Source organism: Barbatula barbatula, assembly GCF_947034865.1.
Source record: "Barbatula barbatula genome assembly, chromosome: 16".
In the NCBI taxonomy this organism is placed as follows: domain Eukaryota; kingdom Metazoa; phylum Chordata; class Actinopteri; order Cypriniformes; family Nemacheilidae; genus Barbatula; species Barbatula barbatula.
In genome coordinates this window covers 18372734-18516912 of record NC_136779.1, presented here as the reverse complement: position 1 = coordinate 18516912, position 144179 = coordinate 18372734, and the positions used below count along the sequence as shown (strand labels likewise).

The following is a 144179-nucleotide window of genomic DNA, read 5'->3' as shown; positions in this document are numbered from 1 at the left end:
TGCGTGATACCTCATTGTTTATTGCTACATATTGAAAACGGTTGCATAAATACGATCTAAGCCATTTCAAAGCTATTTCCTTAATACCGATGGTTCCCTGATGGAGGGAATGAGACGTTGTGTCCATCGGCCACGAGCGCTGCATCAGCACGAACAAGAGTGCCTCTCAAGTTCCTCAGCCCAAAAAGGTGAATGAATGGGCACACCATCTTCCCTTTTATACCCGTATATTCGCCAAGTTCATTGGCCTTTTCAAAGAGTAGGAGATGACTGGTTCTCAAGTCAAACCCTATTCTGTCAGTCTCGACACAGCGCTGACCAGCAATAGGATGTGACGTCATTACAAATTTCAATACTGTGCTGTCTTCTACCAACTTTAAACATGATAAATATCAACCTTTTATTTTACACAGATGATATCAGAGGGGATGTTTTAGTGGATGTGGGATCTGGCCCCACTCTCTATCAGGTCATGAGTGGCTGTGAACGGTTTAATCGTGTGATTCTCTCTGACTTCCTGGAAGTCAATCGAAAAGAGCTGCAGAGCTGGCTACAGGAAGGCAAAAGCAGCCTGGACTGGACCACCTACTTCAAGTATGTGTGTGAACTGGAAGGACGAAGGTGAGATTGTTTTCTTAATATTTTGTTGAAAGAAATGCCTCTTGTAAGGCCTACAACCCAAAATATAGCGTGTTTAATATTTAACGATCTTAGACTGAACTGAACAGTTGTTTGTTGACATGGCATTGCCACTCTGGCAATACTTCAGCACGTTTGAAGTCATCATCTGATTGGTTGAAAATTCACAGGATTAACTGGGCACGTGCGTGTTGCGTTATTCAACGGTCCCACTGGAAACAACACAAAGCCATCTGATCTAAGCTGTCCTGTTTACAACGGTTGCAATAAGAATTCCTAACTATTGACTAAATGCTAAATTTAATGCGAAGACCACATCCTAATCTCATAAACATTGTTGTTGCTGTTAATTTTTGACATGTCTGTGAATCTGTCAAGACACAAAAGTATTGCAGAGATCAGACACATGACCCTTTGGTATGCTTATCTTCAAATGCGTTGACACGAAGAACCATTTCATCATTAAAAACCTTTTGATAACTTTGGGTGTCTCTAGATACTTTATTTTAGGAGTTATGTTTTTACGAGTTTGAAAAAGTGTGTTTTCTTTATAATTTAATAAGGCAGACAGGATGTATGGTGGAATGCCACAAATTTGGTGTCCAAATCTAGCGAAGTTCTTATGACATTCTGGTGATTTTTTTCATAGAGCTGCACGATTCATTGTTAAGAGATCACGATTCAAACACCCACATGATCTCATTCATGAAAATCAACAATTCTCCTGTGTCTATTACACCACCCGACTAAAATCAAATCACTCCAATCTGTGATTGTGCTGTCGCTGATGCAGAGAAAGTCATATAGGTATGAAACGGCATAACAAACAGTCTTTTCAAGCACACACTATCGTTATTTTTGTGTCAAATTATCAGAGAGTTGCCTGTCATGATCCGGGGGGAAACACAAGGACAGAGGGCCTAGACGCAGATAGAGGAGTAGGGGTTAACAAGACATTTAATAATAAAAAGACAAAACAAAACCCCACGACGGGGTAAAATAACAGAGGTATAAACATGACAGATAAACAGGAACATGGACTAACTAAACTAGTCAGGACTAAAGGTAACATTGACATAGGAAGCAACTAACTGGACTAAACTACACTGAACAGGAACTGACCACAATCTATCAAAATGAACCAGCACAGGACAACACCGGGACATTAAATAAGGGGACAAATCAAGAGGGACAGCTGAGGGGCATGAGGTTCGAGGAGACGAGAGGGCAGTAACGGAGACGAGACCGGAGAGAGTATATTGCAAGCCATAAGGGCCAAAAATGCCTCTCTCCACACAAAAGATGAGGTTCTGTCATGATCCTGCCACATGACATGATATGGCAGAATAATGACAGAAGCCCCTCCTTAAGGAGCGGTAACCTGACACTCCTCAAGGCAAAAACAAGACAAGACAGACTGTGACACTAACAAAAACAGGGTAACAAGATGAATACAAAACGAAGCACAAGAGTCCCGGGGGAAAGTCCAAACAAGGACACAGACCGGATTATCAGCAGACATGGACTGGATTGCCAGCAGACATGGACTGGATTGCCGGCAGACATGGACAATGAGACAGACTCTAAGTCTGCCCAAATGATATCACAAAAAAAAAGTAAACACAGCCTAGCCACAAAACTGCGCTTATGATTGTCTTTCAGGATTGTATTACATTGTTCTGATCTTAACTGGATAGGTTTAAAAGAAAACTCTAATGATTGCAGTTTGCGGCGCTGACAAATCTGAGTGTGCTCTTAAATCTGTCATTACGGTAAAAACACGTCATGAGCATGTGTGGCACTTATCACTGTATTTACACTAATATAGAAGCTACGCAATAAGAGCTTTTTCATCAAGCTGCTTAACATTTCATGTTTTCAGGTTATATTAATTTGTTTACAGGTGAGAATACTGTTTTGGTAGGCCTATGTTTATCAATTGTATCTTTCTTTGAAGACCACTTTAAATATATGTCCAATTTCTCTCTGTTGTTGATGTCCATCATGAATCACCAAAACAAAAACACCCCTAACCCCATACTTCGCTTTCGTTGATGCTCGGCTTGACTAATGTCCGTCCTGTGCACTGTGCACCTTACTGCTTGCAATGACTAGTCAGGGGCGTCCGCATCCATTTGCAATGTTTAATATAAATCGTGGAGTAATCAGGCAAGGGTCAATAAACAGCGACAAGAATGACACAGGCAGACAGAATCAAGGTCGTTTACCAAACTAAGATCAGGGCAGGCGGCAGGCAATAGACAGGTCACAAACAAAGCAGTAGGTCGGTAGGGCAGGCAGCAAGGTGTCAAAGGTACAGGAGTAGTTACAGGTAATACACAGGTAAACAGATCGATATAAACGCTCAGAAATGCAAGACGGGCTAAACAAGACTTCGCAAAGAATAAGAGTGCAAGCACAATATATATAATGGAGTCATAACGGGTGTAATAAAGTTCCATAGAAGGGAAGGAAGGAGGCGGGAACCAGCGAACATTTGAACAATAAAACTTTAATTAAATAAACACGGAAGTAACTCACGGTCGACGGCCGGCCATAAAACATACACACACTAAACATATGTCCGGGCCCGGTCCTCTCTCGTCAACAATCCTGCTGATCGTCCTTTTAGGCTCCCAATCTCCTCTGTGATAAGATGCGGGACCGGTGCGTGCACAGCTGCTTGCACTTATCACTCACGCCACCGGCCCTGCGTCACGGCTCTCGTCCCGCCTTCCTCACCACATACCCCCAGCACCCCTTACAGGCCGGGGGGCACCACCGAGACTGTACCTACTCCCCCCCCGGGGAGCCAGTCTCGGAGTCGGCGGCGCCTGGGGGTATGCACCGGCGAGACGAAAAAACGGAGACGGGAGCCCCCGGAGCGACAGGGTTGAGAGAGGGGAGTGAGGAAAATAAAAAAATTGTCCGGTTCCCTGACACGCTGTCGCTCGGTCCTCAACCCAGCCGAGAGGCTCTTCCTCGCGGTGCAATGCGGTAGTGCTGGACGTCGGGGGGGCGGCCCGATCCTCCTCTGCCTCCTGGCGGTTGGCGATGGCCCTCGGCGTAAGGGCAGCCAGCAGCGGGTCCCCCGTTTCCTGTTCCTCACCCTCATGGTTGTTGGACACAGGATTCCGGCCCACGGCCAACGGCGACGACCCCTCCGCTCCCTCCTTAAGGCCGCAATCCCACCTCGGCCCAGGAGCACGGCAGCAGGCTCTCCGTCCCAGCCGATTCTTCTTGCTCCACACCACCGCCTCGAGCAGCCACCGGCGGACGTCCCTTGTCCGCGCTGCCTGAACTCCTCCGCACCACGATGCCCCTCGGCAGCGAGGGCTCTTCGACAGCATGCCCCTCCTTCCTTCTGGGTTTTGGCACCAATGTAATAAAGTTCCATAGAAGGGAAGGAAGGAGGCGGGAACCGGCGACCATTTGAACAATAAAACTTTAATTAAATAAACAATATAAACACGGAAGTAACTGACCGGCAGCCACCTCACGGTCAACTGCCGGACATAAAACATACACACACTAAACATATGTCCGGGCCCGGTCCTCTCTCGTCAACAGTCCTGCCGAAGATCCTTTTAAGCTCCCAATCTCCTCCGTGATAAGATGCGGGACCGGTGCGCTCACAGCTGCTTGAACTTATCACTCACGCCACCGGCCCCGTGTCACGGCTCTCGTCCCGCCTTCCTCACCACAACAGGGAACACCGGGTGGTGATTATCCTGTGATACCGGACATCTGGGTAATGTAGTCCAGAAGAGAATCAGAACTGGGGAGAGGATGCCCTCTGGTGGTCGTTGGAGAGAGCCACAGAGGCCTGGGTCGTGACACTACTATTTGGCTTCAAGGTTGTTTTTGTACGTGGCGTAATTTGGAAATCGGATACCCCGCCTTCAAGCAATCTGTAGATGTCAGGCAAACTGATAAATCTTTCTAAAGAAAATACTAACCTCACTATTCTTAGCTTTGTATACTGTGCTAGGCTTGGACTAGTTTGATGCACTTATGTATGTTATGTTGTTATAATTGCTTCCAATGTTTCCTCATCTGTAAGTCGCTTTGGATAAAAGCATCTGCCAAATGTCACTATATGAATTTGTTTTACTGTCAAAATATTAAATATATATACAAGTTACTTCTATGCATTAATACTTTTAAGAAGAATTAACCACCATAGGTTATCTATGGTATTTGTTCTAAAGATTGTCTTACCAACCTGTAGATCAACCATGAAATATGTAAGTATTTTGAAGCAAAATCCTCCAAATATAACTTTACCTACATAAACCTCAAGTAAATTTTGTAATACTTTTAGTTGTCTTTGAGAATCGTAATACAATCGCAATCTCTATTTGAAACAAAAGAATCATTATGCTCAATTTATCCAGAATCGTGCAGCTCTATTTTTTCATAAAACCTTACAGGTCCTCTCAGAATATGGTCATAATTTACCATACCAAGTTTCATAGCAATACACCATTGCATTTGTGAAATACAGCATTTGCTGACAAAATATTAAATGAGTGGCACCATGTTTCTCGGGAAAACTTATCATTTTAAAACAAAGTTTTCAAAAGTTAAAGGCAAAAACTATTTTCCATATCTTTGGACCACTATGTGGCAGTGTGCTAAAACTGTGTATGTCACTTGTCTAGACCTGAAAGACATATACTAAGTTTCATATCAATACAGCATCAAATCAATTTTAATGCTATCAAATTCTGTAACGCCCTGTTCAAGAACTGTTTGGCCAATCAAAAATATTTGAACCCTTTCACACGTAAGTTTAAACATTTCAGAATGACCCCCCAGTGTGAGTTTTTCAAGGCAACAGTTAAAATATATCACTTTAATATTTCCATGGCGAAGCGGCACTGTTCATCATGTGACACACAGCAGAGCCACAGCAGCTGTATGACGGATGTGTGGCTTTCCAGCAATGTTTCTTTTTTATTCAAATTTTAAAAACTTGTTAACATAAAATATCTGAAATATGTGAATGTGTTTTGCTGTTTTACTTTTATAATGATCGCTAAATGGCTGTAATACACTACAAGACTTTGAAAATATGAACAGATTTTATTTAAACTAGACATCAAACACTTGTAGACTTTTTGAAAGTTTCAGTTAGAAACACACTGACTTAACAAATCTGTATACTGGCAGAGACTGAAAATCGGGGCAAAATCTGAGCAAGTCTTGCAGTGTATTTTAGCCTTTAGTTGAGCTATCTGTGGGATGGCTCCATGTTTGTTTGTGCCGTGGTTCAGAGAATACAATCTTGATAGATTTACAGCATGCAAATGCATCCACTTCCAAAATGTACAAAACATATGAGAGAAACGGACAGGTTGAGAAGAACAGGTTAGAACACAATGTAGACTTCACATAAAAGCGTAACACGCTTTGATAACACAGCCTCAAAGTCTCAAGGTAAGGGGTTAAGGAGGCACACAACTCAACTGCACATTCACATGTTAGCTCAGGTGATGACTTTGATTACATGGGGAAGATGCTAACATCATATAGATCAAATCGGCATGAGCCAATGATTCAGGGTTAAACATCATTTTGATTCTAGGATGTGCGGTTGAAATGTTATAATGTATGCAAAAATTAATGAGGGAGTTTGGACTGTTGTTACCACTATGGAGTTTGGGTTAGAGACTGCATATTTGCTATGGTAACAGTCTCGACTGTCCTTTATGTTTTTGCCAAATTGAACAACTTTCCCATGTACAGTTCTATGGGCTGTCATAGACTTCCTTGGCAGAAGATGAAGAAGAAGAAGAAGAAAACTAAAGGACACAGGGGTTGCAGGACCCCTCAAGAGCTTTGACACAATTCGAACACTATCTAAGCCACTTCATGCCCAGACCTGATGGTAGAGCGGAGAATGGGAAGCGGCGACCTGACATGAGCTGAGATGATAGAGCTGAATAAAGACGCAGCGGATTTCAGATGCTATTAGATTATTAATTATAATCTTCAATCTAAAACTTTTTTAAATTTTGCCTTGTTGTGCAAGCACTGTCGAGCTTGTGCAGATGCTGCAGCTTTTGCCAGAGGGAAACTTGAATTACCTGGTTAGGCCTGGTTTCACTCTTTTCTTTTTTTTTCTTCAATTGAGTTTTGGGTTCCTCGTCACCGTCTGCATACCTGGCCGGAGGGGCTGCTAGAATTAACACTGCATATAGGAATTTATAGTCTGTTTAATATTTGACCTGTGTTTCTCTCTCCTTATATTGGGTGTCTGGTACTTGGTGATGGCCGTGTGTGTGTGTACGTGCATGTCTGTGTTGGTGCGTTTTGTGTGTGTGGAGTGTTTTGTGTGTGGGTGTGTCTGAATCTGTGTGTGTGTCTTCTGTGTTTTCACCTATTTTTGTTTTTACTTGTATAACCTTATACGTTTTGCTTATAGTCAATATGTTTCTTGTACAGCTGCTTTGTAACAATGAAGACAACCTGAATTATTCATATATTGTCACAAAGTGAGTCTGATGATCCAAGTGCTAGTGTAATATACAAGTTTATTAAAGTGTCATTATTTTCCAGTTATCTCTTCTATTGTCAGAGGAAAACTCCAGTCCTCCAGTTTACGCGATCCAAAGAGTAATCCACTTATAGCGTGATAATCCAAGAAAGGTGCAGAGTATCCAAGAACTGACTGACGAGTATCTAGAACAGCCAGAAGCTGACAGAGAACAAGAATTAACGGCTTCATGACAAACAACATACACATCTACTAGGCAGTGCTAATGTGCTGCAGCTGTAACAGACTGATGCCTTGCCGGCTGGTTGTCAAGCAACGCACACGCATACACTAGACTGAGAAACAGAAATGAACACACAGACCCATGAACTGTGACAGTACCCCTACTCCTTGGAATGCCAACTGGCTTTAATTTGGATAAATGGAACACCGGATGAATTTGCCCTTATGCAGGAGGACGTTTGAGACGGAGTGCCACCCGACCGGATCTTGGTGACAGTAAATGGGCCAATAAATTTGGGAGCAAGCTTATTACTGACGGACCGCAGAGGAATATCATTGGAGGAAAACCACATTTTTTGACCAGTGACGTAACCAAGAGGCCTGAGCCTTGGTGCATGCCGCCACCTGGAGGGGAGGGTCTGTCTGGCCTTCCACCCGGTGCCCCGGCACCTCTGGACAAACATGTGCGCAGAGGACACCGCCACTTCGGATTCTGTATTGGGAAATACAGATGGTTGGTGATTGACAGTGTTGAACGCTGTAAATAAGTTTTTCAACACTTTTCAATAACTGCAATAATAATAACTTAATAATAAAAAAAATTCGCTCCATCAGATAACATGTCCAAAGACAACACAAAAACAGTGAAACAAACAAAACAGGTCATACATTCGGGGCTACAAACATGCTTTCCATTACTGTAGCTTTCTTCCATTGTTTTGGGAAAATTTTATTTTGCATGCCTGTGTTAAAGATATCACATAGCCCCGGTGTCAGCTCCTCATGAAAGGTCTTTAAAATCCAAGGAGGGATGCCGTCAGGACCAGCAGCCTTTGCTGCCTTCACTTTGCGGAGTCCAACCTTAACTTGTCCAATACTCAGAAGGGGTATACTACAGCTGGTTAACTTGCAGATAACCTCTTCCTCAGATAGTGAAATGTGATTCGTATGATCCCACACAGAAGCAAAGTGCTTAACCATGTTGCATAATCTTGTGATCCTGAGACACCACATCACTCTTATCTCCTTCCATCCCCATTAATGCCTTCACAGACTTAAACCATTGTTTAGGCTTGGTGCTTTGCAGTTCCTCAACCTCATGTTTATAATATTGTTTCTTTGCATTCTTAATTTGTTTGGCAATAACTGTTTTTAATTTACTGTAAGACGTTTTGTTACCTGAACAAAAAGCACGCTGTCTGTCTTTCAGATTCTTGATTTGTATAGTCATCCAGGGTGGATCATTATTTGTAATAGATTCTTTCTTACATGGAATTGTTTTATCCAGGATAGACCTGATTGTGGAATTGAAGGCACTAACCTTAGCCTCAGGTTCTGTAGCCTCATGATTGGCGAAAAATTTGTAATGTTCATGAGTAGGCCCTCAGGGGTACATTTTCTACAAAAAATGAGGTAGGCCACTTTCCAGCATTTAGCAGGATAGTCTCATGGTCAGAGGAGCCACACAAGGCAAATGCTCTTGTGACACATACATGGAGGAAATGTTAGTAAAGATTGAATCTAACTGATTGTTCTTTCTTGTTGCTCCAGCAGACCATGTCTGCTGCAGATGATTGCAGATTTATACTTATTTGTATCACCGAGTATGACAATTGCGGCCTGGTGGTAGTTGCATTCAATATTTCTGAGGCAACGATCCAGGTACTGGGTGATTAGTATATCAGGTTGGGCCGTTGTTGAAGAATGCAGGGGAAAATACAGCACAGCAGCAATAATACAACTTAACCCTTGAGGAAGACGACTGGGACCTAACCAGACCCACAGTGCTTCATGTTTGTCTTCTTCAAGATCAGTCAGTCGGATCTGAGTGATGTTTTCATCGACATACAAAGCAACTCCTCCTCCCCCACTGCCCTCCCGATCCCGCCGATGTGTTGTATATCCAGGTAGAGTTACAGATGAGTCTGGAATATCAGTATTTGGCCAGGTTTCTGATACTGCAATAACTGCTGATTTATTATTCACAGCTATACTGTACAGCTCGTCACACCTGTAACGTAAAGAGCGCACATTGGAGAGTAGAAAACCAGGCATGGTTGGCAATGATTTATGTTGGTTTGTCCTAATGTTAGGCTGGTAGCAAGAATCAGAGGTAAACAGACTTAACTCAGTTAGCTTACTCTTAACATCCACTTTAGTCCCATGGAGAGAAGGACGATTTCCAACAATTGTACATATCGAGCGAATGCAATTTTTCTCAGCTTTCTTACCCCTTGGGCGAGATCGAAGTTGTAAAATCCCAGTTTGATGCAGGATGATTTTAACTTCAGGAGCCAGAGGGCATGCATATCTTTTCAAACTAATCCGAGTTGTGCCATTATTGACATGAACAAAGACAGGACGTTACTTGAAAGGTTGCACTGGAACTCTTCATCCATCCAGCTGTAGACCAGTAGGTTCAATCCATCAAATAACTTCTGTGTGTAATTCCATCCATATGTCCTGATTCTCAATTTGGGAGTAAAATCACACCCTTAAGTGATCAGTTCGTGCATTTCCAGACGATATTAGGTTAAAATTGTTTAAAAAGCTAAAAAAAGGTAGCTGAAAATCCATGCGGCGCTGCCCTTAAAAGCGCCACGTAGTGTAATTCTAATTTGGGGAATGCACTGAGACTGCTCCATCTAACAGTTACAAATGATCTGCAAATATGGTCTCTTAAAAAAATATGCAAGTTAACAAAGTTAAAATAGGCTACTGAATTTAACTGACATAAATATTTACACAGTCCCAAACCTTTGGCACGGCCTGATCTTTTAACCAGATTTTAGGCAAAGCCAGTGTTGTATATTGACTTGTTTTTAACAGAGTCAAAGGTCAAATTTACTGATGCAAGTCATCATTGAAATGACTAGGAGATGTTGACATTTATAAATTTTTCTCTGCCATCTGAATCCTTAGATAGCCTATCCTAACACTTTCCTCACCAACCATGGGACTGTGCCATCAATGTTTTTCTGACATCAAAATTACATTGTACAATTTTAATGTGATTGTTAACAACTACTCCTTCAGAGTTACTCTCTCTTTGGTGACTGAGTGGGCAGGACTGAATTTGAATTGTTTTACATCAGAATTACATCAGAATCCCACTATTATCCTGACCAGTTATTTTGGGAGCATGATTACATAAAAAACTTTTCCTGTACATAAACTGGTAAACAGTTTGATAACAATGCAATTGTCATGGGTTCAATCCCACAAATGCATGAACATAAATGTGTTTGTTTATGAGATGGACCTCTCATATGTCAATAGTTAAAGGAAAATTTGCTTCCTTGTGTCTTTAGAGGTTATTATTGCATGTCTGATGTATCTTTTTATTCTCTCCAGTTCATCAGCTTGGACAAATAAAGCAGAACGTCTTCGTGCAGTTGTGTCTGATGTGCTGCCCATTGATGTACACCAGTCCTGCCCACTATCCAAAGGGATATTGCCTCCATCTGGAGCAGACTGCCTGGTGTCGTCATTCTGTCTGGAGAGCGTAAGCCCTGACTTGACATCCTTTAACATTGCCTTAAGCAACATTTCCAGCCTGCTTAGGAAAGGGGGTTATCTTCTGCTCATTGGTGCCCTGGGAGAAAGCTTCTATATGGGCGCACCAGGATTGTGCATCCCTGTGGTCCCACTGGATGAGGCTCAGGTCTGTGTCAGCCTAAGGGCCAGTGGATATGAGCTGCTGCAGCTTTCAATTTACCGTCTGCCAACAGATATGAAGGTGGGAGTGGATGATGTCACTGGTGTTTTCTTTGCAAAAGCTAAAAAATGTTAGCTTGTTCGGTTGAAATGCAGATTTTAAAGTACGATAAAGGCTTTTATATACTGTGCTATAGATATTTTCTATAACTAACTCACGGTGACATTATATTTTCTGTTTTAACTGTATTAGAAAACACTTTATGTTACGTATAAGTAAAAAGATATTATGAAATTTGCAATGTTATATTGTCACTTCCTGATGTAGTCATGTCCATGGTCTTTGTAGTCATGTCCATGGTCTTATAACTGTATCCAAGCTGTTTTCATTAAAATTCTGTGTATGCTGTTGGGGTGTGAATGTTTTTTTACCTAACTATTGCGATTCTCTAAAAATCACTAGTGTAATCCCAGAATTGATTTATATTCAATTATAACACAGGGCTATTGAAACCTTAAATCTGATTGTTGACAAATATTCTATGGGTATGCATTAACTTTCAGTAAATGCACACCTATGAAGGTGTTCCAGGTCTACAGTTCCATATCACTTTGGCAAGTCAAAACAACAGAAAGGTTATAGTGTAGCCTGAAGGCCATCACCACACAGCCCCATGCTCTTGTTCTATATATATGTGTGGTGTAGCATGGAGGCAATTAGCCTGGAGGCAATTAAGCTCAGGGATGGGTTTCTTGATAACATTGATTCTTAGCTTGATATGAAGCCTCTTACTACAGGAAGACCTTTTCTAGAAGTATTTCCCGGAAATATAGCTACAGCGCAAGTTCTGCCAGGAAGACTCAATCTCGCATCATCCACTACCAATCAACACCTAACCAATCACATCCCAACATGGAATATAAAAGATCACCACTTACCCCTTTCTACGTCCGCAGTCGAAGCAACATTGATTCAACCTTTTCACTACATTACGCATCTGTCGATAACGCTATTAGGCTAATAAAGCTAGCCGGACCAGGGGCTTCGCTAGCCAAAGCCGACATCAAAGACGCCTTTAAAATCATACCGCCACACCCCGCGGATCGCCACCTGTTCGGCGTAAAATGGCAGTCTAAATTTTATTTCGCCGCGAGACTCACATTCTGTTGCAGAAGCAGCCCCAAGATTTTTTATTGTCTCTCCGAAGCCCTGTGTTGGATCCTGCTGAACGTATATAAACTGCCCTTCGTCCTACACCTGCTCGACGATTTCCTACTTATTGATTTCCCCAATTCTCAAATGTCCACCCTTGACACACTCAGACAGACCTTCGACGACGTCGGCATCCCCCTGTCCACTGAGAAAACACAAAGACCATGCACGGCTTTAACATTTCTAGGCATTCATCTCGATTCTGTCAAAATGCAAGCTTCCCTTCCCCGTGATAAACTCATAAGAATCAGGTCGTTCACAGAAGAGTTCTCGTTATGCAGCGCAGCTTCCAAACTAGATATGCTTTCCCTCCTAGGCCACCTAAATTACAAGCATAATTCCCCAAGGCCGGTCATTCATATCACGCATGCTTACCCTGACTCATTCGGTGTCGGAACTAAGCGATACGATTTCAATAGACGAAGGAAGCCGTTCCGACCTCAGATTTTGGTCTTACTTACTAAATAATTGGAACGGACAAACTTTTTTTTATAACGACGCTTCAGAATCACTGCTCGACCCGAAATTGTTTACAGACGCCGCCCCCTCTATCGGCTTGGGGGGATTTTTTCAAGGACATTGGTTCACTGAGAAGTGGGCAGTGCGGAGTTCCTGCATAAGACCTGGGTCGGTCCTTCCCTCGTGCAACTCCTTCAATGCCTTGGCCTGGTGGACCTGCAGGATGGTCATAGCGTGAAGGGCCGAGGCAGCTTGACCCGCAGCGTTGTAAGCCTTCGACACCAGCGATGCCGAAAACTTACACGCCTTGGAAGGAAGCCTTGGTCGATCTCTCCAGGTGGCAGCTTTTTGCGACTGCACGTTCCACCTGGGGACTATCGTCATAGCCCTTAGCTGCCCCGTCATCAAGGGAGGTCAGGGCGACCGAGCTAGTCTGACGTGCACGCGCCGAGAAGGGGGCGTTCCAGGTCCGACTGAGCTCATCATGCACTTCCGGGAAAAATTGCACCGGGGCCGACCGCGGCATAGAGTCGCGACCGGCGGCGAGAAATCACGTATCCAGCCGCGAGCGCTGGGGAAGAGGCGGTGTGGTGCACTGCAGCCCAATACTCGCGGCGGCCCGGGAAAGCATGGTTGACATCTCGACGTCCACTTCCTCCTGAGCTCGATCCCCCGGAGGAGGGAACTCCAAGGAGTCGTCGGGGTCGGATGCCAAGAGGTCGCCCTCCGATGCTGCAAGCGACATCTCATTGTCGTCACGCCCCGTGTCCGAGTGCGTGACTGAGGAGCAAGGCGGCATACCGCCTTTTCCGGGACGGTCAGACGAGCGAGGCGGGGCGTGAACGGTCCGCGAGCCAGGGGCTGACGGATTGAAGCTCACGGTGATCCCCCTGTCACCCTCGTTGCTCGCCGAGGCGGACGGCAGGGCTGATGCCACTGCTGCCGCGGGACGGGAAGCATTTGAGGTGGTGGCTGATTCCCGAAAGAACACAGCCACCCGTGACCGCAACGTCTGTATCATCATCAAAGATAAACTTATTAAGACAAACCAAGTGGCCGTTGTCAGGACACCATTTCTCAACTGTCAAATACCGCTATGGGCGGGGCCATGCATGCTCGGACATCAGTTTCGTCATCGAGTAAACGTTTTAGGCCCACCCAGAAAATCCTGAACACAGAATTGGTAAAAACTGTTAAACGGTTTAACTCCACAATTCAGTTTTAAATAATTTTAGTCTTTGTAACGTGTTTCAGGAATATACACTCACCTAAAGGATTATTGGGAACACCATACTAATACTGTGTTTGACCCCCTTTCACCTTCAAAACTGTCTTAATTCTACGTGGCATTGATTCAACAAGGTACTGAAAGCATTCTTTAGAAATGTTGGCCCATATTGATTGGATAGCATCTTGCAGTTGATGGAGATTTGTGGGATGCACATCTAGGGCACTCAGCTCCCGTTCCACCACATCCCAAAAATGCTCTATTGGGTTGCGATATGGTGACTGTAGGGGCCATTTTAGTACAGTGAACTCATTGTCATGTTCAAGAAACCAATTTAAAATGATTCAAGCTTTGTGACATGGTGCATTATCCTGCTGGAAGTAGCCATCAGAGGATGGGTACATGGTGGTAATAAAGGGATGGACATGGTCAGAAACAATGCTCAACCCTAACCTAACCCTAACGTCTGAGGCTGTCAAGCTTAACTTGTACAGAACTGCCTCTGTATTCCAGATGCTTATATCACTTCAAACCATATTTAAAAAAAAATCTATAATGGCAAAGATTGTAAGAAATCTAGAATTGTTATAAACATACAGTAAGTTATCAAACCATTACAAATAACAAACATATGTCCTTGCCATGTTTACATTTCATCAGGCCCAGCTAAAACGTTCGCCTCATTCACCTGTAACAAAAACTAGAAAATTAAATACTTACCGCACAGATACAGAACAGAATAAAGTCAGATTATTATAAACATATGAGGTAGCTAGTAAATACAGCAGAGTTACCTTTTTTAACCATATAGGCATAGCTGCTTCACGTTCAGAGCACAGCATATGGGGGCATACACTCAGACATGTCTAATCTATTAGTACAAGCAAGAAAAACACAGATAATAAGAAGAGTGTAAAGTCACTTCAATACAAATCAACTGCATCTTGTCTGTATGTTTTCTTCATCTGAAATGAACATAAAACATGTACTTGATTAAAAATTCAACGGACTACAAAGAGATTAAGTGAAGTCAAATACATGGATATAATACATGGATTTAATTAGTTCTTAAGGAACCATCGTTTGAAAAGCATGTTTCAATACATGTTTGTCTTAGCTTCTGGCAAATTTTAACAAAACTATGCCAAAATGGTTTGTGAAATGCGATTGGGACACATGTCACACAATAGATGCATATTTGCCAATGAAACGATAGTGTTGCAAAGAAAACATTTACAGTTTTACTTTAATTAGCAGACGAGTTACATAAACACCTCTCATTGAAACTAATGGCCCATTTTAACGTGGGCGTGACTTATTCTGTCCGCCAGAAAAAAACATAATAAACTTTCTCTGAACTGCATACAATAAACAGAAATACGTATCAAGAAAACAGATCTTTGTAATATTGATAATAGCATTTAATAAATATCCTGATCAACGTGTTTAACCAGAATCTGCCGCAGTCCAACATCTGCTGGGAAATCGGGTAAAATCATCACCATGACACCCAGATAACACGATCCCTGGTTGATCAATAACACTAGATTCCTACAGTATATGCATCACATCTGACATCTTTCTAGCAGTGTTTTTCAAGCCCCCTCAGGTATTTTCATGACAATAAAGTATATTTATGATGATGATGTTTGTTGCTTTTGTAAAATGTTGTTATGATGTTTTATTAACAAAGTTCAGGAGGAGCACGTTCAGATAATTAACACGGCTGGCGTTCGATGAACAATCACCGCAATCATCCTTCAGCCTATATGTAGTCAAGCCACCTCAACTCCATTCTCTCCGACATTTCTCAACAGCGTTGCTCATAGACGCAAACACAGCAGCTTATTGCTTTACACGGTTGTTTTGCGTCTCAATAAACTATTTCTAAATGTGAACAAACTCTAAGAAGGTTTTCACTGGTACAGGGCGGACGTAAGGTATTCAAGGGTCCTTCAGAGTTTTAAAGCGCTGCAGCAGGCACGCAGGCCTGATCCGTACAAGGTACCTTCCCCGCATATTTGGGAAGTGAGTCCGTATACCCGCTTTTGTCAACCCGTATGTTTCCAGTTGCAATTGCTTCTGGCACAATAGTACGCTGCTAATGGCGGCTCGCTGTTAAAAGCTGGCTCGCTGCTAGCACTTGCTAGCTTGTGCCTTGCAGTCGTTCAAATCATCTCGAATTCCATGCCTCATTAGCGATACTCCACTATTTGTCATTTATAAACTGCATTTTACTTGCGTTTGAACCGCTGAACAAGCTGTTACGCAAGAAGCTGGGTGAGTACAATCTTTTTTTCGATGGTCACTCTCCTCGTCGCTCTGCTCATGCATACAGCTAGGCATCATGCACACGCTGCAAGGTATCACCTACAAAAGACTTCATCACGATCGGCATTATCTCGTAAAGGTCGTTTTAACATTTGAAACCTCAGATTTCCAGTATCAAATTCTGGCTACACAAGACTACATCCGATCACAAAACACGTCCAGATAAAACCCCTGCTCCCGCCGCCTTAGGTTAAGGGCAGCGGGTCCATTTACAGTGCCACGTTAAACAGTCTTGTGTGGACGCACATTCTTTTTCAGGCTTAAGTTTAGGATATTCTTATTTGTCGAAATTAAACGTTGATTAATATTGACCAAAGACAACACAGGTAGGCCAGCGGAGGAGGGCGGAGATACGCCGCAGTCAGAGAAGCCATCGTCCTCAGGTAGCCTACGAAAAGAGGCTCCAGGGCACCACACAGATTTTATTAAAGAATTTGGTGTGTTCTTATCAGAACTAGTACTGGCCGCAGAGTCCTTTTCGTTGGTGACTTTAACATCCATGTAGAGAACGATACAGATGCTTTAGGATGTTTGTCATATGCGAACTACATCATTGCCTATATGGTTCAAACTACATCATTTATCTCATCAGCGTAAAAGGAAGCCCATATAAATATAGACAAGCCCTTTTACCTTCATTCTCTCAACTGTTTCCAGCATCCCTCCTATACCCTGACTCCTCACTGTGTAATTTTCCTTTGCCTCTGCTAAATATAAAATGTCTCTCACAAATAAAGTACTTTTTGTTAATGATACGGTCACAGATCATAAAATAGATTTGCTCTGTCTGACAGAAACGTTGCTAAAACTGTCAGGAACAGAAGGAAGACCCAAAAGCAGATGTGATAGAGTAATTTATTAAACACAAAGAGTCAAAAGGGCAAACAGAGATATGCGGCAGTCTAGCCGGACTAGGGTGGGATCAGGCAGCAATCGCAGTCGGGCAGGCGTGGGTCGATCGAGGCGTAGACAGTGTCCATAGAGGGTGAGGTGTAGTCAAACAGGCGAGGTGCGAAGCACGGCAAACTCTTTGTGGGGCCAGCAGAAGAGGATCGAAGGCAATTGGAGAATCGAGAAGACAACGGCAACTTCTGCGAAGAAAAGCAACCCCCAGGACAAACTCGGGGAAAAAGATTAGCCACAAGACAAGGACCAACTGATATCTGTACAAGGAAATTAACACACTGGCAATGGAAAGGAAAATTGAAGGAGTATATAAACCGAAGGAAAGTAATGAGAAAAAACAGGTGCGAGAGGGCGAGAGAGCGTGAGTAGAAACAGCTGAGCGGAGAGCGTGAACTGAAGTGTGAGTGGAACGTCAAACCCGAGTCCTGACACAAACCAGATTACTATATTTGTTAAGGCACACACAGGAACCAGATGCACAGATAATTCAGTTTAATAAACACTCACCTGGAGAGAGAAATATCACAAGAGTTCAGGTAGGGAGCTGCTCGGTAAACCAGGCGCAGTGAAAGCAGGCTCGAGCACTCGGCCAAGAGGGGTGATGGCATAGACGGAGCCGGTGGGCACGGCGCCCAGGGAAGGGAAAGACAGAGAGAGTGTCTTCTGCTGCCCTCTGCGCGCAGAGTAGTCCACGTGGTCAAAACAACCTGTGTGCTCAACACAACACAAACACAGAACGAAACGAAATGGACAAAACAAGCAGGTGCTCAGATCGAGGAACTGAGAATATTACTTTAAATGAGTATTTTCCCCAAAAGTACTGTAATAAACATGAGAGGGTGGTGTTGCTGCATGTTATACTAATAATTTTAGCATTACTCAGAAGTACAATTATTTTGATGTGATGGTATTTTGTATACCACCAAATGTAAATGATAAATCACCTTTTAAATTTCTTCTTCTGTATATAGGCCACAGGGGCACCACACTGACTTTATTAAAGAATTTGGTGACTTTGGTGACGATTTCTTTGGTGAGAATTTGGCAGATAGAGAGAGCCCTTGTAGTTGGAGACCTTAACATCCGCGTAGATAACCATACAGATATTTTAGGACTTTTATGATATTTTCCTGCCTTCTGCCAACCACCGGGCGGGTGGCGAGACTGAGAAGGAAGAGGCAAAAGAGGAGGGCCCTGAAGCAAGCCCAGCCGCAGGTGTCCAGTCCCAGTCCTAGCCATCCGCAGGCGTCCAGTCCCAGTCCTGCCCAGCTGCAGGCGTCCAGTCCCAGTCCTGCACAGCCGCAGGCACCCAGTCCTGCACAGCCGGTAGCGCCTAGTCCTGCTCTGCCGGTACCCAGTACTGCCCAGCCTGCCTTCCAGCCGGTACCCAGTCCTGCCCAGCCGGCGTTCTAGCCGTTACCCAGTCCTGCTAAGCCGGCCTTCCAGCCGGTACCCAGTCCTGCCAAGGCGTTCCAGCCGGTGTCCAGTCCTGCCCAGGCGTCCAGTCCTATCCAACCAATGACTCAGCCGGCCTTCCAGTCAGCGTCTCAGCCGGGGACTCTACTGGCTGCTCAGCCGGGAACTCAGTCAGTCCCTTCTAGAGCCTCCGGGACTCCGTGCTCTCGAGCGCCTCCCCCCAGGGTACCCCTTCTAAGTCCCCCAGGACCCCTCGCTCTCGAGCGTCTCGAGGGACTAAGACTGCCCCACCTTGTCCCTACCCCTCTGGACTTCCCCCCATGGACTCTTGTGTTCTCCCATCCCCCCTCCCCTGTTTTTAATTTTTATTGTGTCACACCAACCCTCTGATTGTTCTTGCCTGTCTGCCCTTGTTATGGGTAGTCTCATGGGAGAGACTAGGGATGTAGTCTCTCTCCCAGTCGGTCTTGTAGCGTTAGTCGGCCCCTTGGTGAACCCGAGTTCGGTGCAACCATCAAGCTCGGAGCCCTCTTCCTGGGACAGCATGCCAAATACGCACAATACCCCCCCCCATCTGTAGTTAGTATATGTGAGAAGAACTCGTGAAAGGGCAAGTTGCGATTAAAAAGAAATCATTAGTAAACCAAATGTTATTGGTCTAGATTTGGACCGTATATCATACATCCGGTACCGTAGGACCACTGGGTAAGCGCTACTCCCTCAAGGGGGAGGTGCACTACGGAGACCAGTTCCCAGCCTTTAGGGGATAAACAGTGGAGGATCAACATGGTCTTACCGGCAGGGAAGAACTCATGGGAGGTATGTGCGGGATGCCGCAAGGTGGTTGTCCACCTGGGGGAGGTCAAGGGTTCCCGAAGGGGAACCAAGTCATGACGAAATCTCAGACGGATCCACCCTGCTGGGGGGTTACTACGTCTGGAGCACTGAGGTCGGTTAGAGCTACACGTGGCTAACTCAGCTTGGGCCCGCCAAAGGTGGCAGGCTACTCCGCCCGGCCCACTGCCTTGAGTGCTTAGTGATAGATTGAATGCCTATTCTTCGCCCGAGGGGAAAGAAGGGAGGCAGATGATCGCGCACTGACCCACGGGGGGATGGCGCTCTTTCACAGGCGTACGCCCTGCCGGCCGCCGGTCTCACCTGGTGTTACCCTGTAAGACTCGAGCTGACACCGGTTCCACGCGGAGGTTGTAGAACCTCGCGAAGGTGTTGGGCATAGCCCAACCCGCAGCTCTGCATATGTCTGCCAGAGAGGCGCCCTGAGCCAGTGCCCATGAGGAGGCAACACCCCTGGTGGAGTGTGCTCTCACTGCCAGCGGGCACGGGCAGTCCGGAGATAGGTACGCCGCCGTGACGGCGTCCACGATCCAGTGCGCCAGTCTCTGTTTGGAGACAGCTCTCCCCTTCTGCTGACCTCCAAAACAAACAAAGAGCTGCTCAGAGCCTCTGAAGCTCTGCGTGTGGTCCACGTAGAGGCGCAAGGCGCGTACTGGACACAACACGGATGGGGTTGGGTCTTCCTCCCCGGTGGGGAGCGCCTGCAAGGTCACCACCTGGTCCCGCACTGATGACCACGGGGTTAGGATACGACGGCAGAGAGGCGTAATGACGATCCGCCTCCTGCCTGTGTGCCACGCTCTCCAGGGAACTCGTCTCTGTAGCCAGTGCTGAAGCGGTCTCATGTGCATCAACCCGAGGGGAATTACCCCCGCCGAGGATGACATGTGGCCCAGGAGCCTCTGAAACAGTTTCAGGGGGAACGCTGGTTGCCGCCTGAAGAGGTTCAGGCAGTTCAGCACTGACTGTGCACGCTCTGAAGTGAGTCGCGCCGTCATGGAGACAGAGTCGAGTTCCATACCGAGAAAAAAAGGAGCTCTGCGCAGGGGAGAGCTGGCTCTTTTCTCGGTTGACCCGTAACCCCAAACGGTCTAGGTGCCGGAGCACCATATCCCTGTGTGTACACAACAGATCTCGCGAGTGTGCCAAGATAAGCCAGTCGTCGAGATAGTTGGGTACCCGCACACCTCTCTCCCTGAGGGGAGTGAGGGCGGCTTCCATGACTTTCGTAAAGGCCCGTGGGGACAGGGACAGACCGAATGGGAGGACCCTGTACTGATATGCCCGCCCCTCGAAAGCAAACTGTAGGTACGGCCGGTGACGAGGGAGAATCGAGAAATGAAAGTACGCGTCCTTCAGGTCGATAGCCACGAACCAATCCTGACGCCTGACTGACGTCAAGATGCGCCTCTGCGTGAGCAGCGGGGTCGCGGCGGGGCAGGATGTGCTTGATGGCCTCCGTCTGCTTCTGTACTGCCGAGAACTGCTGCGAGAAGTCCTCTACAGTGTCACCAAACAGCCCCCCTTGCGAGATGGGAGCATCGAGAAAGCGAACTGATGGACCTGCAGGATGGCCATGGCATGAAGGGCTGAGGCAGCCTGTCCAGCAGCGTTATAGGACTTCGACACCAGTGATGCCGAAACCCTACACGGCTTAGACGGGAGTCTAGGTCGAGACCTCCAGGTGGCCGCCGTCTACGGGCACAGGTGCACCGCGACTGCACGTTCAGCCTGGGGAACATCGACATAGCCCCTAGCTGCCCCACCATCAAGGGAAGAGATGGCGACAGAGTCAGCTTGACGGGAGCGAGCCGAAAAGGGGGCGCTCCAGGTCTTACTGATCTCCTCATGCACCTCGGGGGAAAAAGGTACAGGGGGCGTGCGCGGCTTGGAGCCATGCTCGGACCCGATGTACCAATTATCCAGCCGCGAGCGCTGGGGCATGTGCGGTGAAGTGCACTGCAGCCCGATGCTCGCCGCGAAACCGACATCTCGACGTCTGCTTTTTCCTGAACTATCTCCAGGAGGAGACGGCTCGAAGGAATCGTCAGGGTCGGATGCCAGAAGGTCGCCCTCCGATGCTGCGAGGGACATCTCACCGTCGTCACGCATCAAGCCCGATTGCGTGACGGAGGAGTAAGACGGTGTGGTACCGTCTCCTTGGGAACGGTCAGACGAGCGAGACGGGGCGTGAATGGTCCGCGAGCCATCGGCTGACGGATTTACGCTCACGGAAATCCCCATGCCACCCAAGCTGCTCGCCGCCGCTGACGGCGGGGCCGTGGCCACCGCGGTCGCAGAGCGGGAAGCAGACGAGGTGGTGGCCGGCTCTCGAGAGAGCGCAGCCACCCGTGACCGCAACGTCTGTATAGCCATCCACCCGCAGTGGGGGCAGGATGACTCCACGAAGGCTGCCTCAGCGTGTTGGACCCACAAACACCTGACGCAAGCATCGTGTCCATCCCCCTCCTCAATGAGGGAACCGCAACCACGAGAGCAGCGGGACATGCCACGCTGAGAAATTTGCTCTTTTAGGAAATTATCTCTTTCAGTAAACACCTCTGGAACTGCTGAAACGCCGGGGGGATGATCGCTTGGAAGGGACAATCCGCTGCACCACGTCAAGAATTCAGCTCTGTCAGTCATTCGAGCGAAGGCTCCGAAGAACAAAAGGTGAATGAATGAGCACGCCGGCTCCGATTTTATACCCGGATATCCGGGGGCGGAGCCCGGCATGCAAATTTCATTCGCCAATTTCATTGGCCTTTTCAAAACAGTCAGAGATGATTGGTTCTCAAGGGCGAACCCCATCTGTCGGCTTCGACACAACGTCGAGAGACCGACAGAAAGGGAACTATGCATATTCACAAAAACTGTGAATTTATTTAATGTATTTATTAGTGTGTTTGTTTCTCTTTTTTTCACTGATAATTAGAATTGTACTTTTTGTGATTTTTGATGTAGTCTCTTGGCAGTATATGTTTGTTCTTTGAGCAATAAAAAAAACGTTGCATAGCATTGAAGCTTCTTAAATACGTTGTGGAACACTTGATGTCATATTTTGGTAAGTATTATACTATTATCGTTTTTAATATGAAATATAATGAAAACGCTTTGTGTGTTACAGTTCAAAATGGGGAGTATGGAATAATCTGGCATGTGAGTGCGTGCAATAAGGGAGGAGAGAAGAGTAAGTGGGAGGTGCGGGTCGGACTCCAGCAGAAGGAACGTATCTGTTCCAAAACGAATTTCACCCGCAATCTCTGCACGACGAAAGACGAGGTTTCTAAAATCGTACCCATCAGTGTATTTTTACATCATACGGATGCCGATTACTCCAAATGTATCCACGTTAACGGCTTCCTTTTAGATAGCATCGTCGAGACAGGGCTGAAGCGGTAAATGTCGCGTTTTTTCGCTACGGTTAATTCAGCAGGAGTGTGTGATTATGTTGGCAACGCATGGTCTCATCCTGTGGGCTACAGTCACTGCGCGACTCGTCTTGACAGGTGAGGGACAGGTGTCGCGATTGATCCAGGTTCATGATAGTTATCATATGGATCCGTTTAATGTGTTTTGATAGGTACCATATGCGCCTACAGGTGCAAAGAATCGTAAGGATGGCCCCGTGTTCTGTTACTGCATGGCATTGCATTTCATTGTCGCATATCTCACGACATCAAGTTTTTCGAAAGGCAGTGCTCCAATCAGTAATTATACATACACACATCAATGTGTCATTTAATTTAGTTTGTATTCTAAGGCTTGGGCAACAGCATTAGCTGGAACCGATTAGATCAGAAGACGTGTGCGGAGGAGCGCACGCAGCCTCAGCGTCTGTTGCAGCGGACTGACGCGGATGTAGAGCTGCCACACCAGCACCTGCGTACACTTGCTAAAACCGATTCTGATGAAGCTCACGTGAGTTACTCTCTATTTCAATTTGAAATCAAAACGTTTACTTTATTACATTGTCCTGCTCTTTTTGTTCATGATTGTTAGTGCATATTATTCCTATAACATTGAACAAAAAATGTATAAAATCGGTTAGCTTTAAGGTCATATCTTTACTAGGGTATCCCTAAAAGTGGACAAAAGAATATTAGTAGATAAACACATTTGAAATGCTCTTTGGAACGAGAATGTCTCTATTTCTAATAACTTCTACAACCGACTAGCAATCACTGTATAAGAATGTGTCAATTACACAGTTCTTATTAGTTTAACACACAGCATTATGGATGTGACGTAGACATGCTCGTACCAACATACTGAACCATCAGTTTATATTTGACTAAACCCTTGTTGACATACTTTGTAGGATTTCTGTGAATTAAAATGCACAAACCAGAAACAATAATACCCAACAAATGGAGAAGGGATGGCTCAAATACATTTTCATGGAATATCTACAGTTATGGATTTGACAATCCTGAAAATGGCACTTACCCGACAATGGAAAATCATTCACAAAACATGGTTTAAAAACCTCACATGGTTATAATTGTTTCATGGTAAGGTTGACATTTTCATTGAGCTGGCCCATTTAGTTCATAGCAGAGTATGTATTTGCACGACTATCAATAGTGTCAGATGTCTCCCCACGGACCGTTGCCTGAAAATCTTATCACACTTAACTGGAAACACTTCAGCAGATTTAGAGTTGTGCTCGGATTGGTTGAATTCTATAGGATTTCCTGGGAGACGTGTGTCGTGTACTTTAACGGTCCATCTGGAAGCAATAGAAAAGCGGTCTGATAGAAGAAGCGAGCTGCCGTGTTTACAATGAGTTTTCATCACAATAAACGGAATGCTGGTTTCTTGAAAGTATGCAAGGATCACAGCATAATCTCATAAATGTTTTTGTAAACCCATTGCCCAAATAGTATGCATATTATCCATTTCAATTGATGATTGACTAATTATTGATTGTTTTTATAGATTGATAGTTAAATAATTTGGTTAAAACGTTGTAGTATATCATAAAACCTATTTTGGGGAGCAGTAGTAGCAGTTTACCGGTCCTTCTCTATGCTAAGTTGAATGATTTGATCCACCATATAAAAAATGTACTTATAGAATAGTTATTTCGACATTGGAATTCTGTGGACATATACCATGGAAACCTTATCCATAACAGACTATAGAGCAGAGAGAGATTTGGCACTAAAAGCTTTTAAGAGAGGCAAAGTGCCCATTACAGGTTATATTTGTAAGTGTATACTTTAATGCACCATCAGTTACTTGCAACAGAAAGTGAGAGATTGCTTTGGGAAAGAATGCCTTGTAATCAGTTGATCAGTGTTTCAGTTATAGATAATGTTTGTCTCTGTCTCATGCCATGTTTTTTTTAAACAATATATATAATAACATTAATAATTACAATACTATATAGAATGGTCATCTGTTCGGTTACTGCATGGCTTGGCATTTTATTGTCGTATCTGAAATATAAACATGTTGGAATTGCATATTTATAAAGTTCTTCATTTTAGAAGGCAGTGCTTAAACCAATAATTATGCATACAGTACACACATGAACCTGTCATAAAAATGTAGATTCTAAGGCCTGGGCCTAATAATAATGATGACAATAATAAATAAAAATGCTGTTTAATTGTAAACCATGTTACATTCTAGCAATGTAATTTATAGTTTTTATCTTCAGACTTTTTGTATTCTTTCTGATTCCTTCTGTTCATTTTTATGCAAAATCCTGTTGGATTACTAGTAGTCAAGTTGAATGATATATCTACAGTACAATATTGAGTCTATTTCCCCTAAGAGAGTGTTTTGTTTTTGTGCCTTTCCAAGTGTTGCAAACTGACCAGGGGCCTACAACAGTTACACTATAAAGTCACCTGTTTTTTAAAAAACTTTAATACATGAATTGTATACATGAGATTTTAATGAAATCCACAAAAGCAATTTGACAAAAAAACTTTTTCTAAATAATTGTGATTTCCCCTCCCCAAAAATGGTTAATGGGTTACTCTGCACGTCTGACACATAGCTGGTAAAAAAAGAGTTGAAGCAGCAGGCAGCTCAGCTGAAGTTAGGGGTGTTCGATTCCATTTTTTCCCCCACTGTTGGAGTCCTCCACATTTAACATAAGTCAAAACAGGAACACGAATATCAAATTACTGAATGCCCAGGTCGGGAACTTTGCTCGCAATAATCTCCAAAGGTGCTTGCAAACACACGTGCATGTGTGCAATGAACACCATCTGGCCCTCACTTGAACCAACGTCAAAAGTTGAGCGTGCAGCAAGATAATTGCCTAAACCCTAGAAACGTTTCCTTTATATGCTAAAGAAAACACATTTTCTTATATTTTATCAGTATTCATGGCATTTATATTGAATTTTAATATTGAATTAAACAGTTCATTTTTACTTTTTAGTAAGATCCTATTATTTTGTTATTGAGGCCCCGTAAATGAAGCATAAAACCCTTTTTATTAATTAATTTATTTTCGTTTGAGAATGTATATTCTTTCATTTATACCACTAACACTTTTTTAAACGATAATACCTATCGTGTGTTCTGACTCGTTGCCTTTCTTTCTGTGTATGGCATTTGACTTTAAAGAAATAAAATGTATTTCATCTTTGTCATTTGAAAACCAATAATAGTCTATGCTATTATAACAGAACAATAATTATTATATGGATTGTGGTTTACTGGCTTTTTTAAGTTTTTAAGCCGAATGAAACAATGGTGTGCTTCCACTAACACGATTTTGATATGTTTCAACAACAAGTCAAGTCAAGTCAAGTCAGCTTTATTAATATAGTGCTTTTTACAATTTTCATTGTTACAAAGCAGCTGTACAAGAAAACATTGACTATAAGTAAAACATAAAAGGTTATTGAAGTCAAAACACAGTTCAAATATCATACACACAATAAATTACTATATGCAGAGTTAATTAAATAAGACTATCAAATTCTAGCAGCCCCCCCGGCCAGGCAAACAGTGCAAAACAGTATGCAAACGGTGGCGAGGAACCCAAAACTCCATTGGAGGAGAAAAAAAACCTCAGAGGGAGACCAGGCCTAACCAGGGGATTCCAGTTCCCCTCTGGCAAAAACTGCTGCCTCTGCACAAGCTCGACAGTGCTTGCACAACAAGGCAAAATAAAAAACAAATTTAGATTTAAAATTATCATTAATAATCTAATAGCGACTGAAGTTTTGTAGAGTCGCCACGTCCTTCGTCCAGCATTTGTCAGGTCTGGGAATGGATTGCGCCCTGCCCGCTCCGGTAGCCTTGGACTGCGTCCTGCCCGCTCTGGTAACCTTGGAACAATGAGACAAGACTGGCTGAGAGTAGAGTACTGTTCTGCACTCTTTGATGCAACAAATGCATCAGTTGTTATTGGAAGTTTCCCTGGTTCCGGTTGATCTAACTAGTGCAGCCTAGATCTTTGAAATATATATTATGATAGTGTAGTGTATGCAAGATTAAAAAGATGCGTCTTTAGTCTAGATTTAAACTGACAGAGTGTGTCTGCCTCCCGGACAGTGCAGGGAAGACTGTTCCAAAGTTTAGGCGCTAGATAGGAAAAGGATCTGCCGCCTGCACTTGATTTTGAAATTCTAGGTATTACCAACTGACCTGACACCTGAGAGCGTAGAGAGCGTGTGATGGACAACTTTCAACAGTTGTTCAGAGAAACACATGTCAGAGAAGGGACAGGAGAAATAAAGAGAGTTTTTAATAAGGAGAACATGAGCATTTAATGTGATTGGAAGAAAAGGGAAAGAGCGTGTGCCCTTTGGTAAGAGTACCAAAAGGAGTCACTCATTCTCTTATTACCGTAGTGTTCTGGGTGGGATGGATGCAAACGTGCCCACTGCAGTCAGAGAGAGAGTAAGGATGTACAAAGTTGATCTAAAACTATTTGTTTTTAAACGGTATTTGCTATTTTGTCCTGTTATTTGTCGCCAATCACAACTACCATTAAACTGATTTGAGCCAATGACATAATTAAAAAATACAGAGTTGAATTGGAGTCGCAGGATTTGATTCCTGCCTTAAAGTCGAATCTGATTTTAGGGACATTAAGAGTTGAGGAGTCGATTATCATTGAGTCCACTCCCCATCACTAGCTGAACTATGCATTGGTGAAGTTATAGAGTAGGAGAACGAGTGACTGAAAATGTCGTGGCAAAAATCTGAAAAGTCATAAAAAGGAGAAAGGAACTCAGACAATTGCTGTATCCCAGGAAAAATCAAGACGTTCCTTAACAAGTAGTGCTCTATAATTCCTGCGATGTGGAACGGAGATGGATTCGCGTTATCCAGGGGTAAAACCACAATAACGCTGATGTGTAACTACCCACCAAAAAGAATTATGACCCACACAAAAAATACATTACTACACTTGTAGCATAATCTGTATTTGTAACTATTAGTATACTGTAGTCTATTATAGTTATGGTATATTTAAGTATATACAATAGTATTCTGACTAGTCTTCTAGAAGATATAAAATGGAAAAATCTGAATTTCAACAGGGCTCTACACAATTTGTATATAGGCTTTATGTAACTTTATATTATGTAGTACCATATTATTGCTATCAAACGTTAAGAGTGTATAGACATTTAAGTAGTCTTTTTATTTATTTACATGGTTACATTCTTTACAAATGTTTTATGTTAACTTCAGTTATTTGATAACAGACTGATTGAACTATATACAGCAGCGTTTCCCATACAATGCATTTACTTGGGCGGTACATACGTATTCACAGCCTTTGCCATTACACTCAAAATTGAGCTCAGGTGAATCCTGTTTCCACTGTTCTTCCTTGAGATGTTTCTTCAACTTGATTGGAGTCCACCTGTGATAAATTCAGTTGATTGGACATGATTTGGAAAGGCACACACCTGTCTATATAAGGTCCCCAAGTTAACAGGGCATTTCAGAGCGCAAACCAAGCCATGAAGTCCAAGGAAATGTATGTAGACCTCCGAGACAGGGTTGTATGTAGACCTCCGAGACAGGGTTGTATGTAGACCTCCGAGACAGGGTTGTATGTAGACCTCCGAGACAGGGTTGTATGTAGACCTCCGAGACAGGGTTGTATGTAGACCTCCGAGACAGGGTTGTATGTAGACCTCCGAGACAGGGTTGTATGTAGACCTCCGAGACAGGGTTGTATGTAGACCTCCGAGACAGGGTTGTATGTAGACCTCCGAGACAGGGTTGTATGTAGACCTCCGAGACAGGGTTGTATGTAGACCTCCGAGACAGGATTGTATTAGATCTCCGAGACAGGATTGTATTAGACCTCCGAGACAGGATTGTATTAGACCTCTGAGACAGGATTGTATTAGACCTTCGAGACAGGATTGTATGTAGATATCTGAGACAGGATTGTATGTAGACATCCGAGACAGGATTGTATCGAGGTACAGATCTGGGGAAGGGTACAGAAAAATTTCTGCAGCATTGAAGGTCCCAATGAGCACAGTGGCCTCCATCATCCATAAATGGAAGAAGTTGGGAACCATCAGGACTCTTCCTAAAGCTGACGGCCCGGCCAAACTAAGCGATCGGGGGAGAAGGGCCTTAGTCAGGGAGGTGACCAAGAACCCGATGGTCACTCTGACAGAGCTCCGGCATGTCTCTGTGGAGAGAGAATAACCTTTCAGAAGAACATCCATCTCTGCAACACTTCACCAATCAGGCCTGTATGGCAGAGTGGCCGGACGGAAGCCGCTCCTCAGTAAAAGGCACATGACAGCCTGCCTGGAGTTTGTCAAAAGGCACCTGAAGGACTCTCAGACCGTAAGAAACTAAATTCTCTGGTCTGATGAAACAAAGAATGAACTCTTTGGCCTGAATGGCAAGCGTCATGTCTGGAGGAAACCAGGCACTGCTCATCACCTGGCCACTACCATCCCTACATGGAAGCATGGTGGTGGCAGCATCATGCTGTGGGGATGTTTTTCAGCGACAGGAACTGGGAGACTATTCAGGACCGAGGGAAAGATGAATGCAGCAATGTACAGAAACATCCTCGATGAAAATCTGCTCCTGAGCGCTCTGGACCTCAGACTGGGGCGAAGGTTCATCTTCCAACAGGCCAATATAAAAAGGAGCGGATACAGAACTGTGAATGTCCTTGAGTGGCCCATCCAGAGCCCAGACTTGAAACTGATTGAACATCTCTGGAGAGATCTGAAAATGGCTGTGCACCGTCGCTCCCCATCCAACCTGATGGAGCTTGAGAGATCTTGCAAAGACGAATGGGAGAAACTGCCCAAAAATAGGTGTAGCAAGCTTGTAGCATCATACTCAAAAAGACTTCAGGCTGTAATTAGTGTCAAAGGTGCTTCAACAAAATATTGAACAAAGGCTGTAAATACTTCTGTACTTTTGTGCTTTTTTTTTGTTTTTAATAAATGTGCAAAGATTTCAAACAAACTTCTTTCACATAGTCATTATGGGGTAATGTTTGTAGAATTTTTAGGAAAATAATGAATTGAATCAATTTTGGAATAAGGCTGTAACATGACAAAACGTGAAGCGCTGTGAATACTCTCCGGATGCACTGTAATCGTACAGCTGTATCTGTCTTTTGTAAATGTGATCAAACTAAAGACTCTGCGGATATTTGAAGGGTGCGATACTATTCGGTAAGTACTTAAGATTGACATGAACTATACAGAAACTGTCTGATTTATGGCTGCTTTAATACTACAGACCCAAGAAAAATACAATTTATTTTACATTTTAGAAAATAAAGCAATGTTAGTTGCAGACAGGAACAGACAAGAACAAAGTTAAAGTACTATAGGCTTTTAATCTTAGACTTTTGTGAGATGAGTACAATAGAGAAAAGGATAAATTAAGTGACATTTGTTTAGTTATATTTATTATCTCTACTTCTTTTCAGTCACAGAGTGTCTCTAGCTCAAACCAATGATAGTGTTTTTAACATCCCGCACTCAGAGACTATTGGCTCATGTTTTAGTCAGTATTTCACCTCATGACAGCAATCGCAGATTTAGGTGCAGATTAAGAAGTACATTACGTGACGATTTTCTCATATTTAATAAAAGCAAAACATAAACAACAGCAGTATTAGCAACAACAACAAACTATTTGCATGGGTTAGCATGATTAAGTGTCATAAATGTGTCATAATCTTGAATTACTGTGAATATGGTTTATTAATACGTGCCTATAACAAACAGTGAACAACATTCATTAGGAAACTTTTTACTACAAACCACTGTTAAATCGTCATATTTGTAAAATGGTAATTTTACATTTTTAAATATTACCAAGTACCAAGTAGGTCCTTTCGAGATGACTGATCGTTCATGTCATTCACGAACGGGAAGCAGCAGGTCCTGAATTTACTTAAGAACCCCTTTTATCTGTGTAAAATAAAAAAAATTATAAAGCATGTAACCAACTTACCATGTGTCTGTTTATCTTTCTTTCTCTCAGCCCATTCATCTGGCTCAGGTCTCATTTCTGGTGAAGGCGTTTGGGAAGACTTTTGTTTTAGACCTTGAGCTCAATCAGTACGTCCAAAACCAAACATAGTTTTATGTGCTTCAAGAAAAATGTATATATAACAACATTCACTGTAAGCAACATATTAATCTATTTTGTGTGTGTGTGCGTGTGCAGTGATCTCTTGTCTTCTACTTATGTTGAGCGGCACTTTGATGAGGATGGACAACCCTTTCAGAGTATGGTAGGGAGAAATACAAGAGACTTACATGTTTTAGCATTATTTAACATGGTTCTATTATTGGGCATAATTTAATCTGAGTTACTGTCACAAGGCCTATTTATGTTTCCCCTGTATTGTGTGATCTTTTAGTTGATAGTTGTTATTCCTGTTTCCAGTTTCATTTTGTAGTTCTTGTAGTCTTTTTGTTCATTGGCCATTCGTGATTGGTTCCCCAGTTGTTTCTTGTCTTCTCGTTTATCTTTTGTGTATTTAAGCCCCAGTTTCCAGTGTTTCTTTGTTGGTCAAGCGCCCCCTCGAGGACCATATAGAGGATTTATTGGACATGTTACACCAACCTCCCAGATTTTTCACTCATAGATTTCTTTTTGTACGGCCACATCAACCTCTCAAAGAACACTTAATCAGTTTAGGTCCTCGGGGGTTGCTCAGATTTCTTGGACTTTTCTTCATTCCATTTCTTGGACTATGCCTTTTCTTTCGTGGGTTCTCCTTAACCAGGGGTGAGGTGGAGGCTCCCTCTAAACCTTTTTTGTGGGGGCATTAGGCCTGCCTGCTCCACGGGCCTAGCCCTACGTCTCTCTCCCTGTTCCGACTCCGCTCCACCTCCCTCCTGGACATTTGATTAGGAGCGTCTACAAGCCGCTCCTTAAGGGGGACTCTGTCACAAGCCCTGTTTCCCCTGTACTGTGTGGACTTTTAGTTGATAGTTATTTCCTGTTTTATTTTGTAGTTCGTTTAGTCTTTTTGTTAATTGGCCCTTATTGATTGTCTCCCCAGGTGTTTCTTGCTTTCTCGTTTATTCCATGTGTATTTAAGCCCCAGTGTTTCCAGTGTGCCTTTGGTAGTCATTGTTTTGTCAAGTTCTCTGTGTTTGTCTCGTTGTTTTATGGATTACCTGAGTTTTGTTCTTTTTTTTTTGTTTACTTCATTAAATTCATTGTGTGCATGTGGACCGCTCTCTGCCTAGTTTCTGCCTCATTACAGTTACCTTTTTCATGACAATGCTAAAATGTTTTGACATTTAGCATGACACTAGTTTGTTTTAGCAGAATGCTTTGTGCTAAAAACTTTGTGCTGTCATGTTTTAACATTGCTTAGAATGATGTTAGTGGTCATAGCCAGTGTTTGAAAATCAGTGAGATCTGGGGTGGGGTGCCAATAATTATACGAAATATTACTTATAAACGCTATAAATCATTTAACTCATATTATTCAATAAATATAATGAATAATAAATTAAAGAATTATAAACTTATACTTATAAACAGAGCTTGATACTGTGGCTAGTGGTTTTCCGAAATTACTAGCATTTTCACTGACAACCATTTTCAGAATCATAAGGACCTTTAATACCAAGTAGGTTTACACACACACACACACACACACACAAGGAATTTTACCTGGCGACAGGAGCTTCCAGTGCAGAAGAAAGTACACACATAGTGCAAACATACATGATAGTGCAGGCATACATAGAATTACACTCTAAAGATTAAATTTAACACTAAAATAAGAAGAACTGAAAATTCAATAAGAAAAACTGAAGATTCAATAATAATACTAATGGACTAAATACTTGAATAAAAATGTAGACTACAAAAATATTATGTTTAAATGAATGTCCAGATTGTGACAAAAAGCTTCATAGATGCTCATTTTACAGACACATAGACCAGGTGGGTGGTAGACTGAAGGCGGAACAGGGGTTGGGTGGAGAGTCAGGTCCATGCAGTACCAGAAGACCAGTAGGCTGAGGCATAGCCGGCAGGGTATAAAACCTCCACAACAGAGCAGACAGAGCTGAAGACTTACACTACGAAGCAGAAGACCACCAGAGTAGGACAGAAGACCACTACGATGTCAGAAGACTTCCATGGCGAAGCAGAAGACCACCAGAGAAGGACAGAAACCCCTGGTTGAGACTGGGGCCTATGGAAGAGTTAAACACACGAAACAGACAGAGCATTCATTGTCAAATTCAGTGACCGTAGCTGGACAGAGAGATAGTTTACAGAGGGATTCATTGACAGATGGTACAAGACATGTTAGAAAATACAGAACAGTTCACAATCAGATTCAGCAATTGAATTTAGACAGACAGACTTCATTGGCTTCATTGACTGGGCTTGACATAACAGGCAGATTGAACATGGATTCAACAACAGAATTTAGACATATCTTCCATCAATGGGCTCACTGACTGAAATTGACAGAGACAGATTGAAATTGTACTAAACAATAGAACTTTGACAAACAGACTTTTCATGAATGGGACCACTGACTAAAAGGACAGGGAGCACTGCAGACTGTGGGATCAGTTTAGAACGGGGGAACTGGTGAACACTGGTTTGGAAATACCCGAGCATGTGCGGATATGAGTTACGGATCTTGAGTGCTTGATGTCAGTCTCTGATATTTTGTGGCAAAGGGGGCTGTGACAGGCTGTGGTCTGATAACCGCGGTAGGCCATGGCTCAAAGGTGTCAGAAGAGACCTGACAACACAGTCACAGAAATTATGATTCTCTGGAAGATCAATGAAGACTGGGTGATGTTCTGGAGGAACAACAAAGACTGGGTGATGCTCTGGACGATCAACATAGACAGGTTATTGCTCTGGAAGATCAACAAAGACTTACAGATTCTCTCGCCAACCAGGTGAGACATGATGAGGGTCTAAAAGATCTGATGAGACTTGTGGATCAGAGGAGACTTTGCATGATTCTGATGAAACAAAGGAGAAATGGCATGGCTCTGAATCGGGCCGCGTTTCCCGAAACCTTCTTTTCGCTATGTAATTCTTCAATTATACCTTAAGCTGTACCATATCATTAATGTGTTTCCCGAAACGTTCTTAGTAGGGATGCACCGATACCATTATCAGTATCGGTCCCGATACCAAGCTCATGTACTCGTACTCGTACTCGTAAAAATTCCCCGATACCAAAGACCGATACCTCACGAGACGTAATTGACAGAGCGTTCCAGTGCACACAGAGACACCTGCCGTAGCAGACACAATGTCTTAGTGTTCACACCTAAATCGCGCTATTCGTGTGTAGTTGGACGCTTGAACATTTTTAGTTTACTCGCTTCATTCGCGATTGAAATTCGCGTCATGGGAGGGGCTTCTGGCAGGCGGCTCCAGTCTTGTTGCGAAATGGCGGACATGGATTTTGTTGAGAAGGGAGCTGCACATAATGTGCTATGGAAGGCTGAAGATAGACGTAGACTCGTTCGGCGCCGTGTCTGTGTCCATCAGATCCTTCAGAGGCACAGTCCTTCATTGTTGTTTCAGATTTCTGCCTCTGCTCGCTATGTCATAATCACGTCCCTACTAGAGCAAGCTCCTGATTGGTTAACGCGGCGAAAATTTCTACGGCGAACGAGTTCAGATATTTCAACTCGCTCAATTCGCGCAGCCTCATTCACGTGAATCGCACCGCAAGTAGGTCTACGCGTCTTTGCATTGACTTAACATGTAAATCACTCTCTTTTAACACTTCATTGGCACTTAGCAGTGTGGAAATATTTCAAAATCAATGATGACGACCCACGCATGGCAATCTGCATGCTTATGTCCTCGGTTTTGCCCTTTGGAGGTTATTGGACACACATTTTTGATAAGCACATAAGATTGATTTATTTTTTCTAGAGCTGCAACTAACGATTTTTTCTATAATCGATTAATCTGTCGATTATTTGTTCGATTAATCGATGTATCGGATAAAATATAAAAGCATTCATTTTCAACCCTTTATTGAAAAAAAGAATTGACAGTGCAAAAAATATTTCGAAAGCTTTATTATTACTTTTTATATTATTATTACAGCTTGCTGTGGTGTACATGATGCATTTCCCATCAAGAAGCCTCTCATGGTTTGCTGTTTTTTTCTGGAATCAAAAAGATAGTATTATTATGTGTAATAGCACAAACTATTTTAACTTTAATACATACTTGTTGTTTTAGCTAGTTGTGTAAAGGCAAGTAACACAAAGAGCAATTACAGACAAGACACACACACACACACACACATAAATGTGTATATATATATGTATATATGTATATATATATATATATATATATATATATATATATATATATATATATATATATGTATATATATATATATATATATATGTATATATGTATATATGTATATGTATATATGTATATATATATATATATATATATACATATACATATACACATACATACATACACACATACATACATACATACGAATGCATACATACATACATACATATATATATATATATATATATATATATATATATATATATATATATATATATATATATATATCATCATAATAATACATTTTTAAATATAAATTAAAAAAGTACAATTTAAAATATTACAAATTAAAATTAATCTATATCTCAGTATTGCTGTTTTTACTGTCATTTAGATCAAATAAATGTAGCCTTGCTGAGAATTTACACAGGACAACAGATAAATATTAATGGGCAAAAAGAGGCAAGGGAATAAAAACGTGTCTTTTGTCTTGCTAACTATATAACGTTACCATCCCTGCTTTAGCCTACTACTGTTATTAATGAGCTAACGCTAACATGTCATGCTTATTAAGCTGGATAAACACCAGCACCAGAAGAGCTACTCGAGGGACGTAACTTTCATTTGACTTAAAAACGGAACAAAAGTAGTAATTTGCAGTGACTTACCCTGCTGTTGAACTCAAGTGCCAGGGCATGTCGCTTTTGCATATCTTGCAATGAACACACTTTTTCGATTTATTTAGGATGAAATTTTCCCATACCTTGGATGATTTAGGTCGTATTGATTCATCCATGCTCAGCCATGTTTCAGAACAATGTTACGGGTCTCTCTGATGGTCTTTCCTCTACCTCCGCTCTGCTTTTTTTTATTTATTTCTCCTCCGCTCTGCTGCACGGCGCGATCAACTTTTTCTCATCCGCTGTGCTGCGCGATCAACTTTTTCTCCTCCGCTGTGCTGTGCGGCGCGAACAACTTTTTTTATACTCAAACGTGTGGCGTAATAGTCGCGCGACACAACGAATCGATAATGAAATTCGTTGCCAATTTATCGATTCGTTGTTGCAGCCCTAATTTTTTCATAATATGAGTTGAAGTTGTTAAAAATAAAGATGCTGATATGTTCATTAGTCTCATTGTGTTGTTCTTAGAAAATTGCCACAAACAAAAAACCTAGCATCGGTATCGGCGAGTACCAGGGAAAAAGTATCGGTATCGTACTCGATCCTTAAAAAGTGGTATCTGTGCATCCCTAGTTCTTAGTTAAGTATACCTTCTGTAAGTCATACTTTCGGAAGGTTTGTCTGGAGTGCCCTTAGCAATACCTATTCACTGTTAGAGTTCACCCCGTAAAGTTCTTTACATTGCATTCTATAGAAATAAAATTATACTGTTAAATACACCAGTATATTGACTCTCCAATTCCATCAGTCAGAGAAGCACTGCGGCAAGCCAAGGGGGAATCTGAATCATCGGTCCTGCTTCTGCTAGACTTTTCTGTAGCGTTCGACACTGTCAATCACCAGATAATACTAGCAATGCTGTCATCTCTAGGAATCTCAGGCACTCCTCACCGCTGCTTCAAATCCTACCTCTCCGGCAGATCCTTCAGGGTGTCATGGAGGGGCTCGCTGTCCACTATGCAACACAATCTCACCATCCAACTTGGCAATACCACAATCATGCCTTCCAAAACAGGCAGGAACCATGGAGTCATATTTGATGAACGGCTGTCCTTCAATGATCACATTGCAAAGACAACACTGTTATGCTTATTTAACATTAGAAAGGTTAGACCCTTTCTCACGGAGCATGCGGCACAACTCCTTGTCCAGGCCCTGTAATCTCAAGGTTGGAATGCTCTCCTTGCAGGTCTTCCTACAAAGGCTATCAAACCACTCCAGCTGGTTCAGAATGCAGCAGCAAACCTCGTCTTCCAACAGCCCAAAAGGGCTCATGTAACACCTATTTTCATCTCTCTCCACTGGCTACCAGTTGAATCAGATTCAAGTCACTAATGCTTGCCTACAGGACTATCACTGGATCTGCACCGGCATACTTTCAAACCCTCCTACACTCCTACACCCCATCAGGAATCCTGCATTCAGCATACAAACAGCTTTTTGTATTACCTTCTAAAGGGCAGTAAATTAAAAAAACTTACCCTCTCTCTTCCTGTCAAAAGGGATTGTTCTGGCATTTGTTTAAACTAGGTACTTGGTATATGCACCTACAGTATTGTATTATTGCCCCTGTATGACATATTGCTTTATTGCTCCCTGAACACCCTGTGAATCACTTCGGATGAAAGCGCCTGCTAAATGTAAATGTATTTAATCCTTGAAAGTCTGGATACAATTTATGCTTCAATTATAATTATAGAAAAGTTAACCTGCCATGGCAGCAAAATCAGCAGCTCGTTGGTCTAACTTTGTCATGACAAACTCAACGGAGTAGCCCCTAAATTCTGCTCTAGGTGTTTTCCCTGCTATAGCTGTTGATTATATTCCACATTCTGCGCTTTTATTAAGTAAATACAGACACTATAGCAACATATAATATGATAATATAAATTAGGGGTTCCCAAACACAGGTAATCTCATGACATAGAAAATAGGGAAAAACACACATTCACTCCCTTTACTTTGAATGAATAAGTTTAATTGTAATATCAAAATACCTTATTATAGCATACTTGTTTATAATATTCCCCTTGATACATGCAGTTAACTGTTACCTGCACGCGTTCATTAATAATAATATTGATATTATCACATTCGCCCTCACTTATTAATTAAAAGATAGTGCTTTTATCTATTATATTTTAAACACGAATAACTTTGATGTGTTGTTTCAATGTGTTGCCACCTGAATTCATCACATTCAGTATCAATTTCACTGTTTCACAGTACATGTGGTTAAATACTGGCAAAACATTTTTAAAAATGGCAACCTCTCTCTTTGAACCTCCTGGCAGAAATTTCAAAAACTTGTTTCACATGTACACAACACTATAGAAATAACACTAGTTAACAATTCCTGTGTTTACCTACATTCTCATAAAGCGATTATTAAATTAAATTGTTCATTATTAAGCCCTAAAGCCACATAGTCAACCTTGTCAACATTCTTAATTACAACAATTAACATTATGATGTTATCTCAGCCATACTTATCTCTAGAAAGTACTTTTACCTGTCCCACCTTCTGTGGAATAAAGTTAGACCAGTCTCACTTCTCCCGTTCATTGCAAAAACACTTGAAAGGGTTCTGTTTTCAACCAGCTGTCTACCTTCCTAATTCATCACAAACTACTGGATGCCATCTAGACAGGTATCAAAAGCAAGCTTTCCACCGAGACTGCAATGCCTCTGCACTTTATATTCGTTTGCCTGGCCGAGGGGGCTGCTAGAATTTTATAGTTTCATTTGATTAAAACTACATATAGGAATTTATAGTCTGTCTGATATTTGACCTGTGTTTTGACTTGCAAAAACGTATATGTTTTGCCTATAGTCAATGTGTAATAAAGTTCGTTAGAAGGGAAGGAAGGAGGCGGGAACCGGCGAAACATACGAACAATAAAACTTTAATTAAATAAACAATAAACACGGAAGTAACCGACCGGCAGCCACCTCACGGTCGATTGCCGGCCATAAAACATACACACACTAAACATATGTCCGGGCCCGGTCCTCTCTCGTCAACAGTCCTGCCGATCGTCCTTTTAAGCTCCCAATCTCCTCCGTGATAAGATGCGGGACCGGTGCGCGCACAGCTGCTTGCACTTATCACTCACGCCACCGGCCCTGCGTCACGGCTCTCGTCCCGCCTTCCTCACCACATACCCCCATCACCCCTTACAGGCCGGGGGGCACCACCGAGACTGTACCTACTCCCCCCCCCAGGGAGCCAGTCTCGGAGTCGACGGCGCCTGGGGGTATGCACCGGCGAGACGAAAGAACGGAGACGGGAGCCCCCGGAGCGACAGGGACGAGAGAGGGGAGAGAGGAAAAGAAAAAAAATGTGTCCGGTTCCCTGACACGCTGTCGCTCGGTCCTCAGCCCAGCCGAGACGCTCTTCCTCGCGGTGCAATGCAGTAGTGCTGGACGTCGGGGGGACGGCCCGATCCTCCTCCGCCTCCTGGCGGTTGGCGATGGCCCTCGGTGTGAGGGCAGCCAGCAGCGGGTCCCCCGTTTCCTGTTCCTCACCCTCATGGTTGTTGGACACAGGATTCCGGCCCACGGCCAACGGCGACGACCCCTCCGCTCCCTCCTTAAGGCCGCCATCCCACCTCGACCCAGGAGCACGGCAGCGGGCTCTCCGTCCCAGCCGATTCTTCTTGCTTCAGCACCACCGCCTCGGGCAGCCACGAACTCCTCCGCACCACGATGCCCCTCGGCAGCGAGGGCTCTTCGACAGCATGCCCCTCCTTCCTCCCGGGTTTCGGCACCAATGTAAAAAAGTTCGTTAGAAGGGAAGGAAGGAGGCGGGAACCGGCGAACATTTGAACAATAAAACTTTAATTAAATAAACAATAAACACGGAAGTAACCGACCGGCAGCCACCTCACGGTCAACTGCCGGCCATAAAACATACACACACTAAACATATGTCCGGGCCCGTTCCTCTCTCGTCAACAGTCCTGCCGATCGTTCTTTTAAGCTCCCAATCTCCTCTGTGATAAGATGCGGGACCGGTGCGCGCACAGCTGCTTGCACTTATCACTCACGCCACCGGCCGCGCGTCACGGCTCTCGTCCCGCCTTCCTCACCACATAATGTTTTCTTGTAGAGCTGCTTTGTAACAACGAAAATTGTAAAAAGTGCTATATAAATAAAGCTGACTTGACGCTGTGGCTGGCTGAGGGAGAATTAAAATCATCTGTCCTATTTCTGCTAGACGTATCTGCAGCATGCGATACTGTCAATCATCAGATCCTGCTAGTTACCCTATCATCGCTAGAGATCACTGGTAACCCTCTTCTCTGGTTTAAATGCTACCTCTCCAATAGATCTTTCAAGGTTTCATGGAGAGCCGCGTTGGCTACAGCTCACCGCATGGTCACGGGGTGCCTCAGGGATCAGTGCTTGGACCATTTATTTTCTCCATCTACACAACATCCTTATGACCTTTCATACAGACACACAGGTCTTCCTACTACTGCTATTCTGACGACACCCAGATCTACTTCTCTTTTCACAACAATCACCATCTCCTTCTGAACCTTGTCAAAACAGAGCTGCATGTATTCCCGACCTGCCCCACGGTACGACATGCTCTCACCATCCAACTGAGCAATTCAACCATCACTTTTTACAAAACAGCCAGGACCCTCAGAGTCATCTTCGATGACCAGCTTACATGCATTTGCATTGTACAACATCAGGAGATCACAAAGCATGCAGCGCAACTACTTGTCAAGACCCTTCTAATCCGTCTGCACTGTCATACTGTCACGCCCATTACATTTTAAGGTGTAAGTACTGAGAAACATGAATTAAAACGTACTTACTATAGGGTTAGATTTACAATTAGGGCTTGGTTAACAGTTAGTTGCATATAATTATGCATAATTATTTTATTACTTTAGTAAGTACATGTAACTTGTAGCAAGGGCACAGTAAAATAAAGTATTACAGAGGATTGTAAAAATATGCTATGTAGCTCATTGTTATATTAAATGTCAATTGCATAATTATTTTACTTTGTTGTGTATGATGTGTTTTTTAATACTAATAATGTTTTGTATTCAGGGAGGAGAGCACTGTTACTATCACGGCAATGTAAGAGGAATTCTGAGATCATGGGCAGCTCTTTCCACCTGCTATGGCCTAGAGTGAGCAATTACTTTTTATATTCATTAATAATGCAGTGCACTTCACTTACAACATACATTGCGAATGCTAAGGGTTCTGGGTTTGGGCTTGGCCTTTTTTTCATCTTATGTATAACAAATATAATTGGAGGCTAAAACATTGGTATTCATTCATTGGTAAATATTTGCTATCACCATATAGAATGTTTACAAATAAAATGTATAATTTACCCAGAAATAAAAATAAAACAATATAATATAACTGCACTGCAGATATTCACAACACTACAGTAATATGATCAGTATGTTACCACATAATACTGTTTGCTTGCCGGAGTAGATTGTATTTCTCTCCGCTCGTGGTGGTGTCCCTCCTCCCTAGGTGCAGCACTCTAATTTTACCAAACATCACCAAAGCATTGTTTCTATTAGAATATTACAGTAGGTATAGTTAAACAGAATGCCTATTAACACAGCATTGAGTACATGCAGAAATGCAAAGGCAGCAGGTAAAAACGTATACATGTGAAACTAGTCTTCAAAAAATACTGAAAGGTGGTGCAAAGGGACAGTTTGCACCATGAATATTTCACCACATGTACAGTGAAATAAATTCCTTATTATTATTATTATTATGTGGCAGGTTGGAATATTGCGGATAACCTGTGGTATTAATTGGTGGAGTGAGTTCAGTATTTCAGGTGCATGCTTCTGTTTTTAAGACAAAAATAATGTGGTTTCACTTTGCTGCTGCCACAATAAGCGAGTGGATATGCTGTGGATAATAATCAAAATATTAACCACTGTCTTTTCAGTCCTTACACACTCCAAATTGTTAAACTGCTTGATTTATTTCCAAAACAAATACAATTGTATACATTGGACTTTGGGTTCCTCGCCACAGGGCCTTGCTGGCTTGCTCACCGGGAGACTTCATTTATTAGATATAATTTGCTAGAATGATCCTGCATGTTCTATAAACACCCTGCACTGTGCTGTGTTTGACCTTTTCTGTGTTTTGCGGTTTTTCTTATTTTCTCCTGTAAAGCTGCTTTGGAACAATGCACATTGTGATATAAATCAATTGAATTGAGCAATTTTATAGGTTTTGTAGTTGAGGATAATTGTGGTCACATCGTGACATAGTCATGGATTAGATCAGTGCTTGAAGTGGGCCAGTACGCACCAGTATGGAGTACTGTTTTTTAACCTTTAGCGTACCTTCACTTTTCCTTGCTTACTGGCACTTCTCACACGTTGCTGGGTTTGTTTACCAGCAGACTTGTAAAACGATTAAACAGCATGTTGATGAACATTGTCTCAGAAAAAAAGCAAAAAGCTGATAAACGTTGTTCAAAATAACAGGAGGAAGACTTTACTAAAAGAGTGTGCTACGGAGGCCACATCCTACCACAAGCGGAGGTTACATGTGGAGACACCAACGTGGTCTCACCACTGGGGAGAACTACATGCGATATACTGCGCCAGCCCGAGTAGGGGGCACACAAAACGAGGGGGGTGACCCACCGTGGGGGAGGTCTCAGGTTTACCGACAGGGGAACCAAGAGTGAGGGAATCAACATACGGGACAACCCTGCAGGGGAGTAACTATGTATGGGGCAATAGTCCAAGATTTTCTATGGGGTTCAGGTCAGGCGAGTTTTCTGGCCAATCAAGCACAGTAAAACCATGGTCATTGAACCAGCTTTTGGTATCTTTGGCAGTGTGGGCAGGGGCCAAGTCCTGCTGGAAAATGAAATCAGCTTTTCCATAAAGCTTGTCAGCAGGAGGAAGTAAGAAGTGCTCTAAAATTTCCTGGTAGATGGCTGTGTTGACTGTGGACTTTTTTACACACTTTGGTCAACTGCGGTTGTTTTAAATGTGCTTTAGAAATATATTAAACTTGAAACGAAATGAATTCGTGTTTTGAACGACTCTGACGAGATTATGATTCAGTCAGTCATTCATCATGACACTTGCTTTGTTCTTGAATGAATCAGCTGTTTTAAACGAGTTGGTTGAATGATTCACTGAAACAAAAAAGATTGCCGTCACCTACTGCCGTCACATTTAAAGTAAGCCTAACCATATAAGCACTGCTATAAATGCAATTTGTAGCACATTGATTGAATTAGTTCCAATGGTAAAAAGATGTTCTTTAGTTGTTACTACAGTGAACGTTGCTCAATTTACTAGACACTATTGTTTTTAAATCTTACCACAGTAAACATTCAAGTGAACACCAGTATTTGCTAAAACTTATCCAATTACTACGGTTAGTACTAGAAATAGTGTAGTGTGCAGTATACTGTATTTCATCTTTGGCTACATTTTAATTAAAGTCTCTATTATTGTTCTTTCAAATTTGATAAAAAGTAATTAAAATATTTATATCAGAGTAAGGTGGTCAGATTTTTTCTGTCTAAAACAAGGGATGTGTTCAACATCATTCAGCGCTGCACAGACCCATTGGCGTATATTGAGGCACTGTGAGACCAGAGAGCTCTGTATGCTTTCTAATCACTCTCACCGTGCTGCAAGGTCTGCAAAGCACTTTGTGAAGTTGAACAGCTTAATGTTTTTCTGCTAGATGGCTGTGCTGATTGTCCAAAATATATCACGTGTCTGCCTCGCATGTTTCCATGTGTGACGCATTTGAAAACAAATCAGTAAGTTAGTGGCATGGGAGACTCTGGCACCAACTAATACTGAAGTTGTTTTCAGCAGGGCTGTGCGGTGCGCAGTGTTGGGCAAGATACTCTGGAAATTGTATTAAATTACTGATTACTCCTTTTTAAAGTAATCAAGTTACTGTTCTGATTACTTTATTTCAAAAGTAATTTTTTGCATTACTAGTTACATTACTACCCCATCCCTAAAAAACGAAATAACCACTTTAGCCTTCTCATGACTTAACATTATTGGGAAGTGCACACTCTATCTAGCAACAAACTAAATTAAGCTTGTATCTCTACTTATTCCACAGGATAGAATATGGCATAGAAAGGGCAGTGATGTCTGGTTTCTCTATGATAAACTTGGGGAAAATACAGTCAAGTGCAAAGCCAAGCTGCATACAAATCTACAAGTTTGATTCATTGTCATCTTTGATTAATTATCACTCCGTCTACACCGCATGTGAGTGATGCGATGCAACGCATTCTAGTTTTGTATTCATGTATTCAGTTGAGCTTGCGTGTAAATGTTGAGTGTGTCTCTGCATTGTTGTATTACATTTACGTTTATTCATTTGGCAGACGCTTTAATCCAAAGCCATTTACAAGTAGTTTATTTACAGTGTCACATTACTGCAGAGCAATCAAGGGTAAGGTGTCTTGCTCAAGGGAGATTAGAACCAGCAACCTTCTGATCACAAGCCCAACGCTCTAACCATTAGGCCACAGCTGACCCCATTGTTTACCCATGCGGCACAACTCCTAGCCCAGGCCTTTGTTATCTCAAGGACTACTGCAATGCTCTCCTTGCTGGTCTGCCTACAAAGGCTTTCAAACCACTCCAGCTGGTTCAGAATGCAGCAGCACGCCTCGTCTTCCAAGAGCCCAAAAGGGCTCCTGTGATACCCCTTGTCATATCTCTCCAATGGCTGCCGGTTGAAGCCTGTATCAGATTCAAGTTACTAATGCTTGCCTACAGGACTATCGCTGGATCTGCACCGGCATACTTACACACCTTCCTACACCCCATCAAGAACCCTGCGTTCAGCAAATGGCGTCTTGTATTGCCTTCTCAAAAGCGCAGTAAAGTGGTTTCCCACTCATTCTCCTTCACAACTCCTTCCTGCTGGAACATACTTCCTAACTCAGTCCGGTCAACCAAATCTCTCACTACATTAAAAAAACTACTCAAAACCCATTTCTGTGAATACTTGACAGATGAAAATGAAAAACAGATGAAAAAAAAAACTGATTAACCCTCTCTCTTTCTCCCAACAGGTATTGTTCTGTCTTTTGTTAACACACTATTTTCCCTTGTCTTGTGGACTTTTAGTTATTGTGAGTTCCTGTTTTCTGTCCTGTGTTGTAGTCCTTCGTAGTTTTTTGTTCATTGGCCCTTTGTTCATTATCTTGCCAGGTGTTTCTTGTTACTTCGTTTTTCCCAATGTATTTAAACCCCAGTGTTAACTTTGTAAAATGTGAGTCTTTGAATGTTTGGTCTTTTTTCCTTTAGTTCCTTGTAATCTTTTTTTACTTTTAACTTAGCTTTTGTTTAAGAAAATCCTTAGTGCACTTGGATCAGCTGCCTCGCATGCCTAATGTTACTGTACCTAGTACACAGTACACAGTACCTTGGGTTAAGACATATGTTAAGATCTAGAAGAGGGCTTTAAGAATGTCGGAAACAGTGGCATCTGTTGGTTGATAAAACATATAGCAGTCACTTCGGAAAGAAGCTCCATCGAAAGAAGCAATCATCAGATGATATTCAGATTAATTGTAATGTTATGTGCACAAATAAAGCTTCGAGTACCACATGGTTGTGAATGGTCAAAATAATACATTTACCCATTCAAGTGTGGCAAAACAATCCAGTACGAGTTCATAGTCATATGATTCGATACCGTAGGCTGTACAGATTGATGTTCACTAGCACATAATCACACACACACACACATAGGCTATAGGTACACTCAATAATATCTATATAGTATTATATTGGACTAAAATGTGAATAAAACTAAGGACTCATGAATAAAGACCTGGGGTTCAAATCGAAAAGATTGTGCAGGATATAATGCTTAATTTGTCATTGATCACGTGAATTCTACGTTAACAAGACAAGCTTCAAATCAAGGTTTTATCTGGCACACCTATTTTTTCTCGGCACAAGCATCTTAAACCTTGTTTAAAATGTCACATTATTACCTGAAACCAGCTCCTGGAACCATCGTCTTCTAGCCTCCGAGAGCCTGTGTGTATGCTCTCCCAGCTGGTAAAGAAAGAGGACATCATTTTAACAACCTGTAACCATTACTAAGGCTCTATGTTTGTTATACTCATCTGCCACTCTTAGTATCAAGCATCAGAATTAGTTCAGGCAGGCCTTGCAGTCAAGCTCGGATATCAACTTCAAACCCAGCCCATATCAGATGATCCAATAGGTTCTCTCAATTGATTGTCCTTTTTAAATATCGTTTCAGCCAAGCCTGCCTCACTGCTTCTACTGCATGCTGCTTTTCCAAGCAATTTTCGACTGCATGTCTCGTCACGAGATTACTCAGATATTTGACTTTACTCACCTGATTCATAATCATATTTTCTGCCACAATTGACGAAGATCAGTGGCAGATTGAATCCATCAAAGAATCCCATGTACCAAGCGGAGGAAGCCACCCAAGACGAGAGACGTCCGTCTGTCGGAGCTCTCGTTTAGCAAGTAAAACCTCCAGTTTTCCCTGCATTAGTGACGGGAGCCTCTAATGAGGATTTGTTTACTTTACTATGTGAGAACGTTGATGTATCTACGACAGAGTTACTCCCACCTTCTCCAGCAGGAAAATCACCCAAAAGAGAAAAACTTCGAAGCTGCTTCCACTGCAGCCGAGGTAACATCTAAACATGCAGCTGGTCCTATCGGTTCAGTCCGACAAGCCACGCTGCGGTCCAAAGCAACGACCTGGTGTTGTCAGCATTGTCCAGCATTCAGTTTTCGCTCTCCAACATGAATTCCAGAATTCAGGCTCTGGAATCAGGCTCTTATCCGGCAAATCCCCATTTCTATAATCCGTCTATATCGCACTCCACATCGGTGCGCAGCCCTGGTTTCCTGAGCAGGATGATGACCTCACACCAGCGGCCGTCCCGTGGCGGACAATGGGAAGTGCAGCTCCAATGTCAACCAGCTCTCCATTCTTTTCGCCGCCTGCTGTTATCTCTCATCAGTTGAGAATCCGACCTAACTCTGACATATGGTGGAACTCTCTTCTATGAGTATCATAAATCTTCCTCCGCTAAATCCGCCATGTACATTATGCTATTTAATCAAAGACTGGACTGGTCCGTTAATAATTTGACAATTATCAGCAAACAATTCACTGGTCACCAAGCTCTTTCCTGCTCGATATATGGTTTTCATTCTCACACTTCCAATCTGTGCCCAAAAACTGTGTTTCTCCAACCTAAGCCTGGCCCAAGTCTCCAGCCTGGTGATTCTAAGGTGATGCCATTCGCCACTCCATTATGTTATAATTTTAATGAAAATGTTTGCAAATTCTTTAGTTGTAATTCATGCTTGTAGTTACTGCGGGGATGGTCATCCAAAATCTGTTTTCCCAAGATGAACCCGCTTTCTGAGAAAGGAGAAAAATAAATAAAACTGTCAACATCCCCAAGATGGGAAGAGCATTGAGAAGTAATCCCAATCGCTGTTTTGTCAATTATTTTTTTCTCAACTGACGCCCTATTTAAATATCGTTTCAGCCAAGCTCGCCTTACTGCTTCCACTGCATGCTGCCTTTCAACCCACCACCTCCCCTCCTTTAACTGGTGTTTTAATAATAATAATAATAATACATTTATTTTATAAAGCGCCATTAAAAGTTTCTTTCTCAAAGTGCTGCACAAAAATCAAAACAATACATCACACATTAATGAAAGAAAAATCTAAGCAATACAGCACAATATAATACTGTATGAAACAAAACAAAATATCCAGTCAAGTAAAAGCAGTCCTGAAAGAGTCCCAGATATCTCAGACAGGGTTCGCTGAATACACCCATGAATTTTGCATAGAATGTATGTCCGTGAAGTTAGTGTCTGAGAGATCTTGGCACTCTGTTGTCATTGTTGCACGCTCTGTTTAAGGGGGGGTTGAGCTGCTCACCCATCTAAACCGGCAGATTCACCCCAGGTGCTGCCGCTGTCTCACTTTACATGGAGCTCATAAGAAGGACGGGGAATTTAGAACAGAGCCATACCACCAAAATGTCCATTTAACAAATCTGCCAATAAAAGATTACTTTCCTAAAAATTTTGACTTGGGTTTTTCTTTACTTGAAAGGTCTAATGTGATCTATTTCACAATAAATTTGCCTGTTTGGTTGAGCCGATTGCGTCTCTGAGTCTGGTATCCTGTAATCTAAATCAGCTCTGGCACATCTCACTGCTAATTTTCTTACATGTTGAAGATACTGCTATGGTGTGTAACAATTGCAGTTGTCTGACACAATCACACATAGGCCAAAAAACGGTAACCAGACATGATGTTATCATCTTGGCAGCACTAATACATAGACGCATGGAAGTTCCACTTTTTCAATATTCACCAGATATCTATTTTTTTATTGAAAGTTGGAAAGCTAAAATATAAAAAAAAACATAAATCTGTACCTTTGGGATATTTGTTTTAGTAGTATCTCATATGTATGAATGTCATTGTGTCTGCCTACAGAGGGATGTTCTTCGATGGAAACTTTTCATACATCATTGAACCCACACAGAAAAGCAGTAATCAGGTCAGTGCTTGTGAAAGTTATCATGCAGGTAAAATATTCATCCATTCACAAGAGCAGATTATCAAGTGTTGTTGAAATAAATTAAGCACATCCAAGTGACAAAAATATTGCAACATATTGATAACTTTGATCATTGGTTATTTACTCTACTTACTTAAAAAACGGGTGTGTTAAAAACAACACAATCTTTATTTTTCCTAAGTAGATACATCTATGTGATATTTCTGGGACAACACATAATCGTGTTAAATTGTGTAGTCTCTTGTCTCACAAACTGACACCATATGTAAAATGACACATAACGTGGTAAATAGCCTAATAGAAACAAAGTTTTTATATTTTTTTATAATATTTTCTGCAGTATTCTGTGTCTTGTGACGAAACAAGTTAGTCAAACAAATTAGTTATTAACATGTTGCCATATTTAAAAAAAGTAGGCCTATTCAGATTTGCTTTGCATTACTATTGACAGAAATGCAATATAATGTACATAACTATGTCTTCAGGTGTATAAAGACCTTATGAAGCATTTTGTTTCTCTAACCTTAGAATGATATATTTCTATCTACATATACCTTGCATGAAATTCACAATGTTGTTTCTACAGTGCCCCTAAATGGAGAAACTGCTTTACAGAGTGTGTTTCGTAAAAACGTCATCTTTTTGTGCAAAGAAGCAAAAGTACAACAATATAATAGTGCTTTGAAAGGGAGGGGTAGCCGTTAGTTGCAATTTTTCTCAACCTCATGGCTATGCCACTAAAATATCCACATTGCTCTTTTAATGTTGAATGTATATTCATTTTTAATCCCATATAAAATAAAATGACACAATTTTATTATAATGTACAATTGTATGTTGTTGAAGAAATAAATTAATATAGATTTGGGAAGGCATGAGTAAATCAAGTGAGGGAATTATGAGAGTTTAGATTTATAGATTTTTTCCACTGTTTGTAGAGGAGTTTCAATGTCACTCACTCACTCACTTACACACACACACATACACACACACACTCACTCACTCACACACTCACTCTTTGCTTGTCTTGCTTCTCTTAAATGGGTCATTTCATAAAGTATTTAAAGCTGGAAGTAAAGTCTCTCCCTGAGTAAATTTTGAAATAAATAATGAATGATTGTCTTATAATCTTACATGCGTTTTTAGATGTCTATATAGAACACCTGATTTAAAAAATCAGCTGGTTAGTGTGTTAATTAATTTAGAGGGGGTCTGGCGAGTTGAATCAGGTGTTCTATATAGGGAAACGTCTAAAACATTCTGGGAGGGGGCAGAGGACATTATACTGATTGAACCAGCAGGACGTACACCTGATTGTAAGACTGGTCTGGGTGTAAAATTTAAGTCCTGAGTAGAAGTTATACATATTGGACCAATGTAAAGTAGTGAGTGTACATCTTGTATAATAGTGTAAATGTGCAATTTTCGGCCCAATTAGCCATTTTCTCCCCCCGGTGTCATGTGATTCGTTAGTGTTACAATGTCGCAGGTGTGTTAAATTTGGTGTTATAGCTCTAAGGGCCCTATCGTACACCTGGCACAAATTGTTGAAGTTTTTTTGCTAGTTTCAGCCCGAAGCTGCTCTAATGTTCCCACCCTGCGCCGCTTTGTTTAAATAGCAAATGCATTTGCGCTTATTTGTGCTCATGAGCATGTTGGTCTAAAAAAGAGGTGTGCTTAAGCACATTGTTGGCACGTTGCTATTTTGAGGAACTGAAAATAGACTGTGCCATATACCAACTCAAACCAGGTCTAAAGTATTTTTTGTAATTTAAAGAGTGTGCTTTAAACCATGTGCTTAGATCATGGCAAAGGACTCTCTGAGGATCTGAAAAAATAATTGTTGCTCTACATAAAGATGACCTAGGCTATAAGAAGATTGCCAAGTCCATGAAACTGAGCTGTACGGTGGCCAAGACCAAACAGCGGTTTAACAGGACCGGTTCCACTCAGAACAGACCTCGCCATGGTCAACCAAAGAAGTTGAGTGGACGGGTTCAGCCTCATATACAGAGGTGGTCTTTGGGAAATAGACGTATGAGTCTGCAAACAGTTTGCTGAAGAAAAGCAGACTAAGGACATGGATTACTGGAACCATTCTCCTGTGTTTGTCTGATGAGACCAAGATAAACCTTTTTGGTTCAGATTGTGTCAAGCATGTGTGGTGGCAACCAGGTGAGGAGTACAAATACATGTGTGTCTCGCCTACAGTCAAGCATGGTGGTGGGGCTGCGTGTGTGCTTCCTGCACTGGGGAGCTAAAGTTCATTGAGGGAACCATGAGTGCCAACATATACTGTGACATACTGAAGCAGAGCATGATCCCCTCCCTTCGGCGAATGGGCCACAGGGCAGTATTCCAACATGATATTGATCCCAAACACAACTCCAAGACAACCACTGCCTTGCTAAAGAAGCTGATGGTAAAGGTGATCGACTGGTCAAGCATGTCTCTAGACCTAAACCCTATTGAGCATCTGTGGGGCATCCTCAAACGGAAGGTGGAGGAGCGCAAGGTCTTTAACATCCACCAGTGATGTCATCATGGAGGAGTGGAAGAGGACTCCAGTGGCAACCTGGGAAGCTCTGATCAACTTCATGCCCAAGAGGATAAGGCAGTGATGGAAAATAATGGTGGCTGCACAAAATATTCACACTTTAGGCCCAATTTGAACATTGACACACAGTGTATTCACTTTTGTTGCCAGCAATTTCGACATTGATGGCTGTGTGTTGAGTTATTTTGAAGGGACAGCAAATTTACACTGTTATACAAGCTGTATACTCACTTCTTTACATTGTAGCAAACTGTCATTTCTTCACTGTTGTCACATGAAAATATATAATATAATATTGACTCAAATGTGAGGGGTGTACTCACATCTGTGGGATACTGTATGTGCCAATAAACAAATGTGTTAAAAAAAGGGGGACACTGGGTTTATCTAAGAATGCCTGATCCCAATCAGGTTAGGTTCACAGAGTAATTTACTACGTTTTCTGACTGTGAGTGTAAGTTTCCTCTCTCTCAAATTTACTCTTGAGTTATTCTGCTTTCTCAACATACTCCCGAGTTTTCACTAAACTTTTTAACTTTCTGGAGCAGGCCCCTGGATAAGTACAGTAATGCTGTTAAAATTATGCCAGTACTTTATCAAAATTATTTGCCCTGATTAAATGTTAAAAGCAATTAGGTACTTGAAGCTAGTGCTATATTTTGTATGATACAGCACACCTTCTCGTACCTTACTGCTTTCATTTGCCATGTGGTATTTAATATTCACAAAGGTTATGAGTGACTGCATGTTATTAGAATAATTGACGGAATAATGCAGAGCACCAGTTACATACAGTATATCAGCATAACAAAACTTTCTTTATTTTGTCACGCTCAGGATGACAACACTCATGTCGTGTACAGAATGTCAGATGTCCGACTCCCTCCTCAGTTCTCAGGTATGACACACAAAATTTTCTCACGCAAATTATCTTTAAGTTTCACTTTGGAAAGCAGCAGCTCAATGCCATATGTAAAGACTGAAGTGTGCTATACTAGATTTGTCTGCTAAGAAACATAAGGATAACGATTAAGGTAAATCCATACATCTTTCCATGTGCTGTAAGAAGAGGACAAAGAATAAAGTATAAAACCAATAGCACCAGTACAGCGTTTATTGGATGATTTTTATATCGCTTATACACATGGACTTTATAATTTCTGTCGTGAAACAATATCTGAAGCATGTATTCAGATGTGAATATAAAGGTTCTACACTTATTTTTGTGTGAACTATCCCTTTAATAAATCAGTAGTAATAAGACATGTATTTTATTTGACTTAAATGAGCAGGATTCAGCTTCTTGGTTTTATGTCCCTCGTGATCTTATTTCTTTCTGCATCATATTGATTTTCTGAACAAAGCATTTTCACATGATACATAATAAGGTATATACAGTTAGGTCCATAAATAGGCACATTTTAGCTGTTTATCATGTTTTCATGTTAGAGTTATATAATTTATATTGGCTTAAGGTGCACACTCCTCATGATGTGGTAAATATATGTATATCATCATCTCTTTTAGGAAACACCATGATTAACAGTGACTCTTCATTTAATGATGACGCTGTCATATCTGTCGAGGCTAAGTTCACAGATGGGCTGAGACGGGCAAAAAGACAGGTGACGGTTTCTAAACAAATTAATATAATATTTCTAAATGAAAATGTTTAACTTTCTTGAGAAGGAAAGAAAAATTATCCAACATTAATATCCTAACTACAATAAACTAAATAAAGTTGCATGAATAAATCTCACATAAATAGGGCAGGTAATAGGTACAGTCCTGACTGCTTGGAACAACGGAATTTAAAATAGACACTAAAACAAACTCCCTTCTATCGGGTGACAGAAAAGGCATTTTCACTGATTCCATCAGCATGACAATAAAAGCAGGTGCAGGTCTAGAAAATGATTTGTCATGAGAACTACGAGGGGTGGCAGCACTGAAGCAGGCGTCCATCCATAGCTGTTGCAGATTTAGGATTTAAGGCCTGACATATGGACACTCTTTTTATTTTGTTTTATAAAGATAGAGGTGGTTGTGTGCAATTGCTTTTGGTTGAACCTGAAGCTGGATAAATTAAATTAGATATTCGATTAAATAAACATGCTAATGTCATACTTGCTATCTGGAATTTGTGAAGTAATCCCAGAAGGTGTTCTTAAAAAATAATCCAAGAAATTTATTTCAGTACACAAATGAATGATAAAAATTCATATCACAAGCAGACATCAAAATTGTTTAACAACTGATACATTTCCTGACACACTCTAAGGAAGGTCAATGGCTGAAATGCATCAGTGTTTAACTATTTGTCATTAATACACATAGACATTATGTTAGCACCAACTGTTATTATACATAACATACTTACATAGTGGCATAGCCAGGTTTTTTTATATGGTCTAAGCAAAAGTGGACACTTTCACCTAGATTTCTTCATTGCCCAATATCTTATAGCCAAAAGCATCTTGTGCCCCTCATATTAATTTGACAACAGCGCAACCTAGTGGTAAAAAGTTATAAGCAATTGTACTGTGCCTCAGGTACATTCTGCAAAGCAGTTTTGGCACAGTGCCACCAAGTGGTCCAGAGATATAACAAATGGTTATTTTTGCTTTAACCTTTGAAGACTTTGGTGTAAAATCACTAGTGGTGTTGTCTGATGCTTTAAGTCATGCCGAGTCAAACCATACCCAATTGTGGGAGTCGATCATTTAGAAGTTTTGTCATAAAATGCAGTAGTTCATGAACGCAATAGCATATCGCTAAAAAACTTGATATGGTTCACCATGACCATATTCTAAGAGGAACTCTTCAGCTTTAGGCCAGCATCCGCTAGTGGTCAAGAGACATAATGTATTGTATGAAACTGCTTTAAACATGAAAAATTCAACATATTGGGATTTTATTCACATTGCTAGAAATTTGGTGCCAAATTAGTTGTTTTTTCACTATGCTTCCTGTTATGGAATGGACAAGGAGAACCCAATTGCAGGCAGCGAAACGGGGATGAAGGGGTTAACAAGGACTTTAATATATATAAACAGAAACAAAACAAAAACCCACGAGGGGGTAAACAGGGAACACAATAAACTGAAGACTAACACTTGACAAGAACTACAACTACAAAAACACCTAGACTAACAAAACACTCACACTGACTTGACTTGACTAGACTATCAATAACAATGACAAAGACTCCAAGACATGGCATGGCAAAAAGCATGAAACATGTACAACGAACGAGCACAAGACAATAGACAAGAGGGCATTAAATAGGGGAACAAACACAGGATAATTACTAAGGGGCAGGTGAAGGTAATGAAACACTAATGGGAAGGCTAACGAGACAAAAGGCGGGAAACACTGACGAGACACGAGAAAGCACATGGCATGTCAGAATCAAAACAAAGCCATGTCTTTCTCACACAAAACCTAAGGCTATGCCATGACTCCGCTGCAAGACCAAGAATAAACATGACATGATAGCGGAATCATGACATAAGCCCCCCCTTGACGGGACCACCGGACTTGGCATGGCACTGGACACAGGCTGCAGCATCGTCTCGGCTTGCTTCTGTGCCCTCCTCCTTTGCCTTTTCCTTCTTAATCGCGCCACCGTCCGGTAGTTGGCCGAAGGAAGGAGACGAAGGGCAGGTCTGGCTCCGGATTGGAGGCCTCCGAAGAGGACCCCCAGGATTCGCGCCTTCCTCGTTTGCCACCCAGGCTGACTGCAGGTGGGGAGGCAGAAGGTGGTGGAGCGGAGGGCGTGGCGATGCCCAAAACCCAGACCTGCAGGACACGACCCTCCAGGCTGGTGGACATCTGTCCCGGAGTAGTGGAGCCCGGGCAAAGATCAGTGCCCAAGGTGTCAGCAGACATTGTCCCCGAATCCCCCCTTCCCCACTCACCGCGAATGCCGCCAAGCGGAACAGGAGCCGCGGAGCTCGAGCCGGGCGGAGCTGAGTCCCCCGGGGCGGCGACAGGCAGGACGCAATCCTCCGGGACGCTAGCCAATGGGGCGGGTACCCCGACTGAAACTCTGGCCTCGTCCCGGTTGATCACGAACCTGACCATATCGTCGAACCCCAGGGGCCTAAGCATCCTCTTCTCCGATGGCGTGAGACGGTTGGTGAGGCAGCCATCAAAGATCACCTTTAACTCTGCATCACCGAACTCAGTATCCCTCGCCACCGAAGAAAATGCCCTGGCGAACTCCCGCGTTCCATGATCCCCCTGACGGAACCCAAACAGCAAGTGGGCAAGGCGAGATCGCAGGAACGATGCTGAATGGTCCATGATGGCTGCCTGCTGGGCTCGGTTATGGCTCGTTCGTTCTGTTATGGAATGGACAAGGAGAACCCAATTGCAGGCAGCGAAACGGGGATGAAGGGGTTAACAAGGACTTTAATATATATAAACAGAAACAAAACAAAAACCCACGAGGGGGTAAACAGGGAACACAATAAACTGAAGACTAACACTTGACAAGAACTACAACTACAAAAACACCTAGACTAACAAAACACTCACACTGACTTGACTTGACTTGACTTGACTTGACTTGACTTGACTTGACTTGACTTGACTTGACTTGACTTGACTTGACTTGACTTGACTTGACTTGACTTGACTTGACTTGACTTGACTTGACTTGACTTGACTTGACTTGACTTGACTTGACTTGACTTGACTTGACTTGACTTGACTTGACTTGACTTTCAATAACAATGACAAAGACTCCAAGACATGGCATGGCAAAAAGCATGAAACATGTACAACGAACGAGCACAAGACAATAGACAAGAGGGCATTAAATAGGGGAACAAACACAGGATAATTTCTAAGGGGCAGGTGAAGGTAATGAAACACTAATGGGAAGGCTAACGAGACAAAAGGCGGGAAACACTGACGAGACACGAGAAAGCACATGGCATGTCAGAATCAAAACAAAGCCATGTCTTTCTCACACAAAACCTAAGGCTATGCCATGACTCCGCTGCAAGACCAAGAATAAACATGACATGATAGTGGAATCATGACACTTCCCATATGCAACATTCAATTGTATTCAGTTGTCCTACAAAGTTTGTCCAATTAGCACGATATTTGGTACACAGCATGTAGAGGCAATCCTGACAAAACGGCGTTTCTCAGCATCAAAAAATTCTTATCTTCACGACACTTTCGTGTATTCGAAGTGCAGAACGATGCACACTCTAACAGCTAATATTATATATTCTATATCTTCTATATATATATATACTATATCTTTTTTGCATTTGTCTTTCAAGTATTCACAGAAGAGATGGGTTTTAAGTCGATTTTTTAAGGTTGTGAGAGATGTGGAGTTGTAAAGGAGAATGAGCGGGAAAGCATTTTACTGCACTTAAGAAAAGACAATACAAGGCGCCGGTCGTTTGCTGAACCCAGGGTTCTTGATGGGGTGTAGGAGGGTGCATATCCAGTGAAAGTCCTGTAGGCAACCATCAGTGACTTGAATCCGATATGGGCTTCCATCGGTAGCCAGTGGAGAGAGATGAAAGGGGTGTCACATGAGCCCTTTTGGGCTGTTGGAAGATGAGGCGTGCGGTTCCAACTTCGAGATTACCAGGGCCTGGACAAGGAGTTGTGCCACATGCTCAGTGAGATAGTGTCTAACCTTTCGAATGTTGAATAAGGCATATCGGTAGGATCGCTTTGTCTTTGCAATATGATCATTGAAGGACAGCTGTTCATCAAATATGACTCAGAGGTTCCTGGCTGATTCGGAGTGAGTGATTGTGGAATTGCCAAGTTGGATGGTGAGATCGTGTTGCACAGTGGGGTGTGCCGAAAACACGAGTCGTTCTGTCTCGGCCAAGTTCAGCTGGAGGTGGTGCTTTTTCATCCAAGCTCAGATGTCATCTAGGCAGGCTGTTATGCGAGCTGCTACAGTGGTATAGTCTGGGTGAAATGAGATGTAGATCTGGGTGTCGTGAGCATAACAGTGATACAAGAAGCCATGTGCCCGTATGATGTGTCCCAAGGATGTCATGTAGATGGAAAAAAAAAGCAGCGTTCCAAGCATCAATCTCTGAGGGACCCCAGTGGTCATGTGGTGAGCTAAGGTTTCTTTAATTCAACAAATATAAAGTTAAGAAGTTCGTAAGTTGTAAGGTCTCAAAGGCACTTTATAATGATATTGACTAGGGTCATACGCAGGATTATAGAAATACCAAAGTCCATAAACTGAGTTTGTCTCGATTTACATATGTGCATTTTGAAAGGTTTGGAGTGCAATTAGCAATAGCTAAAGCCTCTTTTCATATTTATGAGTAATGACAGTAAACACATGGTCAATGGACATTTTTATACCAGTACTACCAGATTGAAATACAACCATCTTTCATAAAGGAGCATTTGGGTTTGGAATAACATAAAGGTAAGAGTGAAGAGTGAATTTCAATTATTTTGTGAATTATCCCTTTCACTTTTTGTGTAGTTACAGACATAGACATCATATACTACAGTGTTTACTATAGTATATAAATTTACTACAACGGTACTACAATGTTCTATAGCAAAAACAACAGCACACCACGGTATTTTTCATCTGTGTTCAGGTTATCTAGACTTTTATTTTGATGTTTCAGATTGTATTTGACCATAGCTTTACTCAAATAGTAAATTGCTTGTGAAAAAAACTCTCAGAGCAACTGTGGAGATTAATTTAATTTCTTCATGTCCTCATACAGCACAGATGCAGACAAATCCACAAGTGTCACTCGTGTAGCATGTTAAACTGTGCAGCTCTTCACTTAGACATGCAGCGAGATGAAATTAAAATAACAGGTTTCCAAGAGTCAGCATAGAGCAGCCAGAAAACTAGAAAAAATACTGGTTGTGTCATGATTCTGCCCTCTCTTGTCTTGAATTTCTAGTCTAGTGGCAGAATCGTGACAGAGCCACGTGTGTGGAGAGAAACGTGTGTGTGCGCCCTAAACTTGCCTTGCCCATTGCTTACCCTCCCCGTGTTTGTTAAGACGTCTCGTTTTCCATACTAAGTTATTTTTGCCTTGTGGGAAGTGTTTGCTTTCAGTTTTGGTATTTAGTTTTGTCAGTGTTTTCCCCCATCGTGGGTACTTTGTATTTTATATCAAAGTCTTGTTAACCCCTTCACCGCTGCCAGCACTTGGGATTAATTAATAGCCATTAATTAACTTCACACACAAACAAGCACAACAACAAACACAATTCACACAAACACGCAGCTCTGTGTTTTTATTCTTATTTAGGCTTTATAAGTAGTATTTTGACTTTTTCATAGCACTGTACAGCTCTGCTCTGTGTATGCATGTTAGACACATATTGTAAATTGTCCTTGCTCTGTCTGTGCAATAAGGGCGTCCTTGTATGAGCCTATTTTTCTATGTACCTCAGCAAGTTAGTGCTCCGATAATATTCAGGTGTGACCCATTTCAAGAGCTGCCTAAATCATGATTTACAATCGGAGTATGAGTAAAGCTCGCATACATTCCGTACAATGCTTAAGCGTTAGCAATTTTAATTTCAAACGTCAGTGATTGAATCTCAAAGCGCAAGTGCCTTGCCCCCCAGGTGAATGGGAAGTTTTGATTGGTTTTGCCCATCGACAATAAGACCTGCCAGTTACTGCCTGAAGTGCAGGGCTGCACAGCAGTAGTTTTGAAAAGTGCCAATCAAACACCAGCTTGCAGTGTTGCTCCATTGGCACCTCCGTCTATGTTTTACTTTTTACTTAAGGGGAAAAATTAATTAAGGAAAGTTGAATATTTTATTTCATTGTACCATACATTTTTATTCTCAAGAAAGTTGAAAAATGCTCTCAAGTACTGTAACGAAAGTATTTGTAATTAGTTACTTTCCCCCTCTGATTTATATCAAGCCAAAATTACATTCTTAATTTTTTTGTAACTTTTTTAGAAAGTCAAGAATAATGAGGTATAAATGTCTCTTTGTCTACCCTTATAGGTTCGGAGGGGTCGACACACAGATCAGAGTGAAACAAAATATGTAGAATTACTAGTGGTCAATGATTACGAACTGGTAAGATCTGATATATATTTTTTCAATCCTATAATAGTTTATTCAATGATGTGTTTATTACTTTTCTTGTTTATGTTGTTTCTCTTTCAAGTTTGTGCAGATGAGAAGATCTGCTCCTCAGACAAGGAACTTTGCCAAAGCTGTAGTAAACATGGCTGACGCTGTGCGTCCTGTGATGTTAACAATTTTGATAGATAACAACAGACTTGTAATTTAATGCCTAAGCATATGTATAAGAACAATGTGTAATTGTCCATGTACTTTTCAGATCTATAAGGAGCAGCTTAACACCCGAATAGTGCTTGTTGCTATGGAGACATGGTCAACTCAGAATATGGTTTCTGTTGGTGATGACCCTCTGGTAACCCTACGGGATTTCATGAAATACAGGAAGGAGAATATCAAAGAGAATATTGACGTAGCTCACCTACTCTCGTACGTTATACTTCTACTTACATACAATTAAATGACACACACTTTAGGTTCAATCATTGTATTTAAACCAGTTGTGGATGAGGTGACATGCCAAAACCTTAACTCAGTACGTGGTTAAAGCAGTCCTGAACTTTTTGAGTTCCTCTCAAACTCTGCAATGTCGCATATGAGTAGACAGACATTTTCAGATGTTCAATTGGGTTCAAGTCCAAAACCTGGCTAGGACATTCAAGGACATTGACAGAGTTTCTGAGTGATTCTTGCATTGTTTTAGCTGTGTGCTTAGGATCAATGTACTGTTAGGGAATTAACCTCTTTTGCTGTTGCGCTTTCCTTCTTCCCTGACTAGTTTCCCAGGTCCTGCTGCTGAAAAACACCCACTCAGCATGATGCTGTTAACACCAAACTTTACTGTTGGGATGCTATTGTGCAGGCGATGAAAAAAAAGTGACAGGGTACTCCTGAACACAAACTCAGCAGTGGCAAAAAATAATCGGTAAATCCTTAGACCTCGAAAAAGGCAGTGGGCGAAGAGGAGAAATGGCTGAGTCCATGTCGGCACTCATGAATAATCCCGACTGTCCGAAAATGGGAAAAAATGCAGAAGAGTCGCACAAAATACCTAGTACATCCCAGACACGGGAGAACATTCAATACATCGCCGCAAGGAAGGAAAGGAAAAGGGTAGATAAAATAGCGACGTGGTGAAAACAAAACAGGTGTGTGTGAACCAATCAGCCTCGTGAGTAGCTTAAGAGGAATCCAGGGGAGAGAGAGCTAAAACATACAAAAACAAATGGGAGACGCACATGGGAAGTGAAAAGAACAAAACAAATCAACAAGCATGACAGAACCCCCTCCCCTAGGATGCCTCATGGCATCAGACAAGCTACTCGCGAGGCCGGAGGAATTGATCAATGAGGGAGCAGTCGAACATGTCGGGCTACACCTTGATGAGTCTTGGGGCGGAGGGGCAGAGGCTGAAGGGGAGAATGGACTATGGGTTTAACCTTAGAAGTCCTCTCCTTGTCCTCTGCGCCTCTACTCGGACAGAACACAGAGCTCTCCGCTTTGTCTGTGTTCAGGGACAGCAGGGAGCTGTCTCCAAACAGAGACTGGCGCACTGTATCGTGGACTCCATCACTTGGCTTACCGATCTCAGGCCCCTCCCCACTGTAGTGATGCTCACTCCACTGTGGTGTAGCCTTCTTGGACCGGGTCTTGAGTGAGACTGACACTGGGCCTGAGGCTGGGCATACGCTTGCGAAGCGCCTTCTCCCCTCTTCAGGCGAATAAGCACACTATTCCAGCCTCCCTATTTCCTCCACTGGACGAAGTATAGGCATTTCATCCATCACGAAGCACTTCAGGGTTACGAGCCCGGCAAAGCAGCTCGTACTCAAGCCCAGTATATGTGAGTTTCCCTCATGAGGTGAACCCTTGTTTCTGGGCTGTGGATTTTTGGCAACGTGTGGACTCCACAGCTTCTGTGCACCCCTGGTTTGGGCCCCGCACTAATACGCCCATGAGTTCTCCCCACTGGTGAGGCTGTGTAGGTATTCCACACATTATCTCCCTTTGGTAGATGTGGTCTCCGTAGCGCCCCCCCCTCTGTAGCACCTGAGGTGCTTCTTGCGGTGTCAGCGGCCTACTCGCCTCTAGAGTAGCAAGGCCACCGCCTGTACGGCCGGTAGTAATAACCTCTCGTCACACGAATTGATGTCTTAATACACGACTGGATGGTTACGATTCGCGAGGATGCTCGTTTGTGACTTGCCTAGGCGGGTCTGTGTCGTTCCACTGGAAACCGTGACACGTGAAAACGCACCATGGCGTTTTCAATAGGAACCCCATTCTGTCAGTCTCGACACAGCATCGAGAGACCGACAGAAAAGGAACGTCTTGGTTACAAGTAACTTCGATTCCCTGATGGAGGGAACAAGACGTTGTGTCCATCACGCCACATGCACTGCGCCGGCCCTCTGCAGCCAATGAGAGTTTCTCTCAGTTTCCTCAGCCCAAAAAGGTGAATGAATGGGCATCCCATTCGCCAAGTTCATTGGCCTTTTCAAAAGTATAATCAGAGATGATAGGTTCTGTCAATCCCCCATTCTGTCAGTCTCGACACAACGTCTCATTTCCTCCACCAGGCAACTGAGGTTACATACGAAAAAGCCCAAAAGCTGAAATTCTAAGCTTCACATAGATACCAAACTTGAGTGGGTAAAGAGCGGGCAGCGAGCAAAGTTTTTTGGCGTGTTCCATCCATTTTTGTCTGCGAATTTGCTCTATCCATCACAAAAGGTTTTTATTTTTACAGAAGGAAAATAACAGAATATGGAACATGATATTTACTTAATATCGTAATGATTTTTGGCATAAAAGAAAAAACTATATTGTTGTTTTTGTTGTACCTATGACTGATTTTGTCCGGGGTCACGTGTGGACTATATGCAATACTTCTGAAACTGCAGTGCAACATTTATGATAATCATGATAAACAAAATCAATATAAATAACACAACTGCTTTGGTATTTTCACCTACAGGGGGCATACATTTCAAAGCAGTCACAGTGGAACTGCCTACATTGAAGGGATTTGCTCACTGACACGAGGAGGAGGAATCAATGAGGTAAGAATTTCAGCACTTTTTGAGATTGTTTCAAAAGTCTTGTATTTTTTACGTTATTAAAATGAAAACATTGTTAGACTTTGCTACGCTAGGTGGCGGCATGCAGCTTGAAGTTGAAAGTCCACCACCCAGGTAGAAGGGGGTAAATTTTAATGTTTTCAAAAATAAAACTGCTGAATCTTCTGACAAATGAATACTGTCCTTAATTCTGTGACTATGGTATTATGGGCTTGTCATGTGATTATGTGATGTGATTGGCTGATGTGCTAAGCTTTCATATTAGGGGGATGTAATTGATCGCCAACAGCTATTTTACTCCTGTAAGATATGTGGCCCTGATGGACAAGTTAAGTAGTTGCTGATGGATAAGTTTTCTATTGTTTCAGTAATAGAAGACCGTTGCTGCCTCCCAATTTGCACACTATCTATCCTAAATAGTGTTCAAAAATAGAATAGTATATAAAAAAATTGTATGTCCTTAATCGTAGTATGTTGAAAAGAGAATGCTAAAGATTCCCTGATGGTCTACTACTTCCGGTTGAAATTAGCCAAGTGGAAAGGATTTGAGAAAGCTGCAGCGTGAAAGTCAAGGCTGTATATAAAGTTTTTTTTATTATTTTAGGATGTTTTGGTCACAACAAAATTCACATAGTGATTTAACGTTTCATTAAAAATCTTCATAATTTAAAAATCAAGTAAAATATTACACAAGAACAGTAAAATAAAAAATTGTATATAAACAATAGTGCATAAAGCTACCATGAATAGGAGAAAGCTGCCATGAATGGGGATGTAAGCCATCCAGGCAAACAAACGTACGTAGGCAGGCAACATTCAATCAAAGATAATACTGTAGGGTCAAAAACAGGCAAGCAATTCAAATAAATACACACTAGGTGAAAAAAGTGCACTTCCATAATGTTCTTGCGCACTATTTTTGTACTTAATATTTAAAAAAATTATGCTTTAGTAGTTCTGAAGATAATATTAAAGAGACCTTGGATGCACTGTGAACTCACGTTGGAAACTAACACGGACGTCAGGAATATACAGGTGCTGGTCATATAATTAGAATACCATCAAAAAGTTTATTTATTTCACTCAAAAAGTAAAACTTGTATATTATATTCATTCTTTACACACAGACTGATATATATCTTGCGATAATAGTGTGCAAGAACACATGTTTTACTGTCTGAGTGAAGCGGATTTATACTTGTTTGTGTATGTATACTGTTTGGTCTGTGCTGCCAAACTTAAAACCTATCCAGCACCATTTCTATGTGCAAAAAAAGTTAACTTACAGTCTTTACAATAATAATAATTTCTCCTTGCCTTTGTTTTAAAGCAGTCACGGAGATTAGGCCTATTACCGAATTCAGGCGGCCAAAGCGGACACTAGTTAAAATGCTAAGAAGCAAACTAAATCAGAAAGAATTATATTAATTATATTATATTATAATTAAAATTAAATATAATTTTCTATCTTTTGACAAGTAACCTTTGGACTCGGACTAGTGAATGACAAATTTACTACAAATTTACTTTGCTTAATGTCAAGCCCTGCACTAGTTCCTCTGTTAGAGATGTGAGGCCAGCCAGCTGCTGTTGATGAGTCGTAAACAAAGAGTGTCTGTTGAAAGGGTACCTTTATCCCTTTCAGGAAAGGAGGAGATTGCAATATGCTTTTCCATTCCAAAGCTGTTGACATCAAAGGGCTGACTCACCCTTCCTGGTGATAAGGCAAAATTGTGTTGATCAATGAAAATGTCCTCTCCTTCCCAGTTTGATACTGCAATTCAATTAAAGTTTATTTATATAGCACTTCGTACAACGTGCATTGTTTCAAAGCAGCTATACATGAAGAAAAACTGAAAACACAGAAAAGGTAGAGGTGGACTATGCCATAAAGTTGGAGTCCTGGATTGCATTGTTGAGTGCTCTTTACTACAACCCTAACTGCGTACCGGATTGAGTATCTGAGTATTTAAACTTAATATCTTGTAAATTACAAAATACTGTAACTCAGTGGTTAGAGTATTGCGCTAGCAACACCAAGGTCTTGGGTTCTATCCAAGGGATTGCATACACTCAGAAAGAAATGTGTAGTATAATGTCATTCGCTGCACCTGTGTTCGTTGTCCATAACATAGACATGCCCATGCCATAACCCAACCGCATCCATGGGCCACTCGATCCAGAACGTTGACATCAGCAAACCCACACAACGCCATACACGCTGTCTGCCATCTGCCCTGTACAGTGAAAATCGGTATTACTTCCGTGAAGAGAACCCCTCTCCAAAGTGCCAGACGCCATAGAATGTGAGCATTTGCCCAGTCAAGTCAGTTAGAAAGATGAACTGCAGTCAGGTCGAGACCCCAATGAGGACAAAAGCATGCAGATGAGCTTCCATGAGATGGAGATCAGTGGCATTGTGCTGTGTGATAAAACTGCACATTTTAGAGTGACCTTTTGTTGTGGCCAGCCTATGGTACACCTGTGCAATAAAAACAAAAGTGTTCCGTTTATAATTTTGTTAAGTGTAATAACAAGAGAAGCCTTGACTTACTGCACTTAATGGTAACGTGGTTGGAGAGGTGCTAATGTGCATGATAGGAAAATGTATTAAAAGAAAAAAAATCACATGAAAAACATAAAACATGAAAAAATTGTTGAACAAGCATCTTGTCTTGACACTGTACAGAATGATCAGCATATCATCCCCATAGAGGTCCATTAGCCATAAGCACCATTCTTGCCATTCTTAATGATCACAATATGTCTGGAACATTTTTTAAGGATAACATTTTTTTATGTTGAATGTAAACCCAAAAATTAAAATTCATAATTTACTCACCCTCAGATTGTTCCAAGCCTATATACATTTATTTGTTCTGCTAAACACAAAGGAAGATATTTGGAAGAATGTAAGGATCCGAGCAGATCTCACCCCCATTTACTGTCATAGTAGGGAAAATAAATACCTTGGGAGTCAATGGGGACGAGATCTGCTCGATTACTGACATTCTTCCAAATGTGTTTAGCAGAACAAAGAAGTATATACGGGTTTGGAACAAACTGAGGATGAGTAAATCATAACAGAATTTATTTTTTTGGGTGAACCGTCCCTTTAAGTTGCTCTAAAGTATTCTGTAATATTAATGGTAATGATGTTAATGGTTTTTACTTTTGCAAAGGAGCTTAATGACTACTAACTAATCTTTCTGTTTTTGTCAGTATGGAAATGTTGGGTCCATGGCCATCACGTTGTGCCAGAGTTTAGGACAGAACCTTGGAATGATGTGGAATAAGGAGCATGCCATGGCAGGTTAACATCTTTTCACTCTTTAAACTTACTGCTATGCTATTATCTATCTACTAATAAATAAATGTAACCTTTGTGCATCAATTAAAAAAGTTACATAGAGTGGGATTTCAAACTGTAGACCACATCCATACCAACACAATATAACTGCATATTGTATTCAGTTGGTCTGCAGCGCTCTATAGTACAGAAGAAGCAAATATATATTTATAATAGAAAGTATTTTACTAAGAATCTATGAATGTATGCTTAAATTGTGCTGAGAGTGAACAGGTTTTAGTGAGGACATGTTTGTCTTTGAGACAGATTGAAACAGATTTTAAAAGGAATATGAGGATAAAATATGATTCTATAAATGGTAAAAAAATACACGATATTGAAATGCTATATTCTGTATGCTTTAACACAGTCAAAATTATAACAAAAACGAGAAAGTCAAAGATGTCCATAAGGGCGCACATGGGTTAAATACAAAATTATACTGATATTATTGTACTTATTGTACTTATTGATTAAGATGTTTATATTCAATGTTCGTGTGTGTGTGTGTGTGTGTGTGTGTGTGTGTGTGTGTGTGTGTGTGTGTGTGTGTGTGTGTGTGTGTGTGTGTGTGTGTGTGTGTGTGTGTGTGTGTGTGTGTGTGTGTGTGTGTGTGTGTGTGTGTGTGTGTGTGTGTGTGTGTGTGTGTGTGTGTGTGTGTGTGTGTGTGTGTGTGTGTGTGTGTGTGTGTGTGTGTGTGTGTGTGTGTGTGTGTGTGTGTGTGTGTGTGTGTGTGTGTGTGTGTGTGTGTGTGTGTGTGTGTGTGTGTGTGTGTGTGTGTGTGTGTGTGTGTGTGTGTGTGTGTGTGTGTGTGTGTGTGTGTGTGTGTGTGTGTGTGTGTGTGTGTGTGTGTGTGTGTGTGTGTGTGTGTGTGTGTGTGTGTGTGTGTGTGTGTGTGTGTGTGTGTGTGTGTGTGTGTGTGTGTGTGTGTGTGTGTGTGTGTGTGTGTGTGTGTGTGTGTGTGTGTGTGTGTGTGTGTGTGTGTGTGTGTGTGTGTGTGTGTGTGTGTGTGTGTGTGTGTGTGTGTGTGTGTGTGTGTGTGTGTGTGTGTGTGTGTGTGTGTGTGTGTGTGTGTGTGTGTGTGTGTGTGTGTGTGTGTGTGTGTGTGTGTGTGTGTGTGTGTGTGTGTGTGTGTGTGTGTGTGTGTGTGTGTGTGTGTGTGTGTGTGTGTGTGAGACAGGTGCCTGCAAGTGTTCGGATCCATGGCTGGGTTGTATCATGGAAGATACAGGGTGAGTCAAGTGCAAGTTGTGGGTTTCTGTTTTCAGAAAGAAATAAGATGTTTCTTTAATATTACTGTAAGTTGCTTTATATACAGGCATCAGCAGAATGTATGCTGAAATCTACTCTACATTATGTTGCTCTCTCACTCTCACTTGTTTTTGCATGTAGGTTACTGAACTTTGTTAACTGCATTGTGTGCCTGACAGATACTATCTACCCAGAAAGTTTTCACGATGCAGTGTAGAAGAGTACATCAAATTCCTTCAGCAGGGAGGAGGGAGCTGCCTCTTCAATAAACCCAACAAGGTTTGTCTGGAGTGGTCTGTAATATTTTAAAGAGTTTTAAACAAACCTGTATTTTGCTCATTGACAAGGTCATAAAATCATGTTTGGACTAATTTTGGACTCTTATATTTACATGATTCATACCTGACAACATTAAGTTACCAAAATCTGTGAGACCTGCAAGCGGATGTTGGGGTAGGGCCTCTCTCAAGTTCTTACATCCGCGGGATGCTGTCCTTCTCATTCCGCTGCTATTCATCTTCCTCTTTACAGCTAATGTCACCTGCTTTCCCAGAGGCAAACATATCAAATACGCTCACTGTGAATTTTTAATAGGAAATAATTTAAACGGAATGACAGCAGGATAGAATACTAAAATTATGCAAATCCTGGGAAAAACGTGAGGGTTGACGGGAACGATGTGATTAAAAGAAAATATATATAGCTATAATCTCTCACTTATGTGTAGGCTGTATAAAGCGCACGACAAAGGAGTTGAATAAAAAACATGTTGTGGCGAGGGGGGCGTGGTTTAGCGAGGTCTGCGGCAGGAGAGAGAGCCAGGAGACGAGCGGTGAGTAAATGGAGCATGTGCAAACTATCAACACCTGTATCCAATTCCAGTAAGGCCGCGGAGACCAATAAAAGGAGCAGGCCGACAGACGGGTGTTGAGAGAGCCGCGGACTGAGCACGAGAACCGAGCTGGCGTGCTACATGTGCGGAGACTGTGCGTGGTGTGCTGGAGAATTCGCCACCCGGTTATTTTCTGTTGACCACCAAGAGTGTGTTGCTTTTTGTTTCATTAAATAAAACCCCGTTGTCGGACTCGCAACCCTCGTCCTCTTCCTCATTTCAGACGTGAACCCCACTACACATGTATTTTGTAAAGAATCCAGGAACACAACAAATAAGATTCAGATGAAACTGGGGTGATCATGGGGTTTAAATACATGAGTAACATAATCAAAGGAAATAGAAAGGTGTGGAGCAATTACTAACTGAGGGAAAAATTGAGGCAGGAGAACAGAAACACGGAAAACCAAACAAAATCCTAAACGTGACACAAGTGGTTCAAGCAGGTTTAAAGAAATGTGGAACAGGGCCTAAACTGGACAATTTTACAGAGCATATCCTGTGAATATACGCTATAGCCAATACTCTTTGAACTGACCCGTTAATAACAACATCCTCATGTCTGCCCTAATAGCTATGGGTGTCTCAGGAACAACACTCCAGTGATTCGAGTCATAACTTTCAGGTAGGTCCTTAAGGATATCCTTTGAAGGGTGAGGTCTCTGAGCCTCAAAATCACACTACTGGGGTACCCCAGGGCTCAGTCCTTGGACCACTTTTTTTTGTACCCCAGGGTTCGGTCCTTGGACCACTACCCTTTTCTATATCGCATCCCTACGATTGGTCCTTCGGAAACATGACTTCCCTTTCTGTCGGTCTCTCGACGTTGCTGAGTAACGTTGCTTATGCTGAGTGATCTTCGATTCTTGCCACTGGATCTACAATGCAGAGCAGTGGAACCAATCCTGGCATTTGTGATTCCACTGGGCGTTTCAGTAGCTGGTCAGAGTTGTCTTCGAAGAGCATATTTCTAAAAGAGCAAATTCTCCTGCAGCGTGCACATGTCACTAGGCATGTCTCGACACCATTTGCTTCCTCCCTGACAGCGGCTAACAAGCCAGCAGCGAGCGGCGGTGGTGTTATGGGAGTCCCGGTGGAGGTAATTGCAGCAGAATTACCTTGTGTCCACAGATGTGCCACCTGGCGGCACTCTCCACACGATTGTGCGTTCAGCAGCGAAGACTTAAGGCAGGTAAGTCAGCAGACCTGCTCGTCCCCCCAGGGCCCTGACCCACCACAGAACTTCCTCCCCACATGGGCAATGAAGCAGATCTCCTCGCTAGTTCCTCCGTCACGATGTCTGAGGGCCTGTTCACAGATCCCCAGCACGTCACGTTGCCTAGTGAGAACGATCCGTCTTGGCCACGCGATCCGGTTTGCCGGCATTGCATGAGTCTGACACCAGGATTGGTTTGTGGTTATTAACCTGAAGGATGCGTACTTCGTGCCTCGGCAGACCGTTTCTTCGATTTTGCCCTCAAGCGTCGAGTATTCCAGTACAGTCTCCTCCCCCTCGGTCTGGCCCTGCCTCCCAGTGCTTTCATGAAGGTCACGGAGGCTGCCCTCACTCCCCCCGGGAGTGCGTATGCTAACTATCTTGACGACTGACCTATCTTGGCTCACTCGTGGGATCTGTGGCCTATGCACAGGGACCTTGTGCCTGGCACCTCGACCATTTGGGCCTACAGGTCAAACAAGAGCATGCTCTCCCTTGTCGGAGCACCTCTTTTCCCGGGATGGAACTAGACTCTGTTTCCATGCAGCATGTCTCAGGGAACTGTGCCCAGTCGATGCTGTGCTATCTGGCCCTCGTCAGATAGCAGCCAGCGGTCGCCCTGAAACACCAAGAGGATCCTGGGGCATATGGCGTCCCCGTTGGCAGCCATACCGCTCAGGATGATGCAAATGAGACCGCTTCAGCATTGGCTTCAGAGTCGGATTCCCTGGAGAGCACACCGGCACAAGGTGTTCCCAACACGTCTGTCTGCCGGCGAACCCTAGCCCCTCCGACAGACATGTCCCACTCCGGGCTGGAGTCCCGTTAGAGCAGGTGGTGAGGCGTACTGTGGTATGGCAGACGGCTAAGCAGGAAGTGTCGGGGGCTGGAAAGGCCCCCATCTGCAGTGGCAATCCAATTGCCTGGAGTTTCTGACAGCTTGCCTTGCGATGTTAAGGACCCTGCTGCTCTTTTGGCGCAAACACATGCTGCAGACTGCATGGCTGTCCTATCATATATCAACTGTCAGATGGCGTTTGTTCATGGCAGATGTCGCAACTCGCCCGACGCCTCCTCCCCTCTGGAGTCAGCAGTGGGTGGTGTCCCTGCGGCAAATCATATACCGGACGATCTCGATCAGACAGCCGACGTGCTCTCTTGACAGGTCGCTTTGTGGAAGTTGCCGACTCCATTCCCCGTGGTCCAGCTCATTGGGAGCAGTTCGGTCAGGCACAAGTCGTCCTATTCGCCCCCCTGCACACCTCCCATTACCCGCCTGGGTACTCCCTGACCGAGACCTCCTTGGTATGGATGCCTTTGCGCACAGCTGGGAGAGGTACTGTGCAGAGCCAGGGACGGGGAGCATCTAAGTCTGCTAGTTGCGCCCGATTGGCCCAACCAGTTGTCACTCTCGGAGCACACGCTCTGACGGCCACTCCCCCCTGGCCGAGAAGGGCACCCGAGACCAGAACTCTGGAACCCCCATGTCTGAACCCTGGACGGGACGAGGAGATCCCCGCTACCCTTAACATGGTCCCTGTTCGAGCCTCTGGAGAACCTGATCTTTCGCCTCTACTTGGACCGAACACAGAGCTCTCGCTCTGAGCAGCTCTTTGTCTGTGTCAGGGGACAGCAGGGGGTTATCTCCAAACAGAGACCGGCGGACTGGATCGTGGCGCCATCCCTTGGTTTACCAATCTCAGGCCCCTGCCCACTGTAGTGAGCGCCGGGATGCAGCCTCCTCGTAGGCACTGGCTCAGAGAAGTGGTCACACAGTTGATGTCTTTCTACACCACTGGATGGTTACGATTCGCAAGGAGGCTCATTCGTGACTCGCCTAGGCCGGTCAGTGTCGTTCCGCTGGAAATCATTGTTCGCTTCTCCTAGCGAACAATGTCTTATGGTGCCATCCCAAGGCACAAAACCACTTTCAGGCAGCTTTTATGGAACTGTTCCACGATGGTGGAATGATGATAAGAACGGTGCCATATTTAACCATCTTTAAGAATCTAAAAAAGAAACATCTCTTTCGTCAACATCTGACACAATAACAAAGACTCATCTTTGTAACCTTCTTCTGAACAAAAAATAAATAAAATCCACATTTTGTGCTAAGGTTTTCTGGATCTTGTTTCGATTCAGGTATGCAAGTGCTTGCTTAAGTTCCCTTTTCGCACCAATGAAATTCGTCCGATTGTCGACACTTGCCCTCTTTTGCATATAAATCTGCGCAATGCACTGATTGAAGTCCGTGTCAAAAAGCATACGCAACCTCTAAATAGACTGCTCTGGTGGCAATACATGTAAAAATCACTCCATATCATTCCACATGGCTGCAGCCTCTTTTCACCTTGATAGTACTGAAGTAATCCACTCCGACATTGGTCAACAGAGGTTGATCCACTGTTAATCATTCTAGAAGTAGGTCTGCCAATTTCTGTTAACCCAATCTTCTGTTTTGTTGCTTGCAAGTGAAACAACTGGAAAAACTTTTTCTGGCGGCAACATTTGCATGTGTAATCCAATATTTCTTTTCAACATAGAGAGAATATAGTTTCATCCACTATGAATTGGCTCGCATTGGCTCTCGTGTGTCTTATGACTGGTTTCGTCATTATGTTAGCTTAAGTTATGCAACAGCATTGTCTGTCCCACTCCGCTTGCATCACATGCTGACCTTGTGTAAATGAAATATGAATGTGTTCATTCCTGGAGCACGATTGTCTTTGATTTAAACCTACCGTGCTCACACAACAATACCGTACTGCTTTAGAAAACTCGGAATGCAACACAAGCTGTTTATAATGCTTTCATAATGTTTTTGGTCAGTGTTTGCAATAAATACCCATGGCTGACTTGATTTTGCTTGTTGCTTGTTTTAATTGGTTGGAAAGTGGGTAGGTTTAGGTTTGGGGTAGGGGTGGGGTTAGGCGCTCTAACTTTGTGCACGTGTCTGCCTCTAAAATTTTAATAAACCCGAATCAGATGTGAAAAAATGTGCCTCCGGTGGACTTTCCACCCAAAAGGTGCAGCGATTTGTACCTGGAGCTACGTATTTTGGGTTTTTCAGAAATGTAGGCAGATGAACATATTTCCAATGAGCCTGGATTGGTTCAGTCAGTGGAGGAAGGAGGATTGACAGTGGGATATGATTACGCAACATAATTTTTGTGCAACTACTTGCCTGTCAGTTGAGTTTGTGACAAAAATGTTGCAGTCTTTGCATATTGTTTATTACTGGATAATATAATTCAAAAAAATAGAAGTTTAATTTGTTTCATGAAGTAGAAGTTGGTTTTAAAATGTCTAGATTTTGCATTTTGTTTTTAAGTTGAATAAAATTCTATTTTGTATTTATTTGAGGATTTAATATAATATCTATGTGTATATATATATATATATATATATATATACATGTATGTGTGTAACGCCTACGTTCCACCCCTCTGCTGCCACTGCATTCACTTCCAATTTGGTGACTATATAGTCTGAGCCTGCTTGGGACCTCTTTTCTAAGTATTGCCAGTATATCTGCCTTACCAAGCATATTCCTATATTCTCTGCCTGTTTATGCGTGTATGATTCTGCCTGGATATCTGTTCATTGATTAATTGGTCTACCCCTTTGTTTTGGTTTCATGGTTCCACTGATATTTCTGGATTTGACCCATTGCCTGCCTACTCATGGTTGCCTTTGGATTTACCCCGTGTTTGTTGGAGAAAACACAGTGGACCAACACCAGCAGATGACATGGCACCCCAGACCATCACTGACTGTGGAAACTTTACACTGGACATCAAGCAACGTGGATTGTGTGCCTCTCCTCTCTTCCTGCAGACTCTGGGACCCTGGTTTCCAAAGGAAATGCAAAATTTACTTTCATCAGAGAACAGCAGTCTGGTCCTTTTTGTCTTTAGCCCAGGCGAGACGCTTCTGACGCTGTCTGTTGTTCAAGAGTAGCTTGACACAAGGAATGCAACAGCTGAAACCCATGTCTTGCATACGTCTGTGTGTAGTGGTTCTTGAAGCACTGACTCCAGCTGCAGTCCACTCTTTGTGAATCCCCCCCTTACATTTTTGAATGGGTTTTGTTTCACAATCCTCTCCAGGGTGCATTTATCCCTATTGCTTGTACACTTTTTTTCTACCTCATATTTTCCTTCCCTTCGCCTCTTTACACAGAGCTCTTTGAACAGCCAGCCTCTTTTGCAATGACCTTTTGTGTCTTGCCCTCCTTGTGCAATGAGTCAATGGTCGTCTTTTGGACAACTGTCAAGTCAGCAGTCTTCCCCATGATTGTGTAGCCTACAGAACTAGACTGAGAGACCATTTAAAGGCCTTTGCAGGTGTTTTGAGTTAATTAGTTGATTTAGAGTGTGGCACCATGTGTCTTCAATATTTAACCTTTTCACAATATTCAAATTTTCTGAGATACTGAATTCACGTTTTGAATGGAATTAGTGAAATAAATCAACTTTTGATTTAACTGATGATCTTCTAATTATATGACCAACACCTGTATATATATATATATATATATATATTAACTGTATATAAACAGGTTAATCTCTCTTATAAAAGTGTGTGTTGCCTCTGCCATAATAAACTTAAATTTCCTTGATTTGTGAAGGCCCATAATTATGAGAATTCATACAAATAAAAACGTCTCGGTTACGTATGTAACCTCTGTTCCCTGATGGAGGGAACAAGACGTTGTGTCGAAGCCGACAGATGGGGTTCGCCCTTGAGAACCAATCATCTCTGACTATTTTGAAAAGGCCAATGAAATTGGCGAATGAAATTTGCATGCCGGGCTCCGCCCCCGGATATCCGGGTATAAAAGGGGAGCCGGCGTGCTCATTCATTCACCTTTTGTGCTGAGGAGCCTGAGAGCATCTCGTGACTGCTGCAGCGGACGGCTATTGTCGTGGCAAGAAGGACACAACGTCTTGTTCCCTCCATCAGGGAACAGAGGTTACATACGTAACCGAGACGTTCCCTTTCTGTCGGTCTCTCGACGTTGTGTCGAAGCCGACAGATGGGGTTCCTATTGAAAACGCCACGGCACTAGCCGCGTCACAATCTCTAGCGAAGCGACGTTGACCGGCCTGGGCGAGCCACACGTGAGCGCTATCGCGAAATTTGTAACCTTCCAGTGGGCAGGCAGGGGCTCCCAGAGCTTTTGGCAAAGATGAGTAGCCCCTGCCCTCTGCCAACTCAGACAGCCCCATTGGCGAGGGCCATCCAGTCGTAGGGCTACTGGGTAAGCGCTGTTCCTTCAATGAGGACGTGCGCTACGGAGACCACTTCCCACCCTAGGGGGGAATACAGTGGAGACACCAACATGGTCTCACCAAATAGGGGAGAACTCATGGGAGGTATGTGCGGAATGCCGCAAGGTGGATGTCCACCTGGGGGAGGCCATGGGTTGCCACGCGGGGAACCATCTCATGACGACATCTCAGACGGAACCACCCTAGTGGGGGGTTACTACGTGTGGGGCACTAGGTCCGGTTAGAGCTATATGTAATAACTCAGCTTGATACCCGGCCATAGGCGGCAGGGCTGCTCCGCCGAGCCCGCCGCCCTGAGTGCTTATTGATGGATGGACGGACTGCCTATTCTTCACCCTTGGGGAAAGAAGGGAGGCAGCCCATAGCGCACTGATCCACCTAAGCAGGGGAATGGCGCTATGCGCAGGCGTACGCCCCACGACTGCTGGTCTCACCTGTTGGCAAGACTCGAGCTGCCGAGTCCCCACGGAGGTTTGCAAGCCTCTGCGAGGTATAGCGTAGCCCAACCCGCAACTCTACAGATGTCTGCCAGAGAGGCGCACTGAGCCGATGCCCACGAGGAGGCCACACCCCGAGCGGAGTGTACCGTCACTCAAATGGGCACAGGCTAGGATCGGCACGCCGTAGTGACGGCGTGTGCGATCCAGCGCGAGAAGAGCTACTCAGGGCCTTGAAGCCCTCTGTGTGGTTCGAGTAGAGGTGCAATGCGCTTACTGGACACCCCACGTACAGGTTGGGTCCTTCTCCCGGTGTGGGAGCGCCTGCAAGTTCACCACCTAGTTCCCAAAAGGGGGGCGGCGGAACTTTGGGCACGTAAGTCGGCCGGGGTCTCAGGATCACGTGAGAGTCACCGGGCCTGAATTTTGGCAATCGGTGGACACGGAATGCTTACAGGTGCCTCCCCCTCTGGATGGACTCGAGCCCCAGCAGGAGAGCCATCCCCCCTCGCAGAACGAGGAAGGGGGCTCTCCGCAGGGCCCGAAAAAAGGGGACCCAAAGGTCCACCTTAAGGTCCCAAGAGGGTACGGGGCGCGGACGAGGCCTTAGCCCCTCGCGCCCTAGAGGAACCTAATAATCAGGTCATGCCGCCCCAGAGGCTCACCAGCAACTGGTACGTGATAACCGCGACAGCGGGTACCCACGCACCAATGTGGAAGGGGAGATTACTCCCCAGCCTCTCCTGCAATAGGACAGCACGTTCCTGAGCGAGCAATTCCGCGGGTCTTCTCCTCGAGAAGAGCACCAGGACGAGAAGGGGCGCCACTTAAAGGCATCCAGCCTTGTGGGCATGGCCCTTGCCTGAGTGACAGTCTCCACCACTGTGGGGGGTAGATCATCCAGGAACTCCTCGTCCCATCCAGGAGCCAGACCCAGAGGTCCGGCTCGAATGCCAGAACTTGTCCATCCCCTGCGAGTAGGCCCTTCGCCAGGGGATTTGGCCAGGGGGAGTTGTCGTCAGGAGTATTAGCTCCGAGGACCAAGTGTAGTTGGGCCCGTAAGGCGCAACTAGCAGCACTTGATACTCCCTTCCCAGACCTTGCACAGGACCTGCGCAATTAAGCTCACTGGGGGGAAGCGTAGTTCCGCTTGTCCCGCGGCCAGCTGCACGCTAGGGCCTCCGTGTCGAGGGGGGGGCCTCGACCAGGGAGTGACCAGCGGCACTGGGTGGTGTTCAGCGAGGCAACAGGTCCCCCTGTGCCCGCCCAAACCACACCCAAGCCGGCCCGGAGGGGTGGAGTCATCACTTCCCACGGGGTGTCAACTGACAAGAGAGCGCTTGGCTGTCTGGTTCAGGACACCTGGTGGGCGTTTGACCTGCAGGGGCTTTGCCACCTGCTGTCTCCACCAGGGGTGGAGTCGTCACTTCCCACGGGGTGTCAACTGACGAGAGAGCGCTTGGCTGTCTGGTTCAGGACACCTGGTGGCGTTTGACCTGCAGGGGCTTTGCCACCTGCTGTCTCCACTGGAGGCTGCGCGCTAGGGCCTCCGTGTCGAGGGGGTCCTCGTCCAAGGAGTGCCCAGCGGTACTGGGTGGTGTTCAGGGAGGCAACAGGTCCCCCTGTGCCCGCCCAAACCACACCCAGGCCAGCCCGCAGGGGTGGAGTCATCACTTCCCACGGGGTGTCAACTGACGAGAGAGCGCTTGGCTGTCTGGTTCAGGACACCTGGTGGGCGTTTGACCTGCAGGGGCTTTGCCACCTGCTGTCTCCACCAGGGGTGGAGTCGTCACTTCCCACGAGGTGTCAACTGACGAGAGAGCGCTTGGCTGTCTGGTTCAGGACACCCGGTGGGCATGTGACCTGCAGGGGCTTTGCCACCTGCTGTCTCCACGGGAGGAGGCGTTTTTGGGCGAGTTGCGATGACTGCAGCGAGCGAATGCCACCCTGAGGTTAAGCATGCTACGTCGGTCGTGCTGTCCGGGCCAGTATGCTGGCTCTGCACGAGAGGCCGTAGCCTCATCAGTGCAAGCAGGACAGCTAGCAACTTGAAGGCAGTGATCTGCCAACGCAGGCGGGGGCCCGTCCAGCAACCCGACACTGCGCGCCCGTTGCACACCGCACCCCGTAGGGAGGCGTCTGTCGTTACCACGACCGGCCTCAAGACCTGCTCGGGGTTAGGATGCGACGGCAGCAGGCGTAATGACGATACGCCTACTGCCAGTGCGCCACGCTCTCCAGGGAACTCATCTCTGTAGTCAGTGCTGTCGCGGTCCCATGTGCGTCAACCCGAGGGGGACAGGCCACCCCCGAGGACACCATGCCCAGGAGCCTCTGAAACTGATTTCAGGGGACCGCTGGCTGCTGCCTGAAAGTTCAAGCAGCTCAGCACTGACTGTGCGTGCTCGTGAGCGAGCACGCCGTCATGGAGACAGTGTTGAGTTCTCTACCAGGAAAAAGGGGAGCTCCGCGCCAGGGAGAGCTGCTCTCTTTTTCCCGGCTGACCCGTTACTGACATGCCAGCCCCTCGACAGTGCCGAGGGAAACTGTACATGAGAGTATGCGGTCAGTTGTCATGAACCACTCCTGGCGTCTGACAGACACCAGGACGCGCTTCTGCGCATCCCGAACGGCACCCTTGCAAGGTGCTGCTCAAGGTATGCAGCGACCCCTGGTTTTGGGGATGATGAAGTGCGGCTGTCGAAGCCACTGGACATCTCGGCCGAGGGGACGGTTCGATCGCCTGCGCCAGAGGGGTGGCAGCCCCGGCCTGGAGCACAGGAACATTCCTGCCTCTGCTGAGGTAAGAGGATGCCTGAAGTCCGGCGGAGGTCTGGCGAGCTGGATCGAATGCCGAGACGGACCACACTCCCAGCCACCGTGATGGTTTGAAATGCTAACCAAGCACCCAGAGACCTCACAGGGGGGGCTGCGATCTACTTCATCAACCCGCGGGGGTTGGTTCAATGACTAGCAGTGCTGTTCCCCCCGGGGGGAACGGCTCCGCTAAATCACCTGCCAGGCGATGGCGCAGCTCAAAGCACCGTCGAAGCGAGAGTGCTGAGGGCTGCCTTATACTCGTCATTGCGTGCCGCCACGACGCAACGTCGAGTTGCCGAACACCATCTTTCAGAGGGTGAGAGCGGCTGCAAGTGGGACCCAGAGAGAGACCTCTCCTTGTGAGAAGGCGGGCACTAGGCCCCCGAAGGGGCCCAGAAGGTGTTTGGGACACGGCAGGGACCGCCCCATTCCGACCATCCAGCAACCAAGGCTGGGTCGGGCCCGATGGTTCAATCTCTCTAGGTGGTCCTTCTCTCGACGTCTTCCTCCGGGGGGCCACCTGCGGGGGCACCGGAACCGGAGTCGACGCTGGAGAAGGCCAGGGCTGCTGGGGGCAGACCACGTGCGAGACCTCGACGGCCGAAAGGCGGCCGGGTCACAGCAGGCCGGTCTGTTTCTACACTGTCAAAAGGCTGCTGGAGCAGTCCTTGACAGCGCCACCAATCAGCCGACCTTGCGAGAGGGGAGATCGGGAAAGTGGCCTTTCTCGAGCTCGCCCCCCTGCGCAAGATTGGGTCCGAGGCAACTTTCCGGGCCACTGATGTGGACATCGTCCGACCCAGCCTGCGCTGCCACCGCGGTCCCCGGAGGGCCAGTCGGCGGCGGCACTACTTGGGCCGGTCTTACCCCATGAGGCTCTCTTTAGCGCCCTGGCCTGCAGGATGGCCATGGCGTAAGAGTGGAGGCAGCTTGGTCCACGGCACTGCCAGCCTCATGACCAGAGATGTCGAGACCTTACATGCCCTGGACGGTGAGCCTAGGTCAAGCTCCCCAGGTGGCCGCCGTCTGCGGATACCCGCGACTGCATGCTCCACCCAGGGTGCATTGACATAGTCCCTAGCTGCCCCCCCGCCCCGAGGGAAGAGAGGGCGATAGAGTCAGCTGGACGGAAGCGCGCCGAAGGGGGCGCTCCAGGTCCTACTGAACTCCTTATGCAGCTCGGTAAAACTTGGCACTTGAGCCGGGCCCAATGTGCGAGTACCCAGCCGCGAGCACCAGGGCTGCACCGCAACCCGACGCTCACGGCGGTCCGAGCGAGCATGGCTGACATCTTGACGTCTGCTCTCACCTGTGCTCGACCTCCCGAGGGAGGGAGCTTCAGGGAATCGCCAGAGTCTGATGCCAGCAGGTCGCGCTCCGATGTTGCAAGAGACACCTCATCTCCACGGCTCGTGTCCGAGCGCATGGCTGAGGAATAAGATGGCTTAGGACCATCCTTGGGGAACTGCTAAACAAGCGAGACGGGGCGCGAGCGGTCCGCGAGCCGACCGGCTGACAGATTAACGCTCACGATAATCCCCACATCACCCTCGCTGCTCGCCGCCGCTGACGGCAGGGCCGTAGCCGCTGCGGTCACAGAACGGGAAGCAAACGAGGTGGTGGCTTGCTCTTAACAGAACATAGCCAACGTGACGCAACGTCTGACTAGCCATCCGCGCGCAGTGACGCAACGTCTGAATAGCCATCCGCGCGCCGTGCAGGCAGGACGAATCCACGAGGCTGCCACAGTGGTCGGACCCCCGAACACTTGCGGCAACCACCGTGTCCGTCCCCGTCCTCGATGAGTGTACTGCACCCAAGAGATCAGCGGGCAATGCCACGCTGAGGAAATTGCTCTTTTAGAAAAATACCTCAGGAACTGCCAGGACGCCCAGGGGAATCTCCGCTGCACCGCGTCGTAGAGATCGGCAATTCGAAGAATGTCATCAGATGCGAAGGCTCCGAAGAACAAAAGGTGAATGAATGAGCACGCCGGCTCCCCTTTTATACCCGGATATCCGGGGGCGGAGCCCGGCATGCAAATTTCATTCGCCAATTTCATTGGCCTTTTCAAAATAGTCAGAGATGATTGGTTCTCAAGGGCGAACCCCATCTGTCGGCTTCGACACAACGTCGAGAGATTGACAGAAAGGGAACTGTAAGTTCTTTTCAGATCGATGACTTATCAGTGAGAACTATGTTTTACAACTTTGGAAATCCTTTGGGGTGCATTGAGCCTAGTTATTCTCTAGGCTGTTCTGCGAACCCCCTTTCACTCCCTTGTGGCCCTAAGGGGGCATCGGACCCCAGAGAGATCTAAGAAATAGATGTGTATTGACACACTGGTTTCTGTTTTTGCAGTTGTTAGATCCACCAGAATGTGGAAACGGCTTTGTGGAACAAGGAGAAGAATGTGACTGTGGCTCTCAAATGGTGGGTAGCGAAATTATCTCACACAGATTTCCTGGTTTTTGATTTCATAGTAGCATATTATTAAATAAACATGCAGAGTTTCCTGAAGTGTCTTAGTATAAAAAATAGGAAAGTGACAATGAATGTTGTAATGACCTAAAACATTAATTATTAACTGTAGGAATGCTTCCGTGCTGGGGGGGCATGTTGTAAGAAATGTACTCTTACCCATGATGCAATGTGTAGAAAAGGACTCTGTTGTCGCCAGTGCAAGGTAAGTGTTGTTACACTTTAGTTGTTACACTTTTGTTGTTACACTTTGTCTTAGTTTAATATTTTATATATATATATTTCATTATAATATATTTTCATTAAAGTTTTTCTAGATATAAACAGATTTCTCAAATCATTTTCAATGTATTCGTATATTTTTCAAAGTCATAACTATGTAGAAACACAAGCAGTTGTTTTGTTAAACATTATTCATAGTGCAGACTGGAAAAATAGTGAACACTTTAATTTAGTAAAACAAAATTCTATTAAATTTAATTCAATGTAATTACTATTGAGAATTTTAATAAATATAGCTTAAAGCTAAATATTTTGGACGTCACATGATCACATTTTGAAAAACAAACTTTACAACAGCGAAAGGAAGTTAGAAAACAATTAAATAGCTTTTAACTTTTGAGCACTAGGTAATGTTTATGAGGCAAAAAAGATGTGCATCCTAGGATACATATCAGGTTTTGTGTCAATATACAAAAGTGTTGTGAAGATACAGCCACATTCGTGCTAGACTTAGAATTCGTTGACGCTACATACAAGAACGATTTTATCAATAAAAAAGCTTATATAAAAAATAAAATAAGAACCATTTAGGAGGTAAAAATGAAAGGTACAAAAATGTACAATCAGGTTTTGCAATGAGGATTGTGGCAGTGTTAGAAATCAGTCAGTCACATTCAGACTGAAGATAAATATGAATTAGTATTCTCCCGCCATCAATTCAAGTCAATGATTAAAATGCATGACTGTTCCCAAAGGATTTTTTCTGACATCAAATTTGGTAACATCCAGTTGAAAATGCTGATCTCCGGTCGTGCTCATATTCTGTCTATTCAAATGAAATATCAGAAAAATCAAATGCATTAACCTAGCAAGGGGTAAATGCAAAAATGCACAAACATGTCACAAAACTTTTTTCCACTTGATGGATTTGGATTTCCTATCTTGAATAATTCCAGATCATTACTACTAGATTACTACCCTTTAAATCCTTTGAAATTGATAGCTGCACTCAGTAGCATCATTTATTATAATCATTCATCTTTTGTGTGATATTGTTCACATAATCACACCTCCACAAAATCATACCTAAACTATTTTAAACAAATGTAAATTCAATAAAATCGGCTCAGGCTCTCCTTGTTAATCATAAAATGTACTTATTTACTCCCTGTTAATCATAAACATTTACTCAGTAACTATTACTCTGACTGCAGCTGTAATGTGTCAGGGGAGAACTGGCACTCCCGGCAGAGACTGGCTTCTCCTGAGGTGTTTCTCCATTCATTCATCAGTGGAGTTTTGGTTTATTACATTAACCACTGCAAATTCCATTAACATTGCTTTTGTTAGGAGGGTCTTCTCTGTTTGTACTCTTTATACAAATGTCCTCTGTTGTGTTTTTTTCTGTAAAACATAGTGTAGGTATTTGCTATATAGGTAAACTATTTTGTAAACTATTTGACTATTTTGTTAACATAATATGTCCCACCTACAGTATATTTTATTGTTAAAGCTATACTGAGGGGCTCCATCAATTCTACATTAAAATAAATGCAAACAAAGTGGTTGGAAGAAAATACAAGAACTTCCAATATCAGTATGCTATGATGCTACATACATAAAGTGGGATTTGTGATTTGCTATACATTATTTTATAATTTTTGTATACACATACAGTACAAACCAAACTTTGACATCCAAACTAACAAAAAACTTATTGCAAAAAAACACGGCAAAGGGCGAAATAGCCTAACAAAGAAGTTTACTTACTTTTTCCAGTCTGCACTGTATTTGCTCATTTACTTATAATTTTGTGGATTTTGTATGCTTATACACAGGGGTGGATGCATATTGTTGGGCTACCCTTGTCCAAAAAGCATTTTTAGTTCTAGTCCGCCCCTGCTCATTCACACGTTTCTCTTCTGGTTCATAAATCTGGTAATGCGTCCCTGCTGAAGGGAACAAGACATTATGTTGAATGACAGTATAGGGTTTGAACTTGAGAACATATCACCTTTGATTGTACATTCAAAATACCAGTGAACTATGGTTCAATGAACAATAAGGTTGGGTCTTCCTCCCCAGCGGGGAGTGTCTGCAGGTTCTCCGCAACTTTTCCAAGAGTTTTACATGCCAAGAGAGTGCATCACCTGTCCAACAGATGTACGCCACGGCAGCAAGGCAGCCAGCAGCTCTAGGAAGTTGATGTGCCATTGCAGGTGGGGGCACGTCCCACGACCCAACACTGCATGCACACTGCACCCCAGTCAAACATCGAGGCATCGATCATGACCACAATGTGCCTCGAGACCTGTAGTTGTATCCCTGCTCTGAGTAAAGTCAGGTCTGACCAAGGACTGAGGGTGCTCCAGCATGCCACTGTGCCACACTCCCCAAGGAACTTGACTCTGCAGCCAGTGCTGTAGTGGTCTCATATGCATCAAAACTTCCACAGAGTAAGCCACGTGGCCCAGGAGCCTCTGGAAATGCTCCACCTGAAATGCTCCAAGCAGGTATGCACCGACTGATCGTGCACTGTGGTAAGCCGCACATGTCATGGAAACTGAGTCCAGTTTCATACCGAGATTTACATTTATTAATTTGGCAGACGCTTTTATCCAAAGTAGGAGAGCATATAACATTCTCAGTCAACATGCTAAACGATGCCATGTACCCGGGAGGGGTACATGGCCTCAGAACATGTATGTTTTGAGTTGTTTTTAGAAAGTTCGAAGTCAGGGCGGACGGGCCTGACTGATATGTATGCGCTGATCCATAAGAATGGGCCGTTCAAAGTCATAGTCAGCTCCTCGTCAGCTCTGGGAAGAATGGCACTGGAGGTTTGCGGCATCACCATGGCTTAGCATCACCATGGCTTAGCATTGTACCCAAATACCAACATTCTATTGCAACCCAATGCTTGCAGCTCCCCAGGAAAGCACGCCTGACAACTCCGTCCCATCCTATGCTTTGATGCATCGTCCATGTCTAACAGCAGTAAATCATCCTCATGCCCTGATATCAAAAGATTGACTTTGTACAATATATCACATACATCCACATATCTCCCACGGGGCTCACTGCATCAGCCGGCAGCGCTGAAGTGCAAGCCAAACATGTTTCGCAGTGAGAACATGGCTAATCCCAAACGTGATGCAGATTTATTGCCCGTCCAAGTCGGAGAGGATCTGAGTGCACAGTGGCGAGACATTTAAGAGGCAACAGGCAAATTGCCGAAACACTCAGGGGAACGCAACTTAAGGTAAGGATGGGGGACGATTTCGTTGCCCGTATTGAAAAATCCAGCAGAAGTAGTATTTTAGAGATGAAGGAATCACTGGCTATTCACCAACAAACACTGTGCCAGGCTCCAAAGAACAAAGGCTGAATGAATGAGCACACCATCCTCCTTTATACCCATATGTGCGGGGTGGAGATTGGCATGCAATCGACATTCGCCAATTCATTGGCCTTTTGTAAATACGATTAGAGGTGATCGATTTCAAGTTCAAACTACATACTGTTGGTCGAAATAACGTCAAGAGAGAAACAGAAAGAGAATTAAGGTTAATCTAAATTAAAATTATAAAATAGTAATTGCATCTTTTACCCTAAAACTTTAATCTTAAAGGCTTAACAAAAAGACTGTGTGTGTCTATTGCAGTATGAGCAGAGAGGAGTGATCTGCAGAGATGCAGTAAATGATTGTGATGTACCAGAGACGTGCACTGGTGATTCCAGTGAAGTAATTATAGATTTACATAATCACCATAATACATAATAATTATAACAATATATAATCTGTTCAGCTAATGCATCTATGCATTATTAATTTCTCATGCAGTGTCCTTACAATGTTCACAAACTGGATGGTTACATATGTGATGGAGGACAGGTAATCTGCCTATCTGTTCTTTTTCTGTCCGTCTGTGTGTGTGTCACAATACATGTTTCCTTACAAAATTCTTAGCAATGCATATTTTACCCTGCAGAGCACAGGCAGACATATCTCTTAAACGACTAAAAGCCAGTTGGCACATTAATATTATGGTTCTTGTGGTCATGAAGAAGACAGGGTTGGCAAGGTGAACTTGTAAGCCTTATTCAATCATTTTAACAAAAACAAACACCTGGGAGAGAGAATGTAGGGTTTTATTTTGAAGCAGGGATAGCCTGTAACCCAGACAGAACTAGAATGTTCTGACTGAAATCTTGAACAATTTGGTACTGTGTTACCCGAGTCGCCAATCCATTGTGCATGACATACACTAAATGTTACCACAGATGTGCAGTGTGATGAGATAACAGTGATCTGTCGACTTGTGTACCTGGCGTTATCAAGCTCACTAAATCAGCCCCCATAGCCTCACAACTTTAAGATTTAAATTTTTATGCAGTCCACACATGACAACACTGGAGTTGCTCCTGTGCGTTGACTAACACATTAAGTCAGGCTCTGTGTGTGTACAATGAGTTTATGGTGTACTTTTTATTGGCTTGCTCAGGGTCGCTGCTATGGGGGCCGGTGTAAGACTCGGGATGCCCAGTGTCAGGCACTCTGGGGTCACAGTGAGTAAAAGAAAATAAAGCATGCCTGATACTGTACATCTGTATAAACATGCTATGAGTCCACTCAGCAATCCAATTCTAAATATTTTTTTCTGTGAGTTTTGATAATGGACAGCTTTAATTTTTTGGACATGGTCTATAGTTGGCAGAAAGTAAATAAAATAAAATAAAAATGTTCTGAACTTCTAGGGAAAATTTCAGTAGGTACCAGTGTTTCCCCAACCATTATCTTAGAGGCGCCATGCCCATAACTTGATGGCCAAATTAATTTCTATATAGCGCCAGATCACAAGGAAAGTCTTCTGCCCTCGGTTGAGTGTGTGGCTACTCAGCCTATGCAGCGAGCTAAACATACAGTTAAAGGAGGTGGAACTCAGGATGACAAGACACAGTTTTTTTTCTTCTTAATGCCTTTACTGAAGACCTCTTTTTCTGATTTTTGTAAAACTGTGAAACATACAAACAAATTGCATAAAAATACATTATATAACAAACCGAGACTCATAGCTGTGAATATAAATGCTGTAAGTGACCAGAAATAGCAGATATAAGAATCACAAACTACATAATTCAGGTAGTATCAGATTGCCAGTATGTGTACGTAAAATATACTGCAGCTGATTACAGTTTCAGTACAAAGTTACAGGCAATTCGAGTCAAAGCTACACAGGGAAACAAAAACTTCTTGTATGTACCTGACGACCTGGATTGTGAGAAAAAACAGTGCTAACATTGACTTATACGATATTGTGCAACCACATACTAAACAGAAGCTAGCGACATGAGCTAACTTAGAACACAAACAACCTTTCAAACAATTAGAACTTTAGAAAACAAATTGACCGCTAATTACTTACAGATTATGGCATATCAAAACTTCCCAAAGACGTAAGGGGTCTGAGAGGAATGTAGCATGTCAACTCCTTTGGGGATTTTCTCACCGCGTGTAACAAACTTCTTCCTGTTGCCTCCGCACATCACTACAGAGCGCCGTCTCACCCACGCAATATATCATAGAAGAAGAAGCACTCCAAAAAAACAAACGCTAGCGGAGATACTGACCCCTAGTGGAAAAAATAAAGAAATGCACCAGCGAAATAATACAATACTGTTGAACAGAGAGAGACAGAACACTCCCCGCCTGACATCAGTAGAATGTCATCCATAACTAGCATGTAAATGCAAACAAAATACAATGAAAACAAAGCACCTGATTCTAAGTACTGTCCTTAGACACCAATAACACAACCTCACTTATAGGTCTTATGTAGCATCTGAGTTCACCCTTGCGGAAAATCTTCACCTCGATTTTCCTGACAAGCCCGTCCTGGCTTGGGAAGATTTTTGTGATGAGTCCAAGTGGCCAGTTGTTCCTATGTTCAAGTGCCTCCTTTAGCAGAACAACATCTCCTGTTTGTAGATTTGGTTTTACTGTTTTCCATTTACGGCGGTTCTGAAGTCCTGAGATGTATTCCCTTTGCCATCGGCTCCAGAAAACATCGGCGAGGTATTGCACGCGCCGCCATTGTGCTCTGAAAAGATCCCTGCTTTCAAACTGGCCGGGTGGGACTGGTGGGGTAGCAACCTTTTGTGTGAGTAACATGGCAGGCGTAAGAATGGCTGGGCTTTCTGGATCTGTAGAAACTGCTGTGAGCGGACGAGCATTCACTATTGCAGTGACTTCAGCCATTAATGTCACTAATATCTCATGAGTAAGTTTTGCATTTCTATGTTCTAGGAGCATTGCATCGAGGATTTTGCGTGTGACCCCAATCATGCGCTCCCAGGAGCCACCCATATGTGATGCATGTGGGGGGTTAAAGAGCCATTTGCAGCCAGAGTCTTTGAGAAAGCTGTGAAGTTTGCTGTTGTGACAGCCCTGTTTGTCTATTTGCAGTTCTTTGCAGGCGCTCACAAAATTTGTCCCACAATCAGATCTAAGAAGCTTGACTGAACCCCTGATGGCGAAGAAACGACGTAAGGCATTGATGAACGACGACGTGTCCATTGATTCTATAGTTTCAATGTGAATGGCGCGTGTGCTCATACATGTAAATATAACTGCCCATCGCTTAGCATCCGATTGCCCCCCACGTGTTTTTCTGACCATGACAGGCCAGGGGCCGAATACATCAAGGCCTACATGCGTGAAAGGAGGGTCAGTGGACAGCCTGTCCTCTGGTAGCTCAGCCATGATCTGTTCCTGTTGTCTACCCCTTAGTTTGCGGCATGTGACGCAGTTGAATATCACTCTGCTTACTGCTCTTTTGCCTCCCACAATCCAAAAACCTGCAGACCTGACTGCCCCTTCATTAAAATGTCTACCCTGATGGCATACTTTCCCGTGGAAGTGTTTTATAATGAGCTGGGCAAGGTGGTGCTTTCCAGGGATGAGTATGGGATTTGTTTTGTCCGATGTCAACTGTGCACGTTTTAGTCTCCCACCCACTCTGAGGACCCCATTAGCGTCCACAATAGGGCCCAGATTGCTAAGCGGGCTAGAGTTTTTAAGGGGCAGACCTTTTTCAACTTGTCTTATGTCCTCTGCATAAACTTCTCTTTGAACAGTGTGAATGATAGTGTTCTTGGCTAGGTTGAGCTGTTTTTCAGTTAAATGTTCATTACAGCTGTGCCAGCCACGACAGGAGCTCTCTGCATTCAGCTTGAATGACTGGGCAATGTGTTGGAGTTTGGATATAGCTTTAAGTAGTACATTCCAACTCGAAAACCTCTCAAATCTGACACTACCGAGTCTATCCTTTGAGAGAGTGGTGGCACAAGAAGTGACCTCAGGTCGCAGTTCATTGTCAGTCTCTGGGTTTACAAGATCGAACAACTCTGCCTGTGTTTGACTTTTTCCTGAATCGGAAAGGAAAGCGGGTCCACTAATCCATGTGGAGTTAGAGAGCTGCTCAGCGGGTAGTGCTCGTGTGGCATGGTCAGCAGGATTTAAATGAGTGGGCACGTAACGCCACTGGTGAGTTTGTGTGAAGCGCCGAATGCGTTCCACTCTGTTGTGCACATAAACATGAAAACGTCTCTTTTTGTTGAAGATGTAACCGAGCACTACTTTGGAGTCTGTGTAGAAGCTCATCTGTTCGACTGCGACGTCTAGCTCCTCCTGGACCAACTCAGCCACCTCGACAGCCAGGACTGCTGCGCAAAGTTCAAGTCTGGGTATAGTGATGTCTGGTTTAGGAGCAAGCCGTGCTTTGCCGAGAAGGAAACCGACTTCACTGTGTTCATCGCTATCCGTGAGTTTGAGGTAAGCAACAGCGCCCACTGCCTTAGTGGAGGCATCACAAAAGACATGGATCTCCTTAGTAAGAGCTGCAGATAGTGGTATTGAGGTGTACATTCTGGGGATTTCAAATTGTCGTAGATATTTGAGGGAGTCTTTCCATTGTCGCCACTGTTGTAATTTATCTTTAGGCAGTTCGGTGTCCCATTCGCAAATGTCAGTGGAAAGGTCCCTCAGTATGGCTCTGCCTTCTACAATAACTGGGACAGCAAAGCCAAGCGGGTCGTACACACTATTAATGACCGACAGCACTCCCCGTTTAGTGAAGGGCTTTTCATTGATGGTTACCTGAAACCTGAACAGGTCTGTGGACAGGTCCCAGCCCAAGCCTAAGCTGCGCTGCATGGGTGGGGTAGTCTGCCCGAGGTCGAGGCCCTGCATGTCCGTTGCAAGATCCTCACTTGGAAAGGCACTTGTGATCATAGGACAGTTGGATGAGATTTTGTGCAGGCGAATGTTACACTGAGCCAGCATCTTTTGGGTTCTACAGAGGATGTCAATGGCCTCATCTGTGGAAGAGAATGATTTTAGTCCATCATCCACATAAAAGTGACGTTCAATGAACTCTCTTGCATCACTGCCGTATTCCTTTTCTCCCTCCATCGCTGACCGTTTCAGTCCATAGATAGCCACAGATGGGGAGGGGCAGTTCCCAAATACGTGTACTCTCATCCTGAACTCCTGCACTTCTCCATCCAGATCATGGTTTTTGAACCACAAGAAGCGAAGGTAGTTGCGGTGGTCCTCTCTGACTAGAAAGTTGTGGAACATTTGCTCCACATCTGCCATGACTGCGTATGGGTCAGACCTGAAACGCATCAGAACTCCCACAAGAGTGTTATTGAGATCTGGTCCTTTTAGTAGCACGTCATTGAGAGAAATGTTGCTGCATTGAGCGCTCGAATCAAAGACTACCCTAATTTTCCCTGGCTTTTGATGGTGGTAAACTCCAAAACTAGGGAGATACCAGCATTCTTGGTCTGGAGTAAGAGCAGGAGCTGGTTCGGCGTGGCCCTTACTGAAGATTTTGTCCAAAAAATCAACATAATGCTCTCTCATTTCAGGTTTCCTTTTCAGCGTTTTGCGGAGCGACATTAAACGACTGAGGGCCTGGTCCCTGTTGTTGGGCAAACGTTGTCTGGGGGTGCGGAATGGGAGTGGAGCTACCCAATTATTAGCGTCATCTTTTGCAAAGTTTTTGTGCATAATGTCCAAGAACAAAGCATCCTCTGCTGAGAGTGCCACTTTGTCATCATCTGCTGTTTGCTGGAAAATGTGTCTGCCCAATCCAACTTGTGTCTTATCAAGTGCATGACAGCTTTCTGTGTATTTGTCTTTAATATAGATTTCGTTTTCACAGGGGCTGAGGAAGGTAGGGCGGCCGTTGCTAAGAATGTTTGTCTTAAAGGAGTTCACTGTGGGTTTGTGGGCGCCTGAGAGACAGACATCACCTATAACCACCCATCCCAGATCAAGGCGTTGGGCATAAGGCGCACTGTTTGGACCATTCACCTGACTGCGGACCTTGTGAGCTTGGATGATGTCCCTGCCCAAGAGGAGAAGGATTTCTGCTGATGGGTCCAGAGGAGGAATCTGCGAAGCGATTGCCTGTAGATGAGGGTGAGCCGACGCAGCCTCAGAGGTGGGAATCTCATCCCTGTTATCTGGAATCTGATCACATTCCGTTAGTATGGGCAGCAGCATGGACACTTTTCCATTTACATCCTCAATAACAAAGTCACTTGCTCTGCGCCCACCAGTCTCTGATAAACCAGCGCATGTTTTCATGGTGTATGGGAGTATCGTACCTTTTACATTAAACTTGTCAAAGAAGGCAGACCTGGCTAAGGATGAATTGCTCTGATCATCTAACATGGCGTACATCCTCCTCTTCTCTTCAGGGGATGTGCGGCGATACACGTTGACTAAGCAAATCTTAGAACAGGATTTACCTTTGAGGACTTGGCCACACACTTCTGTGCAACTGGTTGTGGTTACGGGGCTTGCGGAATCGGACTCCCCGCCATGGCTCTGAGGCAGAGGGTTGGAGTCTTTAGGGGTCCACGGAGGTGGACCAGCATGCATGGCGGACACGTGTACATCACTATTACATTCTGAGCATTGGATAATGGCTCTACAGTCTTTAGCTCTGTGACTTGTGGAAGAACAACACCTATAACAAATCGAGTGTTCTTTGAGAATACCTTTTCTTTCGTCCAGTGTTTTTGACCTGAATCCCCTGCATTTAGCGAGTGAGTGGGGCTTGTGGTGAATAGGACATTGCTTGTCCAGATTGAGAACGGATGTTCGAGCTGTGCCGTTTGTTTGACTGATATCTGTTTTGTTTACTGCAACAGGAACTCTGTATCTGGCTGGTTTTACCAGTGTCTTGTCGACTCTTGGGCCAACTATATTTGAGCTTTGTAACATAAAGCTAGGGTCGGTTTTCATTTCCGCATAGTCATTTACAAACTGAACAAAATATGAGAAAGGTGGGTAAACTGCATTATTGTCCCTTTTGTATTTTGTCCCTTGTTTCACCCATGACTCCTGGAGTCCGTAAGGGAGCTTTTCGACTATCGGGTTTATCCCCCTCGGGGTGTCGAGAAAGCTAAGGCCTGGCAGATAACTTTCACTTTGTGCATACTCTAACTCTAACAGAAGATCTGCAAGCTCCTGCAGCAGGTGAGTGTCTTTATTGGATATCTTAGGAAAAGTCTGTAAGCGTTGGAAGAGTGACGCTTCGACTACCTCTGGAGAGCCGTAACTCTTGTCTAGACGCTGCCACAAACGTTGGAGGCCTGCTTGTGGGTTGTTCACATGGACCGCCCTGATCCTCAGAGCGTGTTGAAGTGACTCCCCGCTGAGCCACTTGGTAAGCAGGTCAAGCTCTTCGCTGGACTTGAGGTTGAGGCCTCCTATGGCGTTGAAGAAGATGGATTTCCAGGACAAGTAGGACTCAGGACGGTTGTCGAAAACCTTGAATCCCGCTGTCAGCATATCACGGCGTGCTAGGTAGGTGGCTAGATCCGACAGTTCAGTCTGAGGAGTCACTGAAGGTCTAGGCTGGGGTGAGACGTCCATTTTTATGTGTGTAGGAGGGGACTTTGGATGTTCACCTGGAGAGGAAGCGACTGGTGTTTGGCTCGGTTGTAGATGGCGAGAGTCGTCATGACTGACCAGTTGTCCTGTATCAGGCTTTTCTTCTTTCCCTTGCAAACTGGAGTTGGTGAAGTGAGCATTCACATAGTCTTGAGCGCGTCTGATGGAAGGAGGTGTCTTAGGGGAGATGCCTTGCTCAGTGAGATCGATGGCGTGGTGCTCCTCGTCAGCTGCCGCTTCCAGGACGTGAGCTGCAGCGAGCGCTGCTTCAGCCTCACCCTCTTTCTTCAGAGCGTTTAGCGTTGCCTCGATGCGCGCCTTCTCAACCTCCATGTCGATCTGGCGTTTGGCGTAACGTGCTCTGGTGCGGGCGGCTTCTGCGTCTGCTCGGGCTCGTGCTGCAGCTTGGCTGGTGGACGAACGGCGTGACGAACGTGAGTAGCACTCCGACCGGGCCACCATCTGGGACATAGGCGGTGTAGCTTCAGGCTGAGACATCTTGGGTGCTTGATAGGTAGACAATCTTTTTACTCTTCTGCCCTCGGTTGAGTGTGTGGCTACTCAGCCTATGCAGCGAGCTAAACATACAGTTAAAGGAGGTGGAACTCAGGATGACAAGACACAGTTTTTTTTTTTTTTTTTTTTTTTTTTTTTTTCTTCTTAATGCCTTTACTGAAGACCTCTTTTTCTGATTTTTGTAAAACTGTGAAACATACAAACAAATTGCATAAAAATACATTATATAACAAACCGAGACTCATAGCTGTGAATATAAATGCTGTAAGTGACCAGAAATAGCAGATATAAGAATCACAAACTACATAATTCAGGTAGTATCAGATTGCCAGTATGTGTACGTAAAATATACTGCAGCTGATTACAGTTTCAGTACAAAGTTACAGGCAATTCGAGTCAAAGCTACACAGGGAAACAAAAACTTCTTGTATGTACCTGACGACCTGGATTGTGAGAAAAAACAGTGCTAACATTGACTTATACGATATTGTGCAACCACATACTAAACAGAAGCTAGCGACATGAGCTAACTTAGAACACAAACAACCTTTCAAACAATTAGAACTTTAGAAAACAAATTGACCGCTAATTACTTACAGATTATGGCATATCAAAACTTCCCAAAGACGTAAGGGGTCTGAGAGGAATGTAGCATGTCAACTCCTTTGGGGATTTTCTCACCGCGTGTAACAAACTTCTTCCTGTTGCCTCCGCACATCACTACAGAGCGCCGTCTCACGCACGCAATATATCATAGAAGAAGAAGCACTCCAAAAAAACAAACGCTAGCGGAGATACTGACCCCTAGTGGAAAAAATAAAGAAATGCACCAGCGAAATAATACAATACTGTTGAACAGAGAGAGAAAGAACAGAAAGTAATTTAGAAAGTGATCTTTCCAATAGAACAGGTTAAAATTAAACAGACAACCAGGACTTTGCTTTAACACCAGAGCCTACGACACTTTTTGTCAGTTACCAGGGCTTCACTGTTTCATACATACTGTGGGTATCAGAATATAAAAGCAATGGCCTGATAAGCCGTTAGATGTTAACTTTTCATATACATATTCGACTGGGCTCAGTTTATGAAAAAATATTGTCCGCACCTCTGCCGCAATGATAATATAGAGACCGCCGGCTGTTACATGACAGAATATTTTCTTCTGATGTGGGTTATAGTTATTTAAGGAATACAGTACAATGGTGGTTACTAATAAAATGATTAATATAGGCATGTGTACTACCATAACATTGTATGTTAATGCATGCTTACCTTGAACAGCTGTTGTCAAGGACGCGTAAGCCACTGCCCATTTGCCCTAACAGGCTTTATGAGCGAATAGTACGAAGTTTCAACACAAAAAGCATTCTCATATTAAGCCGCTAAAGATCCACGTTTTGCATCTTGCTCTTAACTGTACTGTATGTGTCTGCTCACTGGAGATGAGAGGTTGTTCCATCAACAGCCTGATGCACAGCCAGTGGTTTATCTTCATAAGTAGTTTTTAAAGGGATAGTTCACAGAAGAATGAACATTCTGTCGTTAATTACTCATCCTCATGTCGTTCCACAACTGTAAAACCTTTCTTAATCTTTGGACCACAAACATAAAAGTGCAGACAGAATGTCAGGAAATATACTGTGTACCCCAATTTGACACATTGAATAATTTAATAGCTTGTTGCAATCACGTGGTTCTGGTAATGTGCAAAGTGCAGCCGGAGGGCAGAACGTGATTTCTACACGATATTCGGATCCTTTGTTTCAAGTACTTTTTTGAAGGAGTGTTAATCTTGCTGCATAGCTACAATTGTGTTCAAAATAATAGCAGTGTGTTTATAAATCCTTATAATAACTTTTATTTCAATACACAAATGCATTGGGAACACTGCACATTCTATTCTAAATCAAATCATGAAGAAAAATTGATCAAATGTGTTATAACTGTACAGAAAGTGAAGAAAAATGAATGTTTGGCTTTCCAAAAAAATAGCAGTCTCTGCATCTTTCTTTACAAAGTCAAACATACTGTATAAAATGATAACGTCCGTGGTGACACCGTTTGCTTCTTGCCCGACAGTGGCTAAAAAGCCGGCGGCGAGTGGTTGTGGTGATATGGGAGTCCCGGTGGACGTAACTCCGTTGCAGTATTGCCGTGGACCGCCCAGGTCATGTCACGCTCACCGAACCTGTCTCCTATGGGCGTCGCCAGATAGTACTATAGCGGATCCACGGCATGCAGAGGATGAGATTTCGGCCACAACATCGGGTGGCGATTTCCTAACATCAGACGCTAAGGACTTCCTGCAGATCCCGGCTACGGCCGGTCAAGCCCAGGACGAGCCCGACGTGGAGATGTCAGGCTTGCTTGCCCGGGCCGACGTGAGCAGTGCACTGCCACCACAGAACCTACCCCCCACAGGGGCAATGAAGCAGATCTCCCTGCTAGTTTCTCTGTCACGATGACTGGGGGCTAGTCACATCTCCCCAGCACGTCACGGTGCCTAGTGAGGATGATCCTTCTCAGCCTCGCGATCGGTTGCCAGGCACTCGACCAAGTCTCTGGACATTCTCTATCCTCAACAGAGGTGCGATTGCTCCTGTGCTTCGGCTCGAGGACGCCACCCTTCTGGAGAAGGGGGCAATCAAGCCCGTCCCTCTGGCCGAGATGTTTTAGGGGTGACAACCCCTACTCCATTGCCCCAGAGTAAGGGGGGGCTGCGCCCCATCCTGCGAATTTCTCACGGAGGCGCATCATGGAGTCCGTCTAACATCAGGATTGGTTTGTGGTTATCGACCTGAAGGACGCGTATTTTGTGCCTCGATTCTCCAGCAGACCGTTTCTTCGGTTTTGCTCTAAAGGGTCGAGCTTGCAAGTAGAGCCTCACGTTAGAGCAGTTGGGAGGCGCGCCATGGTATGGCAGATTCCTTCCTGCTCGGTTGTGGTGTGGTGTGCAACAGGTAGGCAGTGTCGGGACGCTGGACGGCCCCCGCCCGGAGTGGCAATCCAATTACCTGGAGTTGCTGACAGCTTGCCTTGCGATGTAGAGGCCCCTGCCTCCCATTTGGCGCATAGCTGCCCTAGCATACGTCAACCGTCAGGTGGCGTTCGTTCATGGCACATGTCGCAACTAGCCCTACGCCTCCTCTGGAGTCAGCAGTGGGCGGTGTCCCCGTGGGGCATTCATATCCCGGACGACCTCGATCAGACAGCCGATGTGCTCTCTTGGCAGGTCGCTCCGCGGAAGTTGGCGACTCCATCCCCGCGGTCCAGCTCATTGGGAGCAGTGCGGGCAGGCATAGGGGGTCCTGTTCGCCCTGTACTCCCAACCCTTTCCCTGTCGGGCCTAGTACGCCTCTCTGGCAGACATCTACAAAGCTGCGGGTTGGGCTGCGTCCAGTTATGAGATTTTGAATCACAAAATCTTTAAAGATAGTACAAGTAGATGGGTAGCTACCATTTTGTAGACAAAGACAGCACTTATCCAACAAGAGGCAACAAGCCTTAAATCGACCTGAAATGGAACACAGAGGATTATTTTCTTGAATTAATGGAAAAGATTTTTGACAAAAGCATGCTGAATTTGAGAAATGTTTAGAGGAAATAGAGAGCATTAATAATGGAGAAAGTATTCAAAAATGAAGTCCCCTTGTTCCTCAGTCCCTATATCAATTTTCAAGGTGTACTTAGAGTGAGAGGTCAATTGTTGAAGGTGCTTACATCGAATTAGGCCCGTCCAATTATAGTTTCTGGTAGATACCATGTTATGTCTCTGCTCATTAGACATTATCATGAGAAGGTTTGCCACCAAGCTAACCATTTTACTGAAGGAGCTGTTGGAAGCTGGATTCTGGGTTATTGGTGGTAAGATATGTATCAGCAGTCGATACATAATAGCAGCTAGTGTTTATTGCCAGTAAGGTTTGAAAGAAATGTGGGTTTCCCTGCTCGTTATTGTAATTGATCGATATAATAATGATAATTCATCTGTCAGTAGAGGAATCTGCTCATCTGTCTAGTAAAACGCATGCTAAGACTCTGTCTAGTTTAAATTTGTTGGGCAGATCTCTCCATTTAGGAAATGCATTGTCCCATACATTACAGTAGTTGTCTTTGCTGACAGAACCCGCTGCAAACAGTAAAGAATAATTGTGTTCCATAACGACTGTGCAAAACAAGATAGTTGCTTGATAGATGCTACAAACTAATACTTTCACATTTGTCCACAATACTGTGTTGTCATGGTTTCTACAGCAGTAAATGCGGAAACCGAGGGTTACGCCAGAGACTGTGTTATTACAGGGTCTGTAATACTTACAATTGGAGAGAGAATAACGAGTTTCATGGATCACTTGAGGCACCTCTGCCGATCATATAACAGCCTCTAGTCTCCATTTCTTTTGAAAAATTTGGGATATTATAAGTATACAACTGCACAAAATATTACACTTGCCTAGTGGATTTTGGATATTTTACTGCAAAAAAGTTACATATTGTAGCTTTAACTGGTTGAAAATGGTTTAAATTCAGCAATCCATTTAAAATGTGTTTAAAAACAATTCTCAGAATTGTCTTTACACAGACTTGCTAACGCCATGCTCTAACCTCTGAGCCACAGGAAAGCCACTTTTACCTCAGTTTTCAGTCAGCATTTACCCCTTCATGAATAACGGCTTTTGCTACACAATAAAAACACCTTGTGGTTTTATGGTTCGAACGATTTGATCATGCAAAACATGTTAAGTTTGTAATAGTAAATTCAGTAACGCTTTAGATTACGGCCCACAATGTACCGCATAAATAAACAGGATTTACAGCATAACTACTTGTAACAATAATGGACCTCTTCAGTACATATCTGAAGGGGGTCAATATTTAAAGTTTGGGGAATAAGAGTAAGGAAGATGAAAAAAATATTTATGAGGGAACTGCATGCCATATAAACACCCAAATCAAACTGCTCAAACTTGATTATAGTCTCAAAATATCAATATAGATTTTTCGCATTTAAAAATCATCAAACGAACTCATGGTAACACTTCAGTGTAGGGGGCCATTCTCACTATTAAATAGGCATGCCTATTATTGGCTGTTTATTAGTACTTATAAATCACATTTTCTGCATGAACATACTCTACATCTCCAATCCTACCCAATACCTAAACCTAACAACTACTTTACTTAATAAGCAACAAATTAAGAGTTTATTGGGGGGAAAGTTGTAGTTAATGGTTTGTTAAAAGCGACAGTTGCCCCCTATTCTGAACCTTAATTATTTGTGACCAATAATCTTAAAATAAATCAAATAAAAATAAATCCTAAAGTCAAAACTCTGTCAAATTTCTAGTTGGCAGTTTGCATGCTTCATTCGTGCTGTTTTGCTTGCGCATCATTTCATGTTTGTTATAATACTAAAATAAGAACCCGTACCTAATTCATAGTACACAAACTTTGCATATTGTTCACCGTTACCCACAAATATGTACTGTAGAGGTACATTATCGTTACAATTATTTACTCTGTAAATTCATATGTAGAAAAATGCGGCCTGCCCCCAGGTTGCACTTTGCGTAGTGACATGACGTCACATGCAAACAACCTGTTGCTTAGTTAATTGTGTACTAATTACCACTGGCTAATGTATAGTGACATGTACAAGTAATATATTGACAAGCCCATTCCGTATTATCCTATTCATGTAATGTTTTGCCCAAACTTATAATGTGAGGCCTTAAATAATCTTTTTCTCTTACTTTTTCATCAAGATTAGGTAACACTGATGTGTTTATGATATATATATATATATTTCCTTTTTTATAGATGCCACAGATCGTATGTGTTATGAGAAGCTGAACACTGAAGGCACAGAGCGGGGCAACTGTGGCCAGGACGCTAGCACCCAAGGCTGGATTCAGTGCAATAAACAGTGAGCAACAACAACTAGCAACTATTTTCTCTTACTGTTTGACCTAATTTTTATGATTATATTTTAAACCTTCCTTATTATCATCTCTTTTGTGCTGTCTCTCTGTTCTTTCACAGGGATGTATTGTGTGGGTTTTTACTGTGCACTAATATTTCAATGAAACCGCGATATGGAGACTTACAAGGGGAAATCACAAGTCTCACAATCTACCACCAGAACAAGTACATGGACTGTCGGTTAGTGTCCTAATTTATGTCGGAATGAAACCCAGATAGCAAAGTCTCTCACAGAATCAAAACATGTTGATCATTTTACTTCAGGGTAATGTTGAAGCAACGCCAGACACGCCAACAAAATGTGAAAAAATCGTTGCAACTTTGAAACAATGTTGATTTACGTTTGTTAAAAATTAGATAAGGTCATTAACATAATAATATTAATATATAATATTAGAAAATAATATATAAAATATTAAAATACTTAATACCAGAAAATTAATTAGACCAGTGGTCGGAAACTTTTGGCTCGTTAGCCACACGTTGCTCTTTTCAAAAATCATCCTGCTTGTCAGGTGTCTTAACCTTTACCAACGTTAGATTTTTTTAGAAACATCATAATAATACATCAATAATATATTTCAGGTTGTCCTGATCAATGCACGCACTGTATACAGTGCTATGCGCAAGTGACACGGCAAGTAATCAGCGGCAAACAACATTTCTATGGTAACCTTTCGTGCCCAGATTCAAGCTACCCAGATCACAAAGACTTTAAAGGAGCGTCATGCTTTTATTATAAGTTATCTCACGTTTGAATTGCGGTGGGCTGGGGAGGTCCCGTACTGGGTCCCTTAAAGTCTAAATAATGAACATGGGGGGTGTCCCATGTTTTTTTATTAAATCTAGACTACTAAAAAGCAGGAATGCCTGAAACATGCAGAAAAGTGAAGCTGCGGCTCTTGGATCGCCCTCTGGTGGCTGGCTACAGAATAGGTAAAAAACCCCACCCTCTCCGTGTAAATGAATGGGCATCACGCCAAACTAAAAAACTATTACACCTCAAATAAATTTGGCCAAAGTTGGTTTCTGTCAATTTAGTCACGTCTTATCTTGTCCCTGAGACGACAAGCCCACGATCCGTTGGCTGAAAGTCTGATGCATTTGGCACACTTTTTTGTAAACATTTTAGCATGTTCGAAGTCGTCATCTGATTGGTTAAATTTTACAGGATTTCCAGTAGATCTGTGTGTTGCGTTCTTTAACAGACCGCCTGGAAACAACACAAAGCTGTCAGATCCAAGAAGTAAGCTATCGTGTTTACAACGGTTGCTATAAGAATTCATTACAATCGACTAAACGCTCTAACACAGATTTACACAGATTGGTAAATAATATTTGAGAGAAATAGGCTTTTTGTGTACATAGAAAAAGTCTTAGGTCTTTGAGTGAGCTCATGAAAAAAGGGGGCAAAAACAAAAGTTCAGTGTTCAGTTTGTTCAGTGTTAGTGAGAGCAAGGATGTCCAAAGTAGATCCTGGAGGGCCAGTGTCCTTCAGAGCTTAGCTCCAACCTGGTTCAACGTCTAGAAGTTTCTAGACTGCATAGTGAGACCTTGATTTACTGGACTGTAAACACTGTAAACATTTAGAAGAGCAATCTTGTTAAATGCGTTTGTGAAACCACAAAAAATGTTTTGCTTTAGTAGAATGTTTACTTAAGGCTTTGCTTTGTGGCTCCTGGCATTGAAATCAGGTACAAAATAAATATCAGGAAACGCAGGACACCTGGTTCCTATGTAAGTCATAGGGATCACTATTGCTTCCAATTAATTTTAATTTTAGCGTTTTACAGTAGTCCCAGGTTCTTTTTTCTCCTATCAAAAGCTGCCATTGTTTCGCCATTCAAGCATGTTCATGTAGGAAAGTGACGTCAATTCATACCGTTTGATCTGGCCTACATCTGCATTTAACACAGACACACACAGGCACATCATCCAATGATTTTTTTACTGTATATTCAAGATAAATTTACTATGTTAAGAAAATTATTGATCATATAAAATGTTCAGAAAATGTTGTTATGAATCTGATGCTTGCTTAAAGATGGGGTTACACAAGCAGTTTCTGCAGAATCTCATATTAATCTTGAGTACATATACAGTATTATTGCATATGTCATTTCTTCGAATAGTATTTCGTTTGATCACATTTATAAAAGGGAGATACAGCTGTACGATTATTTCCGGAAAAACACGAGCTGCTGGAGGCGGGGCAGAACTAGAGCACGAGCACACAATAACATTACATCATCGCATTAATCCCTTCGTGTTGTTTACACGCCGATTGCCAACCAAACACAGACATATGACTTAGTTTCACTTACCACGTGCCGTTCATGTCCGACATCTTTTAGCACTGGGACCACGCCGTCTATATGTTTCAACAATCTCCAAATCCTGCATTATATCCACTTTTTGTATAACAATCATCAGTGAAATGCCGTGAAAAATAAACTTCAAACTTTTCTCACTATCGCAAGAGTAACAGGCTGCAGCTGCAGGCCCACAGCGCAGCCAGTCGTCACGCAGTGCAGCCAATCTTGATGCTAGGAGGGCCTTCCTATAGCTTGTCATTTGCCGTGTGGGTGGGCTATTTATTTCTCCTGTCAATGGCTGTGCCTTTCCAGGAGAATTGCCCAATAAAAGGAAAACGTACAGAAATACTACGTCATACGTCCAACTCGCTTTTTAACAAGTTGACCATGTTAAGCACGAGAATCCAGCACCTTTATCATTGTAAAGAAGTTAGAATTCATGACATAGTATGTTACCCTATCATTAAATTATTTTACTATAAACAAGTCTGATTAAAAATGTGCTGTAGGCAGTGTAACAACAGCAAAAGCAGAAAGTATGTTAATATCCTTTATAATCCACAGGCCCTTGTAATCTTGAACTGCTGTTTATATGTGTTTAGTGGAGGTCATGTATTGTTAGAGGATGGTACGGATCTCGGATATGTGGAGGATGGTACACCCTGTGGTCCGAATATGATGTGCCTGGACCATCGCTGTCTGCTCGTCACCACCTTCAACCTCTCATCATGTCCTGGGTCTTCTTCCTCTCAAGTGTGCTCTGATCACGGGGTGACAAATAATATCATATTATAATGTCTGTCTGTAAGTGTTTGAAACATTGCATGCCACCTACTGGTGAAAATGTTGTAAAAGCAGCAAGAACTCCGGCCAAAGTCAATGACAGATTATACAAAACAAGATGTAAGATGTCCAAAAAGTCAGCGTGATGCACTTCAAACCTTGGCTATCACTGTGTCTAAACCAGACGCGTCCATCCAATAAATCAGGGTGAACTGAGTGCATGTGTTTCAACATTGATGAGGTGGAGTTGATAACATAACTCAACAAATGGGTAAGTTACTCTTGAAAAAAGTAATCAGACCAGTTACTTGATTATTTTTAAAGGGAGTTATCAGAAATGTAATTACATTTCCAAAGTAATTAGTTACCTTACTAATTACATTACTACCCCCCCATCCCTCAAAAAACTAAATAACCGCTTTAGCCTTCTCATGACTAAACTTTATTTGGAAGTGCACACTCTCTCGCAACAAACTAAATTCATATGTTAACTGTAGTATTTCTAAACCTGCATGCTCCATAATGTAATGTCTCTCCTTAGTTTCTTGTATAACTTGTATATCTTAACTACTGCTTCTGCATATTTCTATTATGATTTCTTAGTCATATAATAAATATAACCGCGTTAGAGCAGCAAAAACTAGTCTGACAAAACATAACAATTGCTAATACCAGCCTGGCACTCGACAGTAGAAGTTGACTCATTGCTCTCTGTGCCCAGTAACGTTACTGTCTCGTGAAGTTTTACCGTGCTGTATTGCCCTTTACTTTTCGGGTTGTTTTTTGCGGGAGAGAGGGTTTTGCTTACCTCCACACGACCAACAACGCACAACAATGTTCTTGCCTTTGAAAGAAATAAACTAAAAGTAATGATTGTATTTCCAGCTACACGACGCACACATTTCTCTCTCTGTGTTGAGTTTGTTTTCGCTAGTAGAACCAAAGATTGCCTTATGATAGGTAAATCCTCGCAGGCGTTTACAATTTCAGTTCAACGACGTCACATGGGAGAATTCCAGCTCAGGGAATTCCATCACCACCCTAGAGCAATGTGACCATCTGACCATCCTAGCTCAAGCTCAGGCAATTCCATTACCAACCAAGAGAAAAGACGCACTACTTGTCACATTAATGCTTAATTTCAGTACTAAGTATTTAACGCTAATCTTACATCACATGACAGCAGTTTGAAGTTATAGCTACACTTACTATTTTCCCTGTTTATAACATTCCACTGTTCACAAGATAAGACAAAATTAGACCTAAATGTCCTAAACCACACCTAATAGACTCTCCCTATTTTTCATAAATATTTACTCAGTAAATCTTTATTAAAGTGACTGTGCGGCTGTGACACATCAGAGGGGACCTGGCCCTCCCGGCTGAGACTGGTTTCTACCGAGGTTTTTTTTTCTCCATTCACTTATAATTGGAGTTTGGGTTCCTCACCATAGGGCCTTGCATTTAGAAGACTGCATTTATTAGATATTATTTGCTAGAATGATCCTGTTTGTTCTATAAACACCATGCACATGTGCTGTGTTCACTTTTACAATATAAATGATTAAACTATAAAACGGCAATGATCTAACACAGCTGTAACGTAAAGTAACATGGGCTTGGAACTGTAATCTAATTACTATTTTAGAAATTATAACGCATTCAATTACTCTCTGTGACCAAAAACGTTATCAAAGTACAGTAACGCGTTCCTGCCCAACACTGTTGATCACAAATCGTACACTCAACACACTCAATGACGAATCTAAAAGTCAAAAGATCATTTTACCTACCAAGTCTTGTTTGTGTTTATAGTACAATTTGGCTAGATTTCGTGTCAGGTATTTAAATGGGAATCGAAAGGTGATTACTGGCCATGGATTTCTGCAAACATTATTTATTATTTTCTGTTTTCTAAATCTACATAGTACAAATTGAATAGCTATTAGTGAAAACCATAGCACACACTGGTTCATGAGTTCACTTTGATATCATCACCCCCTAGTGGCGAAGCATGGAAACATTTCAAAACAGCAGTGACACAACGAAGCCTCGTTTGCTAAAATCACGTGACTTGTCCTATTTGAACTGCACTGATTCGAAAGAAGATTCGTAATGGTTCCGGAGCTTCATGAAGCAATGTTTCAAAAGCACCCATTGCTAAATTCTACTGGAATTCTGGAAGACAGAGGGACATCGATATAAATGTTTATGCCTCTAAACATGACACTGAACAAAACAAACAGTGATTAGTTGCTTTATATGCCAGTGATGCAAACAGTTGTCAGTGAATAAAAGCGGTAATGGGGTCCAGCCATTCTGCAGTCTCAAGGTCTGGCTATGCAGAGCTAAAAGTCACAAGTCTATTTGGGACTGTCCTACTTTCGTCTTAATTTGATTAAAGTTACTTTTTGACTTACATATGCATTCTCTCTTCTCTCTTTTTCAGACGTGCAGTAATGAGGTGAAGTGTATCTGTGACTTAGACTATACAGGAAAGGACTGCAGTGTGTATGACCCTCCCCCAAAGCCCCAACCTCCAGACGGACAAGAGAAAGACAAAGGTTATTAAGGCAACATAATATGCAATAATGAACATTCCATGCATGTATTGTACATGTGTATACATACTGTATGCTGCTGAAGTATGAGTAGCCTATGGTAGACGTCATTATTTTAAACATACATAAATGTCTTACCCAGTGTAAATTTTAAGGTTTAATACATTTTCTATTTGCTAGACAGTGGATTATAAATAAGTCGAATAACTACAATATGAATTATAGCTACGGCCTAATATAGCAGGTAGGTCATCATAATGCATTTTCAGTTCACTGATTTGAATGTGGTCTTATGTAAATCCCTTTAATATGGTGAGGTGCTATAACCAAAATACCAGTATTACATGGTATAGGACAACAAAATTCCCATTAATCACTTGTACAAAAATTACTTACTTTATGATAAACTTAATTCATTGGCAACTTACTACTAAAGAAGAACTTTATCATCATCTCCATGTCTCAGTCATTCAGTGATTTTAATTTACTTTGGTTAATTTCAGATTGCTGGGACACGTTTACCCAACAGCTAACAGGGACTTTTGAACTTGTGCCCTCTAAAACCAACCCCCCATTCACAACTTTTAAAAGTTTTTATAGGGGTCATATGACACGGCTAAAACAAATATTATCTTTTGTTTTAGATGTGCATATTTGTATGTCCTCTTTGCTCCACCTCTCTGAAACGAGCAGATTTTTATAAAGCTCATCACACTGAAAAGTGAGGTGTGCTATGATTGGCCAGTTAACCATTGCGTAGTGATTGGTCGAATACTGCAAGTGTGTGATGGAAATGTAACGCGTCTTACCATATTTGGAACATCAGGTTCCAAAGCAATTGTAGTGACAGAAAAAGTTAAAATGAAGATGATCAAGCCGATACATTAACTTTGCCAGCGCCACTTGAGCAGGATGTAAAGGACTTATAAAAAACATTATGTTAAATAGTTAAAAACGATAGCTAACTGTTTTACCTTTTATAACCGACATTGTAAAGAATACAAACAATCAACCATGTACATCATACAGAGTTTGTGTGAGAGAGAAACAAGCTCGCATTACAGCAGGTAATGGTAACATAATATATAACATGCACACTTTGGTCATTCTTGAACAACCAGTGTAACACCACGTCTCGTTGCGATTCAACAAAGACAATAAACCCCATTATAAACACAACATGTGTGGCCTCTAGTTGGAACATAATTAATGATTATTAGGACTTATGTTGTCTTTTTTCATGTTGTGCGCGTGTCTGCATTTGCAGATCACACAAAGAAACAACATGTGCAACAAACATGCAACAAATTCAACTCGCTTTAGTCCGTAACAAAGTCTTTTTACAATGAAAATATACTTACAGGCGAATCTGAAGCACCAGACTGTCCTTTCAAAGTTGTAATGGTTTTTAAAGCAGTTTCTGTAAATCTCATGTAAGCTTGAGTACTTAAAGAATAGTATCGCACCCTTCAAATATCGGCAGAGTGTTTAGTTTGATCACATTTATAAAAGACAGATACAGCTGTACGATTATTTCCGAAAACATGTGACACATGTGGGGGGAGGGGGTGGAACTTCCCCTCTTAGCTGTCCATCGTGTTAGATCATGACGCTTGCTCCAGGGATGGGGTGGGGGGGAGGGTTCAGCGACTTTGACGCTGGTGCCACTTCACGTGGTCGTAAAGTCCGATCCTTGAGCCACACACTCTTCCGCAGAAGGAACAGGGGAAACCAGACACCAGGGGGGTGCCAGCCTTCTCTTGATGCATCTCTCGGATCGTCGATCTTGGTTGATTTGGTGTATTCGACAAACTGCAGTGGCACAGGTGACCTGCCAGACTGACCTGTCAAGTGCCAAAGATTCGAGATATGTGAGGGGAATGTTCGCTCTTTTTAGGAGATCCCTGGTGTAGTCCTTAAAACGCTGCTTTTGCCCTCCAGGGGAGGTATGCCCTAGCCAACATAGATGTTTTTTGGCCACTGCTGCTTCCATACAAATTGAGTCAGTACTGCTGAGGATGACAGTGTGGGGGATTCGATCTACCCCGGACAAATTGAGGATCTTCTGTAGGCAGCGGAAATGGAACGCCTCTAGGTTGGTGAAGTGCTGATGGTATGGAGTCCATGACTCTGCCCCATAAAGCAGAGTGGAGAGACATACCACGTTGTAAACAGCAACCTTTGTACTGACCTTCAGGTTTCAATTGTCAAAAACCCTGCTGCGTAGGCGACCAAAAGATGATGAGGCTTTATTTATCCGGGTGTGTATTTCAGTGTCAAGGGAACAGCATGAGGATATAGTGGAGCCGAGATAGGTGAAGTTGTCCACTGTTTTAAGTGGCACACCATTTATGTGGAAACTGGGTGGTATGGGAGCAGGGGTGTAAGGATGGAGCATGACCTTGGTTTCTTTGAGTGTAAACCTGTAGGCCAAAGGATTGGTACAGACTGATTATTGTATTGAGGGCGTGCTGCATAGAGTCCGGGCTGTTGGGTTGGACAGATTTGGTGGGTCTTTGTGCAGGCCTGGAGTCAACGAATATTGAAGAGGCTACCGTCGAGTCGGTATTCCACATGGACACCATCGTCATGCCCCATAACACGATGGAAGAGGCAGGTAATGGCAGAGAGGAATACGTTGAAAAGCACCGGAGCCAAGACACAACCTTGCTTCACCCCAACGTTTACCAAGAAAGACTCAGACTGGAATTTTCCTGTGAGCACTCTGGCTTGCATGCAGTTGCCATAGGATCCTGAGAAACTTGGGTGGTACCCCAAGTTTGGAGAGGTTTTTTTTCTGAGCAGATCCCGGTTGATGGTGTTAAAAGCTTTGCTGCGGTCGATAAAGGCTACATAAAGGTCTTTGTTCTGTTCTCGGCTCTTCTCCAACAGCTGCCTCAGGACAAAAACCATGTCTGTCGTTGATCTGGACTTCCGGAAGCCACACTGAGTTTCAGGAAGCACAGCTTCCGAGATGTGCTCGACTAATCTGCTGAGCATGATCTTGATCTTGATCTCTGCAGAGTTACTGTCAAACCAGTCCTGGTGATGTGACCTTAGTTGGCCAAGTGCCCCTAAGGCTGCTTTATAAATAGCCGGGATCTTGTTGAGGTTTTCAGCAAAAAGCTGACGAGGGGTGCTTTTGGTGGCATGGCTACTCAGTGCTGTGCAGATGAGTTTCTTATATGAAGCACAAGATGAAGCATCTTATATGATCACGTAATCAAGGAGATGCCAATGCTTTGAGCATGGGTGCTGCCAGGTGGTCTTGAACCTGTTCTTCATCTGGAAGTTGGTGCTCTGTACAGAGGGGGAGTCTGAGCCCATTATGGTTCATTTTCCTCACACCATGCTGGCCGATGACTTTTCTCCATACCAGGTGCTCTGTACCCACTCTAGCATTGAAATCACCCATGAGTATGAGCCTGTCTGTAGCCAGGATTTTCTTTAAGATGGCATCAAGAGCTCTGTAGAAATCATCTTTGATGTTGTGTTCTGCATCAAGAGTTGGTGCATATGCACTGATGAGGGTGGCGAAGCGTTTCTTTGCCAGAGGAATGCACCATGTCATCAGTCTCTCATTGATGCCGGTAGGGGATTCCGGAATGTATTGCAGCAGTTTAGACTTCACAGCAAAGCCCACTCCGTGGTTACGACGAGAACCTTCGGGGACCCCCTTCCAGAAGAAGGTGTACCCAGCACCAGCCTCAGTCAGGGAGTCCTCCCCGTGTAGTCTGGTCTCGCTGAGAGCTGCTGTATAGATGTTATATCGTGCAAGCTCCAGGGCCACCAGTGCTGTCCTGCGGTGGGGCCTGTCAGGAGTTTCAGCCAGGTCCAACAATGTGCGAACGTTCCACGAAGCAATACTTAACTTATTTTTCACTTTAGTTTTTCGACCGCGAGGGGGGGATGCTCCGATGGTTGCGGCTTACCGTCCGGAGTGTGGGGAGCAGACAATTTTTAGACCACCTTTTCCAGGTCCTTCCCCATCACAGGGGTGAGCAGTGTGGGGCTGCTCAGTCGCAGTGGAAGCTGCCGAGAAGACGCGCTGCTCCAACCCGCAGTCCTGACGACCATCACTCCATTGCCGCCTGTGTGCATGGTAAAAGAAGCTTGCGCATAGGTTAGGATTAAGGTGGGGGTGTGGGTGCGAAACCTGTATGAACACTGGGAGAGTGTATCGAGCACAGACACACAATGTAATACGTCCAACGTATTCGTGCCACATGACACCTTTAAATGTTATTTCACCATAATCCTCACATCCAATTGTTAGTTTAGGCTGCAATACATAGCCTATAAAATCATTTTTTTAAGTGGGACTAATGAAAATGTGATTAAATTAAGCCTACATTTCAGATTGTATCTAAGGGGTGAATGAACAAACAATATTATATTATATATTATCAAAACTATTAATTTATTATATATTTTGCTTTTAGTTCTTTGCCTAATAGTTCTGATACATTATAATATCATTTGTTCTTTCGCCCCTTAAAATCAATCTGAAATGTAGGCCTAATGTTTAAACAGTATAGGCCTACGGCAACAGTGTGTTTGCTTCTGCATGAAAGGGGGAGTTTTTAAGGCCATTTACATGAGACCGTATTCAGCTAAAAACTATGTCATTTTCATCCCCAATGTAAACTCTGAAAGGGTCGTTTTGCAAAAACGATGACGCCATATACGCCTTATTACCCGTTCAGTCTGTAGGTATGCGCGAGTATTCCCAAAACAAGAATGGTGGCCTCCATGTTGCATGTTTGTGCTGTGTAACCTTATCATTTCTCCGACAAAAAGTAGATTTTCTGCACCACTACGACCAGCAGAGACATTATTTATATACACAAACTATAAACACATGCCGTACTAACAAAGCGCTTTAAGCTTAATGCAGGGTATGCTATGCGTATGTTTCTTTACAACATCCACTGGCCTGGCATGCATGATACAGCATTTTTATTAGTTTTCCCGGATCAATGTAAATATCTTTTTGATAACACTGTCATGTGCGTGAGACTTTTCAAAAAGGCAAAGGACGTAGCCTTAGAATCGGTCCATCTCTTCTCACCTCGCAGTCATTCACAATAGGTGGGAAGTGTAATTTAACAACCAATTTTGACAGCACCAAGTGTTGCGAGCACCAAATATAAAAAAACGGGGCTTTAAAATATAGCTATTAAACTAAAACGAGCTAACGAAGCGTTTACGACAAATCAGAAAATATCATCTAATATTTTTGAGTCCAAAGTCAGCTTGTTAGCTAATTCAGATAAAATAATCTAAATGTAAATTATAAAAAAATATATCTATATTTAAAATTTTGTATTAACCTTTTCTTAATATTAAGACTTTTGGATAGTGGCTATGACAAAATAACGCTGGATAATAGCCCTATTTTTCTGTAATTTGGCCAAAATCTCAAGCGGCCCTTTAAGAAAGTATTGACTAGGACTCATTTACATTTATTTATTTAGCAGAAGCTTTTATCCAAAAAATTTTCATATCAAATCAGAATTTCTAGATATTTCTAGGACTGGCAATTCCAGTCCAGTGTCTGTTAATTCATTTTCAACAAAATCAAACCTCAGCAGTGACAAAGTCAGCCAGCAGCAATGTGAAGGTCTGGAAGCATGACAAGTCACATGATTGAGTCACACAACTTTCTTTTTACTTTTCCAAAGTACATGTACAAATATTACGGTTGTATTGCTTAAAAATGAATATGAACTTTTTTTCTTTGCAGTATGTTAGGTCTGAAAAAATACAGCCAGCACCGGATTCAACTGTAAAGAGTATTATGCTTTATTTATGGATCCTATGTGATCATTTACTAATGGTATTCCGGTTTTCCTTCTCTTTGCAGGTCCTAGTGGTACAAACATCATCATTGGTGCTATAGCAGGAGCAATACTGCTGGCAGCTATGGTGCTAGGAGGAACAGGCTGGGGCTTCAAGTAAGAGATCCGCAATTATTTTTTTTATTGCAATTGATTCTACAAGTATTTTCCAATTAAATTCCTTAAGAAAAAAGACTGGAACTAAACCAGTAAGTTTCCAGATGAAGCTCAACATTAAACATGTTTGCTTGCGTAGGCTAGTGTCACAAAGTGGCTTGGACAGAACCCAGATGCAGGCAGACGAGGAGTTAAATAAAACAAAGCACGAAGTCCAAAGAACAGCAAATACAGGTCATAAACAGCAAATACAGGTCATAAACAGCAAATACAGGGCATAAACAGCAAATACAGGGCATAAACAGCAAATACAGGGCATAAACAGCAAATACAGGGCATAAACAGCAAATACAGGGCATAAACAGCAAATACAGGGCATAAACAGCAAATACAGGGCATAAACAGCAAATACAGGGCATAAACAGCAAATAGAACAAACATAAACAATGCACCGACACTGAACAGAGGGAAACTGGGACTATATAAAGGGAGACACTAACGAGGAGTAATTACATGGGGAGAGTGGTGACAGGTGATGGGAATGAAACCCTAATGAGATTGAAACGAAACCCTAATGAGATTGAAACACAGCAGGTGATGGGAATGAGATCCTGCAAAAATGCATATGCAAAAATGCACAACAGCCCTGTCTAGCACAGGGTTGTTTCCATGGTTAAAGCATAACTTCGGATTTTGATCTTGATTGTTGCATAGTTTATTGCATTGGTCTATTTGAAGTTCACAAATAAATGTTTCCCATTCTTTCTTTCTTTTTGTGCCCTGAATAAAGAAATATCAGAAGAGGAAGGTATGAACCTGCCCCACAAGACATGCATATACAAACATCACATATCAAACCTGCTTCATTTTCATATTTTAGTCAGTGCGCATTTATTGCTAAATTATTGTAATGATGGTGCACATCACATTTCAAATCACAAAAATGTTGTTGATGTTGTGTGACCCGGTTTGTAAAAATGTGGCTTCTCCTAAAAATGTATTATATTCATGACAGATTTGCATTTGTGGGTGAACTACCCCTTTATCTTCTGCTAGATAAAAGCAAAAATTAATGTCTTACATTATAAACTATAAATTAATAATCAAACATATTGCATTCATTTACATTTATTTCATGTAATCAATTACTCTATCCAGCTAAATGTATTGTGATTTCTTTATTTTCTGGATTTTTATATGACATTTGATAAATATAATTGCTTATCTTGATGTAGAAATGACAACACAATTATGCGTAACAGTATATTATGTTTTAACAAATTGTTTCCTCTGTTCTATGGCTTTTTTTCAGATCGGGTGGAGGATAAGTCATGGCAAAACTTTTGTGATTTGGCACTGGGTTCTATGAACTACAGAAAACTACAGTCTTCCACTCTCTCATAAAAGTCCAGTGTCAGACTTTCATTCCTTCCTACTCTCTCTGTTACTGCCTGTCACCTGTTGCCTAAAAACTCTTCCATACATCCAGTGCATTGATAGCATTTTAAACAGATTTTCAATTTCACTGAGTATATTCTAATACATATACTCATACTCTAGTACACAGTTAGTATTATATGCAAATATTTATATAAAAATATGTATAAAATGTGACAGCGCACTACACAAATATTAGCACCCTTGGTAAATAAAGCATAAGCTAAGAAAGACTGTGAATAAATCGGTGTATTTAAGAACATGGTGATTAACAAAATACCATGTTTGTGTTAATTATTGATATCATTTTGTATCATTGTCTTGCTTGAGACTCCCAGCTCTGTCCATTCAGCCATGCACCCATACCAAATAACATTTTTTTGTCATATGAGGTCATGATGAACCATTACCTGTTCCTATTCAATTAGTTCTAATAAAAGGGGCTGAATTTATTTTGACCCGCGTTCATTATGTAAGGTATTTTATACACTTCTGAAGATATAGTTATGCATATTATATTTCAACAGATGCTCCTGTATATTACACACTGGTCCTTAAATAATTAATACATGTTGTTCAGACAGCCTTCTTTACCAATTGTGTAAATATCAGTGGAGTGCACTGTACATAATTAAATATAATACAATCAGAATTGCACATTAAATGTTTGGTGGATTCTTAAAAGCATTTTTTCTTACCTCTTATTGAAGCAATAGTTCACCAAAAATGTACAATTCTGTCAGAACATGTCTTCCCCAAACATTAAATATTTAAGCATGTCCCAGTGGGAATCCAAAAAATACTGTGTTTGTTTGCCACAGCATGTTTGCCTAGCTTTTACCCTGAAGATTTAACATTGTTATCTTGCTGCTTCTACGATCATCCTAAATTAGTTAATAACATATGCATATTAATATGAATGTATTTTCAGGCAAATGCATTGATTAGTTGTGTTTTGTGGCTACACTTTTTAAAAAGCACATATGTGACCCTGGGGAGGGAAGTTTGTTGGGTTTTTTTGGGCCATTTTGGTTCAGGATTTTGCTGCATCCACTCTTAAAAATTAAGTTTTGATATATTTATGGTAGGAGGAAAATTTACTAAATATATTCTTTCAAAATGATCTTTACTTTATATCCTAATAATTTTGGCACAAAAGAAATATCGATCATTTTGACCCATACAATGTATTGTTGGCTATTGTTACAAATGTACATGTGCGAGTTATGACTGGTTTTGTGGTCCAGGGTCACATACTGTATCTGTATTTGAGGAAAAGGATTTTAGCTAAATATGCATCATTTATAAATAAAAAACTGTACCCAATGTCTATTGTACATACAAAGCATATAAAAAGCCCTAATTTGTCATTTGATGTAAATAAATATCGCAGTCAAACAAAAGTTTTTAGGTTTTTTTGGGGGGTCATAAATTCACTTTTTACTCAATAAAAAAAAGAGCTAAATAAGTAAAATCTTTTTTAACTGTTTTTGCTTTCTCATTCAACAATAATACATATTTTGAGGATTCAGGATACTTTGCATTATTTATGCAAAGTAGGCATTTGAAAAATCAAAGTTCCATGGTTAATTACAACACTGTGCTCATATTCCACATAACCCATTACATTTATTATAATAAAAAATTTGATAACACACTGCAAACAACAAAACAGTGATGTTTAATCTACCAATAGAAATTATTTCCCATGAAAAAGATATTTGGAAGAAATAGTCCATAAAACGAAATAAAGTTCATTGTAAGGATCCATCTAAGGTTTTAATTTTATTATATCGAAGTCAAACAGTTCAGGGTTGAGACACAACAAATGGCAGTAGAAAAGGCTAATCTGAATCACACAAAGGGACAGGCTAGAGTCATGGCAAATACTGTATATAAGTCCCAAAAACAGTCAAGTGTTCAGGACAGGTGGCATTAAACTCACAATCCAATAAACAGGCAAGAGTCAAGGCAGGCAGCAGAGAATCAAATACAGAATGTTAATCCACAACAGAACCACTCAGAAATGACCACCATAGCGAATCAATGCAGAAAAAAAATTCATATGTTTCTATGCAATTTCCCAGTTAACAAAGTTACGTTGTGAGTACGTATCTGGACTGGGCCATATTCATTACAGTGACGTACCAAATAATGGTCAGTGATGTAACTTTGTGATTTTCATAATCGTTGGGATGTTGGACATTGCAACCTGATGATTAACTCATAAATCGTACCTGGGCCTGACCATATTTGTTTCAACAATGCACCAAATAATATTTCTGGGACGCATGAGTACTTCCCATTGACCAAACGCGTTGTTAAAATTGTTTTTCCAATTTAATTTAAACAAAAGAATCAGACATTTTATTTAGATACTAAAGTAAATGACACAATATCTTTACAAAAATATCCTGTGGTATTCGCTATGATAAAACATAAAAAAAGTATTGTGGCCCTGGTCAAAAGCATCTTGAGGAGCGTGAGGAGGCTGAATCCCCCTCGACCGCACTCCGTACCCTCCATAGAAAGGCCCAGTTTAAGTACCCGGGGGAAGCCAGTCTACTGGCCTGGCTACGTGCACAAAGTTACCACCACTCTTTTTAGGGACCAGGTGGTGAACCTGCAGGCTCTCCCCACTGTTGAGGAAGACCCAACCTCTACCATGTTGTGCCCTGCGCCTCTACTTGGACCACACAAAAAGCTTCAGAAGCTCTGAACAGCTCTCTGTCTGTTTTGGAGGCCAACAGAAGGGGAGTGCTGTCTCCCATCACTCTTACTCACCGATCTCAAGATCTCTGGCAAACATCAGGAGAGCTGCACCTTCGCAAGGTTTCATAATCTACGTTTGGAGCCGGTGTCTGCCCGTGTCTTGCACGGTACAAACTGGTAAGATGGGCGGCTGGCTGGTCGAACGCCTGCGAAGTGTCTTATCCCCTTCTCCAGGTGCGTCAGTGCGCTATTTTAGATACTTCCCCACTTTCCCCCACTGGGGTCATAAAACTCTTCTACTGGTCAATGAGCCAGGCGGAATGGCTCGTCTACCAAGGCGGTACAGGTACAGTTATCCCTCAGGCAGGTGAACCCCTATACCTGAGCTAGTGACTGTCCTCCCTGGGTTAGGTTCAGAGATTAACCATCTTTACATTTCTGGGCTCCTTCGTTATATTTTGCAATATAGCGTAATGTTGTACTGTTACGGCATTCCAACCAGTTTATAAGACTGATTTGACCTTCTGAATACCCTATTCTTCCCTCTGACAGAAACAAAAGTTACCATACCGAGGTGGTATAAGTCTGAAAACTCAAGTGGAGCTTTTACAAGTTGAAGTATCAATGTTGCAATATTGTCTCAGTGGCTCTCTCAAAATTGCAGCAAGGTATCCTAATAAACTTAGGACCTCCAGGTGATGACACCTCTATAATGCCACATACACAGCTACTCTCTGTGGCTGAAATCCCCTCCACCTGAGCAAGAACAAATTGATCTGATTTGTAAATATGCTCTTGAAAAGTATGAAGGTGCAATTTATGAAATTTCTGTTTCATCTGTCATGGATTTTCTTCTGTAAAATGCACAGTGCACAGGACGTACATTAGTCGAGCCGGGTGCTGATGAAAGTGAAAGATGGGGGTAGGGGTGTGTTTGTTTTGGTGATTTGAAGATCAACCTCGGCTAAGAGAAATCGGACACCCCGCCTTTAACTGTCACTCTTTTTGAATGAAATATATTTGTTTTTGAGAGAAAATGTCTCTTCCCTGAGAAATAAAGTGTACAAGCAGTGTCACCACACAGCTCCCTACACCAGTCTCACTCAGATTTAATAAAAGCATTGGCCCATGTGTTCCCCAAAAGACTAAAAACACTGTAAAGCAAATGAATGCAATACATTAATTTGTGAAAGAGAACTTCTCTTTCGTCAGAAAAAGTGTAGGCCTACAAGCAGTGTCACTACACAGCTCCCCAACATCAGTCCCGCACGCTGTGTTTCCCAAAACACAAGAAACTTGAGAATAGAGCAAACGAAGGCAATACATTCGTTTATGAGAGAGAACTTCTCTCCCATGAGGAAAAAGTGTACAAGCAGTGTCACTACAGAGCTCCTCACACTAGTCTCACACAGATTTAATAAAGTCTTCGGCCCATGTGTTCCCCCAAACTCAAGAAACTGATAATAACCTTAAATGTTCTACTAGATGGCGTTATTGTACTATCGCATATGAACGAACCGGCTGTCCAGCAGCCTGATGCAATCCACCAGTATATGTGTGAATCATATATCAGCCTAGCAGTCTATGTCAAATCCCAACTGAGTGATTCGCACTATAACGAAGGGGCACAGACTTCAGTTGGTCAGAACACCACCTCGTTTCACCTCGTTCTCTCTTCTTACACAGAGGAGAGTTCTACTCATATTCGGAAAGACGAAATATCCGCCCTTCTCAAGAAGGGGGTGGTAAGGCTGGTACCTCCGCATCTATGCAATCATGGGTTTTACTACCGTTATCTCCAAGTTCCAAAACAGGACGGCTAACTTCGTCCCATTTTGGACCTCAGAATGTTGAACAAACATTTAAGGAAATATATTTTAAGAATTATAAACACACCCCAATCGCTTAATTCATCAGAACATCTCGTTCACATCAATCGATCTGAAGGATCCATTTATCCACATTTAACAAGAATGTGAGTACTGTTGCTTAAAGGGGGCAGGTAGGATCATTTTTGGCAGGTTTAAATTCTTGTGGTTCCCTAATCGACTTACCATTTGTTCTCATTCCCTCTGGCTGATGCTCACATGGAAGAGCGGCTGCGAATGTTTAGCAGTCCCATAACTATGACGGTGAATTATGGGATAATGTCGTCAGTCACTGTCAGCTTCCTGTATCCTGTCTTGGACGAAACTGCGTTCTGTTTGATCCCAATTCCTATTTCGAAGACGTTGTTTGGAAATTGAGAAGCTTCGTCTCCCTCTAATGAGGCAGCCAATTCAATTCTTCTATCTGTTTAAATGTGAGGAGTGGACTTGCTGCTGGCCAGCAGCCACTGTTTTCTTTCCCCTTTTTGGTAGCTTGTTTTGCTTCGTTCTTTAAACTCATATGATTTAGTTCATATTTTTCTTTTTGTTTTGCTGTAGCTTAATGTTGTCTTGAGATTTGAAACTGTTTGGCTACCAAGTTGTCTGGTGGATTTATAGTTTTCTTTTAAAGCTTTGCCCATTCATTTGCTGGGGCCGTAACCTTGCCCTGCTTGAGGTTCATACCAATTTACATAGAGAATTGAGAGTTTCGCGGATTTGGGTGACTTATTCTTTTTATTTAGAATTTGGTTGATAATGAACATGAACATGAAGCTAGATTTTAACTTTTCTGAAAAATTGTCAACTCCTTTGTCCTCTGGTTTATAAGTCATTTGCATGAGTGGGGATATTTTCTTATCTTTTCCTATAATAGGAGTTGCGTAGTCATCTACTACAGTTGAATTGTTCTAAAGTGGGAAATTCTTTTTAAGTTCTTTAAGCCAATGGTCACACACATAAGCATCTATCCTCCGCAGAGGAAATGTCCTTGTTTTCACCTACCAAGGCATGCTCACATATGTAGAGGACTGACTGATCATAGCCAATCCAGAGAGAAAGGGGTGATACACGTGCATCGTGTGCTCACCTCACTCAGCTTCAGAGTGAACGAGAGCAAAAGCAATCTCATCCCAGCCCAGAATGTTGATTTTGTTTGTATTTTGAAAGAGGGCGTTCATGAAGTAAGTCTTATCTCTTCATCTCAGGCCTTTACACGATCTCAGTCACTCTGTCACGGTGATGTGCTCGCGCACAGCAGCACTGCGCCACTGGAGGAATGCAGAGTTTTACACTCATGGTACCCCTCTAGGGGCCATTTTGTTGTGAAAAGTGGTGAAGACAGACGCATCCTTAACAGGATGGGGAGCCACACAGGAAGGCAGAGCAGTAAAGGGTGTGTGTCTAAGCACACTCTGCTCAGCCCATATTATCATTTGGAGCTCCTCACTGTGTTGAAGGCGTGGATACATATTTTGAATGTGTTGGTATACTCTAACAATACCACAGCTGTAGCACTTTTTTATCGCCAAGGGTGAATGAGCTCCTGCAAGCACCACACTCTGGCTCACAAGGCAGCTTTTTCTGTCATGACGAACCACCTATGTTCCGGGCATTCTGAACAGGTGTGCAGACCTTGTATTGAGGGGGAACCCTCTCGATGGAGAGTGGTGCCTCCACCCCAGGCAGTTGGTCTTCTGTGGGAGAGATTCGGCCAAGCAGCCGTAGATCTCTTCGCCTCACACAACAATACCCATTGTCCTCCTCATTACGGGACGAGGACACACCGCTCGGCGTGGACGAACTAGCTCACCCATGGCCTCAAGTGCTGCTCTATGTGTTCCCTTCTCTCTGCCTGATATTGCGTAGTCTGGCTAGGCTGAGCGATCTGAATCTGACTCTAATGCTAATAATATCCAGATGGCCCAAAGCACCATGGTTGGCAGAGATGATTCCTCTGCTGTATACATTACGCAAGGAACTCCTGTCCCACGCAAATGGGAAATTGACCACCCCCACCCAGACAGGGTGGCTCTATTGATCTCTCTTTCCCACCTCCCACCAAAGTGAGGAGCTGCAGGAGGGGGTAAAATATTTTCTGGCACATTATCTTGATGTTTCTTCAGCAGAATGCGGAACAGCATGTATTTAGGTTTATTTATTGGGAGTTTTGTTTAGCTTGTGCTGGGGGTGAACTAGGAAGAGACGAGAAGAGTTTTTCTCACAATGCTAACCAATCAGCTCAGACGTCTGACAACTGTGTCATACTTAATGTTTTTAAGGTAATGTATTCATGTTTCTTTTCAAGTTGACTCCCTTCCCATGTTAAAATGATAGCAATTTACATTTAAAATCATTTTTAAATAGAAGTTGTGTGTGTTCTTATAGCACAAGTGGAATCATAAGCCAGCTCTAAGCAGCTGTAGGTCTGACTTTGACTAAATGGTTGAGGAAAATTCAGAGACACATTCAAAGGTAAGTAATCAAACTTCATCACACATTCAAAGGTAAGTCATCTTTATTACCTGGAAAAGTCCGCTCAACCAAAGTCAAACTTCTGTCATATAATTTTTACATATGAGAGCATCAGCTTGTTTTGACTCAGCTTCTGAAGACACCTGAGACTGACAGACACAGCTCTGGTTCGCCTGACGCTCAAGAATGATGACCACTGACATAGCTGGAAAGTGATGGGAATCTGTTATGATAATGGCCTGCAGATTTGAGCCCCACGAATGATCTACAAGTGACTGCCAGACCCTACTTCTGTTTGCCAGAAACCTTAAATCATTATCAAACAAGAAACAATGGATGTAGTATCTGCCACTTAACACAGCAAACAAGACAATATGAAATGATTTTATTGTCTGTCTGACTACTTGGCTGCACTGCTTGCTGCATAATCTTGCAGCTTGGTTAAATTCATATAGTACTTTGTGTTGTAGATTAAGGACATTTATTAATTCATTTTCTAAATATTCCATCTTGGTATTACATAATGCTGCTTTAAGGATGTAAATATGTACACGTAGGTGCTGTAAACTGGACGCTGCTATCATTACCCTTTTCTTTTGTTTTTGAGCAGATCTGTAAACAAACAGGTAATTAGGTAATAAGAATCAAGTTATAAAGACATTAAACCAGACTGGTCTGTTTTAATTTAAGATAATATTAATTATTAATATATTTGTAATTATTTTGACCAAAATTAATAATCAGTGTTAAATAAAATGTTATTATAAAGTTTAAGTTTCATTTACCCTGGCAGAGAGTAACTGGAATTTGTCCACAAGGTGGCATTACAACCTCATATTGTTTACAATTATTTGACCCAATAGCTAATATAGCATATTACACATAGTGTGATTTATATATATACAGTATTCAACTGTAACATGTGAAAGAACTGAGGGAGAATTACAATAAATAAAAATGGAGACATTGTTATTGTAATTGCATTGCTTCTGTCTGATCTTCTTGACATAATTCCGTCTTTATTCCACTTTGCCTAAATTATTTCTATATTGTATATCAACATCTGCACAATCTATCAAAGGACCCAAGGGTTTACAATGTACTTTTAGAAAGCATTCCTTACCAGGGGTGCAGACAAGGTCCTAAAATATGGGCAAGAACATTCATATATCTCACCAGGATACCCAAGAGACAAACTTGTAAAATAACTGCTGAGTCTCACAGCATGAGGGCAAACATAAAATGGAAATAGAATGCTTCCTTCATAAAATGTGTCATTAAAACTCATGTATAAAACGATTTATGGCTTGCTAGTGTTTAAGGGTGAGCAATTGAAGATAATGTTATAGCAGTGATGAAAGTTTTTTCATTTAAAACAATACTCATCATGCTGTATGTTCTGCCCTTTGTGTCAAACGCCTTGCTCGACTCGACAGTCAGATAACGCCTCCCAATAACGACGGACACAAGAGAATAACTTTGAATCCTTTACTGACATGGGATAACGTAAAACTGTAAAATACAAATAGAAAATTCTAAGAATACAATAACAACATGCTCACACAGGAGAAATAAATGCTATTTGCGTGGAACATAGTCAGTATCTGCTATAATAGCGTTAGCTAGAACAGTTTCCCAAATACATAAAATAAACATCCTTTCTGGTATCTAAAGACATAATAACAAAATATACTTTCGTGGGATAATATAATAAAACAATATTACATACCGAAAGTGCCTCGGAAACTTAGATCGAGGAGAAATTATAGCGATGGCTACACAGCATCCTAGACCGCTTCTAACTCACATAAATGATGTCATCAAAAAGGGACTTGGACAAATAGCACGCAATACCCAACTTTGAACAGAGGAGGTCACTAATCTACCATTTATAATCAACCCCTATGCAAACTGTTCATAGGAAACGGGACACTCCCCGTCTGGTATTAGAGAATACCAAACCTTCAAACTGGAATTTAGCTTTGAATAGCCGGTTCAGAGTCCTTATGAAGGAGTAGTACTACCTCATGGACGGGTCTCAGGAACAGTTTTGGCCCGTTTTTCCCAATGATCCTTACTTGCACCTTTCGGACTTGCCCGTCCTGGCTGGGGTAAGTTTCTGTCACGATGCCCAGGGGCCACTCGTTTCGTTTTGATTGCGAATCCTTAAGCAGAACTACGCATCCTTTGGAGAGGTTGGGTTGTTGTCGATGCCATTTTCGTCGATGTTGTAGTGTTGACAGGTACTCTTTCCGCCATCGGTTCCAGAAAGTATCCGCAAGGCTTTGCACCATACGCCATTGCTGCTTGTACAGATCGGGCCTCCCGAAGGCCCCGGGTGGAATTGAGCTAGCTCCAGTCTTCTGGGTTAGTAGCGTGGCAGGTGTTAAAATGAAAGGGTTCGCTGGGTCGGTTGATACAGGTATCAACGGTCTGTTGTTCATGATAGCCGAGACTTCAGCCATGAAAGTGGAAAGCACCTCGTGTGTGAGTTTGGAGGATTTCATCTGAAGTAGCATCGAATCCAAAATCCTGCGGGCAATGCCAATCATCCTCTCCCATGTACCGCCCATGTGTGAAGCGTGAGGAGGGTTGAATGTCCATGCGCAACTGTGGTCTGACAGAAACTGCTTCACTGCCCTCTCGTCAATGTTGGAAGGGATCTGCAAGTCCTTGCAGGCTCCAATGAAATTCGTCCCTCTATCGGAGCGGATACCTTTCACGGGACCCCGAATGGCTAGAAACCTCCTTAGGGCATTGATGAAGCTAGAGGTATCAAGGGACTCGATCACTTCCATATGGACAGCTCTGATACTTAGGCATGTGAATAGTACTGCCCATCTTTTATTTTCTGCATAGCCGCCCCTAGTCTTGCGAGCCGAAACGGACCAAGGGCCAAACACATCCAGACCCACGTTTGTAAAGGGGGGCACTGCGCTGAGCCTGTCGGAGGGTAGATCCGCCATCTTTTGAGTCTCGCTGCTCCTCCTGAGCCTGCGGCATGTAACACAGGAATGGATAAGACTGTTCACGCATCCTTTGCCTCCTATTATCCAATAACCAGCAGACCTTATCGCTCCCTCTGTAAAGTGGCGGCCCTGATGCTGCGTCCGTTCGTGAAAGTGCCGTGTTAGAAGTAATGCTACGTGGCTTCTACCAGGTATGATGAGGGGCCTCTTTTCTTCAGCATTTAGATCTGCATTTACCAGGCGCCCTCCGACCCTCAACAGACCCCTCTGGTCTATGAAAGGATCAAGTTTCCTAAATGGGCTAGATCTGGCAAGAGGTTTGTTCTCTCTGAGACATTTCAGCTCATCGGCGTAATTTACCTGTTGTACTTCCCGTATGACGACTTCTGAGCTCCGAAGCATTGTATCAGCACTGAGAGGGAGTTTACAACGATGCCATCCTTTGCATGCCTGTGAAGTGTTGCTTTGGCCCTTCTTATATGACTGCGCGATATGAATCAGCTTTCCAATTGCTCTGACCAGACGACTCCAATCCGAAAAGCGTTCAAAGCGTCTTGAGACAGTAGTATACAACACTGTTATTTGTGGACGGACTTCTGAATCTCCTTCGGGGTCAACGAGAGCAAAGGGTTCTCTAGGGCCTGTCTCTGCTTTTGGATGCCGCAAGAATGCTGGTCCGCTGAACCAGATTGTGTCCTGCAGTTTGGCGGGTGCTATGGGTCGTGTTGCCACATCTGCTGGATTATGCTGAGAGTTTACATACTGCCATTGCTCTGGATTGGTGCTTTTGCGAATTCTCTGCACACGGTTGCTCACATACACGTGAAATCTGCGCCTTTCGTTATAAATATAGCCAAGGACCACTCGACTATCTGTGTAAAAGACAATTTCATCGAATTTGATGGCAATCTCTGATGTAATAGTTTCCATCATGTTCACAGCCAGTACGGCTGCACAGAGTTCCAGACGAGGTATAGTGGGCTCTGGTTGTGGCGCCAGTCTTGCCTTGCCTGCGATAAATCCTGCATGACAGTTACCGTGTGGGTCAGTTGTTTTGAGGTAAGCAACAGCTGCTATCGCTTTCTCTGAAGCGTCAGAAAAAACACAGAGCTCTTTGAACTGGGCTTCTGACGACGATGTGGGCCCGTAGCTCCTTGGAACTTGAACGTGCTGCAGTTGTTGCAAGGAGTCTCTCCATTCCTCCCATACCTTTTGTTTGCTCGGGGGTAAGAGAACATCCCAGTCAGTAGCATTGTCTGTCAGCTCTCTTAGTAGCATTTTGCCTTGAACCGTGATAGGGGCGACGAACCCCAGGGGATCGTACAGACTGTTTACTACCGCCAGCAGTCCCCGGCGGGTGCAAGGCCTTTTATCTTGTTGGATGTGGAAAGTGAAGCAGTCTGTGTCCAGATTCCAAAGCAAGCCGAGACTGCGTTGCATAGGAAGTGAGCTGGTACCTAGGTCCAGTTCTTTAAATGAGTTAGCATAATCCTCTGATGGGAAAGCACTCATAACGTCCTTGCTGTTTGAGGCCAATTTATGCAACTTTAAATTAGACCCGGCCAGCATGTCTTGTGTTCTTTTCAGCAGATCAATCGCCATCTCTGGGGATGGCATGGATTTTAAACCGTCGTCCATATAAAAGTCGTGCTCCACAAACTCTCTGGCATCCCGATGAAATTCCTCTTCTCCTTCTTGTGCTGCGCGCCTCAGGCAATAGACGGCTACCGCCGGGGAGGGGCTATTCCCAAACACGTGTACTTTCATACGGTATTCGGTGACCTCACTCTCTGGGTCGTTTTTGCGAAACCAGAGGAACCTGAGGTGGTTCCTGTCTGCGGATCGAACTTTAAAACAGTGGAACATTTGTTGTATGTCCACCGTAAAGGCGACAATCTCCTTGCGAAAACGCATGAGCACTCCAATGAGGCTATTGTTGAGGTCTGGACCCGTCAAAAGAATCTTGTTTAGCGATGCACCTTTGAATTGAGCGCTTGAGTCGAAGACGACTCGGATTTGAGAAGGTTTTTTTGGATGGTACACGCCAAAGGAAGGTAAATACCAACCCTGTTCGTTGCAGTTTAGCGGAGGAGCTATCTCTGCGTGATCGTTTTCAAACAGTCTCTCCATAAAGGCTACAAAATCCTTTTTCATTTCGGGCTTCTTCCGAAATGATCGTAGAAGTGAATTGAAGCGTTCCATAGCTTGTGAACGATTGTTGGGAAGATGCTGTCTTGGCATCCTAAATGGAAGTGGGGCGACCCATGAATTTTCCTCATCTTTATAGACTTCCCTGTCCATGATCTGCAGGAAGAGTCTGTCCTCAATAGATGGCGCTGTATTCTCGTCGTACTTTGTTGCCTGAAATAAATCCCATTCTGGTGGTCTTTGGTGTGTATCTTTTACAATTAAGCTGTTAGGGCACGGGTGGAAGTAAGTAGGCCGACCGTTCTCCATAACATTTGTATGGTAGGCTTGGACGAAGGTAGGTTTATGGGCCTTTCCAAGGCACATGTCGCCAACAATTACCCATCCTAAATCTAACTTTTGCGCAAAGGGGGCATTTGCAGACCCATTTACTTGCTTATGGGCTTTGTGAACTCTAATCATATCTCTGCCTATCAGGAGAAGAATGGGAACCTGATGTTCGGGTTCTGGAATATACATAGCAAGGTGTTCCAAGTGTCTGTGTTTGCTAACTGCTTCTGGAGTGGGGATCTCATGGCGATTGTCTGGTATCTCATTACATTCTAAGAGTGTTGGTAAGGGTAAGACTAAGCTTCCATCAAGAGATTCAACTTGAAAGCCTTGTGCTAGCCTGCCTTCCGTCTCGACTGTGCCCGCACATGTTTTGAGAGTATAGGGTACGTTACCCTCTTTAAGGCCAAACGTATTGAAGAACTCGGATCTTGCGAGCGATCTGTTGCTTTGGTCGTCTAGTATCACATATGTTTTGACTGCTTTCTCTGGGTTACCTTCAGGAAATACTCTCACTAAACAAACCTTGGAGCAAGAACGTGCAAGTCGATTGTCTCCACATACCTCCGTACATGCTGAGGAAACCTCGCACTCTGCAGGTAAGTCTTCGTTCGCTTTGTGATCCTCTGATGTAGGGAATTTTGGTTCTTTCATCCATGGTGCGAGGCCTGGGTGGAGAGCTGCTACGTGGGTAATGCTGCCACACTCGTAACACTTAACAGCCTGGTCGCAGTCCTTTGCCATGTGCATTATGGAGCTGCAACATTTAAAGCATATGCCTTGTTGTTTGAGCAGTGACTTTCTCTCTTCCATGGGTTTCATCCTAAACCCTCTACATCTGGACAAGGGGTGAGGCTTGTTATGTAGGAAGCACTGTTTTGCTGGATTTGCTTTGTTTTTGGGTTCCCTTGCAGCTGAAGGATTGTCGGAGGAGACCTGGATCTTGTGTGTGGTGACAGCTCTAGGAAAGGCAGGTTTATTCAATGGTCCGATTGATTTGCGGGATTCTTCCTGTTCGGTTGTAAGAAAGAAGCTTGGATCGTTGCGCATCTTAGATTGCTGATAAACAAAGTCTACCAAAAACTCGAAGGGTGGAAAGGAAACGTTGTAGTCGTTTTTATACCTGGATCCTACTGTGACCCACTTTTCTTGCAATCCGAATGGCAACTTCTGAATTATAGGATTTACTCCTCGTGGTGTATCTAGGTAGGAAAGACCCGTCAGACCACCGTCCTGCTTAGCTGCTTGGATCTCCATGAGCAGATCTCCCAGCTCGCGTAGTCTGTGATTATCTCGGTTTGATACCTTCGGAAAACTCTCCAGTCTCCTAAACAGGGAATTCTCTACCATTTCCGGTGAGCCATGTGTTTCATAAAGTCTATCCCAGATCAGTTGGAGTCCTTGTAGTGGGTTGTTAATGTGTACGGCTCGAATCCTTCTTGCATGCTCTGCTGACTCGCGCCCCAGCCATTTTACCAATAAGTCCATCTCTTCACTGGGTGAGAGGTTAAGGTCTTTAGTAGCGTTTATAAAGGATGCCCTCCAAGCTCTGAAGGTTTCTGGATGATCGTTGAACTGCGTAAGGCCGGTAGACACTAATTCGCGTCTTGCGATGAACTTGACAACATCAGATATTTGGTTGTTAGCATACATGTTGTTGTGATAAGGGCCGACTAGCAAAGGTGTAGCTCGGTTGGCCTGAGAGTAATCGAGTGGCACCCTCCTGTCTCCGCTCCCTTGGTGGCTACCTTGAGATGCTGCCGACTGTGGGTAAAGTGGCTTAGGGCGTGTAAATTGTACATTTTTGGATTGTGTAATGGTAGGGTTTTGCACACCCTCTGCATCGACGGGCTGAGTATTGGGTGGCCAGTCATTAAGACTATGTGGTCTCTCTTCATGCCAGTATGCTCTAGTGATCTGTCTTTCTTGCACTTCTGGAACGTCTGCGACTTCGTTATCATTAAACGGTCCGTCTAGCACCGGCAATTGCAGATTTGCCACATTATCAGCCTGTTCTGATAAGTAAGCCTCTGTACGTTCCGCAGTATTCTCTATAGGTAGCTCCGCTATACTCAAAGTCCCTCCGCTTTCTAGCTCTACAGCCATTTCCAATGCTTCCGCTTTCGCTTGTGTGGCTGCAGCTCTTTTTTCCAGCCTTAAAGTCTCTAATGATGCCTCAAGCTGTGCTTGTTGTATTTTCAGATCGCTTTCCTTCTTGGCAAATGCTATCTCCGCTTTCGCTTCTTCAGCCTCCGCTCTCGCTATCGCGGCAGCTGCGTTCACTGATAATGAGCCTTGTGAGCGTTGTGATACACGTGATGCACATGATGCGCGCCTCTGCGACCCAGCCTTGGAGCTTGGCTTGGACATCGTAAGAAAAAGATCGCTTGCTCCCCGCCGTGGAGTGTGAAGACTAGAAGCGGATCGCTCAGGCTTTTCGTTTTACTGTTCTGCCCTTTGTGTCAAACGCCTTGCTCGACTCGACAGTCAGATAACGCCTCCCAATAACGACGGACACAAGAGAATAACTTTGAATCCTTTACTGACATGGGATAACGTAAAACTGTAAAATACAAATAGAAAATTCTAAGAATACAATAACAACATGCTCACACAGGAGAAATAAATGCTATTTGCGTGGAACATAGTCAGTATCTGCTATAATAGCGTTAGCTAGAACAGTTTCCCAAATACATAAAATAAACATCCTTTCTGGTATCTAAAGACATAATAACAAAATATACTTTCGTGGGATAATATAATAAAACAATATTACATACCGAAAGTGCCTCGGAAACTTAGATCGAGGAGAAATTATAGCGATGGCTACACAGCATCCTAGACCGCTTCTAACTCACATAAATGATGTCATCAAAAAGGGACTTGGACAAATAGCACGCAATACCCAACTTTGAACAGAGGAGGTCACTAATCTACCATTTATAATCAACCCCTATGCAAACTGTTCATAGGAAACGGGACACTGTATATTGCAGAATATACTATTGGAAAGTTGTGGGTACTCATAAAATACTTTTTCAGGACCTCGTTGCAGATATAATGAAATGGCTATTTGAACTTGAATGTTTTAAAAGATAATTTTGGCAGTCAAATCGAGTTTTGACATGTTTGACATGTTATCCATATGAATGCCTTTGACATTCTTCCTAGCCTAATCCTTAATCAAGCACTTGGAACACTTTGATCGCTGTTTTATTATATATATCATTATATTTTATTGTAAATTGTATTAACTGACCTCTTACCTCTTATTGACCTTAATCGCAGAATCACTATTTACTAGTTTTTGTTTGGGAGGCTTCTATTTAGTTTTAAGCATGCGTGAAACAGTGCTGACCACTGACCACTTTACAAGCCCCCTTTCTCCCACAGCCCATTCCTGTTCTCTTGCTCTTAATCTTAACAAGCGACATCTGATTTCAGAATCTGTTCCTGTCCAGAAATGTGAGGAGCTACGAAATAAAAAAGGGGGAATTTTTTGGGTGGCCTACTAGTGAATGTTCTTTTATATTGTGTGGTGCTTTCATCTAATGTGGAGTTGAAATACACAGTCCTAGCAGGTTAGGGAGGAAGTGAAGCTAATTGGAGTTAGCCTAAAATAAGGTGCTGACCTTACCATCTGGTGTGGACTGCACACATGTCTGCTATCAGGCAGTGACCACACGCTGCACAAATGAGTTGCTATGTGAAGCTGATTTGAGATCAGTTTGTGACTCTAAGAGTTTCAGCACAGAGTACACTTTATCTACAGCACTAGTCCAGAAATGTGGAAAATGTCTTTGAACTTTTGATCTCTATAGCTTAAAACGTTCCTTTTAAGACATAGGCCTACCGATGATAGAGTAGCCTATGACAAATGGTACCCAATGATCTTGGTCAGCCATGTTGGGAATCAGTGATGTTATCGACAGTAGCGGTTTTAGGCACGGGCGAAGGTGTTCACACCGAACGCGTATGAAGCGTTAAGCGCGAGTGATTTACATGTTAAGTCAATGCAAAGACGCAATGACCTACTTGCAGTGTGATTCGTGCGAATGAGGCGGCGCGAATTGAGCGTTCGCGTGATTCGCGCGAGCTGAAATATCTGAAATTTGGCAGAAGCCCATCCCATGACGCGAATTCAATTAGTGGGCTAAAGTCAGTCACACACCACCTCGACTTAAAACGCACATTTTATTCATAATGTAATAAATACAGGCCTATAGTTGCAGCACATTTACATTTTTCAGAATTGTGTGAAATGGCTAGTAAAAATAAGTAATACAAAACGATTATGTGTCACCTCGTGACACCCATGTCGTTTCGTGATGTGAGTGACAGTGTTGGGGGGATTGGGAAATCTGTTGATTATCAGTGTCAAATAAGGTGCACAAAAAAAACGTCTTTGTGCAATTGAGGAATATAGTTTTGTCTTTCACTTATGTTGTTATAATAACATTTGACGGTTTGTGTGTGTTTTATTTATACATACCCTGCGCGCCAGGGGTGCAATTCAATGTAGAACCGCCACTGATTATCGATTCCCTGAGGGTATATGAAAAGTTAGGGGTTGGCCGGACTTAGTGTTTTTAACATATAACCCTTAGGACTTAGTGTTTTTAACATATAATTATCTCACTAGTTTTCAAAATTTTCAAACAAAACAAACTAATATCCCAGAAATCTCAGCTGCCAACATTCTTTAAAATATCTTCCTTTGTTTTCATCAGAACAAATTCTTTTTTACAGGTTGGGAACAACTTGAGGGAGAAATAACAATGAAATTATTTATGAAGGATATAAATCAGTACTTTTTAGTTGCACCGTGTTTTTCTTAATCTCTCTCAATAGGCCACTGATCCAAGAACAACAGTAATAAAAGCAAGAGAAAGAGAGGAACTCTTCTTTTTGAATCTATTCTATATCTGTCTTGTTTGCTCTGGTAGATTTAAAGGGACAGTTCCAAAACAATTCTGTCATTATTTAATTGCTTTTATCAGCTGTTCCAAACTTTGAATTTCCCTCTTCTAAAGAATGGAAAAACTTGTTATCTAGATATCTAGCAGAATGCCCAAGCTGCTTTTGCCATGAAATAAAAGTACACAAGGACCACTGCCTGACATGATCAGATTATTACTTTTGTATTCTGTGCAAGATAGAATTTATGTGTTGAATAACTTAAAATGTAAAAATTGTGTTTTTTTCTTTAATATTAACCGTTGCACGACGTTCCAACCAGCAATATGTCTGGTTCACAGAATTATCACACTTTTTACTCTCTTCAATTAATGTGAAGTTTCTGTCTAAAGTTCTGTCACTTGTGCAATTAAAAACTCTGTATTGCCATATCTTGCTGAATGAAAACAGGAGGCAGGCCATGGATACCGCAACATATTCTGCTGGCAGGACTTCATCTGCCATTACCTCATTGGAATAACAACGGTTATTATTGTTCACAAATGAAAAAGATTTCAGCCTCTTCTCTTCTGAGCTGTTTGATTGAAACCTCTGCTCCATAAACAGTATCTTCTGGATGAAAGTTATGGGTTTTGTTGTGACCACTAAAGAATTTCTCAGTCTTCAGTCTTTTCATGTCATCTAGTATTTCGCTTTATGGGCCCTTTAAGATCTGCAAGACATTTACTAAAGTGAATGCACGTTTATGACAACAACAAGTAACTAAATAATCAAGGAAATATATCAAAACATTGGGCCAGCGGTAATATATATACACACACATTATATATACTACAATATAATATATAAATAATAAATACAAATCCTTGGGACCCGGCGTGGATGTGATATCAGATATCCGGCCTGCATTGTTACGTCACACAGTAGAAATTATGTTTTATTAACAAAGTTTGGGAGGAACCTAAGCATATAAATCAGCCCGATGTTCCATCAGCAGCAATCACCTATCAGCCGAGCACGCAATATCTACTTAATTATCTAGGCTGGTTCACGATTAGCAATCACCGGATCTACCCTATCAGCTCCAGCAAGCTCTATCATAAATAGACAAACAATCTTACCTGATGCATCTTGCCAGATAAGCATCGTCAAGTTTCGCCACGATGTCAGAGTCTCCCGTGGTCGCCAAAGTAGCAAAAGTTCCAGATCTTTGGTGCCATCATGCGCACCCCAGCTTTCCAGCTCAGGGTTGGATTATACGGACTATTCCCAAGCTTCGCCACAGGGTCGACATCCCCGCCGCTCTGAGCGGCGTGCATCTAAGAGGAAGGGTTTGGCATCGCTTCCATCGGCACGATCTCCACCTCATTCACCGGTGTCATCATACGCCTCTGCGCTCCCCAAGATATCTGCATGCAGCAAGTGGACGATCCATAGCCTTCGTCTGTCGCCTTGCCAACGCGGACGTCCCATTCAGCAGGCGGATGTCGAAACTAGAGCTCTACACCCTGTACGTGTCGTCCCAGGTCGACGTTCCCTCGATGAGGTTGGCATGATCTGCTTGGAAGCGCTCAGGTCACACTAGAAGCCACGGATATCCCGATCGAGCACCTCCGGCAGCCCGCGGCATCTCAGCTCAATGCGTGGGACACCACCGCGACTGCAGCTGGCCGGCAACTCTCAGGAGGCCTGGCTCACCCATACTTCTCCAGCGTGAGGCTGCCTCCGCTGGGGACACAAGCGCTGGTCTCCGGACCACATTTCTTCACCACCGCTGCCGCCGCTAGCGCAAGCATGTCTCCGTTAGAAGCACAAGCGGCCGCCATTAGATTCGCCTTGCCCGCCCCGGGCTCTTGGCTCCCAAGCGTGAGGCTGCATCCGCTGGGGACACAAGCACTGTTCTCCGGACCACAATTCTTTGACACTGCTGTCACCGCTACCACAAGCCTATCTCCATTAGACGCACAAGCGGCCGCCATTAGATTCGCTTTTCCCGCCCCTGGATCTTGGCCCGCGGCGTCGGAATTGATATCTAGCATGAGGCTGCCTCCGTTAGAGTCACGGGCCTCGGTCCCTGGGCCTCATATCTTCGGCGCCGCTACCAACGCTAGCGCGAACTTGTCTCGGCACAACGCACAAACGGCTGCAATTCTCTCTCTTCAACAGGCACGCCCCACGTTTTCATTGGCCACAGCCGTTGTGATGCCAGCGCCTCCACACGCGCATGCGATGGAACCTCAACCAGTCTCCAGCAGCATCAGAGCGCAGATTTTGGCAGAAGTCCAGGCTGCTGGCGCCCGAAGTGGACCCCATGCCTATTCCTGCACCACCTTATCTGGAGTTGATCTTCCAGTGAATCACCCACTGCAAACGCTTCTTGATGCCTCTCTCAATTCCATAACTAAGACAGTTTCCCCCAGGACCCTGCAATCATACCTCACGGCGTGGAGAAGCTTCAGATTGTTTCACCAGGCTTTCAGCATTCCCTTCCCAGAATTTTCTCTCCTCACAATTACCTCATACATCTCATTTCTCAACACTGCAAAAAACCTTCAGGCCAGATCCATCAGAGGTTACCTCAGCGGACTCCAGTTCTTCCATAAATTGATTTTCAACTCCTCGTCACCGGCCATAGCAAGCTCCCAAACATCAATGGTTATCCAAGGCATACGAAGATCCCAACCCGCCCGTCAGGACTCCAGGAGGCCTGAATGAGGTGGAGCTACATCCGGACGGACCTGTCGCTCCTCAGGAAAGCCCAGCGAACACTCCTTTCCCATATCATCTGATAGTCTCGGATGTTAGTTCAAACCTCAGCCACTTTGACGCATGACTCCCTGAAGATCGCATCACCTTCGGACCAATCGACTCAAGCAGGTGTCGTATTCACAGTTACCAGTTGTCCAGCTTTGTCACCCGGGAACGCCTCCGGAGGAGATGGTTCTCACATCTGGGGCTCTGCTGAGCCAGTCTTCATTGCTGAAGGCGGCACCACCTTACAGTTTGTTAACAAGGCAGCCAGGACTTCCATCTCACAACGTTGTTCTCAAAGTCTCGAAGACTGCACCACTCGCCATGGAGACAGTATCGCAGCAGCGACCGGCCACGCAGGGGTCCGAGCCTCCAACAAGTGCTCTGTAGCAGCAGGCACCACCAGTATTGAAGCCAGTATCGCAGCAGCGACCGGCCACGCAGGGGTCCGAGCCTCCAACAAGTGCTCTGTAGCAGCAGGCACCACCAGTATTGAAGCCAGTATCGCAGCAGCGACCGCCTCCGCAGGGGCCCAAGCTTCCAACAAGTGCTCTGTAGCAGCAGGCACCACCAGCAATGAAGCCAGTATCGCAGCAGCGACCGCCCCGCAGGGGCCCGAGCTTCCAAGAATTGCTCTGTAGCAGCAGGCACCACCAGCAATGAAGCCAGTATCGCAGCAGCGACCGCCCCCGCAGGGGCCCGAGCTTCCAACAAGTGCTCTGTAGCAGCAGGCACTACCAGCAATGAAGCCAATATCGCAGCAGCGACCGCCCCTGCAGGGGCCCAAGCTTCCAAGAAGTGCTCTGTAGCAGCAGGCACCACCAGTATTGAAGCCAGTATCGCAGCAGCGACCGCCTCCGCAGGGGCCCAAGCTTCCAATAAGTGCTCTGTAGCAGCAGGCACCACCAGCAATGAAGCCAGTATCGCAGCAGCGACCGCCCCGCAGGGGCCCGAGCTTCCAAGAAGTGCTCTGTAGCAGCAGGCACCACCAGCAATGAAGCCAGTATCGCAGCAGCGAACGCCCCCGCAGGGGCCCGAGCTTCCAACAAGTGCTCTGTAGCAGCAGGCACTACCAGCAATGAAGCCAGTATCGCAGCAGCGACCGCCCCCGCAGGGGCCCAAGCTTCCAACAAGTGCTCTGTAGCAGCAGGCACCACCAGCAATGAAGCCAGTATCGCAGCAGCGACTGCCCCCGCAGGGGCCCGAGCTTCCAACAAGTGCTCTGTAGCAGCAGGCACCACCAGCAATTAAGTCAGTATCGCAGCAGCGATAACGGGCCCTCATCCTTTTGTTTTTATTAAATTTCAGGTTGCACCTCCGTAACGCACAGCATGGCAATTTGGGGGGGTGCGTACTTTGGCGGTTGTCCAGCTCTATTTTGCATTTGGGGGGTGTTCTGGGCTTGAGCCGGTTCCGAGCCCGGAGCACTTGCTCTGACCGGGTTCGGATAGATCCGGCGAGCTCAGAGCCCACTCCCTGCACAACACGCCAAATAAGAATAACCTTCAATCCCATGCTTTACCATCTATCCCAACAAGGAGCTGTTTATCGGCGAGGGCGAACTCGTGAATATAAGATGGGGCGAAATTCACACAAACACTCGGTTGGCCTTGTTGCTTGTGATCATTCAAAGCGCTTTGTCGAGTCTTGCCGTGTACTTTGTCTGCTTCAACGCATTCAATCGAGAGTTTCTCAGCTGTAAAGTCTTCAGTGTTAGTGTTTGGTCCAACTTTGTTTTGGTTCATTCAAAATCCACCGGAATACTGGACAGTGTTTACAATGTGTTTCCCTAAAATGTTTATTTGATTAATCAGGGTTTGACATGAACTGTATGGGAGCGCAAAAGTATCTGTCACTCAAAAATGCTTAGATAGAAATGTAATGTAAATGTAAGTCAGTTAACGTCAGAACGACACTGTAGTGGGGTTCACGTCTGAAATGAGGAAGAGGACGAGGGTTGCGAGTCCGACAACGGGGTTTTATTAAATGAAACAAAAAGCAACACACTCTTGGTGGTCAACAGAAAATAAGCAGACCTCGCTAAACCACGCCCCCCTCGCCACAGACACTAAAAGTATACCCTGTTTCTACTATGGTTAAGTGTTTGAGTGTGTACTGTAGCGAAATAAATAAAAACACACAACACATACGTAATGTTTACTGTATACTATATAATTAGTATAATTTAATGAAACAAAACATCACATTCATTGTTTATTCCATGTATTAACGTTAGATCGGTTCTTCGAGTTAAAAATATTTTAAACCTGACTGGAGTTACCCGTCACATCTCACAGGTTTGAGTTATAACCTGACCAGATTCCTCATCGTAACTACTACAACATAAAATATAGTTTTTCCTTTACACATGTAATTATTCTCTGTTTGTAATTAATACCAAACACCCTAATGTATTCAAATATATCCGTTAGATTGATAATAGTACAGATATTTCATCATTTCATTTGTTCCAGGTGTTGGTTTATGCAGATGGTTTTTCGAAAAATATGTAATTGATGGTAAACATCATTGTTGCAATGGGCAAATATCATATAAATAAAGGTAAGTAGAATTACAGTAAACCCTATATAAATTGTTTTAAAAATGAATGTAAAAAATACTTCGAATATTTTAAACACTTGAGTTTCTTTTCTTTTTAGAATGGTAATAATTGTATATATCTTTATTTATTTATTTTTCCTTGCAACCCATGGGAAATGTTCAAAAAGTATTTTGTTAGTTTTTTTGTTGTGTTATTGTGTGTAGATTTATATATACACACATGGATACTTATGTATGCTTAGAATTTAATCATGGAAAAGTCATATGCGTAAAAACAAAATATGCATAATTTGTGTTCCCCATTTGAGTTTGTCAATTAAATCAGTTTCAATAAATACAAAAATCTCAGTAAGTTGTATTTACAGTCATACAGAGCAATTCGAGATGTTGACACCAAGGAGGCTGTCACGTGCCCAGGGGCACATTCTTCCAAACCTGCCTGCTGAAAAACATCATAGAGCTCCAACATCCCAAATGGAATGCATACTTCGCCCGGGATGCATCCAGAGTTGTGTCTGCTGCGACTTCTGATGAGAAAAACATCTCTAAGTTAATTCATTTGCTTACACATTTGTAAAATCTTGATTTTTAGTCAGTCCTTACTGCAGGTGTTTTTATTTTTGCTTATCAGGTTCAGTCACCAGATACAAGTCTTACTGCTGATCCCTCCCAGCGATATCCTTGCGTTACATCTCTGTTTGTTGTATTTAAAGTAAACATAGACATCAAAGATGATGAACAGAAAAGCTGTTACGTCCTGTTACCCGGCCCAAATGTTCACAGGCCCCATCAAAATAGATGTGCCTAAATGGAGTGCGCACCGGTCCTTCAGTACGGATTCATCCATCTCACCTCCACTGCCTTCTAAAGAGGAAAAGATCTGTAAGTTAATACATTTGTCCATTTCACGTTCTTTTATCCACATTTGTCTTATTATGTCATTTTCATTTTGTTTAATGAGCTTCAGTCCTATCGACCTGGCTAACTACAGGCTTCATGGCTTCCCACAAGTCAATGCGGCATACTTCTACGGTCCACACGCGACAGTAAACTACTTGACCCGGTTTAACCCAGTGATAGCTGAAGATAGATCCACAAATGTGTGTATATGTAAATATGAACTATTTACTATTTATGTTAAAGAGTTTGAATGTGCTAATTGCTTTGTGTTAAATAGGTTTTCACAAATCCTTATGACACTTATATCACTGTCGAGACTATAAATAACTGAGACAAAATCTTTGTACTCTAATACGATGCAGGGCAACAACACCACTGCATGATAGAATGCAGTCAGAATGTCCCTAAAATTTAAGATATGCCCTGTTTGAGTTTTTTGTCTCATATTTGTATCTTATGATATAGTTAAGCACACAAGTAGCCTACTGAGCGCAATATCAAAAGTGCAGTTTTTGTCACAAATTCTTTCTTTTTTTTTTACAACAGATCAATAAATAAGTTCATATTGTGTAATATATTTTGTACGTATATATTCAGCCTTTTCTGAATTCTGCAAACTGTAGTATAGAGCAAAAGCAAAACGGTTTGCCTCTGAGCAGACAATAAAGGAATGACTCAATAATGACATTTACCACCACCTGGTGGCACGTTTAGTTTCTGTGTAGAATATACTTTCATTTAAAAATAATTGCATATTTACATTTTAAATAGAACATTGGGTACTCACAAAATAAAGTTCTGTCATCATTTACTCAACATTATGGTCTCATGGTTATTTTGCGTAATAAATATATGTTAAATCAAAATATTTATTCTGAAGCTTCTTTATGTAATGTGTCTTTGGTTTACATAATAATAACTTTCGTTTATCTAAATTAAACTTATGTTATAAATCAAAATGATAATAAATAAATTTCAGGATTTTTGATCATTTTAGATATTTAGGAACTAGTAGTATATAGTATAAATAGAGAGTGTATCTCATTTAGAAGAATTAAGTAAAAAAACAGCTGTAGTATAGAGTTATCTTTTGTAACCGTATTGCATCTGAAATCAATGTACAGGTTCTCGTTGACCGATCATTGATAGGCAGGCTGTGTGGTGGGCCTGCATTATCAGGGGAACATTTTTGGGCCTCCAGGCACCCAGTATGGGTGGTCAAGAGGACAACCACAGGCCTCCACTCTGGCAAAACTCCCAGCCCACATACACACTCTCCCGCTGCTCCCCAAAAACAAACATCTCTAAAACACCCTTTGTCCTTCAATTACACACTTCCATGCCACAAAGCTGTGCTCTGGTGGCCTAGTAACAAAACATTATATCAATCCTGAAAATTGTAAACACATTGCATCTTTTGTGAGGTGAACTTCCTGTGCACAAAATATGTCATCATCATTGCTATTTCAACAATTACGCTCATTTTGCTGTGTAATTGTGCAGGAGTTAACGGGCAATACAATTGCTTGTTTTTAAGAATAAACAGCTTGTGGTGACTTCTGGCCTTTTGTCAAAAAAAAGTCTGTTGCTGTGAATCAACCAAATGGACAGTTTCTAAAAACTCATGCAATGTTTTTCACATGGTAAATGAACTTTCCAGCATTCACTCTTAGTAGATGTTATCCATTATAATTATACGAACAAACAAATAAGTAAAGCTTATTGTTTGTTCCTAACATTCCCATAGATGTTTTGGCATTGGATGTTTTCTAAGCGAGGCTGGAAGCAATTGGTGCTGAATCTTGTTTCACAATATATCACTGTTGGTACAAGCTTTGTGAAATATAACACTACATTAAAAGATTTACTTCAAATTCCCAATTTTCCAATTCAATATATTGAAACGTTTATACTTCAAATGCACTCACTCCCAAAGCTAATAAACCAAAAAGAATTTTGTTTCTCAAAGCTCATTACAACAAGTAAATAACATGAGTTTTTCAGATATGAGATATCTTCAAAAAATACCACTGATAGGACTATTGAGATTTGAATCGATTCAACCAGTGCACATCATCATATGAATCTGTTGGATTTGCAGTTATAAAACAGAACCTAAACCTCACATACTTAACACTGCAGATAATGCCAAAACTTTTGAAACAGGCTCTTACTCTATAGCCTGCTGTATATGAAATGTGCTGAACGTTGAAAACATCCTTGAAACCCTCAGCGCCATTTTGAGGAGACCTGGGGCCTAATTTATGAAATGTTGCGTAGAAACCATCCTACATTTTATTTTACAGTCATTTCTCAAAGTGCGTACGTGTGATTCATAGAAGAAACGTACAGAAAACGTGTGTATACCTCTCTTTCAGATGTGTAACGTACATCGCAAATTATCTAGAAATTGAGCTGACTGACTGAATATGACTTTCTTCTTGAAGAATAGTGCAGTCAATAGGGATATTTCTCTTTAACAAAGGCATCGATTCACTTCAGAAGACCTTTGTTAAGACCACATAGCCGTGTTGAGCACTTCTTTGATCAATGGATGCACTTTTTGGCGCATCTAACAGTTGACGCCCATTCTACCGCTTGGAAGTAAAATGATACGTGGTATTACAACACTGACTGGATTATTCTTCAAGAAAACAGTCATATTCAGTCGGGATGCCGTATGCACATGATCAAATCTGTGCGTATGCATGCTTTATAAATAAGGCCCCGGATTCACATCCTTGGTCTGCTCTGTAAAACAACAGCAAACTGTGTCTGTAAACTATAACTTTGATAAGACTATAAACAATCTACCTTTCAGCAGACGAGAAAATAGAGGACAAAGAAACTGTGACTGTGTTGTGTTCATGACCGATCAAGCAGAACAGTCTGGACAGAAGAGCTGGGTTTAATGGACGAGAGAAGAGCGAAAAGAGAAAAGAAGGAACATTTTATGACTTTGATTGTTAGAGTAACAAGACAAAGCAGAGATGGAACGCAACGTTTATATGTCTGCCGTGCTGCTTTTACATCCGTGCCATAATACATGTTAACACAAAATTAGTTTGGCTGTTTATCTCTGAGTGCATTGACAAAAGATACAGTTCAATATATTTAGAGGGTTTCCTGGGGCCTCATTTATAAAACTGTGCGTAGGAACCTTACTAAAAGTGTACGTACGCACAAAAGCCAAAAATAGCGTACGCAAAAAAAAAATCAGATTTATAAAACTGTGCGTACGCACAACTGCACGCAATTTTCACTTTATAAATCACAGTCTACCTGATAATTTGCGCACGTGAAAAAAATCGACATCCCGCCCTCAACCCGCCCCTTTTCAACCATATATAGCACATGCAAATCACCTCATGAATGGCCGTGCATCTTAATGAGCAAGAGGTTCTGTATGCGTGATAATAGCAGCAATGGAAACTAAGGGGAAAAAGAGAAATTTCACAGACACAGAAACAGAGAGGTTCTTGTGACTGAGGTGGAGGAAAGGAAATTTATTTTGTTTGGTAGCCATAGTATTGGCATCACGAACAACTTGCATATTTATGGAATGCACGTTTCGATTCACATAAATGTACTCGTTCTCATGTGGAGATCTTATAGCAATATGAGTGCAGTCAATTGCACCGATTACATTTGGGAATCCGGTCATTGCTGCAAATGGCCTTTTGATATTGGCCTGTTCCCGAATAGTGTAAGGAAACTTTATGTATCGATTTGTCATTTTAATAATCCCTTTCAAAACAGCAGGCATAAGGAGCTCAGTGATGGCTGTGAAATCCCAGACTTATGTCAAATTATCAGAATTATAAGTTTCCAAATCAAGCTTTGCGCATGAAAAAAATCCCGGTTGCCAAAAATCCTAAAACTGACAGGACTTGGGATGGTACCGGGATGGCGCGGTTTCGTGTAGTTTGCCTTTGTAATGTTGGCCCCAATTCAGCACACAGATCCAAAAGCATGGCTCTAGGGAATCTAAATCGGTTTATAAGCCAGTCATCATCGTGGGCTAGAAAATCTTCGCGGTCCCTAAGTCTGCCATTGGCATAGTCCTCCAGCAATGCCAGCGCATCCATCATGTCGTAGATGGGGTTTCACCGTAGTATTTATGTTTACAGCGATCACATTCAAGCCTTTACACCTGTCATAGCAATCAGACAATGAGTGGTAAACCCATACGCCCACCCTTAGATCATTAGCAAATGAAAGTAAAATAAATTAAATTGATGCACTTTTATTTGATAGATTATCAGGCCTACCATTTATTTATATAAATTGGAATTGTGGACATGCATGTTTTATGATTAGGACGCATAATGAGGGTTGAAAGTGATTAGTATGTTTATGGTTATATGGATAGGTCTATATGCGCAACTTTTCAAGTTCAATGTGTTTAATTTCATTAATCTACCGTCAATCCCTCAGCTCACCATCAGTGTCGCCAAACTGCTTAGTCTTCAAAATGTGCGTACGCATGGGTCACAGTTTGCGTGGATGTGCGTATATTTTCACGTCAAGTTTTTCTTTATAAATCCCACCTTTTGCGCAGGAACTGGCGTACGCATGTTTTCAGCCCCGTTTTGTGCGTACGCAAGCTTTATAAATGAGGCCCCTGATCTCTGGTCGCACAAAACTACGTTGATTTTTTTATGGCTCACAGTTTTCTCTCTCAGCTTGCGGAATATTGTTCTTTAATCCTCCTAAAACTTTTTACGATTATTATTGAAATACAGACAATATATATATACATATTTATATCTGTCTTAAGTTTAAGACAAATGAAATCTGAAATGCAAGAATAATAAGAAATATCAGAGAAACAAAATAATATGTTAGTCTAAAATCATTCTCCTTTTAATCTTTTTGGGGGCCACTGTGCGTTTATTTGTTGTCCATTTTAGTTCGAGCTTAATGGTTCAACAACCCCCAGCATTTTAAAATGACTGATATTGGCTCTTAAGACACTGATGGAGATCTGCATGCTATGGGATAAAGTGGCACTTTCTGATACTTCACTGAGCACAGTTGCTATATTGTTATCTTCTGATTCCCAAACAGGAAAGTGACAACATGACAGAGTGATTGGGACCAAATTCCCGCGCTTGCCAAGACAACTTCTCAGCAGGGCAACGGCTGCTTTGTTCTTACTGAGATGATGCTTCATGCTTTCTGGCTCATCCCAGAAGCGTTCTTTTCAACTTCCGCTTGCTTTAAAAGAAAAATGTTTTTTGCTCACACGTTATCATTTCAAGCACATATTATCTTAAAATAGACACTCTGGCTCTCCAGAGAAGCTTCCGATCAAAGGTTCTTAAAAGGATCATTTATTTCTAACTTTTTTATAATTTCACCATAAATAACATTTTATGCAATAGAAAGGTTCTTTGGATATTAAAGGTTCTTTACAGTTCATATTGATGCCTCTCAAATTCTCAAACATATAATAGATTTGTTTCAAGAATGGACAAAAATGTGTCATTGTTTACAAAAAGAATATCTGCAGCAGCTCTTAATGTCTCTTTCCCCATTGAGACGGTATAAACCTAAAAGAAAGTGCAATGTCTCAAACTGTCATTGTATGGAAAAATGCTCCTGTCTTACATTTTGTTCAGAATTTCCTATTTTTGCATGAACATTACAAATTTAATCTGAACCGAAATTAGATAATTAAATAATGAAAGTTGTTTTTTACTTTAAAGGTCTAGTGTCAAGTGATTTAAATTTAGCAGCATCTAGTGGTGAGGTTTACGAATTGCAACCAACTTCTCACTACACCCCTCTATTTCAAACCACTACAGTGGCGGACACGGGACTAAGATGTTGTCATGTTTTCACTTCTTTGCCGAAGCGAAGTGATATCATATTTACAAAACTCGCTATGTAGAGCAGTTTGTCTGTTTAGGGCTACTGTAGAAACAACATAGCGAATTCCATGTAAAGGACCCGCCGTGTATATAGATGACTCATTCTAAGGTAATAAAGACATCAAAATGTCATACACCACTAAAAACATATAGTTATGTATATTATACTGTATTTCTGTCAATAGATCCTCAAAAAATGACACACAGCCTCTGTAAAGCATGACAAATAATACATTGCCTTAAAACTTTCAATATGAACATGCACAGTCAACAGCAAACAGTGTTCTTCTCGCAACAGCATCTGCTGTTTATTTATGCACGATTTTCTGCTGCACAGAATCGAAACTATTTACTATTCATTAGCAGTCAATTACACATGAAAGAAAGTACATTTAAAACAACATTCTCCTGCAAGGGCTGCAAACCAACAGAAATATATATATATATATATTCAGATCAAAGACAAACCAGCTTCATGTCATTAAACAGCTATAACTATGAATATACACCTATAACAGCTTGATGTCAATGTTCATGTGTCAAATAAAGATTTTTTGCACACTCTAGCATGACCGAAAATCACAACTAAAAGTATTGAGACAGAACCCGAAAAAGGGATAAAGGGAAAAGATTAAAATATGTGGGCAGGCGAACGATATAATATGACAAATAAGATAATATGAAACGGAGTAGGTGTGAACAGGGAGTGAAGCTAGAAGAACTTTCTAAAAGTATTCCTGTCCTTACATCTCACATTCGGCTCTCAATATTATTTCTTTGCCTGGTGGTCTGAGCTTAGAAAGCTTTAGTTTTGAGGATAAATCTAGGCATGTAAGCCAATCCGCACCAAGAGATTCGGTGGTGATCTTACTTTTCACCACTTAGAGATCAACATGTCGCCCCAAAATACTCATTAAACCCTCATCCAGACAGTGACATATTGGCGTGGAACAGCCAAACCACATCACTGTGCCATTATTAACAGCAGATTTTATGGTTCTCAAAAGCTGAGAAATATCCTCGTTGTTTTTCCAGCTTAGTGAAAGTGTGAGTTTGTTGAGAAGCCACTTCACTCTCCCGACTAATGCAGCACCAGCTGTGGCATCACCTCTGTAGCCAGTGTAATATACTGAGGATTGAACTTCAAGACAGAGTCCTCTTCCTGAAGTAAGAGCAGCCTCTTATGGTGCGAGGCTTAGCATATGGTATTCACATTTATGGCTAAAAACTTTAGTCAGACACCCACTGCATGTTTCTACAGCATCACCAATGAGCATGAGGGGAGCCTTTTCAAGCCTATAAAGGAGGGACATGATGAAAGACATGCTCCATACATTGCTTAAGTTATTAAAACTTTAAGTAAAGTTTACATCCAGGCAGGGCTTGATTATCTTATTTGGTCCATAATAAATGAGAAGATCTTCTCATTCTACACGGAAAGAACTGGCGTCCAACCCATTTTGATGCTCCACCCAGTTTAAGTTACTGTAAGTATTAATAGTTGAACGTAAAAGCAGTCATATTGATGGTTTATTGTTATTCAAATTTTTACATCATTAGGGCCCGTTTTCATGATCTCGTCTAGAGCCGCACTATCCAAGGGACTGGCCCTGATCCAAGGACCCTTATATAGCTTAAAAAGCTTGACATTGTTTGCTGATGTCTGAATTGAACATGTTCATCATGGATGATAGACGGATAGACCACCAACCACGTCAGCTTGCATACTAACACTATACTGGCTTATAAATTGGTTTGATTTAGTGGCTTGTGGTTGGGGGTGAACGTTCTAACTGACAAACACCCGTTTGCGTGGCTAATAAAAGATTCAAAGGAGGACAAGAATTTCCCCGTGTCTGTGGTTACTAGCTTACTGAAAAGACCCCCTGCAGCCCTCCATTCTGGGTGCACAACAATGATCCAGTGTTTTATCAGCTATAGATACATCTAAGAATTTTCTAAGTAGAGGGGTCTTTAAGCCACTCTACGATCACATCCATAATCACTTATTATCTGCTTGATATCGTAGTTATCATCGTTTTCGTTCCGAAACCTCAGATGTCCAAACTGTTTTTCAGGAAAAGGAAAAATTACTCAAATGCTTGTAAGTTGACAAGCACTTACTTTGCAGTGGTATTTGCAAAACCCAGTGCCAAACATATAGGGTGACTTATTAGTTATTATTATTATTAATAATTTACAGCAAAAAGAAAATCACAAAATATGGTGATACGCGATTTGAGAAGGACGGCAGGGTTATGTGACACTTAAACATAATATTAATAATTTAAGTCAGTAAGGTGAAAGCAGATTGTATGTGAACATACGAATGAATGAAATTATACAAATAAATTCGAAAGACAAAGTACACTGTTAAAAAAATATTTTTTGGCAGATGGCCCATTTATTCACATTTTTGTTCTTAGGAACCTGCAAAGCTTATGCTGAGTGATCTTCGATTCTTCCTACTGGGTCTACGACGCAGAGCAGCGGAACTCATCCTGGTGTTTGCGACTTCCCCTGGGCGACGGAGAGTTGTCAGCCATGCTTACCCAGGCAGCCGTGAGGACCCGACCTTCCTCTTTCACGATGAAGACGATTCTCCTGATGGCGCTCAGTGCGACTCTTTGGCAGACATCTGCAGAGCTGTGGGTTGGGCGGGGCCCAGCACTTCGCACGGGCGTAGAACCGATGTCGGACCTGGTCTTGAGCAAGACCTACGTTCGGTTGGGCGTACACCTGCGAAGCGCTCATCTTCAGGTGAGTAAGTGAGCTACTCCAGCCTCCCTACTTCCTCCACTCGATGAAGTATAGGCATCCCATCCATCACTACGCACTTCTTGGCGGGGGACTTCTTGCCCCCTTAGGCCGGGTGTTACCTGAGCACCTAGCTTATAGCTCTAACAGAGAACCGAGGTTACATCCGTAACCAAGACGTTTTGCTGTAAAATAACATGTTTCCTGTAAATTTGCTGTCTTTTTCAGTCATTTAACTTTTTTGATATTTCTTAAAAATACATTTTACAGAAAATAAATTGAATATCGTAATTATTCTCCCATAAACGTCAATGAGAATAAATGAAGAGCAAACAAATTGCTTATAGGAAATGTTCAGCTCAAAATCGTTTTCTTCAACATGTTCAACGTTCAACATGTTTTAAGAGCTATCGGCGTCTTCGGATATCCAAAAGATTTCCAGGCCTCCTCATAGACATCATGGTTATAGTTGTTGTCACGGTCCAGAAAAGTACTAAAGACATTATTATATTGGTCCATCCACTCATAGTGGCTCAATAGGTCGTGTGCACATGACGTCAGAGCACAGCGCAAAGTGCAGATGGAGGGCATGAAGTTATTTTCTCCTTAGGAATTCACTATAACAAACTTAAAAACTTGTGTTTTGCGTCATTTTTTACTGTTCAAATCGATCAATCCATGAAATATGTTTTTATTTTGTAGCAAAAGTTGACGTTCTTGAAGGGGGAAAATGTGAGTATTGACTGAGAAACAGAGGCTTGTATTCCTGAATCTGCGATTGGTTTGAGCCAAGCGACTTTCGAACCAAGCGATTTAACGAACACATGTATGTTTGATGGTGCTTCAAATATAGAGTCCAGATTAAACGGAAAAAGTGATAAATCTCCCCCATATAAGTCCATTATAATGCATGACCGAAACAACGACCCCTTAAAAACTGTGCGTGATAAAAACCATGTGACTGCACACAACCTATTTAATCTTTTTAAGCCATGAGAATACTTAATGTGTGAAAACAAAACAAAATAAAGATCGATATATTCTCCTCTGTCAGTCTATGGTGCGCGTTCACGAGAGCACCTCGACGCATGCGCATTCAGTTTTAGAATAAATCGATTAAAGTCGTTGTTTTGGGGGGTTTTCGCGCATGAGGTGAACTTTTTCCTTTAAGTCTCCTGTACCTAAGATTTTTCACGTGAAAAAGCAAGAA

At 42.8% G+C, this 144179-nt stretch overlaps 2 protein-coding genes across 3 annotated transcripts in view; both read left to right on the top strand.

The window, feature by feature from the left end:
• pnmt (phenylethanolamine N-methyltransferase) overlaps positions 1 to 11156 on the top strand; it is a gene marked incomplete at both ends in the record, with an annotated part of 16136 nt that extends 4980 nt beyond the window's left edge. The window contains 2 exons of the mRNA XM_079477289.1: positions 414 to 621; positions 10718 to 11156. Of these exons, the coding sequence (XP_079333415.1) occupies positions 414 to 621; positions 10718 to 11156 (647 nt within the window). The remainder of the gene's footprint in view (positions 1 to 413; positions 622 to 10717) is intronic.
• An 11468-nt stretch (positions 11157 to 22624) lies between these two features.
• Positions 22625 to 112102, top strand: adam11 (ADAM metallopeptidase domain 11). Of its 2 annotated transcripts, XM_079477138.1 has the most exons (27): positions 22625 to 22937; positions 23192 to 23349; positions 30901 to 30977; positions 31087 to 31153; positions 40947 to 41029; positions 48416 to 48479; positions 51895 to 51955; positions 52585 to 52682; positions 59059 to 59133; positions 59225 to 59296; positions 59402 to 59568; positions 62117 to 62201; positions 65442 to 65532; positions 66749 to 66800; positions 66999 to 67098; positions 79840 to 79911; positions 80072 to 80164; positions 83846 to 83926; positions 84026 to 84076; positions 84687 to 84750; positions 97493 to 97598; positions 97715 to 97834; positions 100572 to 100740; positions 103202 to 103316; positions 109180 to 109270; positions 110061 to 110078; positions 110583 to 112102. In XM_079477138.1, exons 1-27 carry the CDS (start codon positions 22877 to 22879, stop codon positions 110596 to 110598), a joined length of 2307 nt encoding a protein of 768 aa, XP_079333264.1. In that variant the 5' UTR covers positions 22625 to 22876; the 3' UTR covers positions 110599 to 112102. The 2 variants fall into 2 exon arrangements, with proteins under 2 accessions (XP_079333264.1, XP_079333265.1); XM_079477139.1 differs by lacking the exons at positions 30901 to 30977; positions 31087 to 31153 and having other exon boundaries at positions 22832 to 22937.
• Positions 112103 to 144179: the final 32077 nt, after the last annotated feature.

Excerpts from the sequence above, each read along its gene's own strand:
- adam11 (XM_079477138.1), top strand. The coding sequence starts at position 22,877 with ATGTTGGCAACGCATGGTCTCATCCTGTGGGCTACAGTCACTGCGCGA. Across the intron at positions 52,683-59,058 it reads TGAGACGGGCAAAAAGACAG|GTTCGGAGGGGTCGACACAC; the intron begins GTGACGGTTTCT and ends CTACCCTTATAG. Across the intron at positions 97,835-100,571 it reads AACAAGTACATGGACTGTCG|TGGAGGTCATGTATTGTTAG; the intron begins GTTAGTGTCCTA and ends ATATGTGTTTAG.